Below are 128,185 nucleotides of genomic sequence, written 5' to 3' on the forward strand. Positions count from 1 at the left end.
GTTCTAAAGCAAAGTTGAATCTTGCAGTTGCAGACAGCTTCCGATCTGAAGCACTTTTAGTTGGATTATTAGATTTTTCATTGCTCAGTGATCTTCCTCGATCCTTCTCCTTCTTTGTGAAGTCTCAGATTTTTCAGTTCCTCTGGCAATTAATTGCCATAATGAGGTGAAAAACTGAGAACATTTTATTAACTTTATGTGTTTATGGATTAGCAACCACTTTTTTGCATTCAGTTTGTACTTTGGGGTCTGTATTGTGAACTTAGTCTTTCTAAAACACTTGTTTCTGATTGTACATGAGAGGAAATACTGCATTTATTGAGAGGTCATATATTCACCCTATAATATTTCATAACTAGAAAAGCACTCAGAGAGTGCAGTACTCTGCCAAGGCTGCTCATTTCCAATGGATGAAGTCTTTAAAAAATTCATGGTTCCAGACTATAAGCCGCATCACTACCAAAATCTAATCAGTTGGTCCTTGTGTCATGTCTTCCCTGAAAATTCCATCCAAATCCGTTAATCCGTTTTTGAGATTTGTTGCTAACAGACAGACAGACAGAGAAACCAACGCTGATCGTCACTCCTTAGCAGAGTAATAATATTTTGTGTCGCATGGAGTCAATTAACAGACTTAGCTGTGGTGGAAATTAAGATTTATCTATTTGTGCATCTGTTGATGCTAAATACTTAAAGATTTTACTCATAATTGCGTTCAGTTTTGTAGTTTTTCTTCTCACCTACAAATCACGTTACACAAATCTCCTCACACATTTATAAATGCTAAAATCACTCACTTATACTTGTCTTTCTAGGACTCGGTGGAGCAGTTGGATACATGTTGGGTGGTCTGGACTGGACCGGCTCGGCTCTGGGCCAAGCATTCAAATCACAGGAGCAGGTCCTCTTCCTCTTCGCAGGCATCATCTTCATCATCTCCGTCACGCTGCACATGCTCAGTATCCCCGAGCAACCGTTCACTCCATCCAGTCTGCTGAAGGACACAGGAAGTGGTGAATCCACCAGCCAGCTGTCTTTGAGTCCAGTTGACCAAACGCCACCTTTACTGGATGTGATCGCTGAGGAGGACGCTTCTGTTCAACTGGACAAAGAGGGAGATCCAGAGGAAGGAGATATGGATTTCCTCACTGTGGAGCGAGTGCGGAGTAAAAGCGATTCAGTCTTGGCAATGCCAGACGCTACGATTAAGCTGGATCCTGACCTCCACCCAGACACGCAGCTGTTCTTGCCAGAGATGCACTTTCTACCAGAAACGCAGGAAGAGTTAGAGGATGCTTTCAAGCCATCAGACCAGAGTGTTGAATCTTCCCCTCCTCCTGATGGACCACCTCCTCTTAGTGATGGGACGGTGGTCTTAAAGGGCATAAATCCAGATCTTCCTGAACTTAATCATCAAACAAACAGTCAGCTTCAGATCGGCTGTGGCTCAGAGGACTCACATCTGAAACAGGTGAAACAAACTGCCACAGTGAAGGCCAGTTTGTGACTTATTCAGACTTTGAACAGAAATAAACACTTGGATGTGACTTTGTTTAGTTAGTAATTCTTCCTGAGGAGCGCTGAACACAGTAGGTATAGCATGTAGCACAGGATTTCTAGAAAATTTTGAATTTGGCTCCACTGACTGAAACCATGTACAAATAAAAGTGCAGCAAACTTTGGTTACTTCAATTCCACCTGATTTATGATGAATTTTAAAGGAGTAAAGGATGTAGAATTTCCTCGTAATGCATCTCCTCACCATTGGTTCACCTGGCAAATGACATACTTGCAAATGTTGGGATGCATGCAGATATCAGCAGTGCAGACTTGGGTGAAAAACTAAATTCATCCCCTCGTGGACATGCAGAAAACATAAATTGTCCATTATAGATACTGTTCCTTGTATTGGCATGAAATCCTTTTAAGAATCTCAAACACTGTGTCGCCAAATGCTTTAAATATAACTATCAACAAGTTATTTGATGTGATTATTTCCCCGTTTTCATTGAGTGATATGTAGAACCCTTAAAAGACAGAAAACCTCAGTTCTGTAGCTTCAGTTTCCATTTGTGTCTTGTTTCCCAGCAGGCCAAGTCTGCCAACGGTGCCAGTTCTCGCCTGTCGTCTTCTGACCACCCCGGTGTAATTAAAAGTCACGTCCCCTCCAAGCTGGCGAGCCGAACCTCCAATCCTTCAGTTTCATCAAGACACTCACACACCTTCTACAGACAGGTACAGTTTCACTTAAAATTAGCTTCTGTAGTAGTTAAAAATATGTGATTGCTGCCATAGTTTATTTTGCAAATGGAAAAAGGCTGATGTTGGTCTGAGAATCATTCATTTAGTTGTAATTCAAAAATATTTGTTCTTTGTTTTGAAAGCCCAAAATGATTAAAAAAAACTGTTCAGGTGCCATAACCAATCAAACATGTTTTATTTTTGTTTTTTTAATTTTAAACCAACAACAACACTGTATACGGTATTGTTTTTGTTTACAACGGATGCTCCATTTTTGGATTTTGCAAATTCCGTTTTTCATGTCTCACTTGGGACAGACATCAGAATAGTCAAGAGGATAAAATGGCAATTTTTTCAAACTAGAAAATTGTGAGAGTGTGGATCTTTACCACATTACAATATAGGAATTTGCAAAAAAACTAAATTTGAGTGTTTTTCACTTTTTTTGACTTTGAGAACATAAAGAAGCAGACCATGTGATGTCTGTTGTTTTTTCCCAAACACCTAAAGAAATTCCCACCTAGCAGAAATGCACCATGCTTGTCATGTTTTTAATGTGACACCTCAAACTGTTTTTGAAACAAAGAACAGAGTTAGTTTTTCTCATTTTTGTGCTACAAATGAAATACAGATTGTCCAGTGATTCCTGTTTCTTCTCTCCAGCCCTCCTTTACGTTTTCATATTACGGTCGAGTGGGATCACAGCGATATCGGCTGCGACATACAGGACTTCACAGCCCTCGGCCGATCACCGCCTCCCGCAGTCTGGATGATCTGAGCGGCATCCTGCTGCGAACAGACAGACGACAGTTGCAGCTGTCGGCCAGCAGTCTGTCATCTGAGGCCTCCAGCGTTGCAGACAGGGGGACGACTGTGAGACTTCTTTGGCTGTCCATGCTGAAGGTGAAGAAAATGAAAATTATTACTCTTATTTTAAGACTGCTATGGATCAAATTCACTACATTTAGTCTAAACTAACAAAGTGGCCTTTTGATGAATCCCTTCTTTGTGTTCTCCTGCTCGTCTGACTTGCTGTGTTTATTCCAACACAGATGCCGCGGCAGCTCTGGAGATTATGTATCTGTCACCTCCTCACATGGTTCTCCATCATAGCTGAAGCTGTGTTTTACACCGATTTCATGGGGCAGGTCATTTTCAACGGAGACCCCACGGTACAGGCACACACTCACCATCTGCTCTAACCGACTTCATTTAGCATTTTCTATACCATGAGAATCACATATTAGAGGAAGCTTAAACTCAGCATGATGCACGCTGTAATTTATGGATGTACACAATAAAATGACAGTTATTCAGTCTGTTTGTCAAGTCAAGTGTACAGTTATATTGCTACAATTATTCTGCTTTTTTTTAAAGGCACCAACAAATTCCACAGAGCTGCAGAATTATCACAAAGGAGTTCAGATGGGCTGCTGGGGGCTGGTGGTCTACGCTGCTACTGCTGCCGTCGGTTCTGGTAAAACACAAACATCTTTTAGACTTTTTGATTAGGTTACAGCCCTTTACACACAAAACAAGTGGTGAGTGATACAGTAGAGCATCTCCAGTAACTGATCATTTCTCTCCACCCAGCCATACTTCAAAAGTATCTGGATAATTTCGATCTGAGCATTAAGGTCATCTACATCGTTGGAACTCTGGGATTCTCAATAGGTCAGTAGACACACAAGTGCAGTGGATGTGTGAGCAGTTGTGTAGTCTCAGTGGCAAAACGTTTTAACATTTAATAGCGACACTGAATATGTATCGCAGATATCTGGAATTCTCTTCTTCAGAGTCAAAAAGAACATTTTAGATATCCACATAATCATTCTTAGAGAGCAAATTACATCACTTTTACCATTCATCTTCATGGGATTTCTCATTACAGATGTCGACTGTTCAGCTGCAGACATCCAAAATCTACAGCTGAATACTGGCTGGTTTAAGATATCTACAGTTTATTTCTAACTTATTTCTGACACCTATGCTTCCTCTCAGTTAAAGTGACCTACACTGTCCTTTTTAGATTATTAAAATTAGGTTTTAACTTCCCAAAATGTCATTGTAGATCCTTTTGCTCTTGAACTGAAATTCTGCGTAGTCAAAATGCAATTACAGATATCTTGATTTAGACTTTCGATGAGATAAAATGACGTTGGGGATTTCTGTAGTTACGTCAGAAGCAAGTGGGAGGGGGCTTTGTATTTCAAACATACCACGGCACTGCAACTGCAACAGCATATTACCATAATGTCAGAGCAGCCTGAGGCCGAAGTTTTTAGTAAATTTCGACCACAAGTCTCTGATGAACGAAGCTCTCGTTCTGTTCAAACCCCTCGCTGATGAGCTCTTTCTATTTCCCAGCATTTCCTAATATTATCTCCCCCGGGAGCCACCTCTACTATTGCTGACGCTGTTGAAATGCTTTGCTGGACCGATGTGTGTGTAATAATGACTCGTCAAAATGACATCGTTCATATCAATATTTTTCAATCCTGATAATCAGTCAAGCTATTAAATGTTAGAATTACTTGTCATTGGTATGCAGATGAAGAAAAATTGCATTTTTTAAACATTATTTATGGCCTCCTTTCTCTTTTATTTTAGGAACTGCAGTCATGGCAGTCTTTCCTAATGTTTATGTTGCCATGGTGATGATCAGTACCATGGGCGTCATCTCCATGAGCATGTCCTACTGTCCCTATGCATTACTGGGACAGTACCATGAAATCAAAGAGGTATGACCATGCAAACACAAACAAACAGAAAGAAGACATATTTTAGTTTCAACGTATAATCAGGCATAGGCAGGCACATTAATAAAAACTTGAAATGACTTGAAATTAGACAAAGCTTTGAATAGTTCAGCCACGTGATTACAGCTGAGCGATTTTCAAGTTTTGTCTACTGAAACATTTTCTGGTGGTGCTCTTGCTGCACACATTTGTCTTTAGCTTCTGCTTTAACAAAAATTTTGCCTTGTTCAAGATAAAAATCATATAGAAGCGTTAAGAAGGACAATGTGCAAATGAAATTTCTCTCGTTCTTCCCCTCAGTACATTAACCACAGTCCAGAAAACACTCGCAGAGGTTTTGGTATTGACTGTGCTATCTTATCGTGCCAGGTGAGTTTTCACACGTTTTTCACTTCATAGGGCCGAAGTGAAATCTGTTGTTCACTCTCCACTTAAACTGACCCAGTTGTAATTGTCCATCTTGCAAATACAATGAGCAACATCCAAACAGGAGACAGCAATTCTCTGTTTTCTTTCAGTGGATTAACCGACAGCATGGTTTATCTTGTGGGCTATAATAATTTGTGTTGTTAAATATTATGTGAATACTGTGAGTATTTCTGCTCTATTTCCAGGTTTATATCAGCCAGATTCTGGTTGCATCGGCGCTTGGGTCTGTGGTCGATGCAGTTGACAGCGTACGTGTCATTCCAATCGTGGCCTCTGGGGGCTCCTTCCTCGGCTTCCTTACCGCCTGTTTCCTCGTCATTTATCCGGATGTGGAGCCCAGCAGCAGCTCAGAGCAGGACCAGGACTTGGTGGATTTACCTGGAGAGGAGGACCGCACCGGTGAAAGGACTAGTCACCAAAGACTGGCTCTGCTGAACCTCACAGACAGGGATAGCTTGAAGAGAACAGAGAATCAATCTGTTGCCTGAGAATTAAGCAAAGACAGTATATAAAAAAATGGCCACTGGTTTGTAGGCTTCTGTTCTGAAGCCTCAAGTCTGGCAATTTGCTGTTTTTGAAACCGATGGATGGATCTGAATGAGAACTCAAGGCCTTCCCAACATTATCCTCTATTTTCCTCGAAGTGGGACCATAATTTTCAAAATGAACATCATGCTGTATTCAAACGATCTTGAAACTAGCGATTGAGGCTATAAACGCTTCGAAAAAGTGTTTACTGAGGTAACAAATCGAGTGAGAGCTAAGCTAAATTTCTCATAGACTTCTATACAATCAGGCTTCTTTTTGCAACCAGGGGAGTCGCCCCCTGCTGGCTGAATGCAGGTTTAAGGCACTTCAACACTGGCTTCACTTTGCAAACCTATGGTGTGCACCTATAATTCAGATACAATCTTTCCCATTAATATAAAAACAATAGTAAGCAAAAGCCCTCAGCACAAATGTACAAATCTGATGGTTTGTAACAGTTCTGATGGCGCAAAGAGGGAAAATATGGCAGAAAATTTGCGTCCTGTCGGTTTTGGGCTGTTCTGCCTGTCCTATTACTACCTCATCTCTAATGTAAATAGATGTTTAGATTGTTATATATCTAGAAGTAAGCCAGTAAAACACAAAAAGTCACATGACTGTGGTCAGGTTGAAGAGGAAAATCCACGGTGCCAAAATCTAATAAAGGCATCTGTTGGTAGAGGGCACAAAAGTTTAAAAAGCCTTCATTCAGATGGCTGCTTTTTAATGAGACTCTAAAAACATAAACAGCACTTATTCATGTTAAAATAAAGTTGGGATATAATCCATGTGCAGCGGCACAAACTGCCTTCTTTGAGGGTTTAATCCACCGTGTACAGAATTCTGCTTTAGTGGATGCAGGATGATCGCTAACACCTGGAAACAAACTTCCAAGTGAAAAATGTACAATATGACCACTAGATGGCTCTACACAGCACAAAAAAGTAGAAAAACTATAATAATGATAATAAAAAGTATAGAATATTTAACTATTTACAGCATCAGATGCAAAAAAAAGACTGAAATCAGTCTATTTAGTGTATTAGTGTATTTTATGTATAAAATGTTTCTTCCTACAATAATAATTTCAGACAATCACTGCCCTGACTACTTTTTTTAGTGCTTTCTAAACATTCAATCATGAGGCTATGTATATACTATATAGTTATTATATAGAAAGTAATTTAGTTCAAACTACTGATGCAAACAAAGCCTTTATTTAAACATAAATGGAACCACACAGAGCACTTTTCTTTCACACTGACAATCATTATGCTGTAAAAGTGTTACCTCTGCATTTCGTGTAGGCTGAATACGTGTAAATATTCATGTCAGATTCTTAGAGGAATGCCTTGACATTGTATTTTTATATTTAAAATACCAGGGAATGCCAAAATTACCTGTAAAACCTTTTTAATTCAGTGTAAACTGATAGAAAACAGCTTTTATGACACTGAAACCTGTTACATAACAAGCTAGTGTGCAGTTAGAAGTGTACTTTTGTGATTTTATTCCTTGCCTGTATGATATCAGGACAATACTGAATGCCAGATTCTTCTTTTATGATACACAGTAGAACATTTTTAACATAATGTAGGTAAAAACAAAAAGCCAGCACACTGTATTTTTGGCACTAAATTGATTGATTTTATTCAAATTCTGTCTAAATGAAGACACATTCTGAATTGGAAATGCTGTGAAATTACACTATAAATGGTGGTTCTCAAATTTTAACTGAATATATTTTGGAAATTTTCATTTTAAATACATCATGACACATTTGTCATATCAAGTTTAAAAAAAACCCTCCATGATTAGTAAAGGGATTTGTTTTGTGCTTTATATTGATACCAGAATGACCCATTGCGCATCTACTTTATTGTGCCATTATTGTGATCATTTATTGGCTGTAAGTCTTTGTCCCCTTGTACAGAAACAATAAGTAAGATCATTATATCTTCTGCCAGATTTCAGTTTACCTCAAGATAACAAACATGACAGCTTGCAGAGATTCAGTTAAGAATTATTGCAAAAACTGAGCAGTAGATGACTTTTTAGCTCATGTGTTGATGATATCACAAACATAGTAAAGTTACAGACTTGAACTGAATAGCCGAGTCTCTCCTCTGTGAAGATTCATCTTCAGAAGAACTTTATCAGTTTCATGAAAGTTCTAAAGTTGGTATAAATTCCCAGAACAGCCTTCAGCTCACTTATAAGACTAGTGTAAGTGGTAGTTCCATATTTGTGTAGATTTTTAGTGATCAAGATCATGTAATAGTGCTTCAGCGGAGGGAAATTGGACTTTTTTGGGGGGTTCTTTTTTTTGGTTTGGTTCTTGGACAGACCCAGAAGTGCATCTTAAGGATTCTAAAAGATAAGAAATACTCCTTTGAGGACTGAAATGTCCACATTCTGGACAGAGGACACATTTTCGAGGGTTTTAAGGGGAGTTAAGGAAGCCATTTGTGTTAAATTGGAACTGCCATGTCTAAGCAGAGTATTGACACTATAACACCACTTACCAGGTACTTACAATGCAGTCCTGAAATACCTCAACAGGCCATTTCAGAAACATTCACATCTAGAGACATGTGAGCTGGGGTTTAAAATACACATCTGGAACTCTACATCAGTCACTTAGAACTGAAGAAGACTCTCAGATGAAGGTTAAACATCTGCAAGAACCCGAAAGAGAAGTCCAGTTGCCTTCCACTGAAGCGCTTAGGAAGAAAATATGGAGTGTAAATGTTGTATGGTTGAGACTCTTCCAAAAAAAAAACCCTATAATGCTGCATAATGAATGGTAGTTAGGACCATTTCTATGCAAGACCAACATCTGATCTATGCAAAATGAACCTTCTGAGCCTCCCTAAAGAGCAGTTGAACTCAGTGGAGACACTGCCAGAAATGAAAACAGTTGAATGAAATGACTTTTATGGAATGACTTCTATTATCAGTGCACCATTTACAGACTTCTTTACTCTGTTTATGGGTATTTGTGCAGCACCAGCAGTATTCATTGGGACCTTTTGCACAGTTTCAAGACTTCCACAACCTGTTTTACAAGTACTACAAAGAGAACATTCCTTGTTTCATGAAACTTTGCATCTGACATTAAAAGGAGAGTGAGAAAATCTGCACAAAATGATAGAAATAATCACTACTTTCCCCACATAATGCAAAGATTCTGCTAGTGTGACATGACGAGTGTGTCTGCTGTTTTTCTTTCATAGCACTTTTGACTACAGGTTTGGGTACATTGTTTTGTTAGCATTAATTTAGCTTTTTCAACCAATATTAGGTAGTAATCTTTTTAATTACATGATGAAAAGTTGTTGTAAATCAAAATAAATCATTTTTTTTTCTATCTTATTGCTCTTGTTCACCTCATTGGACAGTTTAACTTGTTTCAGAGATGTTTCCATCTCATCAAGAAGCTTTTCTCTGGGAAACATTCCCTTTTTACTGCCAAACTATTGTGCTGGTGTAGTGAAATAATCTTGATTTTTTTTCCAAATGTTTTAATAATCATATTCTGTGTCTTGGTTTGACCTGGTGTGTGTGTGTGTTTTTTTAAAGACTTATTTCTGGTTCTTTTTGCTGCTGTACAGATTTTTGTAAAATGACCACAAGGTATTTTTGTACCATTTATTTGAAAAAAAAAAGATTAAATAATGCACCTTTATTTGATTCTGTGCTTTGATCCACACTGATTTCTGCCTGAAATCAATATTAGCTCTTTTGTATGGGGTTTTATTAAAATGAACAAGCGAGATCACAAAACAGTTGGTCAGTAAGTAAGTAAACGTTAAATATCAGTCATCGTACAAGCAACTTTCTGACACTTGACAGAATATTTTCTATGAAAAATGAAATTGAGTATTATATGTGTCATCAAATCACCTTCAAGAAAATATACTGACAAGTGAACATATCTGTTTAGGACACAGAAAACAAAATATTTCACATGCCTTTAATTTAATGAAAATATCAAACCCAAAATTATTTGCACAAAGCTCCTCAATGTACAAAGGTTTGAGAAAATGCAACTTCTATCCTTTTCCAGATGGTCCTGGTACTTAGTTCTCTAGTCATCTACATAAATAAAATTCAAAAAATGCAAGGAGGTTCACAGTGTGAAAAACTCAAAGGGCATGAAAATGTCATAAAAACATAGAAATAGTTCCCATTTTTCATTAATATCCAGCCTGCTGTTGTAAAAAAAAAACATCTCAACAGATCAGAATTTGGCTGTAAATCATTTGTATGATTTTCATGAGGAGTACTGTTTCACTGAGATGCACATGCTGTTTAATTAGTTAACGTCACCATCTTCAGGCCAGAATAAGTTATTACAACTGGATCAAAGTCACTTTAAAGGGAAATCCACTATAGTCAATTATATACACTCTACAATTCTGTGAAATGTGTGGTTTTTTTTTAGTCAGTGTCCTCTTTTACATGTGTCTCCTGAAGCTGGAAGTCCAGTTAGAGTCTCAAAACTTACATTTCTATCCAGTTTAACCATTAAAACTGACAGTCATTTATTAAATTCTACAACAGTGTGTCTAAGGAGTGTTTTTAAATATGGCTAGGGCTTCACTCTTAACTTCTACTTCTTTAGTTTGAGAGCATGAGTTACTTTTTCAGCCAGTTTTTCACTGTGACTCTAAAAATGATTTACTAATGATGGTGCAAAGGATAACACAATGCGCTGCAATGTTTCCTCTTTTCTTTTATTTAATTGAAGAAACATTAAATAAGAAACTAATTTTAATTATATAGAACACTATATATATATATATATATATATATATATATATATATATATATATATGTGTGTGTGTAAGAGAGAGAAAAGTGAATTAAAAATAACTATTTCAATAAACTGAAATAAAGCTTTCCTCACTCATATTTCCTCCTGAGGTCATTCAGTATTTTCAGTTCCTCATACACTCACAGGAGAGACTTTGCATGGTTCCCTTTTCATTAGTTTCAAGCATCATTCACAAAGAGTCATTCGAAAAATTGAGACATTTTGTTTTTCTCCCTTTGGATGAAATAATTTTCCAGGAATATCATTTTGCTCAATGTCAAGTGATTGTTAATGTCAGTCACGTTAATTCCAAGCACAATGTTGTCTCTTGTTAGAGGAGCACAAAGCAGATCATCCCATAATGTTACAGACAGAACGGATGATCATTGGTCTGAATTTCAGAATAACCAAAGCAGAAGTGGAGCCAGTAGGTGACGCAACGATGACAAAAGTCTTTTGGACACATAGAACTGCAGTTATATCAAGAAACTGCTTTTTTTTTGTGGAAACTGTCTTTCTACAATCCAAGAAGTGCACCAAATTCCATTCTCCTGGATAAGACACACTTCAGCTACTGTGGATCAGTTGTAGTACCTGGCTGTTAGACAAATTTTTAAAAAATCTGGCCTCTGCTTGAGCCATTTTATGATTTGGATCTGCTGGAATCAATTTTGTCTGTGGCCTCAACAAATTTCATGACTATGACGGTTAAATTTCTGCAGATATTGAATCATTAAAATGTCTTCCCAAGTTAGACATGGATTTAGGGTGCAACAGCAGACATAAACACGGGTAAACAAAGGATCAAGCTTAGATTTGTATGGCGATCGAATCTATATTTTCAGTCGAAAATATACATGCATCCAGAAGTACATTTACAGGGACTTTCTGGGGTCACAATATCACCATTGTTTTACAATTCTGCACTTTTTTCCCCATTTAACAGAAACTATTTGGCCTCTGCTTGAAGCATTTTATGATATTGATCTGCTGTAAAAAAAAAAAAAAAAAAGAAAGTGTCTGTCTTCTCAGTAAATTTCATGGCTGCGGGAGTTACATTTCTGAAGATGTTGAAGCCTCAAAAAGGCATCAAAGTGTTTTTTAAGGATTAAAATAGAAAAAAACGTCCATATGAAATTCTAGAAGTTTTGGCCAAATATTTAGCAGAATTTAGTTTTAGCTCCAAAATAACAAATAAGTAAAATCTGAACAAAATTTAAGGCAGTGGAGCATCTGAAACAACCTTTGTGATGTCGCTTCCTGTGGTGCTCAGTGCGCATGTGTGCGGCTCCGCAGACAATCAGGAAGCAGCTGACGGTGAACATGGAGCTGAAGAAGAGTTTTCATCCGGCAGGAAGCACTTCAGCTGCTGGACTCCAGTCACGACAGAGGAGGAGGAGAGCTGAGGAGCCGGACGGAGACTCTCAGCAGGTCGGTGGGCTGACGTTCAACTAAACTTTAAGGTTTTCATTCATTACTTACAGTTTCAGTTTTACTTTTAGTCGCTTTTGAGGTTGAAAAGACGAGAAGCTTCACCTGTGCGGCACGTGCCTCAGAGTCACGTGACACAACAGCAATAAATCAAATGGGGACGTGAAAAGCTTATTTTTTTAAAAAAAGATGAATCCACTTGCTTTGCGCAGAAATATCATCACAAAATACTACTTTAAGGTCTTCATATGCAAGCAATAGAAAGTGATAGAGTGACAGTGATTTTGCCTGGATATATATATAAGTACCTGTGGATATTTAAAGGGTAAGTCAGGTTATAATCAGGCTAAAAATAGTAATGCTGGTTTATTTTTATTGTGAGATCCCAGTGACCTATTTTTAACTAACATATTAACTGGGTCAGTCTCTACCAAAGGTCTGTACAGGTGAGATTCAGGTTTATCAGCTGCACTAAACTGCTGAAACAACGTGAAGAAAGTGAAAAGAAATTATGACTTAGCTCAAGATATAAATAACTCAACAGCAGTTCTGCAACCAGTAATTAGTTTTATTGACCATAAATCTGTTGATTATTGTTTTGATTTATTTCTGTGTATACTGGAAATGTTTCTATTACCCTGAATACTTCTATAATAGCTTGGGTTTGCTACGTTTGCCTTTTATTTGAGCTGTAACACTTTTTTTAAAGCTAAAATTGTTCTAGTTGTCAGTGGTAGCTGTTATGGACTAAAACAACATGTATGTAAATATTTACTTGATAATATCACATATATTCACATTTAAGAAGCTACAATCAGAGAATTTGGACTTTTTTTCTTTGAAAAATGACTAAAAACTGATTAATCTATTATCAAAATAGTTGACAATTAATTGATTAATCGGTTGATTGTTGCAGTTCTACTGAATAGTTCATGGAAAAGTATGCTCTGAAGCTGACATCAAGCAGCATCAGTTGTTTTTCTTCTGCTCTGATCCTAATTTTGATTTCCATCTAATTGATTTTTAAGGTCAGATGTTTTCCTTGTCCTGCTCGGTCCACTTACACATTTCATCTGTTTATATATGGTCGTCCTTCTTAGTTTCCCATCAAACTGTGATTTAAAGGTGTGTTTGTTTCAGAATAAGCAGAATTTCAAGATGTTTGAGAGCTTTAGGATAGAAAAACTCCTGTAACTGACTATGTTGTGATGTTATCAGACGATGTTCCACTGGCCCAGGGACTGGCTCTGTTACGGTTTAATGTGGAATTCACCCTGTTTTTCTCAGATCATATGACTGTACTGTACATTAAGGTTATCACAGCACATGTTTGGAGGTAAAGCGGCAGTTTGCATGTATTCTTGATATGTTTTTATCATGAAAATCAGACTTGTTGGACATCCTTGATGCTGACGATTAGCTCTCATTTCATTTACAACAGTGTTCCAGTGGTGACTTAATGATAAAATAAGATCATACATTAGAAAAACTCAAGATTGAAGCTTCTGTTCCAAGATGTAAAGTGATTTTGTGCAACTCGGATTCCAGGAAAGCCTGAACGTTTCTTGCAGCTGGTTTCAGATCTTTTCATGGCATCGGTCACATGTCCGAGGCTGCTTTAAGGTGGATTTAACGTTAACTTGTTCCCCATGTAGCCCATTTATCCCGGCTCACTTCTGAGTAACATGTTTCTAATTTTAGTGAAATGTGATTAAAGCTATTAGCTCCTCGGCTGTATGGAAATGCAGTAAAAAAATACTAATTAGAAGCTGAGCAACATCCTGCATTTTCTCCACACAGCTTCACTCTTTCATACGGAACACATCAAACTAAAAAGGATTTTTGGTTCCAGATATATAATCAATATCACGGTGCATTTATTGATAAATGTAGACATTGTACTACAGAAAACATGCGTCCAGACTTTGCATACTTTGGACAAATATCATCGATTATTTTAAGCGCAGACTGATTTAAAATTTGCTTTACAACTGTACTTTAAATTTGTTTGGTCTTTTGGGGGCCAATACTGATTATTGGCAATCAAGAAGCTCCATAACCAATAATTAGGATCTGCATTTGAAGTAAAAATGAAAATCCTGATGTCAAAATTTAGAATAACACGAACTTCAACAGAGAACTATGTTGAAAAGCCTTTTTTTTTTTTTTTTTTTTTAAAAGGTTTTTATATATGTTTTACTGAAATAAAACTTTTCAGTGTTGACTGGCTATTATTCATGATGTTTAACCAATCAGATATTGATTGAGAACACAAACTGGCTGCATCAGAACCAAAGTAGAACATTGAAATATGTATTTATTTGATCTGGAATAGATTACAAAAAGAAACGGGTGAATAAACCACAAAATAATCACATTTAAGAAGCAGAGAATCTGAGATTTTTTTCATTAAAAAATGCTAAAAACTAATTAATTTATTCTTAAATAGTCAACAAATAATCCCATAGTTGACTGCTATTCGTGATTGAACAGTGTTTGTGCAACCAATAATTATGTTTTCTTTATTGTTAATTAATGTTTGAGTGTTTGCTCGATTTATAAATTAGTTTTTGGTCTATGAAAGAGTGCTGGTTTCATTTGTTAATTTTTTGAGTTATGAAAGAGGTTTGTCAAGATATATTTGAGTGAAAGAGAGTAAAAAAAAAACTTTTTTTAAAAAAAAATAAAGACTTTACTAAGAAGTTCCTTTTCTCCCAATAATTGCTTTTTTTAGTTGTTCTTTTTGTTTATCACAGACAGTTTTCATATCTACACACCAGCCATGGAGAAAAATAAATAAAAGCAAGTGCGCTGTTGAATAGTTCAGTATTTCCCACATTGCATGGTGTTGTGGAACAAATAATAATCGCTCCATACGATCTCTGATGCAGTAAAATCTAATTACGTTCAGATTCAGCCTTTGTGAGCGTCTAATAAGTGTAAAAATGACTGAGAGGTCGTTTCTACACGGTGCTGCTCGGATTGATAATAAAACTGTCTGACTGGGTCTTCAGGAGTCTTTGTCAGAGTTGTTGATGAGAACAGCAGCTCCAATAATGAGCTGGAACAAACAATCTGTCATGTGTTACGACTTTATTTAGCTGCTCGATGTTCAGACAAAGAGACGGAGATCTGAGACAGCCATCTGCATTATTATTAACACTCCAACCAGAACAAATATGAAGAATCTCTGTCTTACATCACATCCACTGCATGTTTGGCTTTAATCTGAGGCTCATTTTACTCTTTTCTCCAACTATTCTCGCTGTTTCTTTCAGTGGTTCTGATCCAGCTCGTCCGAGTCGGTCTGGTTCTGCTGGTCCAGCTGGGTTCTGGACTGGTTTCGGCGATGGCGGATTATCTGCCGGCTGCTCTGCTGGAAGCCTGCGTGGTGGTCGGAGCATCTAGTGACAAACTCCAGGAAGTCTACCAGGTACTTTAGTCTAAATACACCCTGAAACACTCGTAAGTACTGTGAACCAAAAGATGCTGTCACAGATTGGATGTCTTGTGTTTGCAGTCCAGTTCTAACGATTATAGATGACCAACATTGTCCAAAATGACAATGAAATTCAACAATTTAACACTGCTTATAATATAACCAAAGAAAATCCACCCATTACTAACTTTTAAGTCCCAGATCATCCTTATGAACAAAATATTTATCTGCACTCTTATTCTTGTTTACAGTCACAACTGATGACAAGTGAGGATTAATATGTACTATTCAGTGCCAAAAGATGCAATGAAAAACTTCTAAATTATGTGCTGGTGCACCTAAATGAAACACTTAGCAGTAAAAGTGCAACCAGTGCAAAAGCCCTGAAAACTACATTATTTTTACAGGCAAGAAAAGCAAAATAAATGAGCATCTTGGTTGCCTCATAGTTTGGAGGCAAACTGTAGTACCTTTGTTTCATTCCTACCCTCTTTCTGTTTCCTGATTGTATTTCAACTGTATCTGATAAAGTAGAACTGCAAGAAATGATTATTTTCATTGTCAGTTAATCTGTTAGTCACTGTTTTATTAATCAATGAGTTGTTTGGTCTATAAAATGTAAGAAAATGCTTAAAAAAAAAAAAAAAAAAAAGTGTCGGTCAGCGTTACCGATGTCCTCAAATGTTTTGTTTTGTCGTTGATTTTCTCGATTAATCAATCAATTGTTTAGTCTATAAATTGGAGAAAAATATTGTTCAGTGTCTTGATTTGTCCACAATCCAAAGGTGTTCAGTTTACTGTCATAGTTGAGGAAAGAAACCAGAAATATTCACATTTAAGAAGCTGCACTCTGAGAATTTAGACTTTTAATTAATATATTAATTCATTGTTTTTTCTCAATTGATTTAATAGTTGACAATTAATCAATTAATGATTGCAGATGCACAATAAAGACGCAGTGCACCTCCTAAAAATATATAGAACTAAATATGGTCTGTAGATTCCCATATACTAGGACTTTTATTTATTGTAGACTCAACAACACAGATAATGTTTGGTGTTAAATAATTGGAAATTGAGTACAGCAAAGCAAGCACAGTCGTGGTTTTTACATATTCATCCAGATTATAGGAATTGAAAGTGACATTTTTAGCCAGTTTTCAGCCAGGTAATTGAAAATGCTTACTGTCATGCAAGCACTTTTCTAAGAAGGAGAACCCCTGAGACGGACCAAAAACAACACCTGTATAATCCCTCGATGTGTTACATCAAATCTAAAACCAAGCTTTGTAAGGACTTCCCTCAGATCCTTCCCGTCTTGCCTCTGCCTGCAGGCCTTTCACAGTAATGGAACTCCAGAGCTTCCCCCGTTGGAGCCGGAGGTCCTTCACGTCCTGGTTCCTCCCTTCGTCAGCCGACCACAAGCTGAGAGCGAAACTCTGAGGCCACGAGGGAAACGGCGGCGTTCCTTTCTGAGGAAGAAGAGGGAACAACTTCCTTCGTCTGCACCTACACCAGGTACAGAAAATGTCTTGGTTTATTCTCAAATACAAACTTTTATGAAGCCAAGATTTCTTATTTTACCCATTTTATCATTAGCGATTTATATCTTTTAGTTATATTATTCCATCTACTTGTATTTTTGCAGGTGGAGGTGCAGCAGATGGAAAAGGAGGCAGTGAAGACATCAGTGTACCCAAAGACATCGACCTCATGGCTTTACCTCAACTCTGCTTCCCCGGTAATGGATTTTTCAAACCATGCACATAGTTACATGCATGGACACAAAGATACACTAACAAAACCCATTCACACATGAACAAAAGTTTATGGGCCCTATTTAAAGTGACTTAGAGGAGTCAGCGGCTGTAGTCGATTGTCATCACTCACAAGAAATTAAGAGGCACTGAAACTAAGAAAACAAATTAACACAGCTTTCAACATCATTAAAACTAATAATTCAAGGTGCTGTATGTATATTTTTGATCCAGCACATTTAGTCATATTTCCAGAAGACCTTTAATAAATCTATGAAAGGACCAAAATGCATGATTGTTTTTTGTGTGACAACAACTCGTGTTTCAGTGATTCCTTCATAGTCAAGTCAGATTTATAGGAGTCATTGGAAACCAAAGACTTTCCAAGTGTGTGTAAACTTTTGTGCATGACTGTGCATGTAAACAAGAATATTTTTGATATATTTGGTGTTTCAATATTGTGATATTTGACTTTGTACTAATCCTTTCCAACTGTTGTAATCTAAAAATAACATCTTGTAGTTGTAAAATATCATAGCAATGAGTGCATATTTGTTTTTTTACCAGGTGGCCTCCAAGTAACCAGTGAACAGAAGGATGAAGAATTCCACTTTTTGGTTTTCACTAATGTTTTTGGCAACAAGACCCATGGAGTCGTAATGCAGTGTTACCGTCCCATACAGGTACACATGCAGAACATCTGATTGTTCACACACAACAGTTAAACTATAACCTATGATGCCCATTAGGCCAAACAAGAAGACATTTTAGATGCAGGGAGGATGTGGCTACGTTGTCCTGTTGGATGGAAGAAAGTCAACGCTGGATTTTTGTGTTTTCGCAGGAAGGAACGTCTTTCTATCAGAACGGAGCTGATTCCTCCAAACTCTTCTCTGCCTACAGTTTCTGTGTCATATCCAAGTATCCCTTCTTCACCGCACTCAAAGACTGTCTGTCATGGTGAGAAACAGTGTTGGGCAATTTAAATTGGTCAAATTAAAGTGATTTTATAAGTAACAGTGAAATTCATATTTTACCTGCAATGTTTATTAACCCTCTGAACCCCCACATCTTCTGACTTTTATTTTAAAATGCATGTTTTCTTTTAAAAAGTTGCCAAAATTACAGCATTTATTGTTTGGAAACTATAAGAACTGAATAGAATCATTTGCGTTTCCACTTTCTAAAAGTACTTCAACCAATCATCAAGTTTAAAGTGATGATATATCATCAAAATCACTTAATTCTGTCTCATTTAAAGAAAATGCCAAAAAAATCTACAACTTGCAGCAGATTCTTTGAAAAAAAAAAGTAAAAAATCTGTGCTCCTCTCTTCAGAAGCCATTATTCACTCAGCTTCGACCAACAGTCACATGACAAAAATTCTGTGACTTTTAGATTGAACTGCTGGCAGTGTTTTCACAGATCAGAGAGGAGACAATTAAAGAGACAAAGAGGAAAATAAAACATACTTGACCCATAAAATAAACGCAGCATGGCTCAAAAATGGTAAACAGAGGAGCAAGTTGTTGGAAGATACATTCAGCATGGTGAGTAGTGTGGTAAAACATCTGTAGAGGTTTTTAAAATGTAAAAAGTTAAATAACTGTAGTATATAGAGCGTCATTTCCAGTGCTGGCAAACATCTGTGGGGAAAATGGAAGAATATTGTAAATTTTTTGTAAAATTATTTAAAAAAAAAAAAAAAAAAAAAAAAAATTGGCTTTTGTTTTTTGTCTAGATTTGCTCTAATATAACATTGTCATACCGCACAAAAGACATTTCCGAGTTCTCTACTTCTGGTCATTGTTGTTCTGTTTCCATAGAGGTGTAGGACTTTATATTGCAGTGCAAAATGAGCTCACAGTGAGAACAAATTAAATGGGAACAACAAACAAAACACCCAGATACTACTTAATTTTAAAATTAGCTGTTAAAGATCATTTGTGTGCTAAATCGATAGTTAGGACGGCTGTTTGCATCACATTGTTCATCCAGTGATTGTTCTTGTTGTGTCTTCTGTTGTATTTTTATCACTTCGTCTCTTTCTGTTGATTTTCTAGTCTTTTAATTCAGCTGAAAACTTGCCGGTTGTCAGACATGGAAGACAGAGTGAAGGAATTTGCAGCCAAACTGACTCTTGTGCCTGTTCCGCCTCCTGGACAACTACATCTGGTGTGTTCAGTGTGTAACTGAGAAGCCTAAAGATGATTTTAGACACAAACAACACTGTCAGTAATATTATTTTGCGCTTGTTCTGTTTTCCAGATGTTTGAATTACGACCTCTGACCATCATCCTACCAGCTAAAGAAGACAGAGACCTTCCAGCTGTAGATTTAGACCTCCATCTGCCGTTTCTTTGCCTCAGACCGCAGCAGCTACTGCAGGTATTGCACACACTTTTTGATTCAGTCAAACAAAGGGAGGCTCATATTAACTCTGATGTCTCTCTGTGTGTTTGCGCTTCCCTCTTTAGGTGATATGTTGTCTCCTGCAGGAACAGCGAGTGGTTTTATTCTCTGCCGACTGGTCCAGACTCACACTGATGGCAGAGTGCTTGTTGCTTTTCCTGCAGGTTAGTTTAGTCGGAAGAGCTGGTAATTACACAGCAAAATTACTTTTTGTCTTCATTTTTAGTCAGTGTAATCATAATAACCTCTCTGAATTTTTAATTCAATTCAAACAAGTTTTTTTTTTTTTTAGTTTGGCAGGAATGATAGTCAATCATTGGTCTTTATAAGCATGTCTCGGATAGAAGTGAAAACAAAGGCAGTCTGCAGCTGGAAGCATTTTAGAAAACAAAAGCCCTTCTGTGTTAGCAGGTTTTTCTGGTTGGTAAATTGTTTTAAAGGCTTTGGCATGCAATACCATTTGATTTTTAGCCAATTGCTGTGAGTTTGAAATGGCATCTCACTACTGAGTTTGTTCTCTCAACATATTTTTCATTTAATTTGCTGATTGAGTCACATATAGGAAATTTAAGAAGACTCGTATAGAAAACTTTACACATCCAACAAGTAGCAACATTGAAAGGTGTTGAATCCTCCTTTATCCTTCATTAAACCATTCGTCCTTTGTTCCCTCCAGCCTCTGTCCTGGCAGCAGCCCTATGTTCCCGTCCTGGCCAGAGGAATGTTGGACTTTCTAATGGCTCCGACTGCCTTTCTGATGGGCTGCCATCTCAGCCACTTTGCTGAAGTTGCTGCTGTAAGCCTAACCTGCTAACCTGCATAACCTGCTAAGTTGAACTTTCCCGCACAAGAATGAAACCTATATTGGACTTTTTTATTGGTTTTGACTACCCCTTCTCCTTTAAAGGGCTTCAGTAGAAGGCAGCTAGACTTTTTTAGTTATAGAAGATGTTTCACCTTCATCTTAAACTGTTTACATGGCTAGTTGGGAGTCTCAGATGCTCAAAAAATGAATTTAAAAAAAAAAAAAAATTTTTAATCTTGTTATCCAGGAAACAGAAGATCTGATTCTAATTAATATTGATAAAGGAACAGTCTGCACTTCTTCATCTGATACCATTGACCTGCCTGATATTCCTCCAGCTGCTGCTGAATGCTTCACACAGAGGTACTTATTGCAATACCAGAAATTATTCAACTAGCTACTAAACTGTAATGCATAAAAAAACACTATCAGGTACATATACTGGAGACTCAAACTGTAAATATCCATCTTTATTGATTATAAGCTTCCCTCAAGAGACATGGAGATCTTCTGTTTTGTATAATTTGAATATGTTTTGCAGGTGTCAGTCACTGAAGATACATTTTGACTTGGATCATTGGCGACATGCCAGTTCCACTGACATCAACGAGCAGCGAACACAGAGGAGAACCTGGCAACAGAACCTCAATCACAACATCCAGAGAGTCGCACTGGAGCTCATCGTCAACATATTCAGGTTGTGTTCCTACTGACATCAAGTGGGCTGGTTCGCTAAAGTATATATTAATATTTTGGTAATAAATGTGTGTGTTTTACAGGGATGTTAGCGATCATCTGAACTACGAACATCGAGTGTTTCACAGCGAAGAGTTTCTGAAAACCAGAGAACCGGCAGAGCAACTGTTTTACAAGAAGGTAAACTTGGTAGCTGATGAATATTATCAGTGATCAGATGCTGGAAAAGAAAATTCATCTAGAAATATTAACCTTGCTGTGTTGCAGGTGTTGGAGACGCACATCTTTCACTCCTTCCTCAAGGATCGTCTCAACAAGAAAATGGATAACTTCGCTCGAATGGAACTCGGCACTCGATCCGAGATGCAGAAGTAGGTTGTCAAATCTATTTATTATGCCTTAAAATACATGATAATTGTCATAATGTTACCAGAAATAGTTTGAAATTTTCAGCGTAGCTTAGTACAGTTTGAACATTTATTACAGGGATGTTGTATTAGACTGCATTAGTTTTATCTAGATGTACACGTTGAACTGGAAACTGAAGCCCATTTCAGACATGCATGTTATTCTATTACCCCGATAGTATCTGAACATATCAGTTTCATGACTAAATGAGCTTCCTGCACACTTTCCTGTGAAAGGTGCGATAGCAATCTAACTGGGTTGGACCGAGTAACATTTCCGTATCACTTTTGTATGCAGTCACATCAATAGATAGACATGCCTTTGTGGCATACTTCAAGTTGTGTTAAGTGATTTACTTCAGCACCATTATTGATCCAAAAACATCACAGAGAGCAGAGACACACTTTGCATGTCAAAAACATCTTTCTTGCCTGTAACAGGTCAGATTAATAAGACTCTTCAGTAATAAATGTAATCCAGGTTTTGACAAAATGTTAACAGGAGCTGAGGTTTGATTTGTTGCTTCCAGCTGTTATTAGGAGTTTTTCCTCTGAGTTTATTAAATACCTGCAACATCTAACAGCAGAAAGATCCATATGAGCAAAACAACAGCAGTAACTTCATTAATTACTTAAAATTATAAATGATCCCTGACATGGAGACAGGATGGATCAGGATCTAACATCAAGTCACGGTGTGAACTTTTCTTCACCTCAGAATCACAGTTTGTTAGCTGCAGGTAAATTGTTTGTTATATAGTGATCGTCCTCAGATTGTAGCTTCATCACAGCTGTTAGAATATTTTTATTTTACTGTTGGCAACGCAGTAGTTAGATTAGCATCACACAGACTAAATGTTCACACTACTACTTATTTGGACAATTTGATAAGCTACTACTAGTTTAAATTTATTCTTTTGTTTGTTATTGCATTATGTGTTGGGATTAATGATACTCACCAATTAACCACTTTCTGCCAAATTCTGGACAAGAATGAGAGCTTGGATATGAGATGTAAAATGTTTACATCTGATTTGTTGAGGTTTCCCTTTTTAATGACAAGGTGGACACGAAACGATTTAAAGAATTTGAAGTCCTTGAAAATGACTATGGTCAACAACAAAAAACTAACAAAAAAATATATTTTTGTGAGTATTATGCACTATACATCAATTGATGTACTGTCCAAATATAACAAATGTGATATCGTGGTGTTCTCTGTAACTGTAGTGAGTTTGTCTGAATGAAGTCATGAGGAACATTAACATAAAAATGACCAACGTCTGAATGGACTAATGAAGCCAGAAATGTTACGTATCCTGTATCTGAAAAGGGCTTAAGTGTATCCTCATGTTATATTAAAATTCAGACATAGTTTAAAAAAAAAAAAGTGCTCAATCTTGTCATATATCCAACCGCAGACAACAATTAGAAATCTGCAGGCTTCAGCACTTCATTATTTCTCTTATTTGTCCTGTAGAATGAAGGCCATGGTTGAAGTTCCTCGCAGGCCCACCATGCAGGAGATTCAGGCCCGGAGGAAGAGCTCCGTCACAGAGATCCGTCTCAGTAAGAGGCTGGGGATGAGCCTGCCGAACCTGGGAGACGACCAGACCATCAGCTTCCAGAGAAACTCGCTATTGACCAGGATCTTTGTACCCGACCCTGGTGAGCCTCAAGAGGAATAAAACCAGTTGAACATGACATTTGATTGATGTTTGTCCTTGTCTCCTCCTCTGTCCCTCATAGTCTCATCTTTCTCTTTCTGAATCCCCTTTTTCCCTCCTCCAGGGCTGAAATCGCCTCCTAAGCCTGTGAAGGTGTTTAAACTGCCAGACTTCCCAGCATCTCTGTCCTTCCACTCCGTCCAGAGTTACTACAGTGAGCTCATCCAGCAGCTTGGAAAAGCTATTTTCACTGTCCAGAATGAGAACTCTGCTCTGCTTGCCAGGTGCTCTGTTATTTTTACTCCTTTTGTTACTCTTTGACGTCTTGTTTTAAGTTGCATTTTCCACAGACCACACTGATTTTAAAATGATTTTAGGTTCTACTACTTGCGAGGACTCATCAACACGTTGTGTTCGCGGCGGCTGGATGCTCTGAGTGACTTCCAGAACCTCTATAAGACCGACACGGCCATCTTTCCCACGCATTTGGTCACGTTTCTGGTGGATTCGCTGCACCGAGATGAAAGGCAGCAAGCACAGAGACGACCTGAATTAAAGAGACTCATACTAAAGGTCAGTGAGCTCACACATTGACTGATTTATCATTTAGAAGTGGTGGTTAGATAGCCGTCAGTTTGTGTTACACTGTGACACGTTTACTTCTGTTGGTGATTAAATGACAGAGCTTGTACAGTACATGCTTTTATTTTAACCAAACTAACATAATTTATCAGAGCAAGAAACTGTGAAAGCAGAAAAATTCATCAGATTTTCAACTTTCCTATGATCATGTGCAACATGCAGCTCCACAGGGGAAATGAACCAAATCTGAGTTTTAACATTGTAGCATTTTAACAAAATATTTTTTTCTTAATGTATTATTTACATTTCACTTAGACTAAACAGTTTGCACCAGATAATGCAAAAAACAAACAACTGTGTCCTCCTCAAGATAAATGAAAAGCCACTAGGCAGCTGAACTTTTTTAGCTGAACTGCAGGCTATGCAAATAGTAAATATATAGAATAAGACTGCAGTGTCCTTTAAATTTCATTTAAACCATCAATTATTTTATATTCATATGTTTTCCAACACTGTTGCTGGTTTTTGTCTGTCAAATTGGGTTTTTGCTTGCCGTCTCGTCAATTTTTTTCTGCCTTCTGAAGCAATTTTTAACTCAGATTTTGAAAATGACTCAATAAATAAAGATTATTATTATTATTATGAGTAGTGATAATGTTAGTGACACTGCCATTTTTCCTTCACTAGGTAAAAACAGATAACGAGAAGCAGCTGGTGCAGCCAGATGACCATGTCAAGAAGTTTCAACTTCCTCGTCAGCAGCTGCATCAGGATGAGTTTGTGCGTTGCATTCAAGAGTGCAGGATTGTTAAAGACGTAACGACCATACACCGTTTATTTGAGGCTCTCGCTGATGGTAAGTAAGTAAGTAAGTAAATGTTACAACCCGACTATCTAGTGTAGTCGGGTGGTTAAAAAAAAGAAAAAAGAAGAGGAACGAACCAACAGGAAACTGAATTAAAGAGTGATGGGCCGTGATTTGTTTTGAAAGGTAAAGGTGTACATGAAGATAACAAACAATGAGGGAGTTAAATGCAAAAGAAAAAGCGGGTGCTACAGAAATAAAAGAACCAAACATAACCAAAAGCGAACTTGCCTAGCAGTGGTTAAACCAGTAAAAGGAAAAAGTATAATGGAAAACTAATGTACAGAACTTACGTAACCCAAAAGTACAATGCTGCAGCACCCCTATCTAAACTGACAAGGAATCTGTGATTGGAACTAGTGATTGCTGGCATTTAGCTCCCCCACGGACACTATGTTCATAAATACCACAACACCAGGCAGCTCAGCTTCATCCATGAGTTGCCACCGACATACTGAATGAATGAGCCTTTTGACAGCTCTCCCGCTGTCAGCATGGTAGGAGGAGTCTGCTCATCCTGAACCAATCCGGCAGCTCCTCGGACTGCAGGCGGGCACAACCACAGAACCACGGAAGAAGGATGGTCGACGGCAGACTGCTCACAGCTGTTCATGATAGAAATCAGGATAGGAGGAGGAGCGCAGCGGCCCAAGGCCATAACTGTGAACTTTATTTCTACAGCACTTTTCACAGAAAAGAATCACAAAGTGCTTCACAATAGAATGCAAAATGACATAACTAATGATATACAACAACACATAAATAAGTGAGGACAGCAAGACTGATGTGTGTCATTTAGGAATCAATTTAGATATTTTTGGCATTTTCTGAATTGTGTTTTTTTTTCCTTTTTTGTTTTATTTTTTTTGTTTAACCCTCTAATGTACAACCTGAAACACTGCAACGTGATAAAAATGCTGTAGAAAAGATTCAAGTTCAAAGTCCACCATCAATAACTGCAAAACGTTCAAAACATTTTTCATGAATCTTGCATTAGATGTGCTCTGACCTGACATGGTGGACGCAGAGGTGATTATACAGTATTGATTTTCTCCTCTAGCAATACATGAAAGACTTTTGAATCGATTACCACAGCGTTTGCAATCATGGTGGATTCAAACAGCCACCAGATAATCAGTTACACTCCTTTAATACTCTCTAATGGCCAATTCATGGTTTCTGCATGACGGATGGGTACTTGGAAAGCAGACGCACATACTGTTTTATTCATAATACAGTAGGAACATGTCAGCCTGGCGGTCACATCAATCACAGAAATGCATGCAGTCCTCCAGTGGATGTTTTTGAACGGCTATGACTTTGCACTTTTTATAAAATATAGCGTCTACTTCCAACCGTGCGAGGTGTGTCAGGCACAGTGGCTGGACGTAGCATGGAATATCTGGAGAATTCAGAACTTCACCCTGTGTTTGGGCACCATTAAAGTTCTGCTTCAGTTGCAGTTCTTTTAATGATGAAGTATAAAGGTATGGATGACCCAGAATCTCTTCATATGGTCTCTCCTCATAACAAGCGTTTACCTCCACATGTACAGTTGGAATGAGGACATTCCATGAGGCCACAAATTATGGGTTCCATGTGGATATCTGAAGAAGGAACCATGCAAACCCCTACAGACGTAGGAAGAGGAAGAAATCTGTATCACATGTGCTCTTGCAAACCCATGTAGACACTGGTTGCTGAAAGTATAAAGTCTTGATTATACTGCCATGTGGATACAAACACGGACAGCTGTGGACACCATGGACTCCTTTGCATAAATGTGCACTAGTTTGCATTTTTGTGAATGGACACTAGTGCCAAGCCTGTACACCCTTTCCCTTGTAGGGTAGGATAGGGGTTTGTGCAGACTCTCACAGACCGTCCTTGGATGCTTGATGGGTATATAACTGGGCAGTGCCAGGGTAGATGACTGACAGGTGCTCTTTAACCAAAAACCAATACATCTGTCTTCATTTTAGTTCAGAAACTGTTAGTTTGAAAGCTTCTCTGGAGTTTTCAGAAGTGTTGAGTCGCAGCTGGACACCAGTGATTTGCAGAAAGTAGGAAAGAGCTCAGTTTTACAGAAGTCTGTAACAGACGAGACACCACATTTCTTGAAACACATCACGATGTTACCAGAATGTAATGCAAGGCTGCTTACATAGGCAATAAACAGGAAGCACAGACATAATGGATCCATTGCACACATACCATAAGACCAGTGTTAATACTGGCCCATAATGTAGGACAGTAGTGTGCATGCACAGAATACATAGTACAATCTACTGCACATGCACAGACCTTTCCACTAGGAAGGTAGCATAAAGACAACAACTATGTGTATCAGTGTTGTCTGCAGCTGCCTGTGTGCACATCTGCATTTATAATGGAGTATAAGTAAGGCTTAGCACTGGCTTTAGGACTGAGGTACAGTTTAACCAGCACATATACTATACAAGAACCTGCTCTTGTCATTGTGAGTCTTTCAGACCATAGTTGTGAATGTACATTCAGGACTTTTCTGTTTTGGTTTGTTGTCATCACTCTTCAGTGACAAGCTTCGAAAAACTGCACAGTGCTAGTTGTTAAATTGTTAAGGTTGGCGTCTAATGCAGCTTTTACCAAAAATAACAAACAGAGCTAAAAGAGGGGCAAATATTGGACCTACCAACATGATTCAGAACACTATGATTGTGTTTAATTGCTGAGGGTAAATAAGCAAGCGTTGCAGTATGGAGAGGCATTTTAACATTGAATAGTCAGACTGGATATGCATTGCAGATACCTGTAATTTGGAGCATTTCAGATCTCCACATCATCATTTTTCTGGGACAAAAGATGTCGGTTTTACCATCATTATTGTTTCTCATTACAGATTTCTGCATTTCAGCAGCAGATATGTGCAATATAATTTCAGATATCTGCAGCTTAAGTATGAGTATAACACAATTTGCATCTGACTGGTGATAATTTTAGTACAGGATAAATTTAACTCTCCCTAACTGAAGATATCTGCACTGTCCCTTTTTAGAGATCTTCAGTTAGGTTCAGACTTGCAGAATTAGTTCATCAAAGGAAAATAGATTTTATGTGAAGTCATAGTTTATATCAGCAAAAAAAACATTATAAGAAAAAGCGAGTTCATGTCATGTGATAAAGGTCATAAAGTGAATTTAGACGTACAGTTCATGGTGTTGGACTCCACTGTACACAGCTACTGGATTCTCTTTAAAACTGTCTTCTCAGCACAGTTTTCCCCGTGTTTGTTTTGATTTGTATCTGATGTGAAATGCAATCCTGCCTGGCTAGATGGAAGAAAAAGCAGCTTTGTGCTCCCCATCTGGGAGTTTGTTTGGATCTTTGTGAGTCCAGATGGTCATTTAGTAACACATGAGGAACAATGTGCACTATTCTGACATAGATGTGGAACTAATCTGGCCCTTTTGAGTGAGTTTTTGTACATTTCTTAGCTCATATTTGCACATGTTTAGCTTCCATGTGTCTATATGTTGGTCTGTTTGCTCTTCATTGCATTAGAAACACACCCTCTCTTCTTCTTTGTCCCAGGTCAGCCACAGAAGGTCGACCCAGAACTCTTCAAAATCTTCTACACCTTCTGGAAGGAGGCTGAAGCCGAAGCTCAAGACGTCAGCCTCCCCTCTGAGGTCATCGACCACCTCGACTACAGTGAATGCGTCTACAAGTTGTCGTCTTGTGTTAAGACTTCCCTCGGCGTCGGTAAAATCGCCATGACGCAGAAACGTCTGTTTTTGCTCACCGAGGGACGACCCGGCTTCCTGGAAATCACAAAGTTCAGAGACATCCAGGTCAAAGCGTCTCAAATCGGTTTCTCGCAATCAGTCACAATCAGTTTTTCTTTATTTTAATAATCCGCTCCCTCATCTCTCTGCAGGAGGTGAAAGTAGCCACAGCTCCCTTTCTGCTCGTTCGTATTCCTTCCCTTCGTATCCAGACCTCTGGCAGGCCCGAGACGTTCGAAGCCAACCTGAAGACGGAGACTGAACTCTGGAACCTGGTGGTCAAAGAGATGTGGGCTGGACGCAAGATGGCAGATCAGCACAAGGTAAAGTCTGCTAAAAGATCTGAAGTATTTTCAACAGAGCTGACCTCACAAGGAGCAGCGATACTTCAGTTCAACGACAAAAGGATTTGAAGGAAAAAAGAAACATCGAGCATCTCTTTTATAAACTGTACAGCTGTAGGGGAAAATGTACAGCCTGGAGCTACGCTGCAGTGTTACAGTGAATACAAACTAGATATACGACTAGAATACTAACATCTCTGTTTTAAACAAAAACTGCATCTCGTGCTGCAAATTATAGGTCAAAGTTGCACAATTTAAAACTGTGACCTGCTGCTGATAGTACATACTGTATAGTTAAGTGTAAAATGGTCCACACCTATGCAAGATTTTGGTTTATATTGATTCTTTTTATTTCACCAGAGGGTTTCTTCTGGCTGGATATGACAAACAAATGATTCAGACATTTCTACATTTTTACTTAATGCTGTGTCCAAAACTGTTCGTGCCACTTGGAATTGTCACAAAGTTTTGAGAAAAAGCTGCTTCTGTATGGCTCAAGATTTGTTTATAGCCTTTTGTTTGTGTATTTGCCTACATAAAATAAACTAAATGCTCTTCAACTGGTGATAGTATAGTGCAAAATAGAAATAAAAACAATAGAAATAAATAGTTATAAAAAATACAACCTATACAATACAATTATTGTATAGGTTTAGGATAAAAGAAGCAGCACAGTGTTCCTGGTCATTTCTGCCATGTTCTATAGCATCAGATTTAACATTAACATCTCTAGCATAATGTTTGTGTAATTTCCAGCCAGAAGACACCTACAGATCAAATTAAAATTCACCATAAATTAAAATTTTAGCATGACTATGAAGAATTTTGAGCTTAACTCTCCATGTATTGTAACTAGTATTTTGAGTATTTGTTATTTGTGCTGATCATCACTTACTGAATCTATATTTTTTCCCAATTTCATCTCACTGTGTCTGTGCAGGACCCTCAGTACATGACGCAGGCTCTGACTAACGTCCTGCTGATGGATGCCGTCACCGGCAGCCTGCAGACTCAGAGGTCCATTGCTGCCGCTTCAAAGCTGGCTTACTTTGATAAGATCAAACATGAAGGTCTGGACTCACTCACTCAGCTTTGTACTGCTTCTTCTGATCTATTGATGTGATTTATGAAAGAAACATGCACAAATAAATAGTCGGATTGCAGACCTGCGTATTCTTTGTAGAATTAAAACTAACCAAACTAATGATTACTCAGATTAACCATCTAGCTAATGACTGATGCTACTATGAATCTGACAGCGTTTTTATGATCATTGGCTTAATTATTTATTCCTGAAAATGTCAGAGACCTGTGTGAAAAAGTGTTGTATTTAGTTAGTCGCAAAATCTGTGAATATGAAAACGAAGGGGTCAAAACGTGCTTGGTGATTTATACAAATACATCAGAGGGCAGTTGTGCAAAGTAACTGAGTATATTTGCACAACTACTGTGTTTAAATGCAATTTAGAGGTACTTGTACTTGTGTATTTCCATTTTCTGCTGCTTTGTACTTCTCCACTACAATTTAGAGGCAAATATTGCACTTTCTACTCTATATTTGATTACTTTAATTACTAGTTATTTTGTATATTTAGGTCAAAAATACCAAATGTAATCAAGAAAATAAAATCAATAAGTAAATGATGATGTACTTTTGATGAAAAGGTCTGCAGTGATGTGAGGGCCAGCGATGCTCATCATAGATTTATGTCTGCAGGACCACAAAAGCTTGTATTACGTGCACATGGCTGGTTTTCAGATTTAAAACTAATAAAACACCTTATAAAAATGTCCATTGCAATCTCAGTGAACCCAAAATTGCTGTTGTGCAAGGTTGAAGCTCAAATAAGTACTGTTTATCATGTCTTTATACAAAGAAATGCATGTAATCATCACTGTTCAGTGTCTGGAAAGACTTCTTTTTTTTTACATTTATGCTTAATAAATTACGTAATTAACTGATTGCCAAAATAGCTGCTTGTTAATTTTCTGTCCACAACTACTTTATTGATCAGTTAATTGGTTAAGTTCAGATGTTTCCTGTCTGTCTCACTTCCTCCCGGTTCAGTTTCAAAAAGCTCTTAAGACGGGTGCATTATATGAAATAAGGAAGTGTGATTTATAGAAATTTCTCAGAGTTCAGTTTATTTTAATTCATTTCAAAAGGTTTTATGAAACGGTGACACCAAAACATGATATAACGTTCACAACACCATCCTTCTCTCACCGGGTTTATCTGCATACTTGTATCTTATTACTTTCCTGCTTTTTCTGATGTGATTTTGATGTTTTTCCAAGCATTATCTGGCACACGAATGTCCCTCTGGTTAGAAAATGTTTTATCTTATCTCCAACCAGTTCCTATGATGGTGCCTAAAACTACCTCAGAGACTCTGAAACACAAGATCAACCCGTCACTGGACCTGGCTGAACCTCAGACTGTACACGTGCTGCTCTACACACCAGGTAATAATCTGCTATGATATTCCTTCACATTGTGTGTTTTAGTGGACATTGATCCATTTGCATGAACATATTTTGTCAACACTGAACGAGCATACGTCTGAAATATTGCATGCCAGTAAATGAGCCAAAAAAACCCAGAACAAACAGTCCTATAATATTTAGAGTTTCATGCAGAAGTTGTCTGCTTGTTTACATTAATCGTCGAGCATTGAAGAACTTATGATAATCAGTTAAATAGTAATCGATGTTGACATACACTTTATTCTCTGTTTAATTATGCTGTATGTCTGCTGTACACTTGTTAAAGTCACAGGACACATGCTGACAAATGGTGTTAGGTTGTCTGAATGAAAGTTCCTTCACATAAGGACAAAAAAAGCACATTTTCAGCATTTACTCTCTAATTATTTGTTTTTGGCATGCACAGTTAAGCACATTATTATTCATACCAAACTCCAGATTAAATTTTTGGGAGTATTTATTTGACCAACAGAGTTTCTTCTGGCTTGAAAAGACATAAACAAGCAATAAAAGACAGTAAAACGTGTGAAAAACTGTCTGTCTAGAAATAGATGCATCAGGGAAACCGATCCATGTAGCCTTCATTAGTCCTGCTGTGCTGCGTTTTAAAGGCAGGATAAAATCTGTCTCGTTAGATTTGTTTACAGTGTGAAAGAGAACAAAAGCTTCTCCAAACTGCTGATTAAGTATGAGGAGAACTGAGTTCAAAGAACTAAGCAGAGCAGATAAACAACGTTATGACAAGTGATAAAGTTTAGAGGCATGCTGCATAACAGGCTGAAGTATTTTGTGACATAAAATGTGCGTTGATTTGTTATTTTTGTTATTTCATTGTAGTATGCTAACCCTCTGAACCCCAAAACCCACTGGTGAGTTTGAAAGAAATGTTAATGTTTCCAAAATCACACCATTTGTCAGAGCCAGAAACTGTCAAAACTATATTAAATGTTTTTCTAGTTTCAGAAGGTGCCTGAATTTTATGTGTGATGTGCAGTTACATCAGGAAAAATAACAAAATCTCAACGTAAACCCAGAATATTTCATCAAAACCCCTTAATTCTACATGTGTCATTTGAAAATTCACTATAAATTAAATGTTTGCACCAGATTCTGTAAAAAAATAAAAATCTGCTTAACTTAGAAGCCGTGACTGACTCATCTGCAACCAACAAAAATGACAAAAATTCTGAGAGTTTTTAGGGGTGAGGGGAGACTTGAGACTTTAAAATAAATGCAGCATGGTTCAAAAACAGTATACAGTTGTCAGCATTTATAGAGGTTGTGAAAATATGAATAGCTAAATATTTCTATTATATGAAGTCACAAATGTTTCCACTATTGGACATGTGGAAAAATGTACACGTTTATTGCAGGGTTTTTTTTTCTTTTATTTTTGGGATTTTTTTATTAAATCATTTTTTTGTAACTTTAAGTCATTGCACAGAAAAGATTTTCGGATTCTCTCTACTTCTAGTCATAGTTGTGCTCCTTCCATAGAGGTGCAGGACTTCATATTGCAGACAGAAGTGAAAACGCTCTGGGTTTCAGAGCGTTGTACAATTGTGGGAAAAAATAGTGGACATTGTTGGATTTTCAATGGGCAGTAGATGCAAGAAACCCCTCAAACATGCTGTAACTGAAGAAACTTTGCATGGAAGAGTGGTCAGAAATTTCAACGAAATGCCTACAAGATGCTAAAAGGGGCAGTACTAGCTTCTGATGCCAAGGGTGTCGTTACTGTTTCCACAGAATATTACATCTGTTGATATTTTCATATTCTAAATTCCCTTGTAATATTTCTGTATACCATCTTCATTTGTTGGAACTGTTTCAAAAAGTAAGTGTCAAATGTTTTTTTCTAGGGCCTGTATGTATTTATTGCTGTCGGTCCTGCTGAAAATAAGTTTTTCCTTTATATATTCAGCTTCCATCCTTCGTCTGTTCTGCTCGTACTTCAGGTCAGCTGACTTGCAATGACTCAGAGGCTGAGATGAACCCGAAGCTGTGGGTGGCTCTCAGCGGAGGCCGAGTGGTTGTGTTTGATGCAGCGAGCTGGTCCATGCTGCAGGCCTGCATCCAGGTCGGAGAGTCGCAAGTGGTGAGAGCAGACCTGCAATGACTAGGAGTTATTTTAAAGGGATCTGCATGGATTTTACACATGGAAATCAGTTTACCTGCCCTGTTCTCTTGGATATGTGAAAAAAATTGTAGTAACTGTTGGTCACCAGATTTCAACGATGAACAACAACGTGTGGAGTTAGAAAGATGAAATCTGAGTCAATTTAAAGATATTTTAGTGCACCTTGAGTACATGATAGGAGTGTAATGCTACATCAGTTCAATACTTTTTAAATGTAATTTATGAAGTTTAGTTATAAGTCAACATCAAACCACTATTTATATAATTTGAAGGCTGCTATAGGATTTAAGCATTATTCTGCAGATTGTTGTCACATTTTACACTTTTATACTCTTTTATCTTACGGTAATGTGAGTTGGGTTAAATTAATACTTTAAGTGCATTTTGCATTTTGATAATTCAGCAATTTTGAGTGCATTTTTGTTTTCTGTTACAATTTTTGCTTGGAAATTCCTGCAATGTTCATATAGAAATGTGCATCCTATATGAAGTGACATTGCGATTGTCTTTCGTGCAGAACTGCATGATGGGATTGGTCCAGGAGCAAGTGTGGATCGGTTCTCAGGACTCTGTCATCTACATCATCGACACTCACAGCATGTCCTGCAACAAACAGCTGACTGAGCACAGACAGGAAGTGACCAGCCTCGCAATGGACACCAGAGATCTGCACAACAGGTGATTATTTCTCATTCATATTAAACAAAAAGAGTGTTTAAATGAGTGTGTTGCTGCAGTGTAGCTGTGTTTTAATCAGACTTTCCTCCCTGTCCCAGTCAGCTGACGTACTCCTGCAGCTGTGATGGTTCCATCCTGCAGTGGGACTCGTCCAGCCTGAAAGTCAAGCGACAGTTTCATCTCAACTGTCAGCGACTCTCCTCCATACAGGTCCATGATGGAACTCTGTGGTGCTGTAAGTACACACTGCCCCCTTTTGATTTATAATATTAAACTACTTAAGTGTCATTTAATCTCAACCCAAAACACAACAGTAGGTCAAAATTACTGCATTTATTAGCACCAGAAACTGTAAAAACAGAAATAATTGTTGGATTTTCAACTTTCCAACAGTCCTTGAACTAATCATGTGTGATATGGTTCAGTCAAGAAACTCAACTAAATCTAAGATTAAAATTGTGACTGTTTTCTCAAAATTGCATCATTTTATGTGTCTCATCTAATATTTAGCAAAAATAAATTAAACTAAATAAATTAATTATAATAAATTTGCACAAAATTCTGCGCTCTTCTCAACAAAAGTTCAGCTGTAACCAGCAGTCACGTGTCGAAAATTCAGTAACTTTTTGGCTGAAGGACGTGTTTACACAGAGCAGAGAGGAAAGAGAGGAAAATCAAACATACTTGATCAATAAATGCAGCATGGCTCAAAAAAGATATACAGGTGAGCACGTTGTTTGGAAGATTTATTTGGCCTGGTGAAATATGTCTGAGCAGAGTGGAGCTAAAAACGTGTAGTTTGTAGAGGTTGTATGTAAAATATGTCGAGCATTTTCCAGTATTTGTAGCACCTGTGGGCACTTGATAAAATAACAACTTCTGTCATACTGCACAGAAGACATGTTAGAGTTCTCTGCACTTCCAGTCATCGTTCTGTTTCCATAGAGGTGCAGGACGTCATGTTGCAGTTAAAAATGAGCTCACTGTGGAGTAAAAAAATACCCAGAAACGACAGTTCAGAAAGCTAAATCATGTGTATATTCATCAAAATACTTACTGCCTCCTCAGTTAAATAGATAAATTCACCGTATTATTATTCACCGTCAAAGTGCAAAACCTTTATTCCTGATCCTTTACTAAACCAATAGGGTCTACAAAAATACTTCTGAATGCACTTGTCCACTTAAAAGAAGACACTGATGATCATTTTGTGTGTCTGTGATTTTGCAGGTTGTGATGACAGCATTGTGGAACTGAAAAAAAGTGGGACAGCGCAGAGAAGAATAACACTTCCCAGTGACCTACGGAGCACGTCCAGTAGCTTCAGCAGCTTTGTCGTCATCCCAGAGGTGACTTTACAATCCTCAGATAATACGTCGGATAGTTAGGGAAGTGAGCAACCCTTCAGTGTTTTGGTGAGTCAGTCATTCAGGCTGATGTTTAAACCGCAGTTTCTCGAGGAATTTGGTATCTGGATATATTATATTGTATTTTTCCTGCTATAAAGATTTACCGACGAGAAATACAAAACTTTTTGTCATTGCTTCAAAGCTATGTTTGTATAGTATTGTCTAAAACTATACCTGTGACTGTAGACTTTCTTGTATTTGTCCCAGCGAGGGCAGGTGTGGACCGGCTGTGCAGACTCAGTGGATTTATGTCTCTGGCAAACAAACAACCACAGACATCCACCTAAAAGAATCTCCCTGCCAGGAACCTCAGGAGTCACCTGCATGATCCGAGTCAAAGACCAGGTGAGCTACGATCGCATGACATTTTAATAATAAAAAAAAAAAGAATCCCAAAATTACACCATTTACCAGATAAAGAAACTGTATAAACAAGAAATAATTCTGAGATTTTTTACTTTTCTATAGGTTCTGAGCTAACCCTGTATGATGTACGTCTCTGTTAGGAAAATTAACCAAATTCAAGTTTAAAATTGTGCAGTTTCGTCAAAAACTTCACAAAAATAGCTTATTTGCAGAAATATTCAGTAATTAGAACTATTTATATATATGTATGTATGTATATAATAAATATTCAAGATTGGGTGATTATAGTGTTTTTGAACAGACTTAAGACCCTGAACACAAAAACCCTCCATGTTTTTTTTTTTTTTTTAAATGCCAAAATTATACCACTTTTTAGAACTAGAAACACTGAGAAAATCATCCAGTTTTCAACTTTTGGTACGTCATCAACTCATCTGTGATGTGCTTCTCTGTCGGCTAACTTGACCAAATCTGAGCTTGAAATTGTGGTTATTACATCAAAACAACTTTTCCCCTACACATCTTAAAATATTTAAAAATAGCAAAAAAATAAAGCGGATTTTGTAAAAATAAAAAAAATTCTGCGCTCCTTAACCAAAAAAGCTATGAATGACTCTGTTATGCATTACAGTCGTGTGACAAAAATTCATTGACTTTTCAGCCGAACTGCAGGCTGAGAGGAGACAAGTATGGAAACAAATTGAAAATATTAGTAGAAAAATGTCTGTATATTGTAATTTCCATTTTTTTCTGGTGTTGGTAATACCTGTGGACATTTAGAAAAATGTTCGGGAAACTGATTCCATTTTTTTTTCATTGTTTGTATCAGATAATCAAAAGTATCTACTTTTTTTCTATTAATGATTGAAGAAAAACTGTGTCATATTGCATGAAAGATATTTCTGAGTTCTCTCAGTCATGTCAGTCTAGTCATGGTTGTGCCGTTTCCATAAAGGTACAAGACTTTATACTGCAGTGAAAAATGAGCCTCACAGTAAGGAAAAAATCCTGAAGATCAACATGCTGCTATTGGGAAAAAGCAATGAATTCTGTATATAAGAAGGTTTTTGTGATACATCACTGCTGTGTTTCTGCTTTGAGATGTTGTTTCTGTCTCTCACCTCATAAATATTTGGTCCTCTCTCATCATTTTCTACCTGTCCTTGGTATCTTCTCGCCTCCTCAGATCTGGGTGGGCTGCTGTGGTCGCAGCAGCGTTGGAGGCGAGTGTGACGGCCAGCTGAGGAGTCAGGTGTTGGTGGTCGACCCCCAGAGCCACGCGGTGGAAAAGGAGCTGCAGGGCCATTCGGACAGCATCCAGACGCTGTGTTCTGCCGAGGATCGGTACGTCCTGAGCGGCTCTGCACGGCGCGACGGAAAGATCGCCATCTGGAAGGTGGAGTAGAGAACAAGAGGCGGAGGAAGCAGTGGAAGGAAAGGAGGTGGGTGGACGTGAAGCAAGAGAGGAGCACGAGAAAAAATAGAAAGTAAATGTTTGGCTTTGGGGTGTTTGTGACCGTAAGATCATCCTGCTGGCAGTTGAAGATGAAAACACATGAAAAGTAGATGGATGTGAATGGAAGAATTATTTTTTCACACTTGTAGGAAGATTTAAATGATAATTGAGATTTTTTTTTTGTCAAGAGCCGAAGAAACAAAATGCTGAAAGCCGCCGTGAGGGTGATATTTTATTGAAAGAGAAGGATATTTCTGTTTGTTTTAAAAATTTTGCTTTTGACGTGATGACAACAGTGCAATACTAAGATGCTCTAATTTAAATTGTGCTGCCTTCTTGTTTCACTTTGTTTTTATTATTTGACCTGCAGGCAAGCCCAAAATTATTTATACTCATGCCAAATTTGGACTTTCAGTGAATTTTTGTTTGACCAGTGGGTTGCTTCTGGCTAGAAAGGGCATAAATAAGTGGCAAAACAGTAATTTTGCATTAAGACCACTCATTAAAAATTGTGTTTCTCATTAAGGGCACTATTCAGAAAACATCTCAAACAGGCCAATCCAAATCAGTGAACATAGGTCTTGTTTTTTCAGAATCCAGAGAGGAAACTAAAATGTTTACTACATGTTAAGGAACTTGCAAAGATATTACTAGAACAGAACACACATTTAATAGCTAATGAATCTTAAATGTTGGTGGTTTTTAATTTAACTATGGACACAGTGCTGTCAAATTTTTGTAGTTTTTACTCAAGCACTGTTATGTTATTTTCATTTTAAGGATACAGTTTGCACCAGAAGTGTGTACGATCCTGTGCAATATCACTTAAATATCAAAGTAGTCTAAACTGTAAATGCATGCAATGAATGCATTATGTTAGCGATGACAAAATGTCCAAAATTATTCATATTCTTCTTCAGTAATCCATGTCAAAGTCTTTATTTTCCACCACATCAATCAATATATCATAAAACAAAAGTTTGGCATGGGTATGAACATTCGCTTACTGATTAATTCGCCACATTTTAGAGCTGTTCTCAATTCACAAACGGTGTTCAAATCCATCTAATCTGTTTATCCTTCGACGTAAGGCCTTTTGGTGTCCCTAATGAATTAATTCCTGCCAGGTTAGCGGTCCTCACAGGGACAGACATTGGTGAATATCCTAATATTCTAGCAAAGATGCCAACAACATACAAACACAGAACCTTCAACGAACCACACATAAAGCAAAATAAAATACAAAACAACTTGATGGTGTTGACAGTCTTTAAATTCTTTATTGGTAAGAACACACCACAGTTAAAGAGCTGAAATACAACAAATCTGTGTGAATTATTGAATGATGACTGTTGTTGATGATTCATTTTTTACTTGGTTTAAAGGAGTTAATTTGTCTTAAATATGAATACAATGCTAAAAGATGGTTCCAGCTATAAATACATGGATCACAAAGCAACACGGATGAATGATGAAGTGGGTAAAGTCGTCTGGTTTTGCAGCACTTGGTGAAGGCTGTGATGGTTGGATGAATGAATGAAGGAGCTTCTGTGGTCTCAGTAGTATAATTCCTGATCCCACCAACCTGAGAGATTATAAAGCACAGATTAATGGAGGCTGATGGGTGCAGAGATGTTAATGATGACTAAAGAACTGATGAATAACATTTCATCTTACTTCCTGGATGTCTTCTGACTCCCAACTTTCTGATCTCATCATAGACAAAGATTAAAACACCGTACGGGAGAGGAACAAACCACCACTGGACCCTGGAGAGAAAAGACACCATTTAATATTAGAATTAAATATGGAATAAGCAATGATTGTAGTGTAAAATATCATTATGTGTTACGACAAATTTGCATTTTGTACCATACTAACCAATTGCTCCTTCCAAGTCTGTTTTATTTACGAGATCACCAATTAAATGAGACTTTGTGCGTTTACCTGATGGGCATGAAATTAAAGATGTTGGGCATTCCAGGGCAGTAACACAGCAGATTACCCAGACAGAGCTGGAAAATTATAGCGGTCAGCAGTACACGGTTCCTGCACAGAGGAAAACATACAAGTAACCAAACATTTCCTTATTAGATGACTGGATATCTCTGCTTGTGAATAAATTCGTAGTGATAAAATAAAGCTGCATAAGTTTTGCACAGTCGTAACACAACTGCAATTTTCCATGGTGACACTGAGCAAAAATATCATCGCAGCATGCAAATGGTCTTTTCTGGCTTAGAGGGGAAGCTAAAAATCCCATTTGTGGGTAGAAAAGGGTTCAATTGTGCACAAAAACTTTCAGTTTTTTACCACTGGGGATTATATATTACATGCTGCAATAATTATTTTGTTCAGTGTTCAATTAAATGTATGTATTTTGTTCGTTCGCCTCCTAAAAACAACCTGAAAACTCGCAGTACACACTTTGGATTTTGCTATTTTCACTGCTCTTACTGCAAAAGTAGCTACTTTGGTTGTCTTTTAAATAATGTGACTGCAAGACTGTCATCACAGGAGTAATATATAAACTGTCCAGATTTAATAATACTGTGAATCCAGCATCAGTCCTGGACTCGTGTTGGAGTTTTACTGACCTGAAGAAGCCTTGCTGGAACAAAGAAAGACGTCGGGTTTTCCTGATCAGCACATCGGAAATCTGACAGATTTCTATACTGACGAAAAACACGGTGTAGCAGGTATATTCCTGGTACAACCTCTGACTGAAGGTCTGCAAGCAGAAGAGAGGAAATCAAACTAACAGGTAGTATGTTGACAAAAAAAAAACAGCTAAAATCTATTCCCATTACTCAACTAGATGTTGTTTGCATCCACAGCTTTAACTGACCCATTCCTGTCCGTAACTGTCTTGTAAGTCTTGAAGGTGAACGTCTTCCCACTGAGATCGCAGGCCGACACATAAAAGTGGGAACCAGCCCTCCTGGGCCATGGCGGTGAAGTAATCTGTAAAACCTGCAAAAGACTGGATGGCTCCTACAACAGGGTAAGAGAAAATGGGTCAGGACTATTTTAGTAGTATGTGGTGAGTATATGAAGCCTCCTCCACAGGTATCCTGAGAGTTAGAAAGATTATCTGTTGTACCGTACTGTAATATTTGTGTCATTTCTATGCATGTATTCATAGGGGTGAGCTACGAGCTCATACAGCCATCAAATATATTGTAGGAAACATATTTACATCCGTATATTTTCCTCTATATTTTGAATTCTCACCTGGTGTCTGATATTTAGTGTTTTCCTCTGCATAAATAAAGACATTTCCACCATAAATTGATGCATAAAAAGGTGCAAATTGGTGCATAAAGAGTCACCAGAACGCATTCTCACCTATCTGGAAGTACGAGTACACAGCCAGAGCCTCGTTCACCAGCCGATCACGACGAGGGTTTCTGGGCTTCAGGTGCATGATGTCGCTTTCTGCTTTCTCATAAGCCAGAGACACAGACGGGAACTACAAACAAACAGCATATCACTGTACTTTAGATGTGGCAGCGAGGAGGATAATGATGCAGCTAATTTACTATTAATATCACTGAAACACCTGCTGTTAAGAGTGAGTTTGATGTCGCAAGTAAGATACACAATCATCACCTGTTCCAGTGTAATGACCATAATTTTCTTTTCCACAGAGTTGTTTCTAATGACACGATTACTCACAATGTCAGTGGCCAGTTCGATGAAGAGGATGGTGATGCAGCCCAGAGGGAGAGGCACGCTGACGGTGATGTAGATCAGATATGGAGTCAGCTCGGGAATGTTCTTGGTGAGCGTGTAGGCGATGGACTTCTTCAGGTTGTCAAAGATAAGGCGGCCTGCAGACACACATGAACAGTTCTCACAGCAAAACAGGTTCATATATTCTGGCTTGTGCAGTATACACACACCACGTAGTGGCAAATCCAAACATGTACATCCTTTTGAAGTTTTGATTTGTCTGTTTACTTAACTCACTCATTCTTTACTTAGGATTCATTAATACAATTTCTTATTAACAGAGACATTCTTGACCAGAAATGGGGTTATGGTCTCTCTCCTACAACCAACTTTTATTACATTTTACAACAAACTCCACCTTTAAAGGTCTTGTACAAGTTTGCAACCTGTTGTTACATCAAAACAAACAGCACATCTGAGCATATGGCAAGTTGTTTGACGAGTTTGACTATCCAAATTTGAATTAATTACAAATATCAACATCATTTTCACTATTCCAGATATTGTTAACATCATTCTGACAGCAGAATAATAGTTGTAGATCTCTAAAACATCATTATGTCTAGTTTGCATTGTTGTGCATGATGTTCTATTCGTTATTGGTCCTGCTTTGCTAGACCAATATTACATGGAGTGTGTGAAGAACAAGAGCTTTGTTCATTAGAAACTTGCCAAACTTCACAGCATTTTGTATTTTATTTTTTCTTCAGACACACTTGTCAACCTATGACAAAGTCTGGATGGGTTCCAAACACTCATACTCCCACTTGAGTAAAACTTCTGAAAATGTATGATTTTTAGCCTGGTTGCATTGCCATAGTATGTCTAAAAAGCAAACCACCTCTGCCTCCTATTTGCCGTGGCTTCTGACTAGAACTTCAGATCTCTACAACATCATTTTGCTGAATCAAAACTCTAACTTAAGATATCTGTGATTACATTTCAACCAGGCAGAATTCTAGTTTGATATATTGCTGATGTTCCTCTGACTAGTTCTAACTTCATTCAAAATGTCCAAAAAGGACAGTGTAGACATCTTGAATTAAGGATACATTTACTAAGATTATGACTTGTCAGATTTTACCTGTACATACCTGAAACTGGAATTTTTATCATTTAGAATTCAGCTGCAGATATGCAAATCTCATATTGCAGATATCTGAGAAATCCTATACACATAATTAATAGAAGTGGTGTAATTTGCCCTGGAATAATAATGATATGTATATGTGAAATGTTGTTTTTGACTAGCTGGAATTAATTTCTAGATATCTGCAATACATGTCCAGTCTAGCTATTAAATGTTGATATGGCTTGAAATATTATCACCACAATCAGACACTCACTTTCTGATCTATGGAGAAAAGAAACATATGAAAAGAATGTTCTTTTGTCATATTTTGTAGCTCTCTAGACACACCGAAAACACATTTCTGTTCAAAAACAATGAAAACCTGGATTTTGCCCCTTTTGAATTTGACCCCTTTAAGTCCGGTCATGTCAACTGACTCTTAATCCTGGATGTGGATTTGAGATATTTTTGTTAAAATACAGAATCCTTCCTCTAAATTCTCACCCTGCTCCACTCCAGTGACAATAGAAGCAAAGTTGTCGTCCAGTAGGATCATGTCTGCAGCGTTCTTGGCGGCGTCTGAACCAGCGATTCCCATGGCAACGCCAATATCAGCCTTCTTAAGAGCAGGAGAGTCATTCACACCATCACCTGTTACAGCCACGATGGAACCCTGCGGTGATGAAAGATGAAAACATCCATCGCAAGTCTGAATCTATGAATATATACAAACCAGCCTCGTCCCCCTGCTGCTCTTTTATTCACAATCCCCCTCAGGGAGCACTTCAAAACACTATACTAGCTTTATAGTGCCTGTCCTTAAAGCTATGTGCATAGAAAACCTGCTCTAGATGCATATCATGTTTAAATAAATGCAATCAGACATCTTTGTGCATGTGTATTTACCAAACGTTGACAACTCTCCACGATAATGAGTTTCTGCTGAGGGGACGTTCTTGCAAAAACCATCTCCGGATGGTTCCGCAGAGCGTCGTCTAATTCTTCACTGCTCATTTCCTTCAGCTGACCACCACTGATCACACAAGCACGAGCGTCTCTGTACCCAGATGGACAGATTTAATTACAATAAATACAATAACCATACATGCAGGATATGAGGATTGCTTGGAGAGTGGACGGCAGCGATGCAAACACCTCTTGTTGACTTGTTCCACAGGTATACGCTTCCTCTCGGCGATGTCTTCCACGGTTTCGCTGCCTTCTGATATGATGCCAACATTAGCTGCTATTGCCCTCGCTGTAATTGGATGGTCTCCAGTCACCATGACAACCTGAAGTTCCAAAATGTAAACAATAGTTACGAGACAGGAAAATAAACATAAGAAACTCTAATGATGAATGAGTTTTACATTACAACAGTGATAGTCTGTGTGGATTGTCGGTCATCCAGGTCATTGTGCCTCAGTAGAAGGTACCTGGACCTCTTTTTTGTTCTTAAAGACATTTCGACTCCCATCTGAGAGACTTCATCAGTTGTAACTGACTATAAGGAGTCCCAGTTGTTTATTGTCATGGTTCACAGCCTATCAGTGACTCCCGTGACTCATTGTATTAATGTTGGTGAAACCGCCTGGGAAGGGATCTCAGGACTGCATCATAAGCACCTGATAAGTGGCATCCCTGGCATCTAGGAGAGGGACAATATATTCCACTGCCTTCTGAGATGATACCAACACTTGCTGCTATTGCCCGTGCTGTAATTGGATGGTCTCCAGTTACCATAACAACCTGAAGTTCTTAGATATTTAAAAAATTGCTAAGAGACTGGACCATAAACAGAATAATTTGATGATGAATGAGTTTGGCATTTCAGAAGTAACTGGCTTTGATGCCTGATAATCCACACAATTACCTCTGTAATACAGAACCTCTTCATCATTGGTTCTAAAATATTTATATAAGACACTCAAATACTGTTTTATATCTTGAAACTTGAGGTTGTCATGGTGACTGCAGACTACAGAAAGGGCAATAGCAGGTAATTTTGGCATCACTTACATCATCTCACTGCTTTCTGACTGGCAACACTTTTTGAATCTATATGCTACTGTTTACAAAACCACCAAGTCAAATTCATTGCATTTGAAAATCTACTTGGCAATAAAACCTTTGTCATTCAGATTCTGAAGGCAGTAAAACAGTGGAATAAATTGCCCCTCCCTTGGACCACTTATTGGGTTTTATAATGCAGTCCTGAGATTTTTGGCCCACAGTTATGTTTAAGGGGTGAGAATAAATACATGAAACTCTCCACTGGTCATTGAAAAACTGAAAAAGTCAAAACTGAGTCAAAACTCATAAAAGGCAAAACGTCTTCAGGAACCAAAAACACAAGTCTGGTTGCCTTTTATTAAAGCATTACTGAAGTAAGTATGTGCATATTTATTTAGATATAATTATCTCTAATAGGTTTTGAAACAATATGAACACACCCTGATGCCAGCAGTTCTGCATTTCATCACTGCATCAGGTACAGTGGCTCTGGGAGGGTCGATCATTGAGATGAGACCAGCAAAGCACAGTCCAGAGGTGGTGAAGTTCATCTCATCAGGGTCAAACTGAAAGCCGCGAGGAAACTCCTTCTCATTGAGATAGATGTGACAGAAACCTAGACGAGCAGGACAGCATTGATAAAAACATATCCACATTATTTATCACATCATTATTAGCAATAAATGATAATGTTGGGGTTCAAAGAGGAACTTTCTAACCCAGCACTCTCTCTCCCAGTCCTCCCAGGTCCATGTACGCTGTCTGAAAAGCTTCTTTCCACTGCTCATCCAGAGGCAGCTCCTGGCCTTTAATCAAAATGGTGGAGCAGCGTTCCAGGATGCGTTCGGGAGCTCCTTTCATCACCAGCAGGTAGCGAAGGTCCAGTGGATCCTCCAGTTCGTGGATAGACAACTGGAGAGAGAGATGAATAAGACTAAACATTAAAAAGGTTCGATGTGCAACTTTTCTGAACCACGAGAGCATCTCAGATCAAAACAAACTGTTATTCAGACATCTAAAACAGTGGTGTGCACAAAAGCCAACAAAAATATAATAGAGTTAAAACAATTAGCCCATGCTATCATTGTAAAATGCACTGAATGACTAACAAGTTGCTTTCAACTAAATGAACCTGAGTGGCCTCGTGGAAACAGATACACAAAGATCAGAGCTGAATAGACGCCTAGAGCCTCGAAGTAGCAGTATAGACTCTTACATTAAGCTTAAATGAAGCAAATCCATGTAATTTGAGATACTAACACAAATAAATACTTTTTCGCATTTGGATTTTTGGGGCGCTGGCTAAATGCTGGATTGCACTTTTTATTTTCCAGTACAGTGTAGGAGATCAATCTCAGCATGTTTGTAAGTAGATGGAAAGCTAACAGTTTCAATGGGAGGGACTCACATGCACGAACATGCACACATGACTGGAAAAACTTCCAAAATATGGAATAGAAAAACTTGAATTACAGCACACATAGACAGCCTCTGCTAAGGATGTGATTACCCTGCTGTATTTTATATAGCAGTTAGCTGTTTTCTGCTATATTAATGCCCAATTTATGTTCAAAGTCTTGGGTATTGCGCCTTCAATCTGTGCTCTTAGATCTGCCATGAATCAGTCAATTGTTGTAGCATCAAAGCAGGAAACCAGAGATGATAGTGTGTGAGAACTATACCCACCTGGAACTTGTTGGTAGAGTTGAAGGGCACTTCTGTCACTTTCTTGAAGCGATTCCGGTAATCCATGACATTTCCCACAGTGAGCTCAGTGAACTTCAGCAGTGCCGTCTCGGATGCATCTCCGACCACAAGCCGCTGTGAAATGTTGTGGAATTTACAAAATAAAAGCGAATCTTTTCATATGATGACTTCTAAAACAGGGAAACTGGCACCTTCGCTACAGTGTAGACAGTAAAGTTTTTAAGCTAAAAGTTACAACAAATGGATGAAAACTTGTACCTTAGGAATCGGCACTCCTTCCTGATCAGGTCTGAATATAGCTCTGTTACACAGGGATGCTATTCTTGCCAGTAAACGCCACGTCTCTGAAGACTGGTCAAAACTCTGGCCTGGAAGCCAGACATTCAAATCATTATCAGAGGATCACATCAATACCAATAATCCACCTTGTATAAACCCATAACAATTGAAATGGCAAAACTTAGTTTATAATGCTGATTATAATAGAAATGATTGATTTCAGTAGGAAACACTGAGCAAAATGTACATATTTACCTGACTGATCTTCAGTGGTGTCAGCAGCGTGAATCTGGTTGTCGAACCAAAGGTGAGCAACAGTCATCCTGTTCTGGGTCAGTGTTCCCGTCTTGTCAGAGCAAATCACTGAAGTGGAGCCTAAACACACAAGTTAAAGGGTACTTATAAATACTATACATGCATGTTGACTGGTATAGCTAAACATAGGCCAAAACTGGAGTCAGATCTTTTTGTTGTATGTTAAATTTGTTTCACTATATTGCATGAATTGTGGAGTTGTAGTTGCACGTGAAGGAATTAAAGCTGCATTTTGTCTTGTATTATCAGATCTATCTCCACAGCTATCGATTTATCATGTCAGCACTGTAGAATGGTCTGACTACACCTCTCACTATCATTCTACTCAACATGGTTGTATTTGTTTAAACCAATAGCAATCAAATTTGGTGATGCTAAGCCCAGGATGCAGGAATGGTGCCCCTGCAAAATAGTGATAGGGGAATTGTTTTGGTGGAACATTTGTATGTATTGATCCAAGCACTTGCACTAAACGGGACTAACCTCCAGAAAAAAATCCAAATCTTGAGCAAAACTTGACATTTTCAGCATACAAGTTGCTGCTCTGAGATTGTTTTTGTTGTTTTTCCTCAGTAAAGGGGATTTCAAAGGCAGTAACATGCAGTCAACATAAAATGTAGAGTGGATATGGCAGATTTATACCCAAAATCGACATGCAAAATAAAAAAAGCAAAACTTCAGAATTTGAAAATATGTACTTCTTCAGCTCTTCCATCTCCCATATCTGCTCTAAGCCTCTCCAACCAAAGGCTCAAAAAATAGTTAAGCTAAAAATTTACATTCATTTGCAGCCAATCCTACTTTTACAGTTAACTATTTATTCTACCTCTTTTGATAAGTGAATAACCCTCTGAAAATCTACTGTCATTGACTAGATTTCCAATAATCTGAAGAATGAGCCAGAAGAAGGTACAAAAGCCACTCAGACTACAGGAATAACAATATGCTTAAAGGCTACTGTATAATTTTAACTTAATGAATTCCACAAAATCTAAAAAAATAAACATGCAAAGCCTGATTCACGTGTATCTGGCAAATTCTACAAATAACCTGGACATTAATACAAGGATCCCTTTCAAGTTTACCCTGATCATACAATAAACTGAGCAGGAACAGGAGAGCTAACCTAACGTCTCCACGGCCTCCAGATTCTTCACAACACAGTTCTTCCTGGCGAGTCGCTTAGCGGTCAGAGACAGACACACCTGTAGACATAGAAACTGTCGTGTTACTGCATGGAAAAGTTACATTCCTATGCAAGATATCCACATTAATTTTAACATACTAATACACAGGATATAACTTTGCTTTCATAGTGGCTAGTGCACAATAAAAACTGGTATGGAGATAGAAGTATCATATTTGTTTACAGTGACTGTAGCCAGCAGCCCCTCTGGCACATAAGCCACCACGATAGCCATGAAGAAGATCATGGCCTCCAGGAACTGGTATCCGATAAACATGGCGACCACAAAGAAGGTGAACCCGAAAAAGATGGCCAGACCGGCGATGATGTCCACAAAATGCTCGATCTCTATGGCGATGGGGGTCTTCTCGTTGCCGACTCCGCTGGCCAAGCTGGCGATCCGACCGATGATGGTTCGATCACCTGTGTTGATGATCACACCGGTGGCCACGCCTGCCAGGAGAAGAAGAGGTTATTATATTGATTCACATGGACCTGCTGTGTCAAGTTTTACTGAAAAATAATGAATGAACAGTGAACAAATGAGCAACATTCAGGCCAGACTTTGATTCTGTGTCTTATGTCTTCACCTTCCAGGCAGGTTGTAGAGAAGAACGCGATGTTTCTGGTCTCCAGTGGACTCTCATGGGTACATTCTGGACTCCTGGTTTGTGGTTCTGACTCTCCTGTGAGAGACGAGTTATCAACCTGGAACACAAAGTATATAAAAAAGATTTACTTCATATCTGCACATTACAATGTGGTAAGAAACAAAAGGATCTGATTTTGGATAATAAGGCATTTAGATTCTAAATGTGCAATTAAAATACACTGACAGCCTGGTTGCAGCTCTTTAATTGAAAGTTCACAATTTTGAAGTTGACCACACTATAAAAAAAACTTTTGTGACAAAAAAATCAAGAAAAAAAATGCATTATTTTACAGATTGATCCCGTTTTGTTAAAGTACAGATGTTATCTAGTAAAATGTGAGAAAAAAAGATATTATTTTCATATTAACTGTAAAGAAAAGACACCCTAAAACAGATAATTTTTAAAATATAGATATAAAATATAGGTGAAGTTACATAATCAGACTGTCCCTTAAAAAATGATAATTTTAGTTTTTTTTTAACAGACTGAAGCTTTACTTTTACAGATTAATGTTGTTCAACAAAATAGAGTTTAAAGTGGATTCTTGTAGTACAGTATATCAGTGTGTCCATACTGTGCGTATTTTACCTTACAGCCCTGACTGGTGATGATGCGAATGTCAGCAGGAACTCTGTCTCCTCCTTTGATCTCCACCAGATCTCCCACCACCAGCTGGTTGGCATAGATCTGGTTCTTCTGGCCGTCTCGGATCACTATGGCTTGCTAGTTGTGGAGAATAAAGATTAGCCAAGAAGGAAGAGAGATGATGCAGTGTTCCAGTGTTTTCACTGCTTGCATGGAACTTACTTGTGGCACCAAATTCTTGAAGCTGGCAATGATGTTGGTGCTCTTGAACTCTTGGTAGTAACCAAAGCAACCAGTCACCACGACAACGGCAATGAGGGTGATGGCCAAGTACAGCTGGAATGAGAGAGAAGATGTTACTCTGTTCTTTCCTCATGTTCCGTCTGTTCTGCAGGAGAAGCAGTAAGAATGTGACTCACGTCGTCGAAGCTGGTGAGGTTCCCTCTCGCCAGTTCAATTCCGAAGGCGATGAAGCAGATGACGGCGGCGACCCACATCAGACACTGCAGGCCTCCAGCCAGCTGCCGGGCGAACTTCACGTACTCCGGAGTTCCTTTAGGAGGCTTCAGCTCGTTGGGACCGTCTCTCTCCAGGACCTGACTGGCGAAGGTGGAAGTCAAACCCTGCAGGAGGAGGTAAAGTTAGTTAATATGGCTGGAAGCAAAATATCAAGTGATATGTATAGAAGATACAGATACAGGTGAAGGAAAATGAATAAACTACTAAAACCAATCTATAAGAAGAATGGAGTAAAAAAAAAAAACTCAATATTCTGTACTGGTATTTCTACAAATTGTATTTCATTCTTTTCTTATATACATATACATATATATGTAGAGTTAGGGTTAGGGTTTTATTATTTATTTAAATTTATATATATTATTTGTTTATTTATTTCTTCAGACATTCACTGGTGTTTGAAAGAAAAAAATAATATTACCAATTTTAAAAGGTCAAATGGTTTTTTAAACTGTTATTTTACAGGTTTTACTCATTTTGTTAAATCACAGATAATAAATAACTCTTAAAATCACAAAAATTATCAATTTACTTGGTAATCATAAAATGAAAACAGGCCAAAACTGTAAATAATGTCCAAATGGAAAATGATAATAATAATTCAGGTATATTTCCATTCTTGTATATTTTTTACACTTATTTTACTATATTTAAATTATCTAAAAATGTAAACAATTTTCACAGAAAAAGAAACTATTGAAAAATGACAGAACAAAGAGGTAAAGTTAGTTAATATGGCTGAGGGCAAAATATTAAAAAAGATTATACAGGTGAAGAAAAGATAATAATCTAGTAAAACTAAGCTATAAGAAGAATGGAGTGAAACAAAAGTCCCTACAGTAGAATAGTCTCACCTTGGTGATGCTGGTGGTGTACCTCATTTCTAACTCTTCTAATGTGATCTCATGATCGTCCTGCAGGAGGAGACAGACATCACTGATTCAGAGAACTTTCAAAGGCGTTTTTTTCATAGCTGATGGTTGTAACTTGATAGATTAAATAAAGCGTCTGTCCTGTAAAATCAGGTTAATCTGCAGCAGCTAATTACTAATCCTTCCATTGGTAACTGTCATCACTTACTATGTCCATTTCTCTCTTCATTCCCTCCAGCTTTTCCTTCTTCTTCTGCTTTTTCTTCTTCTTCTTGTCCAAGTCTCCGTCCATCTCGAACATGTCGAACGTTTCCTGAATGCAGGCAGAAATAAGAAGGAAGTAGAGATTTATGAAAGCTTCACCTTCACGATGATGGAGATTTTTACATCTGATGTATGCGCTTTAAAAGTGGCCTGTGCACTACAGTAAATGAGACAATTCCGATATTAAGTCATTAGGTACAAATATGTGTGAACTTTTCATACGAATATTTAGTAAGTGAAGAAATCCCGACACATTTAAATAGTTAATCGACTTAAAAAGATAATAAATTTATTTATAAAATTTATCTTCAAAAAGATGAAAAAATTCCAACTATTACACTATAAAAACATTGCTGTAAATTTTATTACTGACACCTAGATGCGAGGAAATGACTCTTAAAGTGTTTCCAACATTTTACTGTATTTTTGTTTGAACTATTATTTCTACTGTTTCAGTTAAGCATTATAGTATTGGTGCAGTTTTTAGAACTTAGATTTTGTTTTACGCCAAACAGAAATTACATGTTTCACCCCCCAAAAACCCCAAAGAAGTAAACCAGATATTTTATCCCCAAAATATCACAATTACTGATGAACATTTGTCTTTAAAATATAGTTTAACTGGTAAACATTTACTTATTAAATACAAAAAATGCACGTTTCCGTACACTCTTTATCTTTTTCTTTATATTAACCAGTCGGAAAGTCGACAATATGAATTTATATTCATAGTATTATAAGAAATTCCAATATTTTGTCCTAATATCTCCTAGATTTGCCCAGTTAATTCATCATGATCCACAATGATAAACAAATGAAAATGCACGCATGTTTTACTTTATTTATGTGCAACAGACACCATTTCTAAGTGGATTTCAGTGAACTCAAGCAGATGTCAGTATATTATGGTCACATGATGTCTTGGGTTAAAGTTCCAAAGATGTTTCTTTATTTAATTCAGGTTCTAATTAATTCAGACAGCTGAAATGAGGCTAAAAAATCAATTTAGTTGAAAATTTATTGTCTTTTCAATACATTTCTGTACAGTAAATAACATACATTTTTATAAATTAACCCATTTTCAATTGCCCTTGATTAAATTTACACAAATAAGTACATTTTCTACTAATAAAAGACTCATCTGCTTCCCTCAGAGCCACTGATGAACAGAATTATTGGTCCGGAGGTGTCGCCTACCTTAGTCATGGTTGCAGGTGTGATGGGGGACTGCTCTCCTAAATCAATGGAGGTCCAGACCACTCGATCCTTCTTCGCCCCCGAAATCTTGGCTGGTTTCTCTCACAGCGGTCAGAAACAGGAAGGATTATCTGGGAAAAGCTTTTATACCTGAAACTCCCCCTTTTTATATACGCATATGCGCACACGTTTGAATGCGCACTTTAATTCAACAGTGAAATGATAACTCAACAATGTCACCTCTGGTCAGGTCGCACACGGTTTCAGTCCTCTATCATAAGCTGTGCGTAGGCTGCTGTATCTCCATTATCGCTTATCTCACCGCTGCACGTTTCGTTTCCTGATAAGCTGATTGGAATAAAGAACAGTGAAGGTTAAAATGCAGCAAAGTCATTCCTATCAGTGCAGCACAATAACAGTTTAATTTAGCAGAATCACTTCCTCGTTTTTATTTATGGTGTGACTTTACAGCATTTTACTGTGTTTTTATTCAAAGTATTATTACTGCTGTTTCAATTAAGTATTGTAGTATTAATGCAATTTTTAGAGATTAGATTTCCTTTTTTTTCTTTTTACTTCAAATAAAAAACACCAATTGTACTACAGCAAAGCCAACCAAATTTTTTTCCCCAAAATATCACAATTATTGATAAACATTTGTCTTTAAAATGTGGTTTAACTAGTAAACATTATTAAACATACAAAAGCAAATGTTTTTTCTTGTATAAACTGACAACATAACTTTGTCCGTGTCTTGTCCTGCATTCTTCTAGAGCAGGGGTGTCAAACATATGCCCCGCGGGCCTAAAGCAGCCCACCAGAAGGTCCAATCCGGTCTGTAGGACGACTTTGCAAAGTAAAAAATTACAGAGAAGGCATTATCTGCAAATTATAAATTTGTAAACTGTAAATTTAAAATAATTTCTAGATCTTGACAACTTGTTCTGATCATAAAATGAAATACTATATTGTTCAGCTCCAAATACCTGTGACTGAATGTTGTTTTTTTTTTTTTTTGTAGATACTCTACTACTACTACTCTGCTGTGATCTGTAAGTGGTAATGCTCATTTGTAAATGATAAACTGAGGCATAATATTGTTGAAATTGCACTTATGTTACTTACAAAATTTCAGGTAGTTAATAATGTTTTGTAAAAAAGATTAATTAAATGTACACTTTTTCAAAATTGTACTTTTTTGTACTTGGCAGAGTACTGCATTCTCTGAGTGCTTTTCTTGTTATGCTCTGATTTTACTGGTCACTTGAGATCTAATTGGGCTGTATGTGGCTCCTGAAATAAAATCAGTTTGACACCCTTGTTCTAGAGTCATACTGGTATTTAATCATAATCCACAATATCAAACAAATGAAAACAACAATGTAAATATCATCATACATACATGTTTTACTTTATTGACATGTGTTGGACACCATTTCTAAGTGGATTTCAGTTAACGGAATATTTTTCCACTGTTTTTTAAGAATGTCTTCTTGTTATTGCACAGCCTTGAGGAACAGTCACAGTAAATGCAGTGAAATGCAAAGTTGACTACTGGGCTGATTTTAAATAGCGAGCATTAGGTGAGTTTTACTGGTGATACAAGTGCAGAGGAAGTGACGAGCTGCTGGAACAAAGCAGAACCCAAACCAGCATCCATGCCAGACACAAAAAGAGAGCAGAGAGGGAAAATTGCCTGCAGCTGGAGTTAATCAGCCGTCACACCTGCTGCCAGTCGCGGCTCATTGCAGATCTGCAGCAGGTGACCTCCAGCAGCAGAGGAAGGTTAATGGTGTCGGTGTGTCCGCTGGGATTTCTGGCCTCCTGCTGCAGGCCGAGCGACTCACCGAGGGGCTGCATGTCCACTCGATAACCACATGCTCGTTCTGTCCCGAGCCGCCCACAGCTTTAACCTCCACGTGTGATTAATACAGTCGTCTCCACAGGTGGACTCACGCCTCGTTTGTCATTACTGTTTTGGCTGCTTGTGAACCGGATAGCTGGGGTTTCTACCTAAACAACTCACTGGAAACAGAATTCATGTGTTGTTCTGGAGCTGAGACTTTACACTAGCACAAAAATTATCCTCATATAGACATGAGAGCTTAAAGCATGCCTTGTAACTTAACATACTTGAATATACTGTAATTTGCCTTGACAAGTGAGTCTGGAGTTAAGCCCAGAATTATTCATATCGATGCCAAATTTTGATTTATGGTGCATTTGTATTTGACCAAAGGTTTCTTCTGGCTGGAATTTACATAAACAAGTGACAAAAGACAGTAAGATGACATGTTAGAGATGCTAATGATGATTTTTTTTTTTTTGCTAGAATTATGACCAAAATTAATTAAATCTCTTGAAAATGTCACTTTTTAAAAAAAAATAAGATGCAGATTCTATATCATTCCAAATGGCCCTGGTAATTTCTACCATGTTCTACATAATACTGACCATGAACCATGTATATACACTCACCGGCCACCTTATTAGGTACACCTTGCTAGTAAAAGGTTGGACTCTCTTTTGCCCACAGAACTGCCGTAATTCTTGTGTGGCATACTTTCAACAAGGTTTTGGAAACATTCCTCAGAGATTTTGGTTCATATTGACGTTATAGCATCACACAGTTGCTACAGATTTGTCGGCTGCACATCCATGATGCCAATCTCCTGTTCTACCGCATCCCAAAGGTTCTATTGGAGATCTGATGACTTTGAAAGCCATTGGAGTACAGTGAACTCACTATGTTCAAAAAACCAGTTTGGGATTCAGTTCGGTTTTATTTTCTATATATAGTGCCAGTTACAATTCAGATTGTCTGAAGACGCTTTACAGAACCCAAATGGCATGAAGCCCCAAAGCAAGCCCTAAGGCGAGATGATTTGAGCTTTGTGATGTGGTGCATTATCCTGCTGGAAGTAGCCATCAGAATATGGTCCACTGAGGTCATAAAGGGATGGACATGGTTAGCAGCAATGCTCAGGTAGACTGTACAGTTAAACAATGCTCAGTTGGTACTAAGGGGCCCAAAATGTGCCAAGAAAACATCCCCCACACCATTATACCACCACCAGGAGCCTGAACCATTGATACAAGGAGGATGGATCCATGCTTTCATGTTAGCTGAATGTTGCAGCTGATTTGGAGAATTGAGCCTGTGTGAATTGAGGCCTTAGTTTCCTGTTCTTGGCTGACAGGAGTGACACCTGGTGTGGTCTTCTGCTGCTGTAGTCCATCTTCCTCAAGGTTATCGTGCATTCAGAGATGATATTCTGCATTCCTGGGTTGTAATGAGTGGTTATTTGAGTTACTGTTGCCTTTCTAGCATCTCAAAAAGGCGTTCTGGTCCACACAACTGCCACTCACAGGATATTTTCTCATTTTCATTCCATTCTCTGTGAACCCTAGAGATGGTTGTGTGTGAAAATCCCAGCAGATCGGCAGTTTGTGAAATTCTCATACCAGCCCGTCTGACACCAACAACCATGCCACATTCATAGTCACTTAAATCCCCTTTCTTCCCCATTCTGATGCTCAGTTTGAACTTCAGCAACTTGTCTTGACCACGTCTACGTGCCTAAATGCATTGAGTTGCAGCCATGTGATTGGCTGATTAGCTATTTGTGTTAACAAGCAATTAAACAGGTGTATCTAATAAAGTGGCCGGCGGGTGTATATACGAATAAATAAATGCAAAACGCAATATGTATATATGTGTCATGTGAGGAGGACAGTTTTCATCATGACTTTTAATTCCACAGTTTATGCTCCAAAGAAATAAAGTTCCAACATTAACATGTGCTGGGCAGCTGAAGGGCATTATATTATTATATCATGCATACATCAACATGAACTTTTGATAAAGGCCTTTATTAAAAAGTATACAGTTGGAGCTACAGCTGCAGATAAAGTGATCATAATACAAAATTATTCAGTAATATTGCTGATGCAAAAAAAATTCACCCAAACGCACATAATCTACTGATCTTATTATGTAAGTCAAATCAGTCGACACTGTGGGAACAAAACTGCATCCATTATTACTCTGTTGTGTCCTGAGGAGAAATAACTAAAAGAAAATGTAGTTAAGGTCACCCTGTCCCTTCCCAGAACATGTTGCATGCTGGGTAAATAACCAGGTACGATAAGTTGTGTTTAAGAGAGTCAATATTACCCTGTTCTGTGTGATGTAGAGTGACAGTGGCTGTGTAATCAAAGTAATGTTATCAAAATTATTTTATCAGCTCTAATTGCACTTTACTGAAGGGACTGATGAGAATCCAAGAGAGAATAACATGCTGATCAACACACCTGAACAACTTCCTGACACTGTAGCTGGAAAGAGATGCTGCTGTTTTTCAGATATTTTACATGAGTGTTGGTTTCATAGTTGTCCTTGGTGTCTCCCCTCCAAAAAAAAGCAGAATAGGGAGGACTTTTACTTTGTAAAACATAATGCAGCAATGTCCCCACCAGGTCTTTATTTACTCTCAAAATATGAGTTATGAGCTCATGCAGCTGCTTAATTGTTTGCCACAAATGTAATTATTGAATATGAGCAGGAATCTTGGTGAAACTCAAAAGCTATTAAAGTCCAGGGGTTTATTCATTAATTGAAAATGAATTCATTAATCACTAATGTGAATAGGAGCCACATGCACATTCAAATAGGTTATCCCCAAACAGGACAGTAGAGCAATTTGTGCCTGTATGTGTTGATTCAGCAGGGATATTAGAGGAAAGCTGATTAAGAGAATGAATAATTCTGGACATATTGCTACTAAAAAAATATTTAAAAACACAGCATCTGTGTTTTGTCACTTGTTTATGTCATTTCCTGATACAATTCACCAATTGGTCAAATAAAAATGTACCGCTAATAATTAAATAATAAATTTGGTATGGATATAGATAATTTGGGGCTTAACTGTTGACTCATACATCCTTTACATATTTATTTTGGTGTTTTTTGACAAAGACATATGGCATTTTAATGTATTATATAGTATACTGAGCAACACGTTTGTTTTCCATCTTAAATATGTCAAAAAAATTTTACAATTAGTTCAAATGTATCATTAATATCGCTAACATAGTATTTTACCATCTTCGCCATTTTTCTATGTCATTTCCAGCTAGAAAAAAAATATTTGGTCAAATAAAAATTCGCTCGAGATATTTTTTTCCGCATGGGTATGAGTAATTTTGGACGTCGTTATGTAGCTAGTCTTTTGGGTTTGACATTTTTAGCCAATCACAGCTGAGTCCGTCGAACACGTGATAGCGTCCCCTGACGTCATTTTCCTGCGACCCTCTCTGACAGGCGTTTCTATCCATGTGAAGCGCTCCAGCCAAAGTTAACCTGAATTAAAAGGTAAGTCATGCGTTAATATGACAGCGGGCGGACTTGTGTGTTTTGTGTTTGTTCTGCCTTCAATAATAAAAGGCGTTGTGGTGAAAACGGAGCGTCGCCGGTGGGCAGAGTCTCTGTGCGTCTCTTCCTCCCCACGACAAGGTCAGGATTTTACGTTACATGACAGGAACAACACTCTCTCTCTGTTTGCTAGTTTCTTCTACAACCACCACCCGTGTCTTTTAAATCAGAGTTACAACAACCTCCACTGCAGGACTCCATGTAGTTTCACTGTTAGCATTGTGTGTCTGTGAAAAGAGCCTGCAGACGGTTACACAACCAGTGTTTCCATATGATTTCCATATTGTCTAAGGCTCCGTCTAATAACAGCTTTATTCATCCAGCAAGTTTCTAAAACTTAGCTTCAGTATGCAGCACAAAGAAGAGATTAAAACACAGCTGATAAAACCAGAGGTGCTGTTAGGATCTAGACACATTGGAAGATTTTAACCTGATAGTTGCATAATTTTGACACTAATCAAAGTAAGGTAGTTTCATGATCTGTGTTAATATTACAGTTAGTGCAGCCTATCTGGACCACTTCCTTTTTAGAATTAGTCTTATTCATGATAATTTAAAGCTAAAATTTTATGTAAATGTGCAACTAAGCAGTTTTAGAACCACAGAATTATATTTCTTATTGGTTATTGATACTCATTTCAATTTTTATGAAGTTTTTTTATTAGTAATTTGCATGACCAACCCTTTAAATAGTCAATGGGAAGAGATGCAGGTGGTAGTGTGAAGAAAATGTTGTTCCTGAAATGGTATTATGCAATAAATAAATAAATACCTCATGTATATAAAGTGTCAATAATTCAGGGTTTTTTTTGTTATAAAGATGAAGCAGAACTAGAGAACTACTAGAAATAGTCCTGAACAATTAATCAAAGTATTTTCCAAATCTCAGTATGAACAAGTGCAATATCCAAATCACAGCAGCTGCAATTTTTTAGTTATTTTTTTTAAAATAAAGGTCAAATATGCCACAACAAATTATCATGAATGAACTGTGATCCTGAGATTCCTTGGCCAATAAATCATGTTCTTCAGAGGTGATAGGATGTGCTTGTTTGGTACAGACAGGAGCATAAGTCACATCATTATTTTTCTTTTTTTTTCCAGTGGAAAAACAATTATATATGCAAAAGTTGTGACTTGTATCCCAATATTTGTTGCAATTATCGCAATATAATTTTTTGCATCTTATTCAGTGCTATTCAAAAAGTTCCTGTTACAAGTTGTCAAACAGTAATGAGACTCATAAGGAGGTAAAAGGTCTTAAATGTAGCTTTACACTTGGCCGGTAAAACTATAAAAACAAGTAATACAATCAATTCAGTGGGTAACCAGTAAAGTCCAGCAAGAACTGGAATATTGTGCTTAATTGTACTAGAACAATTAAAAAATCGAGCAGCAGCATTTTGGATTAATTGAAGCCTATGAATGTTTTCCTCACTGTTACTGGAGTAAAGTATGTTAAAGTACTGGAGCCAGCTGGTGATTAGTGCATCAGTTAGCTTTTGTCAGTCTGGGAAAAAAGAAAGGATCACAAGTAGTGAATGAAAGATTGTTTAAGCATTTGATAAACACAACAGAGATTATTCAACAGGACTCAGCTGATTCTTTAGATGTTTCTTAAGCCTCTCAACTGTTCCTCTGCCTTCATAGGTTGGATGTGGGATGGTGACACCGGCTGCTACGTTGTGAGAAACCTCCTCTTTCTTTTCTCGCTGTGGTGTCTTCCTCGTCTCTCCAACCCGATGGCCAGCCGCCTCCTGTGCAGATACGCCCGACTGCTCTGCAGGGTTTCCTCTCAGACTCCGGCTGCTGCCGCCGCTGCCGCCCGCCTTCCTCCACCTGTAGCTGGACCTGCAGAGCTGCAGGGGGCGAAGGGCTGGCCATGGGTCACAGAGAGGCTAATGTGTGAAGCAAACCTCAAAGAAGACAACCGTGCAGTTTTACCTGTGCGCACACAGCTGGACAATCTAGTGGAAAAGGCAGAGGCACCAGAGGACGTCCTGGCAGCCTGGGCAGCGAATGGGGGGAATGGAAATCAAGCTGCCAACGCCCTGATGAAGTGGACTCAGCTGGTGCTGAAGACAATGGGGAAGTTTCATCAACACAGACCAGAGCTGATGAAGGATTCGAGGCTGCAGGACATGATGAAGGTCGTATGTCGTCAGGTGAGGAAGCCAGATGAGACTGAGATGGTCTATAGTATTGTGAGGTAGTTAGCATCTTGTCCACGAGCTCCATTTCTGTATTTTTTTTTTCCTCCAGGTGTCTTCGGTGTGGAACAACAATCTGGTGTCTGTGCTGAGAAGTCTATGGATTATAGGCGTTCCCCCCACGGACTCTGTGCTCAGTTCTGTGCACAACGAGGTCCTGTGGAGAGTCCGCAGACTCACATGCAAGCAGCTGGGCTACCTGGTGGACTGGGGAGCCAGCAGGAAAGGACAGCAGGACGTGATGTTAGTGAACTCTGCGTTGAAACAGCTGGAACTGCGCTGGACTGAAATCGCCGATGTTAAAACTGTCACGGCGCTGATATCCAGAGGAGGACGCATAACGCCCACGTTGATGGACAAACTTGAAGACAAGGTATCAGAGTTAAAACATGAACATCACATCACTCAAATCTGTTGGTTATTTTCTTGATTTATCGATTTGCTCTTTGGTTTATAAAATGTCAAAAATGGTGAAAACTGTCAGTCAGTGTTTCCTAAAGTCCAAATTGACATCCTCACATATCTAGTGTTGTCTACAACCCAACAATATTCAAACATAAGGACTGAAATGATAGAATTTTGACATTTTTCCTGCTTATACTGATTATTTTATTATCAGAACAGTTAGTGATTATTTATTGTTTGATATTGCAGCTCTACAAATCACCACGTATGTATATATATATATATATATATATATATACATATATATATATATATATATATATATATATATATATATATATATATATATATATATATATATATATATGTATGTATGTTTGTATGTATGTATTTATGTATGTATGTGGACCTTTATTTTTTCTACAGAGGTAATTTGCACGTACTGCCATGAGAAAGGAGAAATCTCATGTGTTTAAGAGTATTAAATGTGAGCATATACTTGGAAAAAGGTAACATTCTTCTGCAAATACTCAAAAACGTCCAGTCTAAAACCTTTCAGAAGTATCATGTCTGGAGTTGCAGCCCAGTTGAAAGTGAAAGAAAGTTAAGAAATTGCATGAATACCAACAAAACTGCCAACAAAGTTAGAAAACATTAAAATACTAGAACTATCTGAGTGCTACCAAATGTTGCTACAACTCGTCTATAATCCCAAACCAAGCTGATAACCTTCTGTCTGTCTCTGCTGCAGGCTCTGGAGCTCGCAGAGAGTTTTTCAGCTGAAGAAATCCGCAAAGTCTGCATATCTTTGGCTGCTCAGAATCGCAGAAGCGTCCCGCTGCTCAGAGCTTTGTCCTACCACCTGCTGCAGAAGCCGTCGTCAGAGTTCACCACCCCACTGATAATGGATGTGGCCTTCGCATTTGGTAAGAGGACTCAAAATCCTAAGATATCCACTGATAATAGTGGTAATTAAACAGTGGGTGTTTGTTTTATCATCGTGGGTTTTATTATGTATGTTTTTAACCCTCTGAACCCCAAAATCTGCTAGAATTTTACCATTTATCAGAGCAAGAAACAGTAAAGGGAGAGAATTGTCAGGTTTGCAGTTTTGTGATGGTCCTTGAACTCATCATGTACGGTGCTGTGGTTTCATCAGGAAAATTAACCAAATTTAAGCTCAAAGTGTTGATATTTTTTGAAAAGTCATGGTATTCTACATGTCTCGTTAACAAATTTGCCAAAAATGCATCGTATGGACCATCCAGATTCTGTGAAAAACATAGAATTCTGTGTTCTGAGACACAGTTGAGAAGCCATGAGTGACTGAGCTGCGAGCAAAAATCATAAGACAAAAATTCACCAACGTTCCAGCTGAACTGCAGGCTGTGCACACTGTAAACTGGACACAAACATAGAAACAAATTATTATAATAAAATCCCCATAATATGTAGAGCGGTAAGCTTTTCCAATATTATACCATTAGGTATTTGGAACATTTTCAGACGTGTTGATTACATTTTTTTTTCAATTTTTAGACATACATAAACAAAGAAATTTAGTTGGAATTTTTTTCTTTCTGTTTTTAATGCTTTTTCTTGCATTATAGCTTTGTTACATTGCACAAAATATATATTTGAGTTCTTTCTGCTTATAGTAATGGTTGTGCTGTTTCCATAGAGGTGCAGGACTTTATATTGCAGTGAAGAATAGAGTAGAATAGAGTAGAATAGAGTAGAATAGAATAGAATAGAATAGAATAGAATAGAATAGAATAGAATAGAATAGAATAGAATAGAATAGAATAGAACAGACTAGAATAGAATAGAATAGAATAGAACAGACTAGAATAGAATAGAATGACTTTATTGTCATACATGGCAGCATGATGAAAATATAAATAGCTTCTGCTGGATGGCGCATGAATAACAAGGAATTAGAAATAAAATATCAACATTAAATAATAAAACCAAATGTACATATGCAACAAAACAATATTAAAAATGACAACATATGCAAAGGAGGCCAGATATATGCAATATTGGAAGTAAATGCAATGAAATAAGAACCAATAAAATAGAATAAATGAACCCACAGTGAGGAAAAAATGTGACAGGCACATTGAAACATGGCTGGAAACTGTTTGGAATTCAGAAGTTTAATCTGTTTTATCAATGATTTTACAAATTCAGTCTGTCCTTCCTTGATATTTAATGCTTTTTTTATTGCACAGTGGTTGTTCAAGTGATGCTTTATTTAAATATCAAGAAATATTTAGAATCAAAGTGCATTATCTGTCAGAAAAATCTAAATGAGGTATTTTCCAAATTGTACATCCCTAATACTAACAGTACCATCTTAATCTTTGTCTTTCTGCAGGGAAGCTGAATTTCAACCATTCTCAAGTATTTCAGCGAATTGCCTCGGAGTTGTTACCCAGAGTTCCTGATCTCAGCCCTGCAGACGTCACACGTTGTGCCAAGTCACTGGGATTCCTTAAGTGGCTCCACATCCGTCTGTTTGAGGCCTTTGCTGAGGTCAGTAACACACAAGAACACACACTGTGCTTCCTTTATAACCTCACACCTTTAATCATTCTTTTATTTTTTGTACCTCTGTGTCTTTACATCTCTTCACCAGCACTACACAGTGAATCACCAGAAGTACAGCACTCTGCAGCTCTGTAATCTGCTCATGACTTTTGCCAGACTTGATTTCCAGCCCAGCAAAGGAGAAGAAATCTACAGCAAGGTACCAATGACGTCAAAGGCTGTTTGTTTACTGTGCACAGCTGGTTCTCCTTCCCACCTTTTAGTATATTCTCTGTTTTCCATAAAGGTTCACCTTGTGCTGGAGGAATCTCTGTCAGGTCTGGATGCTTTCCTTCAGACAGATGTGGTTTGGTCGCTGTGTGTGCTGCAGCAGGCCAAACCCGACTACCTCATCGCCCTTCTACAACCAAACCATGTTAGCAAACTGTCAGGTAAGGCACAAAGCTGCGTGTTTTTTATCCTACTTTCCTGGTTTTGATAAATAGAAGAACACTTTGTAGGTAAGTTCGCACGCATTACTTCATATATCAAGTTCCCCTTAAAGTGTCAGCAGTTCAGCGGGAACTTAGAGTAAAACACCTGCTTCTGTAAACTGGGAAAAGCTGGAGAAAGTAGTTCAAAAAGCCGCCTTAAAATGTCTCAAAATAGAAACAGCAGTGCACCCTATCAGGCCAGAGCAACAATCTCAGTTGACTTCAACATTAAAATTGATTATAAATCAATATTTCACGAAGTTTGTAGCTTGTAGAATGTTGGTCTGAACAGGAAATGGATGGCCAGTTTGGATAAATAACAGTTTATGTTATTTATTCCACCAGAAATGTCAAATCTAACAGTAAGTAGTTAAAAAGCAACTGGAAAAATGGAAAAGAACAGTAGAATGAGCTCAGAATAAGGGTTAATTATCATTCGTTTGCACACAGAAGGCCACTAGCCATCAAATCAGCAAAAATCTCCTTCTCCCATCCGCAAGACTTGGGCATATTGTCAAAAAGTTAAAAAATTGAGGACTTGTGACTGAGAACAGATGGCGCTCAGGCAGAGCCAGAAAGACCAGCAGCAGATTGGAGCGCATAATTGTGAGTGAAATTAAGTGAAACAGACGAGAAACAGCAGCAAAGATCTCTGCGGAGATCAGTGAGACTTACCAGAAACAACTCAGTGCTTGGATCATTCCAGAGAGGATCAACAAGTGTCTGTACAGAGGGAGATACAGCAGGAAACACTCATTAGCTCAAAGGATGGAACTGGTAGAAGAACAAGCACAGAGATGCAGCAGTTTTTGGAGATGTGATATATCTGGATCAGGAAAAGGTGAACTTGTACTTAGGGATGAAACTGATGAAGTGTACAGAGGAATTTGGATGCAAACTTCAAGAAAAGAGCCAAAAATGACTCACGTCGCTTAAGTAAATCTGTCAGCAGGGTAATGATTTAAAGCTTATCAAACGTGTTAAAGAATGTTTTGCTCAGCAGAAAATCAAAGTCTCACTGTTGACCTCTGACAGCCCTGATTCCTGTGCAGATGCCATAAAGGAAAAATCAGTGTTCCGTTGTGGACGAACTCAAAGGTTTATTGAATGAAACATGGAGGAAACTTTCACACTGTTGTTAGGTGATTCCTGTTAGTGATTACATATCCAGATGGCATCAGGCAGTTCTGTAAACTAAATCCTGAAACAGTGTCACTAAAGCCGCTGCTTGGTGTCCAAATACTTTTGGTATTTTCTACACCTCTGCATCTATCATTTGGGGGACCTTTTCTTTACAGTAAAAACCATATGTGTGGACGTTTTGTTGTGCAGAGAAACTTATGCATTTATAAATGTGCCTCATGTGTACAAGTTGTCCAAACTGTTATAAATGTTTTGACAATAATCAATAAATAATTGAAAAAAATTGAAAAAAAAAAAAGCAGATATTAGCAGTGATGTCCACTGAAGATATTGAGACTTTGCTCTTGTAAATTTAAATTAGTAGGCTACACATGTGTTATGTAATACACATGTTCTGCATCAGACAATCCCATTCTTTTTTAGTTTGTAAAGAGCATAAGGTACTTTAAATCATATGACTCGTATACATACACTTTTTGGAATGAATTCCTCATTATCATCTCTAGTACAGTGTCTTTTCGTGTTTTATCACTTGTTTACATCATTTACAGCCAGAAAAACACAACAGATAATCATTGCAAATCAGTTTTTGACATGGGACTGATTAATATTGGACATATTATTAGTAACAAAAAATCTATATAATTTAACACACAATGCCCTACTGTGACTTGTTTGTCATTTCCAGCCAAAAGAGACCCATTGGTTAAACAAAAAGTCATAATAAATCAAAAATTGGCATAGGGGTGAATAATGTTGGACATATTTTTAGTAAAATTGTATTAGAACTGTATAAATAGATCAAATTTATCATTAATATCCCAAACACAGTGTCTTACTGTCACATGTTCATGTCATTTTCAGCCAGAACAAACATGTTTGTCAAATATAAATCAAATTTTGCATGGGTGTGAGTAGTCTGGAGCTCAGCAGTATTTACCAGCATACTGAACTGTGGTGTATCTCACATCTTTGGAGCCAAGATGCTGTTGTAGCTCAGTAGGTGGCAGTGCAGCACCAATACACCACAGCTCTGCACATTTATTCCATTTTCTCATTGCTTTGATTGCTGAAACATCATTGGAGTGATTATGAAAACTGCTTCTGCGTTCTGTGTTGTCTCCTCTGTCTCACAGAGGGAAGTCCGGCTCAAGTAGAGAACTACAAGCTGAAACTCCTGCAGGTTGCTGCTACTCTCCGCTTAGAGCATCCAGGTTCCTCAGATCCTGGATCCTCCCTCAGTGTCCCGTCAGTCCAGACCAGCAGCTCCACTCTGTCTGTCCTACAGAGCAGTTTAAGAGAAGCCTTACAGAGTTTAGTAGGTGGGAAGACAGAGGCCCTTCGTACTGGTGTTGACACTGTATATGGCTGGACTATTGGTAAATATAGCATCAGATCACAAACAGTCATACTATCCTTTTATTATTGGAGTATTGCAGGATTTTACCTCTGAAATATTTAGCAGCGTTTTTACAACCGCCCTTTGTAATTCAGATGGTGAGCTGGTCGTGGATTGTGACAACAAACCAGTGGACATTTCGATGCTAAAAGGCCCTCATCTGCCGTGCGGAGGAGGAGATCAGGCTTTACCTGCAGGTGCACGGCGGTGAGTCACGGAGATGAATCACGGAGGTTTCAGTTGTTAACCCTCCAAACCCCAAGCTCTTTCTGGCCTTTTTTATTTGCTCCTGTCATATTTTTACCCACTGTGAGCTCATTTTTCACTGCAAAATAAAGTCCTGCACCTCTATGGAAACAGCACAACCACGACTACACAAAGACTGAACCCGGAAATGTCCTTAGTGCAATATGACAGTTATAATGGCGAAAATATTTTTTAAAAAAGAGAGAAAATGAAAGTTGAGGTTTTTTTAATTTTTCCTTTTTTTTCTTTCCAAAAATATTTTAAAAAGAGAGAAAACGCGAGTCGAGTTTTTTATTTTTTCCTTTTTTTTAATTTTTTTTTTTTTTTTACAAAAATAATAAGAGAATCAGCATTTTTCAACGAGCCTACAGTTGTTACCAATAGTGTAAAAAAATGTTGGCTCAACTCGCAATAGATGATTCAAACAATTTATATTTTAAATTTGTCTCGTATACACTACCTGCAGTTCAACCAAATATTCACAGAGCTTTTGTCACGTGACTCTTGGCCACAGTTGAGCCACTTGGGGCTTCCCAGTTGCACTGAGAAACACAAAATTTTTTGTTTTTTACAGAATGTGGTTTGAGCAAATTGTTTTGTTAGATTTTTAAATGTAAAATTAAGTGATTTTTTTTTTTAAATTTAAAAATCCACAATTTTAAGTTTAGTTTTGGATTATTTTTCCAATAGAACAACACATCACAGATTAGTAGCTCAAGGACCATTTGGAAAGTTTAAAATCTAACAATTATTTTCCTTTTTTACTTTTTCCAGTTCTGATAAATGCTGTTAATCTGTGACACTTCACATAAACACTTTTAGAAACTTACATTTTGTACTTTATATTATTTGTTATTTCTGTTTTACTGTTAACCTCTGTGTAATTGTGTGTATTCCACTGACCTTTGTCTATTGTTTATTGTACTCCAGCAAAATAATTTCCTTCGGGATGAATAAAGTAGGTTTTAGCTTATCTTAATTTAGCAAATTTCTAAAGAATAATATTCCTTTCAAACCCCCAAGTGAGTTTTTAGGTTTATCAGTTTTCTGCCTTCTAAATGTTGCAACAGTTTTTCTTGTGCTCTAGTTGTCTAAACTCATTTTGCCCCCTTTGCCGCTCATCTTCATCTTCCTTTAGGCTAGCTTTCTTGGCTTGGGAGTTTCCAAACTTTGGCTCGAAGAGTAAAGACCTTCTGGGACGTTTTGTCATGATGAAACGGCATCTTCAGTTGGCCGGTTTTATCACAGTGGAGGTAAGAAAAGGCTGGAGTTGGGATGAAACAGCTTCATAGCAGTGTTGAACTGAGCCCCCAGATCAGTTTTTTCATTGCGCACACACTGAAACCAATTGAAAGAAGAATTTGCTGTAGTATGTTGCTGTAGTTGTAAGTTCAGTGAATAGAATCAGAGGAGCTGCTGCTGCTTCTGTATCTGACAGGTGAAGTCCAAGCAAACAATGGACCAAATACTTCAGTAGAGCTGAGAGTCAGGAGGGTCCCGCTGCAGTCTGTGGTATAAATAGAGCTGGAGTAGCAGCTCTGCCTCATCTAGGCCAATCCAAGCTTCATCTTTCTCTCATCTAGGACAATCTTCTCTCCCAGTAGTAGCATCATTTTCCTCTCAGGTTTGCAGGATGTAATAACTGAGCAACCGCGTCTGTTTTCTGCTCTTTAATGTGTCTGAATATACTGGAATAAAATGGGTTCTGTTCTGAAATGCTTTGAAATATGCCCTTTTTGTTCTCTTTCAGGTGCCGTACTACGAGTGGCTGGAGCTGAAGACGGACTGGCAGAAGTTGGCCTACCTGAAGGACAAAATGGGGAAGGCGGTGGCCGAGGACATGGCCAAGTGAACTGTGCAGCGTTTGCAAGCTCAGCTAAATCACAGTTGTACCCAATCGAATGGGACCGCAGGGAAAACACGCATAACACCCACGTTCACACTCAGAACGGAGCAGCAGTGCAGAAAGGCTCTCTCACACACACACACACACACACACACACACACAAAACAAAAAAAAACATATTTTCACTCTGGTTCCCTTGGCAACATGTGGGGCTTTCCCTGTTTCCATGGTGACGACGAGTTAGAGTTTTGGAGCCAGAGAGAGACAGAAATAAACACAGCAGCGAGTCCTTCTGTAGAAGTGATATGATCAAGGACTAAGTCATCTGCAAGTGACACGTGGAAGCAGCAGCACCGCGGTTGTGTTGGATTTTGGTGGAAAATGTGCTTTAATATCAGCATGTGGATAGATTGAATTAACTTAAATATCTCTGTGAATGTGTGTCAACTTGAGATGGAATAAATTGTTTTATTGCCATTATTACTTTACTTTAAAAAAAAAATCATACAAGATTGTCTATTTAGGAATTACAATCGTGTATGATGCACATGCAATATATAACAGAATTGAGTGCATCCCCATGTACAGCTGTGGTCAAAAGTTTACATACACTTGTAAAGAACATAATGTCATGGCTCTCTTGAGTTTCCAGTTATTTCTACAACTCTGATTTTTCTCTGATAGAGTGATTGGAACAGATACTTCTTTGTCACTAAAAACATTCATGAAGTTTGGTTCTTTTATGACTTTATTAAGGGGTAACAGAAAAAGTGACCAAATCTGCTGGATCAAAAATATACATACAGCAAAGCGAATATTTGGTTACATGTCCCTTGGCCATTTTCACTTCAATTAGGCGCTTTTGGTAGCCATCCATAAGCTTCTGCCAAGCTTCTGGTTGAATCTTTGACCACTCCTCTTGACAGAATTGGTGCAGTTCAGTTAAATTTGTTGGCTTTCTGACATGGTCTTGTTTCTTCAGCATTGTCCACATGTTCTCAATGGGGTTTAAATCAGGACTTTGGGAAGGCCATTCTAAAACCTTAATTCTAGCCAGATTTAGCCATTCCATTACCACTTTGATATGTGTTTGGGGTCATTGTCCTGTTGGAACACCCAACTGCGCCCAAGACCCAACCTTCGGGCTGATGATTTTAGGTTATCTTGAAGAATTTGAAGGTAATCCTCCTTCTTCATTATCCCATTTACTCTCTGTAAAGCACCAGTTCCATTGGCATCAAAACAGCCCCGCAGCATAATACTACCACCACCGTGCTTGACGGTAGGGATGGTGTTCTTGGGGTTAAAGGCCTCACCTTTTCTCCTCCAAACATATTGGTGGGCACTGTGACCAACCAGCTCGATTTTTGTTTTGTCTGACCACAGAACTTTCCTCCAGAAAGTCTTATGTTTCTCCATGTGATCAGCAGCAAACTTCAATCGAGCCTTAAGGTGCCGCTTTTGGAGCAAGGGCTTCCTTCTTGCACGGCAGCCTCTCAGTCCATGGTGATGCAAAACATGCTTGACTGTGGACACTGACACCTGTGTTCCAGCAGCTTCTAATTCTTGGCAGATCTACTTATTGGTAGTTCTCGGTTGACTCTTCACCCTCCTGACCAATTTTCTCTCAGCAGCAGGTGATAGCTTGCATTTTCTTCCTGATCGTAGCAGTGACAAAACAGTGCCATGCACTTTATACTTACAAACAATTGTTTGCACTGTTGCTCTTGGGACCTGCAGCTGCTTTGAAATGGCTCCAAGTGACTTTCCTGACTTGTTCAAGTAAATGATTCGCTTTTTCAGATCCGTGCTGAGCTCCTTTGACTTTTCCATTGTAGCGTTTGTGGGCATTTGTATCCAATGAGCCCTATTTAAATGGCCTCAGAGAAGTCACCAGCTGTAGTCACTCATAATCACTCACAAGAAGTTAAGAGGCCATGCTATGAAGCTCATTTCATTGACACAACTTTCCAAGTCACCAAAATTGCTGATTCATGTTGCTGTATGTATATTTTTGACCCAGCAGATTTGGTCACTTTTTCTGTTAACCCATAATAAAATCATAAAAGAACCAAACTTCATGAATGTTTTTTGTGACAAAGAAGTATCTGTTCCAATCACTCTATCAGAGAAAAATCAGAGTTGTAGAAATAACTGGAAACTCAAGAGAGCCATGACATTATGTTCTTTACAAGTGTATGTAAACTTTTGAACATAACTGTAACATCAGTTAAATGTCAAATGATTCAAAATTGTATTTACTCTCAATAATGGAATCATTTCTGAGCTGAAATGTAGTGTCTACTTTTACAAACAATACAAAACAAATATTGTGGAAAGATTATATTTTAAATGCTGCCCAAAGTTGAACTCAGTGTGTCAAAAGTAAAACACCTGTGATCACTGAAACCAAACTGAGTACCCCTGCATGAACATGGTTAGAAAATAAGCTACAAATAGCTGAACTTTATCCGTTTTGGACCTATGGACTGTCTATCTGCATGTCTGCATCATGGCTCCTCACGGAAAACATTTGCTACAGGAAATGAAAAATCTGGCAATGAGACTCCACAAACAAGGAAAAGAATACAGGACGATCAGTAAGCAAAATGAAAATCAGTGAAACAGTCACAGCAGTAAACAGGAGGTATAATAGGAGCCATTGTGCCACTAATCAGAGCTGCAGTAGTCATCCTTCTAAAATGAGGCCACGGGTGGTGCATTAACTTTCCAATCAAGCTCTGAAAAACAGGACTAACGTAGTGAATGCATAGTCCTGACAGTGAAGTATGGAGGTGGGAGGGTGATGATACGGGGCTGCATGAGTGCAAAACATGTTGAGGAAATGACATTTATACATGAATGTCTGGATAAACCAAAACACTGGCTGACAAGATGACTCCTGGTCTGGAGAAGCCTGAAAAAGAAGAATACTCAAGTATATTAAAAATCCAAAGCACAAAATTACACAAGAGTTTGTAAAGAAAAAAGGGAAACTTGTGACCTGGGTTAGTCTATGGCCTGACTTGAATACAACAGAACACCTTGGAGATATTTGAAAAAGAAAGGCATAACAGCACAATATGTCCAACAAAGTGCCTCCGGACAAAAAAGAAAAAGTAGAATTGCAGACCATCTGTCCAGGAGTCTGTCCTCATCAAAAATAAAGGTGGTCAAGAAGTACTCAAAAATTCAAAGATTTGAAAGTCAGTAATAAAAGATGAACTGACTTTTGTTGAATTGAGTTCCTACTGTGGCCTCTACATTTTTAACATAGTAAATCTGAACTTAGTTTTTCATGTGATACAAAAGCAAACTCTACTGTTTAACTTAACGTGAGGCAATTACTGTAAGTTGACACAATTTGGAATTAATTTGCATCCCTTTGATATTGCACAACAGTCTACTATATCTGTTGTATACTGTATTTTCACTGGGTGTGTGCAGTCTTGTGGCATTAGATCGTGTTTTGTGTGATATTCCGACACAAGATGCTTAATTTCACATCTAACAGCCAGTTCGCACATCTCTCAGCATACTGCTGTGTGTGAGTACAACAGTATTATTAGCACATAATTACTGAATCAACATAGAGCAGGGTTGATGAGGAGGCCTCTCACAGCTTCGCTAATAAAAATCACAACAAATTTGTTGTTGTGTTCACTGGGTGCTTAAATACATAATTTATCCCTTTTTTATCTCGTCAGCTTTGGTTTGCAATGTGATACAAGAGGTGTTAGAATCACTACATATAGCAAGTTTGGGTGAATTTGCAAATCTGTCTTAAACCGGAGTGGGTATTTTTAGATTCCATCTGTCTCCATGTGTTTTATTGTGCGTGTTGACTAAAAGCACTGAGGCTGAGGAAACAGTGAAGGCAAGATTCAGAGACACTTTGCTGACTTGAAACTGCTTACACAACACAACGGGCAGCAGCACTCAGTCATCAGAGGCTGCTGTGGCAGGAGGAAAACTGACAAATGCAAGCCAGAGCAGAGGAGAGAAAATGTCTCAAAACCGAGAGAGAGAGAGGGTTTCGTACGTATAAAACCACGGTGGCAAATGAGGCAACAGGAAGACGCAAACATAAAAATGAAATGTCACTCAGATAAACCATCACATGATCCACAGGCAGAGTGCCGACCGCATCTCCTCGATGGTCAGGGATTAACGGATCGATTGATGGACTGTTGACAAACAGCCCTGTTAGCACTTCCAGTATTGAACTACTTGGTCATGGGTCGACAGTGTGAAGGTGTTTTCAGTGTGTTCAGCCGAGGCTAATGAAAAGATAATGTGGACAGTGACACGTCTTAATAAAGTAAACAATGAAGATCTGTTGCTGCCAAGTACATCAAATAACCTGGTTTTGCAGTCATGAGCAAAAATTTCCAGGCACTTGTAAAGACCATATATATCATGGCGGTCATGAACTTCCAGTGACTCCTGTGATTCTGACTTTTCTATGATGGAATCTGTGAAAAACAGGCGTCTTTGTCACCAAAAAACTTTTTTCCTGTTGTCAGATGAAACAAAAATTGAGCCATTTGGCCACAATGACCAGAAATATATTTGAGGAGAGAAGGTGAGGCCTTTAACCCCAAGAACACCAAACATCCCATCAAGCATGGTGGTGGCAGTATTATGCTCTGTGGGACTGGTGCTGTACATAAAGTAAATGGAATAATGAAGAAGGAGGATTACCTCCACATTCTTCAGGAAAACCAAAAAATATCAGCCAGAAGATTGGATCTTGGAAGCGTTTAGGTGTTCCAACAAGACAGTGACCCCAAACACAGATCTAAAATGGTCAAGAAATGACTAGATCAGGCTAGAATTAAGGTTTTATACTAAAATGTCTATACAAAGTCCTGACTTAAACCCCATCAAGAACCTGTGGACTGTGATGAAGAAACAAGTCTGTCAGAAAGACAACAAATTTAGTTGATTACAGCTGCAGCAATTCTTTCAAGAGGAGTCAAAGATACAACCAGAAGCTTGTAGATGACTACTAAAAGCCCTAGTTGAGATAAAAATGGCCAAAAGACATTTAACCAAATATTAGCATTGCTGTGTGTATATTTTTGACCCAGCAGAAGACCCAAAAGAACCGAAATGCATGTGCGTCAATGATCTGATCATAGGAAATACAGAGTCGGAATAGGAATCCCTGGAAACTCAAGACCGCCATGATACATATGGCATTTTCAAGTGTATGGAAACCTTTGGTCACAACTGTAAATGTGGAACAATATTTGTAAAACCTGTGCTGCCGTAGATATGAAACCCTCAACCCCAGAGGATAATGTGGAAAGCACCTTTTTTTCCTTTCAGTCTCTTAACTCATCAGTGACTCTCTTTGATGAGGTCAACTGTGTTGCATGGAGGCTATTGTCCAGTAAAAGAGCAATCAGTTCTGCTGAGTTGGCAGTCTGTTATGGGAGGTTTTGGGTTGCCATGGAAACTACCGCTGCTGATCATTTGGCTCAGTGCTGCCGCCCCCTCTTTCTCTTTCTATTTCCATCTATTTTCCTTTACTTGTCTATAAAAGTGAAGAAAAACTGCAGCAGAAATGTCGTTAATGATTTACAGAACCTCCAGGGAGGAGGTCAGCTTCAACAAGCTGCTTTCTCTCTAATCTCAACTGATTTTAAGTTGCTTGTAAGGACTGGCAATTTCAACGTTCAGTGATATTCCTAAAAGATCAAACCGTGAAGCACTTCAGTGGCCATTTGATCTGTTTAAAGCAATGTAAAAGGGCCCACACACTGGATTGTTAGCAAGGATGCTGCTTTCGGTTTGTCCTGTTAAACAAATCAGGTCAGTTTCTGTCAGAAAAGATTGTAAATACTGTTTTGTGGAATTCATGTCTACATCAGTAAGGTAGGATTGCACTCCATTGCACCAGAAAAGGAAAAAAAATATCTCAGTTGAGCAGAAAGTACAAAGCAGACCAGCTGTCATAAGGCAGAGAGTGCAGGAAAGCTGAGTGCAAAAAGAAAAAAAGTCATCTCCAGATAAACATATTTCAAATAGGGTTTCATATTTCCAGTAATTATGCTGGACAAGCCGAGTTTTCTTTCACCATTAACAGGAATTCTTTTTTTTTGTTGTTGCCTTGTTTACCACAGTTGGGAAGTGACTAATCCTGCAACACAGTCACCCCTGACTTCCTGTCTGTGATAGAGTGTAATGATTGTGCATTTTTTAAAAGAAAAAATATCATATTGGCTTTGAATTGTTTCACGTCACTCAATGGAACCAGAGCACTGCTGTCACCTTGTCAGAGCAGTTTGGCTTGACAGGACATTCAATGTAAACTGTACGAAGACTCTGGAGGATGTAGTGAGACATTTTAATTGATCCACCTGCTGTTTTGATGCCATGTCATCCTTGTTGCTGGTACTAAAACTGTGCTGATTAAGGTGTTAAATTGCATTTTCCTGAATTCTTGCTAAGGTCAAACATCAGTTTTAGGTCAAGTGTTGTCAAAACATTAATAGGAGCTAAAGTTCAGTTTGTTGCTTCCAGCTGCTTGTAGGAGTCTTTCCTTTCAATACTGAAATTATAAACTATGGATATAATACAGCAGCACCTCTTCTCCCCTTGGCTATTTTTAATGGTGGTCATCCTAGTAAACAAAATTTTATTTGGACCTGTATTAGATAAACATCAGATATTTTGTATCCCTTGGTTTTAAACATGAAACCAAAGTTTTTACGTGCAACCCCAAGATTTTCAGTGGCCTTAACATCCTGCCACCCCTATGAAACATTTTTGGAAACTCCCTTGGTGCAGCATTTTACTATGGACTATAAATGTTTGTAAAAGTGCGTGAGATGATGTTTTGCAGTCCTGATATCTAAGATTAACATTTGGAGTTGAGTTTGATTCTTGGGCCACTTATTATTTTGCCTAAACATGCTTCCTCTAAGTGAAATCACACCATATGCAGATGATATTCCAATTTACTTATGAGACACCTGACTAAGTATTTGATATAAATGAAGACAGCTAATCCTCTCATTGGGTCAAAATGCCATAACAGACTGGTTTATTTATTTATTTATTACAATAAGGGTCCTGCACAGCAATTGTATAAAAGAGGCTACAAAGTTTAAGTGTTTTGCTGCAGCAGTTGGGAGTGTTTTATTAGTGGATAACTACATATGAAATTGACCAATTTTCCACCAGAAAAACACCCAAATTACTATTAGTGACATTGCAAACTGCAAATGCCTGCAGCACTAAAAAGATGATTCTGCAGGTTAGCACAATAATCTACCAAACACAGTAAACATAGCTTAGTATTAAAGTGACACACCTTGACACTGCCACTACTCCTGGACTTTTATGACTCTCTACAAAAGAAACACAAAATTATTGGCAGACCAACACTCTGTTCTTCGATTATTATTCTGTATATTTATTAAAAATACTTATTTTTGATGTTGATATGATGTACAGCTTTGGCCTGATTCTTTAACTTTTTCTTTATGTTTAACATGTAAATGAATATCTTTTTTTTTTTTTTTTGCTGTGATTTTACTAAGCAGGAATAAAACTGTAAAATAACAGATAATCTTTATTTCAAATAATTTAATTCAATTCCATTCAATTCTAATAAATAATCAAATAAATTTTTAATTCATTACAGCGAAAATAACGCGTTAATTAACACATTAAGAATAACAACGCACTTCGTCCCATCCTCCTCAGTTCCCTCATTTCTGGCACACCGGTAACTCTGATGAACACTCCAGCCCAGTAGGTGGCGGTAATGAACCTAAAGTCTGTTTGCAGCCATGAAGAAGAAGCACAGGAAGTACTGAGTGAAGTCAGGCACTGGTGAACAGTGAAGGAAGACGAGCTTGAGCTCGTCTTAAAAATCTTCCCGATGGCAGCTTGGATAAAAGCCTGGTTGTGTGCAAATTGTACAACAAAGAGTTTTCTGATCACTGCAGCACTTCAAGCCGACGGTATCACCTCAATGTAAAACATGTTGCTGTTAGCACCAGAGCTAATGTTAGCTACGAGTCATGCTAATGGTGTAGCCATCCCATAATAGACCACTTTTCTAGACAATGCTTGAGTTTACAGAAAGTCTTAAAATGTTGAATAAAATCGCTATAATTGTACTTAGATTTGCAGTAATCTGTGAATGTAGCAGACAGATGAAAAATGCAGATAAATAGAAATGAAACATTTTTGTGGTTTAAGTTTTTACTCCGTCGAGGCTCTGCCTCCTTGGAGGAGGAATAACCTAAACAACAAAAATATCTAAAATCACTTTTTTCTATATGTCCCATTTTCCTTTTTTTAACATAAATTTTAAATTATAAACACGAATATGTCTATTCATCGATTCAGCTGTCAACCACAATTTTATTTGAATTGAAAAAACTTCACTTATTGTGTCAAATATTGCTGTTTGACAAAGCTGCAATTAATTGCAATTAATTAATTACAAAGCCTGTAATTAATTAGATTAAATTTTTAAATCGTGTCCCACCACTAGAATTAATATATTTTTTCTGTATTTTTAAAAAATGATTATCTGTTAATTTCAGAAAGCATTGACAATCTGTACAGGTAAAAACCTTTTTTTTTCTCCAAAAAATCTAATTTATTCTATGCTGAGTTTTGCTGCTTTTGTTTTTGAATGCCATTCTGTTGTTTGTCTTTATCTGTGTAATGCACTTTAAATCACCCCGTGTCTGAAAATGAGCCAAACAAGGTTGAGAGCTGAAGATGGAGGCAGAAACAGATGCTCCGGTTGCCTTCAGGGGAAACGTCTCCCTGCTGAATCCTGCGGGATGTAATAAGAGCAGGAGGCAGGGAGGTATAATTAGCAGCTCACTTTTCGGTTTCACTTCTGCCCTTTCTGATTCTCTGTGTTTCAGTTTCCCCCCTCTCTGTTTTGTTTTCCTTGAATCCCCTCTCTCATCCCCATCATCTCCCTCTTGTTTTTGCAGTACTGGTCCTTTCCTTCAAGGTTGGCGGCAGCACTGAGAGCTCGGCAGAAATCTGCTGACATCATCTCCCACGATCCAGTCATGGCTTGGCTGGGAGCGAACGGAGGGGGGTGAAAAAGAGGGCGAGAGAAAGAGGGAGAATGGGAGGAGGGAGGGAGGAAAGCAGGAACTGGGCATCAAGAGAGAGAATACTGCAGCTCAGATTCTGCACTCACACACACACACACACACACACACACACACACACACACACACACACACACACACACACACACACATATATTCAGATGATCATGAGGCTCTAAAACACACGCCCACAACAGCAGCATCACTGTCCTGCACCACAGAAAGAAGACCAACCTCCACTCCCATCTCTGCCTCCTTCGCTGTCCGTCTGCCTCATTCTGTCTCACACACAAACACACTCTCATATAGACAGACACGTGCTGCAGGGGAGATCTGAGAGCTGGTTCGCTGAGCATTCACATCCCCCTCCCCATCCTTCTTCTTCTTCTTCTTCTTCTTTCTCCCTCTCACACTCTCTCCCTCTTCACCTTGTCTGTTCCGGCTGTATGGTTTATTGTTGCGTCAGAGCCACAGAGAGCCAGCGAGGAGCATGCCGGGGGAGAGCACTCACAGATCCGTCCCCGCCGACAAGCATCCGGAGCAGGGGACCGAGGAGACGGGGCTCCCTGGACCAGGTAGGACCTCTGGGGATGGTTTGGGGATGGACACAGGAGAGAGATTGTGGATTATGTAGACCATGTAGATGATATCAAGCAGATGACAGATGATACTGAGAATATTAGGAGGTTATTAACTGCTCCAACTCTGTTTATGTGCAATCTGAGTCCAGCAACTCTCACCTCACCTTTTTCTATTTTAACCTCTCTTAAAATTTGCTTCCAAAACCTTTCTGTAATTTGCAGATCCCTCCACCCTAAACTCGACCTCCCTCATTCCCAGTAACCCTTCATCTTCACGCCACATCCGCATCCTCATCTCCACATCAGTTTTTTTTTTTAGCGAGCAGCATGGAGTAGCTCCTCCCTTCCCCCAGCCTCAACAGGAACATGACACAGCAGCATGGCACAGCACACAAAAACACAGTCCCACAGGAACGGAGGCGTTTGTTTTTGTTGCTTGATAAAACAGAAAATTGTCAGATATTGCCCATGAAGTCGGAAATTGAGCTGCAGAGAAAGTTCCCTGCCTCCTCGCCTGGACATATTTTACAATTCTGCTTTAACTTTATCCTTTGTCTGATCTAGTTTTGGTCCTCTTGGCATGTATGTGTATGTACATATGCATAGATATTGTATATAAATGTGTGTGTATGCAATTGGGAGTCAGAGAAAGACAAAGCAGCATATGGCAGTGGTGGGGTATCTCTTTCATGGCTCAACCTGAGCAGCAGCTGAAATAGAGGCTCTCCTTTGGGGGTGGCAGTCCAGCTCTGCAGCCTCTGTGACGCAGCTCCAGTATGCTTAAATGCGGCCTGCTGCTCATACGGCAAGCCAGGCGCTCGATTTTACTGCCCCAGACGGGACTCCAGGGCTGGGCAGATGTATTATGACATTGGATTATATAGCAGGAGAGCCAAACCGTAGTTCTGTAGTTCGTATTTTTCTACCTTGGTGTGTTTTTGTCGGGCCCTGCAGGACGAAACAGTCAGCTACTCGACTGCACTGTACATTAAACTGTAGCACAGGGGTTGCCTTTTTGTGCATGCTTTGCTGTGCATCCCTCTGACTAGTCTTTGATGCATGACTCAGCACACAAACACACCTTGGGCTTATTACTGGGGCAGTGATCAAGGCAGGCCTGCTAAGTGCTGATGCTTGCATCTGCTTCTACCCCGGGCAGGGCAGGGCAGGGCAGGGCAGGGCAGGGCAGGACAGCAGCAGCAGCAGCGACGAGGAAGGAGAAGCACAGAGGAGAAATAAATAAATAAATGACAGAACCAATGAGTCACTTGGAAGTCCTGCTTTATACAGCCAAGGAGAGGACTAAACCGGAGAAGGTTTAGAGATAATTTGAGGGAGTGACGTAAAGACGGAGCAGCAGAACAGAGAGTGGATGTGATGTTTCCTGTGAGCGTTTTGTGGCTGGCACTGAGCTGAGCCACTTGTGTGCTGTAACGGCCAATCAGCATGTGGATTGAGGTCACCGTGGCAATGGCCCAGTTAAGGAAGCAAATGAAGGTTCTGTTCTTGGCTGTGTGTGTTGTAAAGAACGGCTTACAGCGCATCTTCTGGGGATATGGCGGTGAATGTATAGTTTTGTGTTGTGATAATCAATCAGTGCAGGAAAAATCATTGAAGACGATAAGTGGAAGTGAGACGGATGATGAATACAGTCTTTTATTTCATCTATTTCCTTCTTTCTTGCTCATACACAAGACTCCCTCCACTCACCCCTTGACCCATTTTCCTTCACTCATCCTGTCATTTCATCTCAATGATTTCTCCATTTCTGGTCACGGATGATGATACGAGACGATAGCATGATCTAGAAGAGGACAGAGAGCTTTGTACTTCAACAGCAGCTCCCTTTGCCTGTGGCTAATTGTGTAATTGTGTATGTAACACTCTGAACTCCAAGCAGTTTCTGGCCATTTCTTTGCTCCCTTAGACTCATTTTTCACTGCAATTTGAAGTCCTGCAACTGTGTGGAAACAGAACAAACATGGTTAGAAGTAGAGGGAACTCAGAAATGTGTTCTGTGCAGCATGACAGAGTTAAAATGCCATAAATCATAAAAGAAACATTGCAATTCTCGATTTATTTTTTTTTAAAAAAACTGTAAAATCAGTAGGTGCAAGCTTTATCTAAAAGTCCCCCATATTCCTTGATTGGTGCCAAATCTCAGAAGGTGTTTCACCATGCTGAATGTATCCTCCAATAACTTAATGGAAACGTGGTCATCTGTATACTGCTTGTGAGCCATGTTGCTTTTATTTTATTGATCCAGCATGTTTTGTTTTCCTCTTCAGTCTCTCTTGGCATCTCCATTTGGCTTCATGTAAACACAGTTGACCTGAAAAGTCCCTGAATTTTTGTCGTGGGACTGTTGCTCACAGCTGAGTCACTCATAGCTTCCCAATTTTGCTGAGAAACATGGAATTTTTTATTTTTTACACATTTTGGTTGCGACAGTCACTTTATTTTTGGCAATTTATTTAAATGAGATAAAATACTGCAATTTTAAATTATTATTATGGTTATTTTTTAGGTTCATAGACCATCGGAGAGTTGAAAATTCTGTGATCCATTCTGTTTTTACACTTTGTAGCTCTGGTAAATGGTGCACTGTTTTTAAAAGATGCTTTTCAACGATAACGTGCTTTTCAAACCTACACCAGCTTTTAGGATTGGGAGGTTTAATACAGAAAGAGAAAGAGAGACATTTAGACTTGCAGAGGTAAAGAATACTGTTGAGTCTGTAGAGAAACCAGCATAATGGAGGACATCTGCAGGCAGGATTATTCTGTTCTAAGCTCTTTTCAAGAAAACATCTAAAGAGAAACATCTATCATCTGCATTTTCAGGCCTGGCAATTGTTTTTCTCTCCAAAGGCAATTGCAGTGTCGGTGTTGAGCTGAGAGATATTTGTTGTATTTACTGACTGGCATTTCACTGACATTTTGCTGCTCTCTGTAGTGTGTGCGATAAGAAAAGCGAAGTTCAATTAAGGAGATACAAAGTCTATTATTGTACAATAAAGGAGGCATAGCCTGACATATCATGCCTACTGTCGTGGTTCTAAGATAATTCTGTCAGCTTGGTTGAGCTCATTTCTTGCTAATTTAACATAAGTACCCAATCTTTTTTTTTAAATGGGGATTTTGATGTGACTGCTCCTTCCCTTTACTTAAAATGTTGTTTTACATTTTATTCTATTTCCAGACATGACCAGACACCCGTCTACTGACTCCACACCGAGTGACAGTGGCTCCTCGCCAAGTGACAGCGGTTCCAGTCCTTCTCCCAGCACTCCACAGAAGCTACTCCCAGCATGCACTTCTCCGTTTGGACCGCGACTGTTTCACGTGACACCCAGCTCCTCTGGGACTCCAAGACCTCAGCCTGAAGGCTCCGACCATCGCAACAACAACACACCCAGACTGTCCGGAAAGTTAGGCGGTCATGGACCATGTGGCCGCCACCTTCCTGTAAAGATGGAGAGAATAAAGGTGTGTGTATTTGAGCATATTTGCAGTAATACAACAGATATGGTAACAGATGCATTCAGTGATATACTGATATAAACTTGTATTTGAATGTATAATGTGTCATTCCCAGGTCCTGACTGGTTCTGAAGTGGAGAGTGACTATCAAGAGCCACACACCATTGACACCAGGGTGGTGATGGGTCAAGAGACACTCCTCAAAACAACAGAGATCCAGAAAGGGAACCCTCTTGTTGCACCAAGTGGTCAAGCTATCCCTTTGCCAGATATTCCGAGCTTTTCAGCTCCTCAGGCACAAGCGAAAGAGACTCAGCTGGAAACCAGCAAAGACGAACACCAATCCCAAAGCACTCAAAAACAGGAGGATCAGCAAAAAGAAACAGTACAGCCCTCGACTGCTCTTCCTTTTCACAACCCCTTGTTCCCTTCCTCTAACTCCCCAGAGCCAGTCACCACAGACGACAGTTTGATAGACAACAAGGAAGAGGGCGAGACCCTCTCTCAAGATGAAGTGCCTTCCCTTGCTTGTTCTGAGCTTGCCTGTCCAGTTGCTTTGTCCTTCTCTGAGCCCAGCTATACTGTCGACCCACTGCGAGTGGGCGTGCCCTCATCTCTTGACCCAGACCTTTACTATACCGCCCCTTCCACCCCGATCAAGATGGCTTCTCGCTCTTCGCACCTTAAACATCATTCATATCCGGGCTCGCCAGCCTGCCCTCTCTCCCCTGGCTCTCCCTCTGACAGCGAGGACCTCTGTTCGCCTCTCACCTCCCCTTCTGGCTCTTATATCACAGCAGAGGGAGGCAGCTGGGCCTCCTCTTATACATCCTCCACCTCCCCATCCACTTCCCCCAACCTTCTCCTCACAGAAGAAACACAGGAGGCCCCTGCTTGCTTTGTGAGCTCCTTATCCGAGATTGGAGATGAAGTTGGGGAGGAAAAGGGGCGAGTAGGACCAGAACGGGAGGAGGAAAGAGCTCAAGACTTCTGCCTGTATCATCCTGAAGATTTTGTTCTTAATTCCCGGATTGGTATAACAGACACGGTGATCCTTGAGGAGGACGAAGCTCTAAAATCGGAAGAGATCAATATTTCAAGAGAAAGTTGTCGTCCTTGCTGGGTGACTGAGGATGCATCCCCTCTAAGAAGCAGCAGTACCAGTGACTCCCAGGAGGATGGGGGAGAGTCTGAAAGTTCACTCTGCCCACTGGAAGAGGCCGGCGCCGGGAGAGCTGAGTATTCTAGACCCATGCAGACGGGCCTGAGGCTGCACCTGGAGGCATGTATATCAGAGGAACATTACGGACAGATGGACAGCCACCCAGAACGTCCCTCCACTGCCTTGACCCCTGACACAGAGAACATGACCATGGCTTCATCCAGCCTTAGCCCTGACTCACCTGTCCTCCCCTTTGATGCCTTCTGTCCTGGAGCTTTTGACCACCTTGGCCCCAGTTCTTTCATTCTCTCACAGGCAGCCTGTGCTGACGATATACCCGACGACGAGAGGATGATCCCTGCCTCCCTGATCTCCTTTCCCCTCCACACCAGCCTCATCTTTAAGGCTGATTCAATGGAAATCACGCTGTTCCCCACAGAGGAAGAGAATGAAATAGATGTTAATGACAGAAATGAAGGAAAGGATGCATATGCTGCAGGAGAGGAGGAGGCAGATGTTGAAGATGATGATGATGATGACGACGATGATGAAGACGATGATTACGATTATGATGATGATGATGGCAATGCGAATGGAGCTGCACACAGTGATGAAGATGAGGAAAATAATAAACATGATGATGAGGCAGGTGAGGAAGCTAAGGTAGAAGTGAAAGTGGTAGAAGAAGAGGAAGAGGAGGAAGAACAAGAGCAGGATGATGATGATGATGATGACGATGAAGAGGAGGAGGAGTGTGATAGCAAAGCAGTGGAGGATCCTACAGATGAAGACAGCTCAGCATCTTTTCTTCATTCACTCTCAGAAACATCTATCAACGAGGGCTTGGATGAATCCTTCTGCTTCCAAGACGATACAGATGACTCATTAGATTCCGCCTCCTATAATGGGGAGGAAGATGAACGTCTATACAGCACTGAGAGGCATGCACAATCACTAGAGCCCACAGCAGCAGACGGACCCGATCAGTCTGAAATCCAACCAGAACGTGAACAGATGTCTACCACTGGAGCAGGTCACACTGAACCTTTGCATATACAACTGAGCATGGACATAGAAGTGGATCACCCCAACACATCCTGTCCTTCTGAAGCCATTGCTGTCCACCCTAAAGGCAACAATAAAGAACCTGTGGGTGACCCACAGTCAGACCCTGAACTGGGATCTATGGATGGAACAGGGCGGACACAAACTTCAGAAGTGAGCACAGACAAACAAGTGGATCACCAGAAACTGCAGAGTCCTTCAGAAGCAAATTCTTGCCATCCAGAATCCTCCAGCAACCTCAGCAAGAGTGGGAATGAGAATGAAACGACAGATAATGCTGTTTCTTCCAACCCTCCTGTTGTCATCCAAGCCTCACCTGACCCTGATACTGAATCCCAAACTTTTCCTCCATCTGTCTCACCTGTGCAGGAGTTCAGCTCAGTCCTTCCAGAAGAATCAGCTGAGGAAAAGGCCCAAGTGCAAGATTTGCAATCACAAAGTGAGTGTTCAGGAGCAGAGCCCTCAAAAGAACCAGAGAGAGACTCTTTTAAATTGCTCATCAAGCCTCGTCATTACCACTCTGAAAGCCAAAGGACTGTAGGAGCAAGTAGAGTTGTGTTATCAAAATCTTTCTCCAGTAAATATGACGTGCCTGTCGGGGCAGAAGCCATGTGTAGGTCCAGTATTCAGTCTGACACTGAGCTTGACCAGAAGAATGGCAATGCCTCAGCTGAATCTATGAGTATGGAGTGCAGAATTAGTGAGTCCGGTCCCTCTCTGAATATGGTCACTGCTACCAATGACCTGAATAAAGGCGTTCTTCTGCTGTCCTGCCCAAAAGACTCAATCCCCAACCCCAGTAATATCCCCGTTTCTGCCTCTGCCATCTCAGAACTTGGTGACAATCTGGCCCTGACGCCTGAACACTGCCCCGGTGACTCTGCACAGGAGAACCTGCGAGAAAACACCCTGAGTACCGATGAGGGGATCCTGGGAGCAGTCGGATCCCCACACTCCCCTCTTGCCATCTCACCCAAAAGGGAAAACTCAGAAACAGACACAAGCAGAGAGATTGGTCCTGGAGCTGGAGCTTGGTGTGATGCCAGGATGGGGCTGGGCTTCGGTCTTGGTTTAGGATCAGGGGCTGAATTTGGTGTCTGGGGAGCTGGTGAGTCTCTCTCCTTGTCTCTGGGGAAGAGATACGAGTTAGAGACGGAAAGCCTGCTTATGTGTGATACCGAGGGCCAAAGCACACAGACGTCGATGGTTCCTAACATGACCAGTGAAGTGTGTAAAAATTATGACAATGTTCTGGGCTCTATTCTGGATGAAGAAGATAACAACAGTCTGTGTGGAAGGAAGGACCAAGTAATGGATGAAGAACTGGTCGGAGAGGCAGCTTCTGAGTCCAACTTGGCCCGTTGGAAGTCCATCGAGGAGATCTCAGAGGCAGGGGGAGGAGAGGACGGAAGTTCCAGATTCCCAGAGGACGACGTCAGCAATCTAAACCCAAACAATGAAGGAGATAACACACAAATACAAGACACTTGGAGGAATTCTAACAATAACAATGACTCTGTCTTTGACTCTTTGGAAGTAGGAATATATGGAAGCCTGAATGCTCTATCAGAGGAAGTGAGACACCAGAAAGTGAGTGTCAGTGCTAGAGAGTCTGTGTCTAATATTCCACTTGAAGAGATGCCACCTCAGGTTTCGGCTGTGATTCCTGATAAAGAGCAAGAACCAACAGACAGATCTATAAACCAGACATCTGACATAATGCAGACACCATTCTCCAAGGAAGGTATCTGTGGCATCTCAGTGCCAGTAGTTGAAACTCACACAGATGCAATAAACAAACATTTCAACTCGCTCGATAAATTGAGATGTCATACTAATCCGGAATGTCAGACAATCCCTCCAAATTCAACATTTTCTTTACTACAGGGATCTTTTGGATCCTTCACTCCTAAATGCAGGTCTGACAATTCCAGACCAAGTAGAGCTAGTCAAGACAAGGTGGAAAATACTGGTTCTCCGTCAGAAACAGACATGGTGAAGCCTCAGACCGAAGGCCAAAGAAAATGCGATGTCAGTCCTGTGACTGACAGAATTGTTGATGAACCAAAGACTAAAGATGCCTTTAGAGGAGAGCAGTGTGTTGTTTGTAACTCAGGGGATGACGATGAGGAAGAGAAAGTGGGAGGAAAAGCAAAAAAGAGTGGCGAAAATAAAGATAAGAGGAACAAAAAGGAAAAAAAATCCTCTTCTGCACAGAATGGCCAAGAGCACTTTGCATGTCACACCCCTAAGGGGGGACTTTGCACAGATACACCGATTGCTGCTAAGAAAGGGAGGAGAGGGAAGAACAAACAGAGGGCATCCCAGACAGGCGGTCATGGCGACTCCAGCCCTGAATCTGTAGACGATTCAAAGAAACCTTCTGTTCCATTAAATACCACAGCAGATGGATGGTCAAAGGGGAACTCAGACAATTCTAAGACTAAGAAAGGCAGCAGTGCCAACAACAACTTTTCACCGCCTGATTGTCAACAGAGGACATCCGGTACAAACAAAGTTGAAGCCAGTTCACAGATGCAAGGGAATAACAGTCCCAGTCCTGATGTCAAAACTCCCAGCCATGGACACTCCAACTCTGCCACACTTACCCCAGACAATCTCAACATTGTGATGGCAGTGAACCAAAATTTACAGCAGAACCAGGAGGTTCTTGATAACAGACAACTGCCTGATAGTCAGGGAGGGCTCACAGTGGACATTAATGACAACAACATAAACCCAGGCCACAGCCCACCTACCCATAACACCATATCATACTCTCTGACCCCACCGTCTTCCTCGGCATCTCCTATTTCCTCCTCTTCATCCTCCTCCTCTCTACCTTTTGCCTCAACAGAGCCAGAGAATGATCTTCCCACACCTGTGCAGGAATCCCAACCTGTCCTCTCTGCCCTACAACAAACTTCACAGTCCATGTGCCACACTACCTTTCCCACATCACAGCGAGCCCCTGATTCCAGATTTCTTCCTAACAACAACCTCCAAGAGGTCACTGATGTCTTTTCTACATCAAGTATCCCTGCCACAAGTGTCTCTTCGCCCTCATTCTCCACTGGCATTCCGCTAAGCCTGTTCCAAGCTACCCAGGAGTTGTCTTCAGCCAGCTCGGGGACATTAGACTCAGTATGTCCTCCAGACTCTAGTTCCCATCCTCAGTCTCGGTCATATTCACAGTCTCAGGCGAATGCCACCATCCAGTCTCACAAACAAACAAAGCAAGGTCACACATGGAGCTCACAAGACCGATGCAGGGGTGAGTAAATAGATATTTGCTCATTATATTTGTACCACAGGTAAATATGCAAGCTATAGTCAGTTTTGGCACCAGTAAAAGGGATTTAAAAGTTAATAAAAAGAAAAATGGGCATTATATTCCCCTGTTCTGTTGGATTTCAGAGCTTGTAAAGTTAGATAGGAGCTTTCTAACGTTGAAATATGATATTTCTGAAGGTCCTAGTTTGGCTGAGGAGGAGACGGACAGCGAGGATGATAGTGGACTAACTCGACATGTTCAAAGATCTCAGTCCAGAGCAGCTGCAGGAAACAGAAATGGATCACTGCAGAATGAGTCTGGCATAGCCAATCAACGGGAAATCCAGCCTTTCTCTACCCACAGACTACCTGAGAGGCAGTCAGGCTGTCCAATCAACCACAGCCACAACATTTCTGAAGAGATCGACCTCTCCTTCAAAAACAACTGTGAGTAGGAATCCCCTAAATTTCTTCAGCTCCCCGTCCTTCTCTGTTTCTACCTCTTTTCTTTTTCGTTTTGTTCATGCAGTCATTACAGTTACATTTATATGTGTCTGAATATAAACTAAACCGTCTGACAGATCACTACTTGAATTAAGGATGAAGAGGTTTCTATCGTTGCCACGAGCGCTTTGCATATGATGTAGAAATTGGATTTTATAATGAACACTCTTTATCAGCGTAGCTCTAATGAGATAGACTCACTAATGCCCTCGATACATTTACCATGGATATTAGTTTCTCTGCCAGTAAGGATATGATGCACTTCACTTAAATATATGCGTTCTGAATATGTCCTTATGTAGGCTCTATACTGGCTTCCTGTAATGAGTCTGAGAGTGAAGGGTCGGTGCCTGAGCTGGAAGAACCAGAACCACTGAGACCATCAGAGCCACAGGTCAGTCTTTTCGAGTGTTTTTATTGGAGACTACCTTTATAAATACCTTTTATGCAAGTGTAGCATGAGAGGACACAATTGAATGTTATAATATTGCATATTGTACTACATGTAGCATGCTATTGTTCAGAAGAAATTCTATTTAGTTTACGCTGACAATATGCTGAGAAATGGAACTTGTTTTTCCCAAAATCCCAGCACAATGATTCTTCCAAATCAGGAGGATTTTTTTCTGTACACACTGGCAACCTGACAATGGCTATATATATAGAGTGTGTTATGTAGAGATGTTGGCATGACAACTAGAAAGTTTATCAGAAAATCACTCAAATATTCTTTGCAAACTATGGCAGAGGGGACAGAAAGTTAGTGACATGCAATGGTGCATTATCAATAAATGGAGAGGTGCGCCGCACATCATGGGAAGTATTCCTATAGGCAGTCCTGCAGTACTTCTGGAAACTCTTGGAACCACAAGAAAGCCTGCACTCTGAGAATGCTATATCAGGATAATACGGGACAATAAGGTCTTTAAGATAAGATTGAGCTGCCGTTAAGGGCTTTGTCTGTGAGGAGAAGGATTTAAAATTCTATTCAGGGTTTTACAGCGAACTAGTGAAGAGAAGCTAATATGTAAGAAATATGATCTCTCTTACTGGTTCCAGTCAGTTCTCTCAGTGCTGCAGTTTGGATTAATAGGGAGGTTTTTCAGAGAGTTATTAAGACATCCTGATTAATAAGGAATTACAGTAACAGAAGTAACAAAATTCATGAATTAGTTTTTCAGCATCACTCTGAGAAATGTTGTTCCAAATTTTGAAACCATTGTGCAGGAGAAAGAAGGCCGCCTTAGAGATGTGCTTTATGTGTGATGTAAAATATTTATCTTACTCAAAAATAACTCCAAAATTCCTCACAGTAGTAGCTGAGATCAATGCAATGACATCCAGAGTCACTATATGGTTGGATTGTGTGTTTTTGAGGTTTTAAAGGCCAAATACAATATAATATATTCTTATATAAACGATGTCTATGTACAAATACAGTGTGCACTTCTTTTTCTCTTGCGCTACCACCATTAGATATTTGCAAATTAACAGTTGTGGCTGATGCTGATGCTGTGCTGATTGCTATTTTTATACTCCTGCATAAAGGAAACCAACACAAAAGTATATGAGATGTCACTGTGGGCGTAACTTAAAAGTAACTTGTATGTGATTTTCTTTTCCAGTCTATCTCCTCTGCAGATGAAGGGCTGAACAGACCAAAACAGAGCCGCAGTGAGAAGAAGGCCCGCAAGGTCAGACTGCTGTCTATATATGGCTCTATGTACAGTACATATTAAATGGATAAAGTGGTCAAAGACGACATTAACAGTGATTGTGAAATGAGGTATTTAATTTGTGTAACTCTGTACCTAATTCTCACTCTCTCTGCTGCCATATATGTATGTAGGCCATGTCTAAACTGGGTCTGAAGCCAGTCCATGGTGTAACCAGAATCACTATCAGGAAGTCAAAGAGCATCTTGTTTGTCATCAGCAGACCAGATGTATTCAAAAGCCCCGTATCAGACATCTACATTGTATTTGGAGAGGCAAAGGTAAGTCGTTCTTTATTCTTTATTATTTACAGTACACAACAGAGGAGAGTAGACCCATGTGCAATATCCCTTAAATGTCAAATGGTTCATCATTGTATCTCCTGACAGTAATTATATTATTTATAAGTTGAACAATGTTTGCATGTCTTCATCATGGCTCTACATGGAAAATTGGTGACCAACCAGAAGTCACTGGAAAATCAAAGGGAACACAAGTGCAGCATTAACTGGAAGATACAGAACAAACCATAGTACCACTAATCAGAGCTGCAGTGGCCCTATGGACAGTGTGATATTTGCACACTCTCGCTATGAAAAACAGATTGACACATGCTTCAGACTTGTGATGGGTGGTATCAAAGAAAATTAGAGTTTTTGTGACAGATCAGACGGTATGAAGGACATCATTCTCTGTGGATGGCATCCAAAGGAATGAACAAAAACCTTTCCGTTGCAACATTAAACTAAATAATATGAAAAGAAGCATGAGGAATATTAGGAGCACATTCTTCGGCCAAATGATTAATTTGCTGGGCTCAGATGTTTGGTGTGAACCTGACCAGGACTACCACAGTGAATGCATAGTCCTGACAGTGAAGAACAGAGGTGGAAGTGTGATGATATGGGGAGATGACATTTATAGTTGTATGTCTGAGGATAAACCAAAATACTGGCTGGCAAGATGACTCCCAGCCTGCAGAAGCTTGAAGAAGAGAAAGATTCCAAAATGATAACCATCCAACACATAAAAATCACACAAGAGTTTTTTTTTTTTTTTTCAAAGAACAAAGCGAAAACTATGATCTGGCAAAGTTTCCTGAGTTGAATCCAAGAGAATTCCGTTAGGTAATTTCAAAGAGAATTGTAGAGCAACACAACCCCTCTAGCAAGAGCAGCTGAAAAGAATAGTGTCTGAAAAATGTCAGAAAATCTCTCTAGAAATGTGATATTTTCCAAGGCAAGTAAGATTAAGTCTGTTATAAAAAATAAAGGAATATCACTAATAAAAGATATACTAACTATTTTTCCATTGACTTCTTGCTGTGGGGCCTGCATTTTTATTATAGTATGCCTAAACAGTAAATTGATAATTGCAAATAGGAGCAAACACCTACTGTTTAACTTAGAGGTGAAGCAATTATTGAGAGGTGAGACAATCTGGATTCACATTTAAGTGATATTGCACAGGAGTGTACTGACTTCTGCTGTATACTGTAAGCTCCTGCACATGTTCAGTGCTGCCTCTGACTCTCCTCTGATTTCCTCTTTTCAGATCGAGGATCTTTCTCAGCAGGCTCACAAAGCTGCTGCAGAGAAATTCAAGGTGCCTGTGACCTCGTCTCCTTTAGCTCCACCTGTCCCACCGAGCCTCACCATCAAGGAGAGTGAAGAGGAGGAAGAGGAGGTGCTTATCGTCTCGGCTGTTGTTTCTGGACGCCTACTGTCAGCACGTCTTATCTGCACAATCTTATTGCAATGTTAGCCTAAAAATGTGCGTCTTTCCGTGCTTTAGGTGGACGAGGGCGGTCTGGAGCAGAGGGACATCGAGCTGGTGATGGCTCAGGCCAACGTGTCACGAGCCAAAGCCGTCCGTGCACTGAAACACAACAAGAATGACATTGTGAATGCTATCATGGTGAGGAAGGAGGAGGGAGGAAGGAGGAGGGGGCAGATGGTGAACAAAATAATGAGTCATAGCCAGCGAGCAGGGAGGGAAGGTGTGGGGATGGAGGGCTGGAGGAGGAAGAGCAGAGGACAAATGACAAGTAGAATTTCTCCCCAGTAACTGAGTAACCTCTACAGTTGTGTAGGTCATCAGAGCAGCTTGGTGTCCACTAGATGGCAGCAGCGTCTCACACTGGGATGGAGTTGATGAAGTGACTCGGATGATTTTATTTTCTTGATGTAGTGTAAAACATTATTGAGCTTTTTTTTTTTTTTCAAAGATCACTGGCAAAATGGAGCCGGTTCAAAGTTTAGTTTAATGAAAGAAAGCAGCAGTAATCATTATTTGTTACATTCACTGCTTTATTGCTTTTTAATAATCTTCTCTTCTACTTTCTCACAGGAGCTGACCATGTGAGCGGTGAGGACGTCGTGGCTCCTGCCTCCCTTATTCCAGCCTATAAAGCCTAAAACACCACTGACTCTTCTGTATCGCTGCTGCTGTATGTTGCATCCCCAAAATATCTGCTAAATAAAGTCTGTTCCAACGTAGGCTCTGACTGCACCGTGAGACTGGTCTTACTGACAAGACTGCAAACTGACAAATCCTACAGTTCAAACTTTTTTTTGGGAAGTATGAACAATTGGAAAACATGCAAAAGACTTATTTCTCACCCACATCTCAAAATCTTCATATTTAAACAACTTTTACATGACGAAAACATTACTAATTTGGTGTTTGATCCAAAATAAATGTTATATTATTGCACGCTATTTATTAGAACAGATAGAAAGGGCACATTTCTGTCATTTGCATTATTTAAATATAAGTATTACTACTGTTAAAAAAAGTTTAGTGTCACTTAGAAATGTCCTTATTTTTGAAAGAAAAGCATTTTTTTTTCAATGTAGATAACATTAAATGAATCAGAAATCCAGTCTAGACATTGTTAATGTGGTAAATGACTATTCTAGCTGGAAATGGCTGATTTTTAATGGAATATCTCCATAGAGGTACAGAGGAACATTTCCAGCAACCATCGCTCCTGTGTTCTAATGCTACATTGTGTTAGCTCAGACCTGGGCATCCTACGACCCGCGGACCAGATCCGGCCCGCCGGACGACCCTGACTGGCCCATATGAGGTCGTTGGAAAATATTAAAAGTCAATGCAAATGTATATCGTCACAATACATGCAAACAATACGCCTGCACTGCTTTTATTTTGAAAGGTCTGCTAAGTTACCGTTTTTTCGCGCGTGCTTTCCGTACTTAGCATAAGGTTTATGCGCTGATTGGTTTGTTGGTTAGCTTCATTTCAGCTAACGGCACAAAAAGATTGATTCCGAATGCAGAGTTTTTAACAAGGCATGGACTTCCAAGTATTTCTTCACTGAAGTCAGAGGTAAAGCTGTGGGCTGGTTTGTGGAGAACAGATCGCGGTGCTCAAGGATTATAATCTGAATCAACATTACGAGACCAAACATGGCGGAGAAGTACAAACATTTGACTGATGCAGAGCGGGGAGGATATCTGAAGGTTTGCTAGCTAAACTGCTAAAGCAGCAATGACTTTGTTTTACCAAAGCTCACATCAAAGGATGCAGCAGTCAAGACGAGTTTTCTAATATCCTACAAAATCGCCAAAAACAGTAAGCCATTCCCTGATGGAGAGTTTGTAAAAGAATGTCTGGTGGACTCTGCAGCGTTTATATGCCCGGAGAAGAAAGGAGCGTTCGTTAATGTGGCCCTGTGGAGGCGGGCGGAGAGCAGCGCCGAGAATCTGGAGCTTCAGCTGCACAACAAAGTGGACAATTTTGACGTTTTCTCCTTGGCTCTGGACGAGAGCTGTGATGTCCGTGACACAGCCCAGTTACTCATCTTTGTACGTGGACTAACAAAAAAACTTTGAGATGACGGAGGAGCTGGCAGCTGTGCAGCCAATGAAGGGAACGACGACGGTTCACTGAGGTAAATACATGCATGAACAAGCTGGGACTAAAATGGGAGAATTTGGTTGGTGTTACAACTGATGGCTGTCCAAATTTGACAGGGAAAAATGTTGGACTTTGAAACGGATGCAAGATAAAGTGACTGAAATAAACCCAGAGCAGAAACTGATATTTTTGCATTGTATTATACATCAGGAGGTGCTGTGTAAGTCAGTGCTAAAAATCAACCACGTGACTGAGGTTGTAGCTAAAGTAGTTAACTTTATCAGGGCAAGAGCATTGAATTACAGACAGTTTGTTGTCTTTTTGGAGGAGATGATAGTGAACATGGTAACCTTGGTTACCAGACAGATGTCAGATGGATCAGCCTGGACAAGGTGCTTAAACGAGTTTGGAATCTGAGAGCAGAGATTCAAGAGTTGGGCATTGTACATCATTGTATTGTGTAATTTACTGTTTTTATTGAGATATATATTGAGCAGAGCTTTTAAGTGTACTGGTCCGGCCCTTAACAACCATCAAAGTTTCTCATGTGGCCCCATATGAAAATTAATTGCCCACCCCTGTGTTAGCTAATGGTGTTGAAAGCTAATTGATGATTAGAAAACCCTTGTGCAGTTATGTTAGCACATGAATAAAAGTGTGACTTTTCATGGAAAACATGAAATTGTCTGGTTGACCCCAAACTTTTGAACAGTAGTGTACATGCACATTTATTTGTATTGTGGATTGTATTAATAGTTTCACTTATTAGATTCATCAAAACAAAAACCTAATCTGAGGGCTGCCTTTTGCCTCACCATTCAAAAATAATATTTATAATGAAAACTATAATTTACCCGCGTATTCAGTACTCTAGATACTCTTCCAGTCTGACTAAACACAGCCTGCAATTCAACCAAAAAGCCTCTTAATTTTTCCTCATGTGGCTGTTTGTTGCAGCTAATTCACTGATCTGATAGCTTGTCTATTGCGCTGAGAGGTGCAGTATATATATATATATATATATATATATTTTTTTTTTTTTTAACCAAATTTGGTTAGTGCACACTGTTTAGCTCTAAGAAAATATAAAATTAGATAGGCAGAAAGATTTTGATCAAATATCACTAATTTAACTATAGATTTCATTATTTTTTTTTCTCACAGAATGGCATGTCACAGATGACACATTACACAACCACTGGAAATTTTTTTTTCTGTTTTTACAGTTTCTGGCTCTAATAAATGGTGAATTTTCTGTGATTTTTTTTCCCAAGCGATAACATGCCTTTCAAACCTGCCAGTTCATCCAGGGTTCATAGTGTTGATGTGAGTATATTATTTGAGATGTTTTTTGAATGAGTTGGAGTAACTCAATTAAATCATATAGCAGAGATGTACTTCGTTTTTCATTTTCAGTCAGTATGTTTAATTAAGTTCATTCAGTGAGTTTGTTCTGAGCATAGGCAAGGTAAGGCAAAAAAAAAATCTAGTAATTACTTTTTTTTAAACAGGCTACATTAAAAAGAACCATTGCTTATTTCAATGTTTTGGAGAAGTAGTCTTCAGTGGATGTGTTGTGAAGTTAAATTTCCTCACTCTGTAATAAACTCACACAAAAAAAACTGACGGCACAAACATGGACAGATGCCAAATGCATTTCTGTCAATCCATCAACTTTATTGTACAAAACTGATTAGAGTACAAGACGTAGACATGGGACTGGAAAAAACTCGAACATACCGAGCATGTTGAGTCATCGGCTTCAAACAAAAAGCAATGACTATGTGTTAATGTGTATCATCTGTCCATTTAACGGAATTAGCTCCCACTCTTACAAGAAAACAGATGTGAAGGAATCTTGTATTTCAGTGTGTGAAATTACAGAAAAGCTGTTGGCATTAATGAAGGAAATACTGGAAATGTTTTGTTAGCGATGTCAAAGATCAGCAATTCTTTATTTTAAACACTGAATCAAACACAGGCCCCCTTTTCAAACTGCAAACATAAAGCCTGAGTGCTTTTCATTCTTACAAACCAGCACAGGGTAACAGTATGGTTCTCTACATGGCAAGAAGTGGTGCTCTCCTGAGTATTCTCCAGTGTCTAGCAGTGCAGGCGGACAACTTCTCTCCCGGAGGATAAAATAAATGCCTTTGGCCATGAGTCAAGGGCTCCATACCTCTCTAGGAGGTGCTTTTAGGCGGGAGGACATTATTCTCAAAGTGTCCCTGGTTGGTGATGTTCCCAGCTGGGGAGTATCTGGCCACCACAAAGGAGGAACCATCAGAAGCGATGGCCTTACCGACCCCCAGCTCTTTACTGCTCTTCCACACCATCGCTGTGAAATGGCCTGTGTGATGAATGGAAATAATAAACAGAAAGAAATTAAAGGGGAAGAGTGAGAAACATGCTCGGCTGAAGCTGAGTGCACACAGTTTTAGGCTCATCTAAATATTTAGAGACGAGAGGAATTTTAACTCCCAAACCTCTACCTTCTCCACTTCATCCTTCTCTTTTTCATATGAATCAGTGTGACTCACGGATGACCTGTGACTGATCTGCTTCATGTGCGATTAAATTACAGCGACTCATAAACACCGAGGCTACGGGGAAAACATCTGGAGGAATTAGGGCAGACTGGATATGGCATGTAGGTTTCAGAGTGACATAGAGGACGGTGGTTTCCCCTCCGTTTCCCCCCATGGCTGCTCACTGAGTCAGACAGTCACACATTGACTGAGGTGTGACACCAGCACAAGAATAACAACAACCTTCCCCCTCATGCCTGAATAAGTGTGACACTGAGAGAGAAAAAGTAAAAACAAGTAAACAGAAAATGACAAAAGAGCAAGAGAAACTGGAGACGAGAAGAAAGAAAATGAAACAAGACTAGTTTTTATGGGGGTATCCAGACTATTGCTCACATTGGGGTGGCACAATGTATGATTAAGTTCTTTCCCAACACATCGCTGCAGGCTAAATAGTTTTCTGGTCACTCACTCTTATAATTTGCTTATGCAGGCAAGACTGCCACATAAAAGTAAATGAGAGCTCATACACGGTATAATAAACTCCCAGGGGAGGGGGTAACAGTGCTAGAAATATGAATGGGGACCAATAAGACTTTAGTCCTAACTGTATTCAGTAGTAGAAAATTAGATGCAATCCATCCATTGATTGCAGTAACACTAAATTGCAGAGAATCCAGATTTTATGATTGTTTGGGGTAAAGGAGAAGGATAGCTCAGAGCCATTGGCATAGCAGTGGTAGAACACAGGGATGGCATGGCAAACAAACATGTTTCAGTTGCAAATGGAACACAAAAGGACCAAAACTGAGCCTTGTGGGACCCCACATGAACTGAGGGCAGTTGAAGAAGATAAGTTGTCAACATTTACTTTGAAAAGTCCAATTGATGTGTACAATGAAATCCAATTGAGAGCAGCTCCACCAAGGCCAACCCAGTTCTCGAATCTTAAGGCCAAGGCCAGGTTTCTGGGTGAGTCTGCTCTGTATCAAGTTTTAGGAAATTAGAAGTCATCTAGTCCCTAATTGCAGAAGGGCAGTATTGCAGAGAATCCAGATTTTCATGATTGCTTGGAGAAAAAGAGCTGTACAGGTGGGAGTCATCAGTGTAGCAGTGGTAGAACATAGGGGTAAAATTCGTGGGCGACAAATACAAACAAAATAGAAAAGGACTAAGCACTGAGACCCCACATAAAATTAGAGCAGTTTTCAGGCATCACTTTTAATACTCAGTTTGAGGAATATGATGAAAACCAGTTCCCTTTCTTTGGTCATTCATTTTAATCATTTGCTTATGCAGCAAAACCGCCATGTAGAAGTACATGAGGACTCATAGATGGTATAATATGCTTTTTACGTAACCCTCAACTGATTAAAAATCTGGAGTTCTGCTGTTTTAGTAGCTGATAAAGCTTATGAGATCATTGCAGTTGAAAATACGTGAGATATGAAAGACACAAGTTTTAAGTTTGTTTCTTTTGGCAGCTCGTTTTGCGTCTGCCTTCCATTGCATAGCAGATTGTTGTTACCAAAGCTCTTTGAAATAGTTTTCATCCCTAGAGTGTACAAGAACTCCAACTAAATCAGAAGTTAAACCTAAATCATATACACTGTAACTAATAAAAACCATGTACAGATTCTTTCTTTAAATATAAAAATATATGCATTTCTATACTGTCTGAACACTTTCCAGCTACAAAAATACAAAACCTTTAAAAATCAGTGCAAAGGTTTTTTGGTTGATCAGACATATATGGTTGTATATGACTGAAGGAAGCTAGTTGTGCTGCTAAAATGCATCTATATGGGAGCATCAGCTGCAGAAAAAAGGTTCTGTGAACTAGTTCTGCCTTAAAAAAACATTATTTTCTTAATGTAACTCCAGTTCTTTGTGTATAGCCGGCTGACAGATTTCATTATTGCTTATGTGGGGTAGCCAGAGTTTAGTCTATAGTGGCCGCCATTGGCTCCGCCTCTGAAAAGGTAAAGGTTTGCTTCTTAAATTAGTGATTCCCAAAACGTTCAATCAAACCTGTATCCACAAAGAACAATGACCCTAAATACGCAAAAATCTTCGCCTGGACTAGATGGTTAGACAGGAAATCAGAGAATCTCACCAGTGCCGGATGAGAATCCAGGACGGTTGAATTTGTACTGTTTCACTTCATCATACCAGCGGTCGGCCACATCCTTCCCTGCACGTACACAGAACAAACACGTTGAACAAGGAAAATCAAATCTGTCATGTGTCATACGCATTAATCAGACTGATAGCGATGTAAGAAGACAGAACTGTGCAGCTACAAATCCCTCTTGGGCATATGTTGTTTACAGTGCTGTACTTCTTGTCACCCAGTTCTGCACTGTAGATGTTTTATGAATCACTTTGGCCTGTGCTGACATATTTCTGCAGTGACTCATGATATCTGAAGTGGAGGGGAAATAGATCCCAGCTGTTCACTCGCAGGAGCTGGCAGTCAGCAGAGCGTCTACTTCAGGCTGTATAGACTAAATTATTCTATCTATGGAGGAATGTGTCTTATTGGATTATAGTGTCTCATTCTCATTATCGAGACTGACATCTATATATGTATACACAATCATCTAGGAGGGAACATTAGATTTCCTTAGGCTGGAAACTACTTAAAGAAATGACAAAAGATTTTGAGACATTGTGATGATGATACATTTTTACTGTAACTGCAATGTCTTCGTAATCAATGTCAAAGTCTGTATTTTCCTCCACATCAGTCCAACAGTTGTTTGAGTGTCTAACAGTCTTTCTGCATGTCTCCACTGGGATTTAGTTCCTTCAAGTGTCCATCGGCAGCTCTTTGAAGACTTCCTCTGCATCACTCTGCTCTTCAGTTTCTCAACAGATTCTGGATGGATTTCAGGTCTGGACCCCCAACATCTTCTCACTGTTTTAATTTCTTCACCACTTTGACTCCATGTTTCACATCATTGTCTTGTTGGAAGCTCCAATGCTGCCCAAGGAGCAGTTTTCCTGCAGACTACCTGATGTTTTCTTCCACAATCTCAGTGTTTCTGTAACCCAGTGGTTATCTAGCCAGCCTGTTATTCAGCGTCAATAGGCACACTGTCTCTTTAAGAGTCACTACAGTAAGCTCTGCTTTACGGTTGTAGAGCAGTGACCTCAGAGGGGGAGAGTTCGCGAGTAGCACTTGAATAATGCTGAGAAGACATGACTTAGCTGTAGCCAGTCTCTACTAGCCGTCTTTCACATCAAGTCACCACTTATATCTTTTCCTGCTAGGTGAGCACATATAATGATGCTATGTGATTGTGCTTGTGTTGTAAAAAAAGATTGCTGGTGTATGTGTAAACATGAAGGTGCAAATGTGCATTTTTCAGTGTTAGATGCTAATCGCGAGCTAACCGCTAATTCACAGCTGAAAGCTAACAGTAAATCGGTTTGTAAATGAGTCACTGTAATGATTTCGTTGCTTATGTATGTTCAATATTGTATACGCTGTACAGAGTTTAAAACTTTAGCACTTGAATAATGCTGAGAGGGGAGAAGACATGGCCGAGCTGTAGCCAGTCTCTACTAGCCGTCTTTCACATCAAGTCACCACTTATATCTTTTCCTGCTAGCGGAGAGTGGACCGAGAGGCTAGCTAGCGATCTGCTAACATTGTGAAGTGCACCGCAAGTGGACCGGAGTCAGGCAGAGACCGCTGTGCCCCCGGACTGGTCGCCAGCCATCACCCAGCTCTGCTCGTGGACAACTTGAGTCAGAAACACAAACTTTTCTTTCTATAGAGCGCTATAGTATTTTTTTTTTTTTTTTTTGGTACCCAAATTTTGTTTCCTTTGCTGAGAATTTTTTTTATTCAGAAATACCAAATTGTGGATCACCACAATTTGTGGAGAGGAGTGACTGTTCATTACCCTAGAGTAAAAGGACTGATTTACTTTTGATAAACATTGCAAAGAGACTGATTGAAAAGAGACATTTTACAAGGTTCTGAGTTGGGATATTTCATTTATATTGTTGGCAACCATTTGTGTTGTGTGACAAAGTCAGATCAATTATATCGAAACTGAGGAGGGTTTATTTTATTATTATTGTTAATATTTTTTTGTTGTTGTTGTTTGCGTGCTTGTGTCACTAACATGAAAGAACATAATTTGAGTTAAACAAACAGGTACTGATTTAAAGGGAAGGGACGTTCCAGTCCATCAAATCTTTTATTTTATTTTATTGGACTTAGGCAGCACACTACTGCCAGACCCAGAATAAATTCCTGCCGAGTACATTTGCATCTGATCTCATCTTTGTTTGTTGTTATTGAAAGAGGGACAAATTGATACTTGGTTACATTTCCTCTTTTCTCATGATGTCGTTTACTTTGACCAGACTGCCTGGTCCATTGGCTGAAAAACAGCCCCAAAGCCTCACATTCCCACCACCAAGTTTGACTGTGGAGATGCTGATCTTGGCCTTAAATGCTTCTCCTTTCTTTGTGTCCAAACAGCTCCATGTTCATAAAGTGATGAGCAGCAGCTTTCTTCTTTGTCCAGCTGAGCTTTAGTGTGTCTGTCTTGGAGAAGTGGAGTCCTCCTTGGTCTGATCCATGGAGACCAGCCTTGTTCTTGGTCTGCTGGAGTGTCTGATGGACATGTTGCTACCAGAACTGCTCACATTCATCAGGATGCTCTTGGTGCTGATCCTTGGATTCTTCTTGTCCTCTACCATTCTTCCAGTGCAGGGCTCACATCTGTCTTCCTAGCAGCCCTTTGACATGTTTCACAGTGTGGAACTCCTTGGACTTTTTCATCATGCTTCAATCTGTGACCACTGGACCTTGAAAACACTTTGATGTGACTTTATAGCCGTTAAACTACATGTGAGCAGCAATACTAAGCTTTTTGGTTGTAGCTATGACTTGCAATTGACTAGTTACTATCACTAACACCATCTTAATGTAGTTTGTCACTTTTTAAAGTAATTTCCATCCAAAGAAACCTATTGGTCAACTAAAAAATTACCTTAAATCTAAATCTAATATGGGTATGTATACTTTTGGTTTCAACTCCACCTGTTTGGTCGTAGGAGGCCCACGCTAGGTTCTCTCCACAGCTCCCTCTGCTGGACTCCACACTGTGTTTCAGGATTCGTGTGCTGGCCAGACTTTCAGCATAACTGTTAAGAGAGACAATGAAAGACAGAGTAAGCAGTGCTCATTTGGTATTCTTCACTATTTCACAGTAAATCCTGCTACAAGCTCACTTCTGTACTGGATAACTTATTGCTACGAGTGGTGTGCATGCAAAGCCTTGTCAGTAGCCTCAGCTTACTGTAACATGTTGCAGTCAATCCCAATAAAACTAGCAACACAGCCTGACCTTAGAGGTGTATTCTAGCATATATCTATAATGCAAAGACAGAAACCATCTCCTCCAGTACTGCTTTTGATATTTTGACTGGGCTGGTTAAAAGATTCGTACTACATTTTCATTAGCTAATTCAATGTTGGAAAGTTCAGTCTCCACAATTACAAAGAAATACTTTTTATCAATATATTGTAGTGATTTTATGTGAAAAAGGGTACAGTAATTTATGACCCATATTGGGTTCCTTATTACAGGCACAGGGTTCAGTATCTTACTCTAGCAATAATTTATTCATATAGGTTTACTATAAGAGACTTTACTGAAAATTTTATGACTTCCTTGACCGTGTGGATAAACCACAGACATTATATGCACTGGAGATTCCACGTTAGTCGAGCTGATGAAGCTTCTCAGATGAAAAGACAAACCTTTTCAACTTGAGCTTTGTTAATTATTTTCCTTGAATTATGCTCCTTAATCTAAACTATTATTCTTTAAATATACAACTTATGTCTTGCAAGGTTGTAGATTTCTTTAGCACATTTTGAGAATAGTTTGAGGGTTAAAAACCTAATTTCCAGCATCCTGGGGAATTTTATGTACCAGTTTGTGCCTTTTTCTGCATCAATTTATTTCAGAAATGTATTTATTAATGTACAGGAAAACACTAAATTCAAGCACCACATGTCAGGTAATGCAGAGCATAATAACAGAATATAATGCAGTAAAGCTCTCAGGCATTCTGTGTGGCTTTCTTATATTCACTCTGCTGTAGATCAGCTTTTCTAGTTTAATATGATCCCTGCTGAGTCAACACATGTACAGCATTTTAAAAGAAATACTCCTGTGATGCCCAGATATGCAGCTTAACTTGCCTCTTTAACTGGGGTGAAACAGCTATATTTGTGTAACCAGCTGGTTTGCACAAAGGGCGAGGCAGAACAGCATTCATAAAGTTCCAATGAACTGCACATTATCTTCAAACTCACACACTTACCATCATATGCAGGTATTAACTGTATTTTTAAAGTCTTTCAAATTCACAGAGATGTTTAAGTATAATATACACTTTTGTTTAAGGTATTTTCTTCTGTTAAAAACACAATTTAACAAACAAAAATCAACTGAAGGCATCACATAATTAAAGATGGTTTTGAGCTCTGTGTTTCTGTTGATTTACATGTGTGAGCAAATGGACTGAAAGACTGTTATTTAGGACTCAGGAGGATGAATTATCTCTGGCACCTTCTCTGAGTTTATTTGTTGATAATGATTTGAACAGTTTGGTGGAAATGAAGCTTCATTCAAACATCATTTGAATAAAATGTAAATGCAGTTGCAATTAGTGGCAACAAATTGTCAACATAACCTGCAATCACAGTGAGAACCAACACCAAAGACCCCCAGATATCGTATTATATTTTGTGGTTATTGCATATGACAGGCTGTGCTTGAACTGTCAGTGTTATCCAGAGCAGGCTGACAATGACTGGTGTGCGTAGTCCCTGCTAATTAGGTTTCTAATTTGATCTGCGTGCGCATTAACCCACCGGGCGGCCTCTCTGCTCAACTTGCTGCTCAGCTTCAGTGGAGGAGCCTGGTGCTTCTTCCTGTACTCGTTATGGCAGCGCAGCACCTCCTCGGAAAACTGCTTTGAGGCTGAGCGACAGAAGAGGACAGAGACAGGAAGAGTCAGACATCCTCTGACAACATCTGACAGAGGAGATAGGCTGATGCAACGTGAAGACTCGGTGCAAACTCCAGCCGAATCCTACAGACTCGAAGGATCTCAGACACCAACTTGGTGACAGATGATGGAGCAGAAAGACGTCACCCACATCATCAACATCACCTCCCTCCTCCTCCTGCTCCTCTGCCCGGTGCCTATCACTCACTGGCCTTTTCATAAAGCCCACAATCTCTCGAGTGCCATGCACAATAGGCGCATTCAAGGAGTCACACAGAAACAACAGAAATGGCCATGCTGCTGGCACTTAACGAGCATGCTGCAAGAAGTGTCCTTACTAAGAATCAGTGCCATCAAACAGGATTAGAGATGGGAAAATAGGGCAGAAATCTGATTTATAGTTCTCTCTATGCTCTGTTGTGACCCAAAATTATTCATATCCATGCCGAATTTTGATTTAAAGTGTTTTTTTTTTCTTTAATTAGTACGTTTCTTCTGGCTGGAAATGACATAAACAAGCAACAAAAGGCCCATTCGAGATGTTAATGATGAATTTGAACAATTTCTAGAATTTTTTTTGTTACATTTTACTAAAAATTTAATGTCCAAAATTATTCATATTCAAATTGTTGCAAACTTTGAAGAAAAAGCAGCTTTAGTATAATTACAAATCATTCAGGTGATTCATACCATGCTCTAGATCATTTTAATACACGATAAACCGAGAACAGCTGATGTAGCAGTTATCTAGTCAGTTACAGGTCAATTGCAAGTCACCAAAGAGGTTAGTGAAGTTACAGAAACCTGCATATTGTGGCTGCTCAGTTTTAAGATATTTTAAATGATTGTAACCTTCTGTATGTTGTTGATTCAGTAAAATGATGTTTTGAAATGTATGCCTTCCTATAGCACATGGCCAATGCTGATTGGCTATAGAGTAAAAGCCCCTCCTTTTCAAGATGGCTTCTCTCAGTACCAAACCATTTGCCTGGTGAAGCCCTGGCAGCAAAAGTTTGTGAATAAAGTAGTGTGCAGGAGTCCGTTTGAAGCTTTTGGAAATGCTTGTCCATTTCCGACTCACCTGTCTCACGAAAGAGAAGTTTGTTTTTGCCTATTGTGGCTGCTCACAAGACGGGGAAAAGCAATATGAAGGCCATATCCAAGTGGTTTCAACTGCCAGTGGCCACAGTGCAAAAGAATAATGAAAAAGCACAAGGAGTTCCACACTTTGAAAAGTCTCGGAAGGATGGCAGACTACAGAAGGGACCAGTGCATTGGCAAGAATGGTAGTGAGACCAAGGAGGACACAACCAGCAGCCTTCCAACCTCAAAAAATGGAGATTGTCTCAAAAGAGAAGTGCAACAAAATCCCAGTGGAGACATGCTAAAAGCCTGATAGCAACTGACTACTAAGAACAGGTGTGAACAATTTTGGACTTTTTTTTTGGGGGGGAAGCATGAAAAAATGTTAGAATTCATAAATAACACAATGCTTTACTGTCTTTTATTTATTCATATATGTCATTTTCAGCCACAGAAAGCATCTATTGATAATGGTATTGGTATATAAATTCACAACAAATCAAAATATAGCATGGTTATGAGTAATTCTGGGCTTAACCGTATGGTAAAACTAACAAGCACACACTCGTGTGCACATGCACTTTCAGGAGTTCAAAGTTCCAACTTGGGCAACAATCAAACAGCCCACAATCAAAGTTACAAGCCTCAGGCTGCAGTATCCACTTACCTGATTTTCCCATGGTGCTGACACAGGAAACTTTCAGTCAGATCAGTAACAAGCTCAGCACAGAGTGAAAACAGCCTCTTCTCCTCCCTCTCTTTCCTTCAGCACTGCCTGTCTCACACTCAAACAGTGTTTATTTCAGACCTTTTACTTTCTCATTCCACCTCCAGCTCACAGAAATAGTGTGAAGTTCCCCTTCAGCTGTTTATCTGGATGCAATTACTGTTGCACAACATGCTTCTTCCTCCAGTTTGGTTTCAGTTCATTTGACCGACCTGTGTCTGTCGCAGCCACACACCCTTCCTATCTGCTTCTATCTTTGTGGCTCAGGGCTGCACACACCCTCACTGTGTCTTCCTACAAGTTAAAGGAGAGCTCTTTCAGTCATCGGTGACATCATCTCTGTGAGACGCATGCCCTTATATGGCTCTGAGGCTCTTGCATTCTTCTGACATTGGTATCCGTGGTGAACGTGGCAGCTGTGGCCCAGGCACCGAGACTTTTCCCACCATCCACACTGTCATGTAGCAGCGCTGGATGAGATCACATGCACAATAAGCTCCTTTCACTTTCACCTCACGGGGGGATGGAGGGGACCTTCCACCTCCATCTTGCAGTTTCTCCACCGACTTCTGGGTCAATAAGTTCTGCCCAACTGAAAATGAGTGATTCCTCAATCTCCGTCCTCGATGAAGAGGAAATGATTGAGCAATTTTCCTCCTGCAGTTGACACACAGGGAGAGGCAGAATCTCAATTCATCATCCCGCAGGACGGGTTTCCACTGTTTGCTTTGTCTACATGAGGTATACCACCTCCTGCGCTTTAATGGCATTTCCGAACTGAGATATTTATCATTTCAAACGAAAGAAAAGAGAAAAAAATGACACCTGCTTCAGCAAAAGCAAGCATGGTTTGCAGCCACACCTCGGAATGGATCACCTTATGTTGTTACTGTATATCTCATAACTCAGCTTGTGCGATTGTCTCTGGACTTTTTTGCACAGGCTACAGCTTTTTATCAAGAATGGATGGTTTAGAAAAACCCTCTTACACGCTCCCAATCGATAGGACTTCATTGTGTCAGCAGCAAAGTGCTCTGTTGAAACTGCTTAATGCGAAACAGTAAATGCTGAGTCTTGAATGGCTAATTTCCCAGTAGTGAGTGTGAGTTTATTCTCACTTTGTTGGGCTTGAATACATCAAGGTAAATACAGATATTGCGGTAATATCAATTAGTACTGAATGTGGTTAATGCAAGCAGCATAAAATCTAAGTAGCTCAGCAACTACTGACTAGATTTTGATGGAATTTTCTGAATTTGATGACATTTTAACTTCTCCTCTAGTGCCATCATCTCATACTTTATAATCGTAAAACTATCTGCATTCATCTCCAGCTGTAGTTACCCATAATGCTAAGATGGTAATTATTAAATATCAGCACAACTTGTTTGTGAGCATGATTGCATTAACATTTAGTTTAAAGCACCGCTGTGTAATTTCACAGAACCAAAGCAGCAATTCACACTGTGAGTAAAATAAATCTTAATCCCGCAGACAGTTTCATAAACAAGTCAGTGATTAATCCTCTGAACTCCTAGCAGTTTCATGCTGTTTCCTTGCTCCTGTCACATTTTTACTCACTGTGGGCTCATTTTTCACTGCAATATAAAGTCCTGCACCTCTATGGAGGGAGTAGCAGTAGAGAGAACTCAAAAATCTCCCTTTTTTGTACCAGAAATGATTAAAAAAAAAAAAAAAAGTAAAAAAATGGAAGTGCAATTTTAAAAAATTATTTATTATACATAAAATAAAAAAGTCAAAAGAGTCAAAAAGTAAGAGTTAACATCCAATACTGAGGGAAAATGTGGTTCCACATGCTATAGAGCAGTTTTTTGATTGGGATTATTTGCATTTTTACGACCCTAGAAAGATGTTTTACTGTGCAGAATGTACGAGGGTACGTTAAAAAGTTCTCCGCCTCACCTGGAAACGAGGATCATAATATAAAGTCTTACATCACTGTTCATAAAAAGTCAAATGTTTGTTGTCATTTCTTTGCAAGGAGAGGAAAGCTTGGAACTTTGTGCTGCTGCTCCAGGACAATGAGTCTGTCCACTTCTAGAAGTCAGACGATGCCAGCTGTGCAGGTCAGTGAGTAGAGTTCACGGGTCAACAGCTCAAAGCCACATTTGGCTGCTTCTACCACCTGGTGCTCTGTGGACGGACACATTGTCCTGAAACAACAGAACTTCAGCTTAAAATTTACTCTTCTTTAGTCTTTTGAACTGCATCAAATATTTGAGAGTTTGTGGACAGTGATATAAGGCTTTATAATATACAGTTATACCCCAAAATCAGAGTTAAACCTTTTGTTTCTGGGAGAGGTTGAGAGCTTTTTAAAGTACTCATAGAGCTGCAGCTCTCAATTATTTTCATCACTGATTTTATCTCTAAATTCCCAGAAAACACTAAGAAGTTCCCGTCACAGTTTTCCAAATCTCAAGCTGATATCTTGTAATATGTTGTTCTGTCTGACCAACAGTCCAGAACCCAAAATATTAAATGTAATTTGATGGAAGGGTCCACAAAATGCTGCTGCTTCTTACGTTCGAATTTAATGACCACATGTTAAACACAACAAACAGACAAACAAAAATAACGTTTATTACTTAGATATGCCTGAAAAATTATTACTCATCAATAATAAATTATGTCTTGAAAATAGTTCCTTTGAGGCACAATGAGGGTTCTGTAAAGAAGTGTTTGTTTTGTCTTGCTAAAATATTCATTGAGAAACTTAAAGTGGTTCTTTACACTCAGAAAAATAAAGCTGCTAACTGGAACCAAAAATGGTTCTCCGAAGTGATGCCACAACAGAACTATTTTTAATTCAACAAAGAACCTTTAAGCAATAGGTTCTTTAAGGAGCCATTTCTAAAAAATATTTCTGCAAAGAATCCCAGAGGTGCTTCAAACACCCATCAAAAATGGTTCCTTTAGACACCATGAATGGCGCTTAAAAGAACTAAGAATAGCTTCTTTAAGGAACTTTTTTCAGGTTAGTTCTTTGTTAAGGTACTGGATTCATTAAGGGCTGCACAGTGGCGTAGTGGTTAGCACTTTCGCCTTGCAGCTAGAAGGTCCCTGGTTCGCGTCCCGGCTTTCCCGGGATCTTTCTGCATGGAGTTTGCATGTTCTCCCTGTGCATGCGTGGGTTCTCTCCGGGTACTCCGGCTTCCTCCCACAGTCCAAAAACATGCTGAGGTTAATTGATTACTCTAAATTGCCCGTAGGTGTGAATGTGTGAGTGATTGTTTGTCTATATATGTAGCCCTGCGACAGACTGGCGACCTGTCCAGGGTGTCCCCTGCCTTCGCCCGAGTCAGCTGGGATAGGCTCCAGCACCCCCCGCGACCCTAATGAGGAATAAGCGGTGTATAGATAATGGATGGATGGATGGATTCATTAAGCAAACCTCTTTCAAATAGGTCTCAAATCATATAATAGAATGATTTTTTTTATTGTAAGTTGAAAAACAAGCAAATGAACAATAGAGAAGTACAAAATATCACAAAATCAGTCACTGTGGGATGGAACATAGAACCCATAAAACCTTAAATTAACTTGCTGATCCAAACTAAAAACCAGGAAGCACTGGATGCATTCAACAACTGCAGACACACTGACTTGAAGAGCCTTTTCATGTGAACTGTAAATGTCCGAATTTGCAACGTTTGTTTTTTTAACATGGAACAAAAAGGAGGCAGATGATTTGGGAAACTGTGATGAGCATGTCTCGCCGGCTTTTGATGATTAATTGAGAAAATAATTTGCAGATAATTCAATAATGGAAATAACAGCGATTTACTAGCCATCAGATAACTCCAGTACAATGAACAGTACTTTGAAGAAAGTGGCTCAATTCTGTACATGAAGTCCTGCACCTTTATGGAAACATCACAACCACGGCTAGAAGTCGAAAAAACTCAGAAATTGCTTAGTATGACACAGATAGAAATGAGAGAAATTATTAAAAAGTTAAAACAAATCAGTTACCTAAGAGTTACCAATACTATTTTTGAATTCATGATGACACTTTGAAGAACCAGAGGTCCTTTCAAGTGCAATTATCTGCTTCTCCACAAGGTGGGACTGTTACCAAAGACACTAAAACGGGTCCATGGCTGGACTATTAGTCACACTAAGTGCAACTAATGGCATCTTGGTTTCATAATATGAGTGGACATGATGGGATTCATGTGAAAAGTCAAGCCACTTGATTTCTCATTACCCGGATAGCGCTATCTTAACAAATTGATTTCCTCCTTGCCTCCTCCTACCATCTGCACAGTGATGGGGCCGGGCAGCTGCAACAAGACATTTACGTAGTGGTCTCGAGACGCTGGAACTTTGCAGCCATACATCTTAATTCATACTAATTGAGATGGGTTCGTGGGTGTGTATTTGTGCGTGTCTCCGGTGCGAATGTGTGTATTTGCGTGCACGGAGGGGGAAGGCAGAGTGGTTTGATTTATAGAGCGAGGCCCTTTTAGAGGGACAGTACAGACATTGATCCATGCAGATATTACATCATTTATCTCTGCACATTGGCTATATCTGCGGTAGTTATTGCTTGGCTCCCCTCCCTGTCAGCTGTGACATCGTTCCTTCACTTCTCCTCTCACTTCCAGCCCCCCTTATCCCTCCATCCAATCTGTAATTCTCATTCCTCCTCACCTGAAGCCTCTAATGAAAATCCACCAGCAAGATCCCTTGTAAAAAGAAAAGAAATTTCTTCCTGGGTCTGAAATAATTTCCCCCCCTCTCCTGTCATTACTGTGCTGGATGTGGATTTATGGCAACAGAAATGTGAAATAACTGTAACTGGGGCTGTAAGTGCACTTTGTTGCATATAATTCCTCTTTAGCGGTCCCAGGAGGAAGGTGAGGACTTTTTAATAACTCCTTCCATTCACCTCCATCCTCATTAAGAGGTCTAGTTGAGTGAAAATGGAGACAACTACTGAGGGGGTGTTGAGAGGATTGATCTCAGCTGAGAGGAAAAGTGAGGGGGCTGCACTTTTTTTTCCGAAGAGGAGTTTGTTGGAAGCTTTCCTCTCCAGAGCGCCGCTCCAGAAATTTGACACATCAAGAAGTCTTTTATGGTGTCATTAGTGCAACTGTTCCACCGAGGACAAATGATTCAGCGGGTTAAGAGGAGTTAATCACCTGCCAGTCAAACCTCATCAAGCCGCCTCTACGGATGAGGCGCTATACAAATCTCATCATATTTACGGAGCCTCAATTAAGCAGATACGGGCAAGGAGAGCGGAGAGTGACAGGGGTGAAGAAAGAGGGAGGCGCAGATGGAGGGAGACAGGAAGCAGAGCTGGACGACTGCTTGTCCGACACTAAGCAGCAGAAATGTAATGTCTTAAAAGGCCATCGTAGTCAATAAAGTTCCTAATGTGCTTAAAGCAATTACTGTGTCCGGAGAGGAGCAGAGTGCATGCAGGATATTAACCTCGGTAACCCGCTCTATCTGCTCCATAATTAAATTATCCTCACATCCTCATTCTCATAAAGATGCACACACTCAAGACGCACACTTATGCAGCCATGCATTAATGCATGGACGCGAGTGTCGAGCTGTGAGGCTCAGCTGTTGATACTGAGAAGCGAAAGTGAAAGACGGAGGATGATGAGCATCAGTACAAGTGCTGTTTGACCTAGACTGACGTGTTAAGTATCGATGGCAGGTAGAACAAGAAGATTCTCCACATGCACTCAGGAAAATAAAGGTGCCAAGTGGAACCACAGTAGTTCTTCTCAGAAATATAGTTGATAGCTGACAAACCTCTTTATGTAAGGGATGGTTCCTCACATACTTAGAGTGGCTTTTTAATGCACTAAAAGTTAATTGTTTGCAGGCAAAAGCATAAAATTACAGCTGCAACTAATTGTTTTCATTATTAATGAATCTGCATGCTAGTTTCTCAATTATTGGCGACATCACCATCACAGTTTCCAAATCCCAATCTGAAATCTTGTAATATTATTGTTCTATTTGACCAAAAAACACAAAATATTTAATGTTTTATATTGTAGAACCCAGAAATGCTGCATATTTTGACATTACTTGTTCATACATGAACATTTTTAAAGTCAGTGTGCCTGTAACTGTCAAATGCATTCAGTGGTTTGATGTTTAGTTTGGATCTACAAGTTAAGGTAGATGAACCATTTTTTTGTTCCACAACAAGTCTTTCAGCAATCGGTTCTTTAAAGAACGATATCTTCAAAGAGTTCTTTAAAGAACCCCCTTGTCTCAAAAGGAACTAGTTAAAAGATAGTTCTTTGTGGACCCATGTGGCTCTGTTTTGATGATGGAGTTCTTTCCATTCTAATGTATTTAATATTTTGGGTTCTTGGTCAGACAGAACAGCATACACTGCCCGTCCAAAAAAAAGTCTCACACTCTCTAATATTTTGTTGGACCACCTTTAGCTTTGAGAATGGCACAAATTCACTGTGGAATCATTTCGATAAGCTTCTGCAATGTCACATCATTTATTTCTGGCCAGTGTTAATTTTCTACCAAGATCCTATATTGATGATGGGAGAGTCGGACCGCTGCATAAAGTCTTCTCCAGCACATCCCAGAGATTCTCAATGGGTCTGGACTCTGTGGAGGCCAATCCACATGTGAAAATGATGTCTCATGCTCCCTGAACCACTCATTCACAATTTGAGCCCCATGAATCCTGAAACTGTCATCTTGGAACGTGCCCATGCCATCAAGGAAGAAAAACTCCATTGATGGAAAGACCTGGTCATTCAGTATGTTCAGGAAGTCAGCTGACCTCATTCTTTGGGAACATAACGTTGCTGAACCTGGACCTGACCAACTGCAGCAACCCCAGATCAGAATACTTCCTCCACAGGCTTGTATGGTAGGCACTAGGCATGATGAGTGCATCACTTCATCTGTCTCTCTTCTTACCCTGATGCCCCCATCACTTTGGAACAGGGTAAATCTGGACTCCTCAGACTACATGACCGACCACATTTCTTAATTCGAAGACGATGGTTCATCATTATCCTTCCAGGTTTTAATGATGCATTGGACGGTTCTTAACCTGATTTTAGTAGTTTCAGCAATCTCCTTAGTTGTTTTCTTTGCTTGAGGCAGGCCAATAATTTGACCCTTCTGAAACAGATGAACATCCTTTCTATGACCACAGGATGTGTCTTCCTACATGGTTGTTTTAGAAATGAGAAGCTCCTCACTGCATCAGCTAGGGTTAAATAAGTCGTTGCAGCTGAAACGTATTCATCATTGCAGTAATTATCCAATGGAAGACTCTTACCTATTTGCTTCGTTAAATCCAGATGGCGATTTTTTTAAATTTTTTTTTTTTGGACAGGCAATGTATAACAAGGTGCCAATATGAGATTTGGAAAAAAAATGTCTTTAATTTTGCGCTATTACCTGACCCAAAACAACTCAAATAAAAATGAAGAATCTTTTTTAAAAAATCAGATAAAGTACATGAAGAACCATTCCCTAAACAACAAGGTTCTTCAAATGATGATGGTCATTTAAAGAATCAAAGCACTTTCTGAAGAATTATAGTTTGTCTGAGTGAACTGCAGGTTTCCATGTATCCATTTGACTGTGTCAGTGGCATCTGCTTCTCTGTATAATAATATTCCAAATTTATTTCCTTTTAGGGCCTTTTCATATAACATCCTGTAAAATAACTGACAGTTATGTGTGAAACTCCAGACAGGTTCCTGGTGGAGCTGCACAATACATTGTTTCCTCCTTCAAACCAACTCAAACGCATCATGCGGAAAGTGTTTTTGCTGCTTCATAAAAATAAGAAAAAGAAAACTCATTTCCCATGACGGAGCCACCAAAGAAGTCTGATAGAACAGAATTTACACTAATTTAATGCTTCTTGGATACACAGAGTTTTCCTGTTTTTCACTTTATTAACAAAACACTGAGTTTGTCGACATGCAGGATCCACAAGTGCACAGTAAAAACTAAACAGGAAACAGGAGAGAAAACACTTGCAAAGGGAGATTTGGATACAAAAAGAAATCAGTTATGTGGAAATGTTTCGGCTGCAGACAGGATGATGTTGACTAAAAACAGGTGCTGTCAGCAGCGTCTTGCAGCCTCTACAGGAGACAACACAACTAATTAATTTGACCGTTTAAATCAGCAGCACAGAGCTCCGTGTGACGAGAGCAAGGCCAGATCTGAATGTCATCAAAGCAAAAAAAAAAAAAGCTATTTTTGGATGGCTTTGCCAGTGTTACACCATATGAGGAAGGAAGAATTATTTGTTACTTTCAGTGCTTTTGCAGTCTCTTACGAAATCAATCCGACCATTAAAAAAAGATCAGTCATTTCCAAATACAGCTATTAAAGTTATCTGGTGGAAATTCCTGTATTTTTCTTCATATTGATGGGAAATAAAATGTCCCAATGGCTTTTTCCAATATTATGCAACCCTCATGAATGGGAAGGAATGTGTGATTTACTACAAATTCTAAGGGGAATGGAGAAGATGTTCAATTGTTATCACTAAAACAAGCGTATTAAATCAATCAACTCAACATAAGTAAACTTAACTTGACATCCAATAGCACAAAATGCTATTTTTGGATGCTTTTGCCACTGTTCCAACACACGAGGAAGACCTCAAAGCTTTTAGTAAATCATTTTTTTCATTTTCAGTGTTTTTGTACTCCCTTACAAAATCACTTAAATCATTAAAGAATCATCAGTTATTTCTGAACACAGCTATTAAAGTTATCTAGTGGAAATTCCTGCATTAAAATAAAAACATTTTATGGTAGAAAAATGGAAAATCCCAACCGATTTTTTTGAACACCATGCACAAATTCTAAAGAGAATGGAGATGTTCAATTGGTATCTCAAGAAAAAAGTGAATTAAATCAATCAACTCAACATAAGTAGACTTAACTATACATCCAATAGCTATAAAAGCAATTTTTGGATGCCTTTACCAGTGTTACACCCCGTGGCCTTTTTATAAATCCTTTTTTTCATTTGCACTGCACTGAAAATCACTCCAATCATTAATGCAAATGAATGAACAGTTATTTTCAAACACAGCGATTAAAGTCATCTGACGCAAATTTCTGTATTTTTTGTTGTTTGTGTTGCAGAAAAACTTAAAATCCCAACAGCTTTTTCCAATATTATGTGCGATGGAATGATGGAATTTGTAATTTGGAGACAAAAATAGTGACTTAAATCCCCAGAAAAAGCAAATTAAATCAATCAATTCAAAATTGATTGATTCAACTGTACATTTACTAGCAAAGCAATGATGAATATATGTATTTGGGTTTAAAAGAAGCAGCTTATTAAAGGAATTTCCTCTTAAAATTAACTACTCAGCGCAAGAAACTCCATGTGTTTCTAGTATCCTTGAATTTTTGCTCGATTTCTTGCAAGAAATACCCAAGAAATGCTAAAGCACCAAAGGCATTAATGAATTTTGTTGCCCTCTTCCACCTATTCGTACATAATTTCCATTTTCCTCCTCTGCTCTACAGTTTAAACAGATGCTCTGTGATTCTCTCTGACATTTCGGATGTGCTGTCCATTTCTCCAGCTCCTCCTCTCTCTCCTGCTGCATATTCAGATTTAGACCGTTACGTCCGAGTAATATCACTAATAAGCTCTTCAAGCTGATTTAATGCCATTTAATAGTTGTCATACAAAATGTTATTTGCAGAGGCGCAGAGAAATGTGCGGACACTAATTATTGCTTCTGAAAATAACCAACCGCCCTTAAGCGCTATGCTCGGACGGCCTCCCCGATGGAGGTTTTCTCAGCATCTGGGGTTGATTTTGCAGCTGGGATGGGCAGCGAGCTAATTTTTGCATTTCTGGTTGACTTATTTTGTTTTGGTTGGTGCTTATAGATATATATGTGTGTGTGTGTGTGTGTGAGCTTTTGTGGGGAAGAAGGTGGATTTGTCCAGGTGTGTATTATGCTGAGGAGGTTTCCGTTGCACTGGCAAGACAGTACAGAGGCTGTCTGGGAAAAAAGGTGTTAGCCCATCAGCAGACTGTCAACCGCACACACTCTCTCACATATAAGAAAGATATTTTTCACCGGCTGCATCCACCAGTCTCCATCCAGGAATGCCCCATGCATATGGATTTACCTGCACGGAAGCCCTTTTTCATATGAGAAGCACTCTGTCACCCCGCAGTGTTTAAGCTGTCACGAAGAACAGAGTATTATGAACGGAGTTTGTGCGTTGAATTTAATCAAACAGCACTGCTGCACACCCAGCAGGAATTACATCTTAAACCACATTACGGCGAGTAAGCACTTTTCAAAAAATTCCTGTGTACGCCCTTGAGGTATCTGAATATCACGTGTTAATGAATATTTAATGATAAAAATAGTAACCTCGGAGCGGACTTGATTTTCCAACATTCATCACTGCACGTTTAAGGGGACTTTCTTAGTGTGTTAAATGATGATATTAATCAGTAAGTATGAAACTATCTGTGCTGCTGCTGCTGCTGCTGCTCAGCGTTCTAAACTGATTGCCTCCTCACGGCACAGAAGTGAATTAAGTAGGTAGAGAAAGTGAGTGAGTAGCGTTGTTGCATTAACAGCCCGATATCATTTGCACAAGAATCGTAATCATATCCTGGAGGATGTGATCTTTGGTGCTATTATGCCACTCTCAGCAAATACAAGGATCATCTCCTTGTCTGTCACAGAGGGCTGCGAGTGGTGATGGGAGTTAATGACCCCTGGCTATTGAAACTTGGTTTTATTCATTCCAAGTAAGGCCATTTTCTGGAGAGATGGGTTGTATATATGACGCTTATACATCTCAGATTCACCAAGCTATAGGCGGCTATATGGACGGATAATTATGTCACAATGTTGCTTATGACAAAAAGGCAAGGACGAGCTTCCTAAAGACATTTTTTACCTTTGTAAGTCGTCCATGTTGTGTTTTTTTTTTTTTTTTAATATGTTGCAAGCAGTCAACAACACGGCTGAGCATTTCCACCTTAAAGCTGCAGTGTATCGATCACGGTCTCAAACACACAGATTCAGACTTCCTGGGTTTCATATGTAACAAACCCAAAGAGCCAATCATGTCAACTTACAGGGTCAGGACTTTCTCTGTCAATATTGTCCTTCAGAATTAGTTTCCAGTTCAAACTTTTGTGCCCAGATAGATTGTTTTTTTTTGTTCTATAAGCATTTGAGAGAATTTTGCAAAGTTCTAGTAATGTTTTAGCAGAATGTTTTTTATATGTTCCATGGTTGTTCCTCTTAAAAGTAGAACAACACTTGCTCAAGACATTATTGGAATGTTTGGCATCAACACTGCTAGATTTACTTTGAATGAACGTTTTCTGAATGTTGCAAAATGAATGTAGTTCTTTTGTTTACATGCAGCATCATGTAATGTTACAGGAATGTTTTATAATGTATAACTTCAACAAAATTCCCAAAACATCCTCTGAATATTGCAACAAAGTGTTCACCTTTGTCTGTTTTCTCAGCATGTATAGTGAGTTTTATGTTAAAAATGGCAATTTTACAGAACTGGATGGGGACATGAAGAGGGAAGAAGCACAATTGAATCAGTCTCCTCAGAGTTCAAGCAATTAGCATCAAGGCCTGCATAGCATTTTTCTCAGGGCCACTCAGAAATATCTACCCTTGAATTGGTACTTATTTCTCCTGAAAAAACAGCCCCGAAAAGGGTTTTACAAGGCCGGTTCTTGCAGTCTAAACATGCACAAGGGTTTGGGCCGCCTTAAAAGTGGTCCAAAAGTTCCTGCAGTGGAAAATGACCTATTTAATCACTCAGAGCAACTTTTTATTGATTTGCTGTGACCCCTTCCCTCTAAAGGGACAAGTGGACCCAAACCAAGCCAACAAAATGCCTCTACAGCATAACAAAACCACTGGAGGAGCCAAAAGTGTAGGTTTGTCTTTTAATTTGTCACCCATCTATATGACTACAGAATGGATACAGAGAAACAACAAAAGTGCAGGGAGATATTTTTTCCCAATGCCTTGAGAAGTGCAATCTAGTACTTTAGTGAGAGATAAAGCCAGCGGACAGCTCAATCCTCCACGTCTGCTCTGCTAATATCCATTTTATTTGCTCTGGCTGCTCGTGCTCTCTCTCTTTGTGGTCATGGATCATAGAAGGCCGGGGTGAACAAACAAAAAAATTAATATGAAGCGAAAATGCATGACCATAGCCTTGGGAAATAGAAGGACAGCAGGGTAGGGGCCATTTGTGTGAGCGTGAGCGTACGGACATGTGCGCGAGAGACACTGGAGAAAAGACACCATTTCTCTCCGAGCAAAAATGAGTTTGGGGAATTGGATGGAACACTTTCGTTCCCCCCCAATGAAAGCGGCTCTCTCATATTTGCGGGAGGACATACGGGGTGTGAGAGGGATGCTCACCAGAAAGGCAAGAAAACAAAACAACAAGAAAAAACGACTGAGTTAAGGGGGCATCATTTGGACAGATTGCTTGGGAAACCTCTCACCTGTACGCGCTTTAATCAAGAAACTTCTGGGAGTGTTTCAGCATAAAAAAAAAAAAACCCCACAAAAAACGCGGGGGTTTCTCGTCAACACAATATACGGCGTCCGGCTCGCCTCACTCCATCACCGCGAATGTGCTGATACACTGAGGGCCGTGCCGACACACATATGGCCGAGCCAAGGTGGTAGACAGTCAGCGTGGAGATAGATGGAGCAGGTAAATAGGGGTGTCATGACAGTGTGATGGAATGAGGCAGAGGAGAATTCATCCTGTGTTTCCTCTAGCCTCTGTCCCCCTGCTGACAGCATCCTGAAATAGGGCTCCGCTGTGTCTGTATATACCTATATATATATATATATATATATATATATATATACGTAAGTGTGTGTGTGTGTGTGTGTGTGTGTGTGTGTGTGTGTGTGTGTGTGTGTGTGTGTGTGTGTGTGTGTGTGTGTGTGTGTGTGTGTGTGTGTGTGTGTGTGTGTGTGTGAAAGAAGCAGCATTTTTCTCTTTTTTTCTACGAGCTTCCTCCCCTCTTTTTTCCCCTCCTCTCTATGTGTGTTTTTTTAAACTTCTTCTCCCTCTGTGAGTTGTGTATCTCCTCAGCTCTGGAAGCCAGGATGAAAGCAGCCAATGTGAAAAGAGATAACAGTAGGGAATGAGGTGGGGGGGAAAGAAAAGTAGCTGAGAGAGAGGAAGGGAGGGAGGGAGAGACCCCTGGGGAAAATGAAACATCTTTCCTGTTTCGTTTTCATGTTCAGATCTGGTTTGAACTGCAATCCCATCGGGGCCAGTGGTCAGTAAAGTGTTATTAGATCCCGCAGAGTATCTTGTCTATCTTCTTGGGTTGGCAATACCTCGGGGTAATCATTTAAATGGTGCAAGAGAGATCCTGTAGTCGTAAATGTGTTCGCTGTTAAGTGTGTGTTTCTGTCTGTGTGATGAAAACATGGGAAAAAAAGAGAAAAAAAAAAACACACACACACACACACACAAGGAAGCATTGTCTGGTTGCAGTAGAAGTTTGCTATGGAAGTGATCCCAGCAGAAAAAATGCACATCTACCTTCTGCTACTGTTTAATGTTTGACTGTAGAATATAGATTTAATGCTGCTCAGTTTTGTTAGTCATTAACATAAAAATTTCACAGTCGACTAAAATTCACTTTTTTTTCTTCTGTCGCCCACATTTTTGGACTAAGACTCTGCGTATAATGCCCAAAACTATTCATATTTATGTCAAATTTTGATTTATAGTGAATTTTTCTTTGACTTTTTATCTGTCTAAAAATGAAGTGAAGTCTTGTGTTGGAGATGCTAAAGATGAAACTAAATCACTTCTAGATTTTTAAAAAACCTACTTTTTTCAAAAAATGTAATGCCTAAAACTATTCATATTTATGTCAAATTTTGATTTATGGTGAATTTTTCTTTGACTAATAGTTTTTTTTCTCTCTAAAAATGTAGTCTTGTGTTAGAGATGCTAAAGATGCTAAAGATTAAACTAAATAATTTCTAGATTTTTTAGAAAATAAGCTTTTTGTGTTTTTTGAAACTATCTTACCAAAAATGTAATACCCCAAACTAGTTTTATCTGTCTAAAAATGACATTAAATGACATAAACAGTGACAAAAGGAAGCAGTCTTGTGTTAGAGATGCTAAAGATATTTAAAAATGAATGTTTTATGTTTTTTTTAACAACATTTTGATAAAAGGGTAATGCTCAAAACTAATTCATACTAATATCAAACTTTGATTTATGGTGAATTTTTTTTGTGACTAACAATTTTTATCTCTCTAAAAAATGACAATAAATAGTGACAAATGAAACTAAAGTCTTGTCTTAAAGATGTTACAGATGAAACAAAATAATTTTTAGGTTTTTAAAAAATAAGGTTATTTTTTGGCCTTTTTAGCCTTTATTGTAGAGGACAGTGGAGAGAGAGAGACAGGAAATCAGAATCAGAAAAAAACTTTATTTACCCCCAGGGGCAATTAAGTAAAAATGTGTCGAGCCTTTATTAGTCTGTAACTGCTAACAAGCTTTTTGCATATGATGTTCCCCTACAATTAAATGTATTTTCTGCTGGATTATGTTTGTATCCCACATATATTTTATTACTTTACTGTCACTTCTTTTTAGCCAACAAATCATATAGTCGAACTCGTCACCCTGGCAACCCGGAAAATGGAGGAGAAGCTTCATATGTGTAGTAAAAGGGGAATATTTTAACTCAAACTGCAATATTTTTCTGAACCTAACCAATTAGTTTTCTTGCCTAAATGTAGCCAAGTATTTATTGTGGTGAAAGTGGGACAATATCAGACCTAAATCTGCTTCAATACAATATCATGTTTACATATATGAAGTCTGAAGTTTAACAGCTGTAATATGCAGCTGTTAGTTTTCAATAATCAGCTGCACTGATCGCTAAAATAAATAGAACGCAGTTTTCTACCAGCATTCCTGTCTTGCATCATTTGCAGTAGCAGCTTTTTACAGTCATACATTTTACTTTCCTCATCGTTCTCCATTAAAACAACCTGTTGACTGAAGCAGCTGCACACGATCGTCTTACTTTGTGCAGAAGAATCAAATGATGCGTTAATTGAACCCTTTTATGTGAACAGAGTTTGAAGCAGAAAGTCTGAATTGACAAAAAAAGTTGATAACCACTTTTATGATACCCGTTAACTCTGATGGGGGTTCTAGTTTTTGTCGAGCCACGTTACACAAAGAAAGCCCGACTGTGTTGAACTTGCTTTGTAGTATTAGACCTCTCTGGTCCGTCAGTTAAAAACAGCCCCAAAGCCTCACATTCCCACCACCGTGTTTGACCCTGACGATGCTGTTCTCGGCCTTGAATGCTTCTCCTTTCTTTTGTGAACTGAAAGTCACATTCCTGTGTCCAAATAACTCCATTTTCATCTCATTCTGCCACAGAACTGATGGCCAAAAGCTTTCTGCTTTGTCCTGATGAGCTTTTGTGTGCCTTAGCATCCATGGACACAGTGATTGTGATAAATAAAATTGCAACAATTTAGATGGACTGATGCAAGAGATAACTTTGTTACAGCAGCTCAATCATGGTCAGGAAACCACATTTACCACTGAAAACAAAACATTCCTCGCACATAAAATGTTCACAGAAAAGAAGTAGAAGGAGGTAATAAAAATAATTCTAGTGTTTAATGTGCAAAAGATACGGTATGAACGATATCTAGTGTGCAAAGACGAAGAAAAATCTGCAATTTAAAGATAATATACAATGTGCAAAATGACAAAAACACGTCTAAAATCTCAATATACATAAAAGCAAAAGATAAAATCTAAGCAAACGAATGGAACAGTCTAAAATATATGCAACATGTATTTCAATGTGTGCACAAAACACAACTAAAATCTCAATATACATAAAATCAAAAATACAAAATTATGGAACAGTTTCAAAATATGTGCAATATGTATTTCAAAAACTGAGAATTGTACACTTTTTTGCACTAAAATACACATAGAACTAGTTGAAAGTCCCCATTAACATATCTAAAACAATGTCTTACTGTATTTTGTTGCTTGTTTTTGTCATTTCCGGCCACAAGAAACCTAATAGTCAAATAGAAATTCTTTATAAATCTAAATTTAACGTGGGTATGAATCATTTTGGGCTTAACTGCATCAGTGAAATGCCATCAGTGAAGCAGAAAAACAGGACTTAATGGAGCAGCTAAAAACTGCAAAAAGCCCTGCAGAAGTAGCAGCGGCAAGATGTGGCTTTAGGCTCTGCTTTGGGAATCAATTTCTGCATATTTTCTTACGCATGAATCTAAATGTAGTTTGTTTAGTAAACAGATGTTTTTATGGATTGCTTAACACTGCAGATTTGTTTGTCCTGCTGAGGTTTTAGTGGCATGTTTGCATTTTTTCCTGCCATGTAAGTGAACAAATAGAACACGCTGTTGCTTTTCATGCTGTCATTTAAGAATCTAGCCTCGAATGGAGCTGTTTAGTCCTGCACTACTTTCAAATTTTGGTTTCTTTTCTCTCATTATCCCTTTGTCTCCCCCACAGGGATAAAGACCCTCCCAGTCTGCAGCTCACTGAAGCTTGTGTGCAGTAATTAGAATTAAAGTATTAGAGTTAAAATGGAGGATTTGAGTCTGATTACGATGAAGGAAAACTATAATCCAAACACTGTCTGGTGGGTTTCATAAAACAGATTTCTTTTTTAGAGTGAAGCTGGGTTTACAGGTGAACCAGCTTCATCTATCTGTCTTTCTCTTGGCGGCGACGCAGATTTTTCCTCTCGATTAAAAATGAATGTGCCCCCTCGTGCTCTCTGTCACTTTTCCTCGCTTCTTCTCCACTATTATCCCTCCTCTATCCTCTCTCTATTTTCTCCGAGCCATCTCTATACATCACCCCGACACTTTCTTCTCCTCCTCCTCCTCTTACTCCTGTCTCATTCGACCCCCTTCCTCTTATTTTTTTCCCTTTTTTCTCCTCTTTCTGAACATATTTCATCAAAGGCCTCCACACAGGTAACTCTCACCCAGATCTAATTAACTGCTGCTAAGCGCGGAAGACTTGAAAGAACACGCTTTTCTTTTCTTTTTTTTTTTTGGTTTTAAATCATGCACACACAGCCACACAACCCTAACAGTTGCACGGGACATGAGAATCAAAGACGGGAACCTTCCAGAGGGCTCATGCATAATTCTTAAACTGAGCAGAGTTGTGATGATCTAACAATTTCAGGCACGAGCAGCAGAAAAAGACCTTTATCTTGGCTGCACATGTGTGTGTTTGCATGGATGCCCTCCTCGCTCAGTCTCTGTCCTGTTGGCAGCTATGTTAACCTGGGGTCTCTCTGCTCTCCTGATCACTGCAACCCCATTAGCTCCCATTAAGTCTCATTACCGGCCTCGTGAGGATCTGTAGCGCTCGCTTTATCTCATTTCCTAAACACAGTTCTGCACACGGTTTCTTTTAGTTGATTCAAATCAAGTCAAATTTTATGACCACACCTTGAAAAAAAATGAATTGCTATTTGAAAAATATAAAAAGTTTTCAAGGATTTTATTAGATAATATGTGCAATTTTGCGAAGCAAGGAAAATTACTACAAAAAAATTTTAACGTTTACAGTCAACATTTTTTTCTTGGGATTTGAACAGACACTGTGTGTATATGTATATATATATATGTGTGTATGTGTATATATATGTATGTATACATATATATACACACACACACACACAGTGTCTTTCAAATAATGGCAAATATCAGTAAAATAATGATTTAAATACAGGATTTTGGAAATTTAAAAAAATTTTTTTTTTTACAATTTTATGATCACACTTTGTAAAAGAATGAATTTCTATTTACTAAATAACTGCTAAAAAAAAAATAACATTTACTGTGATTTTAACCTAATCTACATACAGTTTCTTTCGAATAATGGCAACATTTTCTCTCAAATAATGGTCAATATCTGTAAAATAATGACTTTTTTATGCTAATTTCAGTACAGTAGAACAATCTTATTCTATGAATCACACATTTTAAGGGAAATTAAGTACTTCTTGGAATAATATCTGTTTAGTTATATTTTTGCTGATTTACATAAAGGAAAAAAATTGCAATTTTATGATCACACTGAAAAAGAAATGAAGTGCTATTTGTTAAAATATAGATTCTAGATGTTAAGTTTTTTCTGTCATTTTATTAGATAATATGTGAAATATTACAAAGCATGGAAATAAAAAAAAAACTACTAAAATTACTGCAAAAAATTGACCATTTACAGTCAACTTTTTTTTCTGTGATTTTAACTTAATATATGTGCAGTTTCTTTCAAATAATGGCAAATATCTGTAAAATAATGTTATTTTTGCTCATACAAATACAGGAAAAAATGCATAATTTTGTGACCGCGCCTTGAAAAAGAATGAATAGATGTTTGTAAAATTATTGATTTTAGATGTGGACACAATTTTTTCTTTAAAAAAATCTAATTTATACATTGTTTTCTGTGATTTTATTAGATAATATGTGCAATTTTACTAAGCATGGACAATCAAAACTTTGTAAAATTACTGCTAAGAAATTAGCCATTTACAGTCAACAGTTTTTCTGTGATTTTAACTTAATATACATACAGTTTCTTTCAAATAATGGCTAAATGTTCTTTCAAATAATGTAAAATAATATATAATAATTATGAATAATTAGATTTTTAGCCAATTTAAATACAGTAAAACAATCTTTTTCTGTGGTTACACATTGTAAGGAAAATTATTTACTTCTTGCAGAAATACAAATTTATGACATGGACATTACTTACTTTTATTATTTTTCCGCCAAGGAATGCAGCGGATTTTTATGTGATGATCAGCGTACGTTTGTCCGTCTATTATTCCTTCTGTTAGCAACATTACTCAAAAACGGATTAACAGATTTGGATGAAATTATCAGGGAAGGTCAGAAATGACACAAGGACCAGTTGATTAGATTTTGGCAGTGATGCAGCTTATAGTCTGGATCCATGGATTTGTTAAAGATTTCTGTATCATTGCAAGATAGCGACACAGCGTCACTGTAACCATGACAACAAGTGAACAATACTTTAGCTGCGTGCTGATGATCACATCACTGCAAATCCACCGCTGTGGACTTGAAATGATATAAGGAACAACTGATTAAATTGTGGGGATGTTTCCGAGTCCTATCAATTCCTGCCGCTGGCTACATATTTAGGTCACGTGATTCGGTATCCGTACATAACGTACACATGTATAACACACGTCTGTGCTCAGCACAAGGTCATTTTGTTTGTGGGTACATCTATAATAAATGGCCACATTCTGTAGTGCTGTGATTTCTGATCAATAACTAATAAACAAATGCTGCATTTCTAAAAATAAAATGCTGCATTTCTGACAGTGACATATGGGGAAATGAAAAGCCTTGGCGGAGTGCTTTTCTTGTTCCTAATTTAACAATACTGTTAAAATTTGTAATATTTTTCTTTAAAATAATATCAAATGCCTGTAAAATAATAATATTTTTGCTGTTTTTAAATACTGCAAAAAATCTCAGTAAAAGTCCAGTTTCTTGATGTCCAGTTGTGTTGAGGGACACAGAATTTTAATTGATTTTACATGATCTGGTGCAAATGGTTGATTTTTGTTAAATTTCTGAGTGAGACATGTAGAATCACAACTTTTCTTCTGGCTTTTTCTTTTTTATCAGTGCAACCCTATATCACATGGGATATTTGCACTGATCATCTGAGAGTTCACAATCAGAAAATTCTTCTTTTTTTCTCTACTTTCTGTGGTAAATGGTGTAATTTTGGATTTTGCACTTCGGAAGATTAAACACTGTAGTAGAAAAAGTGTCCTACACATGGTCATGTTGCTCATGTTTCAATCACGTTTATTTATTTTGTATTTTATATGCGTTCATTTATTAATAGTAGAAGTAGCCATAATGTAGGTGATATTCAATTCTGATATTGTTTGCCGATTATATGTCCACATGATTGTTTGTCCAGTAATTGTGGGTCTGTTGGAGGTGGGACCAGGAGTGAGCGATTGACAGTAATTGAGCAATCCACTGCCTCCAAGCCTACACTTCTGAGGAAAGGAGTTTTTCTGTGAAGCCTGAAGGGTTGTGTTGGATAAAACTACCAGAGAAAAAGGGGGCAGTGGACTGACGGCTTGACACAGAGTCAACTATAATTATACATGACTGTCAGAGTGAAATATTCAGCAGCGTGTGGTCATGAGGGGTGAATTATGGATTCAACACCGTGAGGACTTCTGTTCCAGAGTGGGAATTGCTGTTGTAGGAAGCTGAGAGGAGGGATCTGGAGTAAAAAGGAGATGAAAAAACATGTGAAAGAGGAGTGAATGATGTGATTAAAGACGAAGATGGAGGCAGGAAGTGAAATTTTACTCAGTGCATGAAAGATGTATGTCTGGTACTGTTGCATTAGAGCCGTACGTCGTTTTTTGTGTTCACTTTATGCATATTTTATTCACAAATACTCTAATTAAATGTTCTTGTCTGGTCATTTTGGAGCTACAGATGACTCACTGATGATTGTACTAACTGTCCACACTGCTTCCAGATGACTGACTTTCTTGTTTTGTGAAGAAACGCTCATAAAAATTCCAAACGGGTTTAGCTTTTCTTATTCTCTGCAAGTTTAGCAGGTTGCACAAAGAGTAAATCCTAAATGGCATAAAGGGAGCAAAGCGTACGGAGCTGATTCAGGCAGACGAGATGAGCCACACTCTCATGTGACACACTATTTGCTGCAACATCCAACGGAGGCTTTTGTAATAAGGTGCCGTGTTTAAGCTGTCAGAAGCTGCGGTTGCACTTCCTGGTTTGCCACTGCGACCACTTTTATGACTCAGTTTGCAACTCGTGCTGCTGCTGCATTTCATCAACAAGCCACCGACTGACCACACACAAGACAGACATTCCTCTCAAGCATTTAGTATTGTAATAGTAGCCTATGTCGTAGCTGCCAAAAAGAACTGTGGATGTGAATTAGCATTGTCGCTATAATCCGGCATATTTACGTCTATTGGTGTCTAAATAAACATTCATTAATGTGCACTGTCCCAATCAATCAAATACATAAATAAATAAATATAAAAACATAACAGCCCTAATGTTCACTGTCAAAAAAATAAAAAATCCTATAAAAACAGTAAAAATCTGGCAGGAAAAATACATTAAGAAATGGTGGAATACTGTTATCTTTAAAAACTGCAAAAAAAAATATAACTGCAAATATTTGTAAAACAATTATATTTTTACCAATTTAATATGCAGTAAAAAAAATGTGCAATTTTAAATATAAATGAACAAAATGCTATTTGTAAGCATACATTGTTCTTGAGTTTTTTTGAGAATTAACATTACACTTTTAAAAAACTGAGAAAATGTAAAATCTGGAAAGTCAAACCTAGTAATTTACCATTTTTAAAAACTTAGTATATAGATTTTTTTTTAAAATAATGGCAAATATCTATAATAATAATTTACAAAATAGGGAAAAACAAAATCTGGAAAATTGGAGCTAATAATATACACAAATATTTTTTAAATAATGGCAAATATCTGTATAATAACAATAATAATAATAATAATAATAATAATAATAATAATAATAATAATAATATTTTTAGCTGATTTAAAGACAGTAAGATATTGTAAAAGAACGAATCTGTAAAATTTAACTGTGATGTGGAAAGTTTTTTTCAGTTTTGGAATTTTTAAAATAGTCAACATGTAAATTAATACTTTTTCTGTGATTTTACTGTATATATTATTTGGAAATAAACAAGACAAGAAAAATGTGTAAAATATTGTTTTTTCTGCATTTTCTCAATTCTTATTATATATTAATTTTCTTTCAAATAATGGAAAATATCTGTAAAATAATTATATTTTTCGTGATTTAAATACAGTAAAAAATTGCATCATTTTATAGTCAAAACAGATTGTTATTAGTAAAAAAAATGATAGTTGATGTGGCTGTTAAGTAAATTGTTCTTCTTACATTTGATATGTAAATTTATTCTTTCTTAAATGTGATTTTTTTAAAAAATCTAATAATGGAAAATATCAGTTTCTTTTAAAAAAAAGGCCTAATTTTCTAGTCCAACATTGTGAAAGAACGATTAACTGTTTGTAAAAATTTGGATTTTTAAAATATTTATTTATTCATTAAGTCTTGGCCTGTTCTTATTCAGTCAACACATCAAGAAATAAATTCTTATTTATGATTGTTCTAGATGTATTTGTAATTTAATGGAAGAAAAATCTGTCAAAAAACAAACAAAAAAAATTCTTAAACTTGTAAGTTTCTACGTGTTTCTGTGATTTTACTAGATATCTGTAAATTAACAGAAAAATCTATAAAATAACAGTAAATTGTTTTTTTTTTAAATGTAGTTCTAAACTTAGTTGTCTTTCTAATGTGGCTGTTGCATATTTTTTTCAACAAATTAGCAAAAAGTATTTTACTATACCATTACATAGCTGACTAACAGAAGAAGCTGTCAAAATTCACAAAGTCTTTAAGAATAGTTTAACACTAAAACTCCAAAATGTGCTTTTAAGATGGTTAGAAAATGCTGTAAATGCTGTTTGTCTTTATTTTGAGTTCCATCCACTGTAACACCCTGCACACCTGCATATTATTTGAAGTACTCTGCTGGATTAGGCCTGAATAGGTTGAGGTTTGCAGGAATTTGCACGACATCCTTGACTGTATTTACTGTCAGAGTAACAGGATGACTTGCATTGCTTTCAGTCTAACCCAGTTTGCCCACACAGTTCTGAGAAGAAGCCTCATGTAGGAGTTTTAAGGTTTCTACCACCTCCACATGATTTTTAGTTTCAGGGGGCCGGCGAGTGTAGATTCTAATCCAGAGCCGCGATCCTTCAGCTCCCCTCTAATGCTGCATACATCAGTGTTAGCGGGACTATTGCTCACTCTTTCTCCATCAGGTTTTATAACCTGCCGTGATTAGGGCCCATATAAAAAGCTGAGAGCGTGTCCTGATGCTGCTCTGATGTGTTGTAACAGACGGATGTGTGTGTGTATGTGTGTGTAGGTGTGTGTGTATGTGTGTGTAGGTGTGTGTGTGTGTGTGCCTGCGTGTGTTGGGCCGTGTGCTACAAGGAAAGATTGGATGTGACCCATTAACTTTACAGACCACTCATTGAGCAGCGGAGCAGCAGGGGTCAGTAGGGAGATTTCACTGTAAATCTCTGCAACGATCACAATGATGGACCAGAGAGCAGCTTGTAACAGTGTTCAGCCTCCATCCACAGCCAAGACAAGTTTCACTAAAGGACATCTTCTGCTGCCAACCAGCCAGCTGGGCCTTATTTTCTTCTCTTACTCATGGAAATGCTTTGCAAAAACAGGGGCTCTTAAAATAACCTGTAAATAATTATTGATTTTTTTGCTGATTTAAATATAGGAAAACACATGTTTTCAGTATAAAATATTACCTAATAATAACTACATTTTCTTTCAAATAAAGGCAAATATCTAAGTATTTTTTAACTGATTTAAATACAGAAAATAATGTAGTTCTGTTGTCACATATTGTACCAAAAAAAGTAACTTTTTGCAAAAATACTAATTTAAATTAATACTTTTTTGTGATTGTAGCTTAATATACATACAGCTTCTTTCAAATAATTGCAAATATCTTTAAAATAATTCTGTTTTAGCTGATTTAAATACAGTAAAATTTAAATAGACTTTACTGCAAAACTGCAAATCTATGACGTCAACATTATTTAGTTTTTCCTCTTTTTTTTACCAACAGCATGAAAATATATACCTTTTTTCTGTGATTTTACTACATATTATTTGTAATTTAACAAAATAGAGAAGATATGGTAAGTATGTTAAATATATATATTTATACATATGTACATATGTGTATGTATATATATGTATAAATGTGTAAATATGTGTGTATATATAAATATGTGTGTGTATATATATATATATATATATATATATATATATATATATCAAGGATTTAAAATAACAATAGCAATGGCAAATATCTGTAAAATTCTATTTTTTATTGATTTATATACAGTAAACCAGTGTAATTCTATGGTCACACACTGTAAGAAAAAAAAATTTACTTCTTGCAAAAATACAAATTTGACATGGACATTATTTACAATTTTTCCATTAGAGGGAAGCTGAAGGATTGAGGAAATCATCTGCTGCCAACCGGCCAGCTGGACTTTATTTTCTTCTCTTACTCATGTAAATGCTTCGCTGTGAGTGTAAATGTCTTGTTTTTTGAGCCATTTCCTCCCGAGGAAAAGCTGTTTTTAGACGTGGCCTTTCG

General features: G+C 38.7%; 6 protein-coding genes across 9 annotated transcripts in view; 4 read left to right on the top strand and 2 right to left on the bottom strand.

Annotated features, from left to right (window-relative positions):
• Positions 1-9,650, top strand: part of LOC111573158 (solute carrier family 45 member 4-like) — a 19,876-nt gene extending 10,226 nt beyond the window's left edge. The window contains exons 6-14 of one of the 2 annotated variants that reach the window (XM_023277175.3): positions 816-1,471; positions 2,089-2,235; positions 2,905-3,144; positions 3,294-3,413; positions 3,619-3,718; positions 3,835-3,915; positions 4,852-4,982; positions 5,301-5,369; positions 5,615-9,650. In XM_023277175.3, the coding sequence (XP_023132943.1) occupies positions 816-1,471; positions 2,089-2,235; positions 2,905-3,144; positions 3,294-3,413; positions 3,619-3,718; positions 3,835-3,915; positions 4,852-4,982; positions 5,301-5,369; positions 5,615-5,917 (1,847 nt within the window). In that variant the 3' untranslated portion in view covers positions 5,918-9,650. The remainder of the gene's footprint in view (positions 1-815; positions 1,472-2,088; positions 2,236-2,904; positions 3,145-3,293; positions 3,414-3,618; positions 3,719-3,834; positions 3,916-4,851; positions 4,983-5,300; positions 5,370-5,614) is intronic. The other variant, XM_035951399.2, reaches the window with a different exon arrangement.
• A 2,416-nt stretch (positions 9,651-12,066) lies between these two features.
• LOC111573132 (DENN domain-containing protein 3-like) lies at positions 12,067-52,018 on the top strand. Of its 2 annotated transcripts, XM_023277146.3 has the most exons (28): positions 12,067-12,207; positions 15,486-15,640; positions 16,981-17,164; positions 17,295-17,387; positions 17,971-18,086; positions 18,248-18,363; positions 19,467-19,578; positions 19,672-19,791; positions 19,881-19,979; positions 20,492-20,611; positions 20,868-20,983; positions 21,162-21,317; positions 21,400-21,496; positions 21,584-21,687; positions 23,204-23,391; positions 23,515-23,674; positions 23,768-23,963; positions 24,660-24,828; positions 28,408-28,667; positions 28,754-28,924; positions 29,886-30,015; positions 31,304-31,411; positions 33,391-33,530; positions 34,090-34,250; positions 34,349-34,485; positions 35,481-35,599; positions 35,867-36,004; positions 37,212-52,018. In XM_023277146.3, the coding sequence occupies exons 2-28, from the start codon at positions 15,557-15,559 to the stop codon at positions 37,428-37,430; spliced, it is 3,813 nt and encodes a 1,270-aa protein (XP_023132914.2). In that variant the 5' UTR covers positions 12,067-12,207; positions 15,486-15,556; the 3' UTR covers positions 37,431-52,018. The 2 variants fall into 2 exon arrangements, with proteins under 2 accessions (XP_023132914.2, XP_035807286.2); XM_035951393.2 differs by lacking the exon at positions 37,212-52,018 and having other exon boundaries at positions 35,481-35,665; positions 35,867-36,002.
• On the bottom strand, positions 38,737-52,038 carry LOC129349646 (potassium-transporting ATPase alpha chain 1). The gene is made up of 24 exons (XM_055013526.1): positions 51,879-52,038; positions 50,626-50,730; positions 50,400-50,459; positions 49,446-49,649; positions 49,249-49,362; positions 49,030-49,164; positions 48,379-48,496; positions 47,973-48,241; positions 47,729-47,807; positions 46,543-46,662; positions 46,267-46,376; positions 45,988-46,122; positions 45,021-45,213; positions 44,742-44,917; positions 43,444-43,580; positions 43,195-43,345; positions 42,793-42,961; positions 41,160-41,314; positions 40,830-40,953; positions 40,330-40,475; positions 40,079-40,212; positions 39,429-39,530; positions 39,159-39,250; positions 38,737-39,066 (listed from the first exon to the last, which is right to left on the bottom strand). Exons 1-24 carry the CDS (start codon positions 51,885-51,887, stop codon positions 39,038-39,040), a joined length of 3,066 nt encoding a protein of 1,021 aa, XP_054869501.1. The 5' UTR covers positions 51,888-52,038; the 3' UTR covers positions 38,737-39,037.
• Positions 52,039-57,158: 5,120 nt separating this feature from the next.
• On the top strand, positions 57,159-67,740 carry tbrg4 (transforming growth factor beta regulator 4). Its single transcript, XM_023277151.3, has 11 exons — positions 57,159-57,255; positions 58,966-59,480; positions 59,578-59,898; positions 60,682-60,856; positions 62,311-62,468; positions 62,572-62,682; positions 62,770-62,914; positions 65,236-65,478; positions 65,594-65,705; positions 66,883-66,997; positions 67,495-67,740. Exons 2-11 carry the CDS (start codon positions 58,971-58,973, stop codon positions 67,594-67,596), a joined length of 1,992 nt encoding a protein of 663 aa, XP_023132919.2. The 5' UTR covers positions 57,159-57,255; positions 58,966-58,970; the 3' UTR covers positions 67,597-67,740.
• Positions 67,741-75,431: 7,691 nt separating this feature from the next.
• Positions 75,432-90,979, top strand: nacad (NAC alpha domain containing). 2 transcript variants are annotated; one of them, XM_055013766.1, is made up of 11 exons: positions 75,432-76,432; positions 76,566-77,266; positions 80,474-80,760; positions 80,870-86,255; positions 86,453-86,701; positions 87,061-87,152; positions 88,384-88,452; positions 88,608-88,754; positions 90,028-90,159; positions 90,268-90,390; positions 90,823-90,979. In XM_055013766.1, the coding sequence occupies exons 2-11, from the start codon at positions 77,182-77,184 to the stop codon at positions 90,835-90,837; spliced, it is 6,585 nt and encodes a 2,194-aa protein (XP_054869741.1). In that variant the 5' UTR covers positions 75,432-76,432; positions 76,566-77,181; the 3' UTR covers positions 90,838-90,979. The 2 variants fall into 2 exon arrangements, with proteins under 2 accessions (XP_054869741.1, XP_023132920.2); XM_023277152.3 differs by having other exon boundaries at positions 75,432-77,266.
• Positions 90,980-93,994: 3,015 nt separating this feature from the next.
• On the bottom strand, positions 93,995-104,038 carry glipr2l (GLI pathogenesis-related 2, like). The gene is made up of 5 exons (XM_023277166.3): positions 103,681-104,038; positions 101,794-101,902; positions 99,949-100,052; positions 97,000-97,077; positions 93,995-94,705 (listed from the first exon to the last, which is right to left on the bottom strand). Exons 1-5 carry the CDS (start codon positions 103,691-103,693, stop codon positions 94,539-94,541), a joined length of 471 nt encoding a protein of 156 aa, XP_023132934.2. The 5' UTR covers positions 103,694-104,038; the 3' UTR covers positions 93,995-94,538.
• Positions 104,039-128,185: the final 24,147 nt, after the last annotated feature.

This window comes from Amphiprion ocellaris, chromosome 9 (genome assembly GCF_022539595.1).
Source record: "Amphiprion ocellaris isolate individual 3 ecotype Okinawa chromosome 9, ASM2253959v1, whole genome shotgun sequence".
Taxonomy (NCBI): Eukaryota; Metazoa; Chordata; class Actinopteri; family Pomacentridae; genus Amphiprion; species Amphiprion ocellaris.

Excerpts from the sequence above, each read along its gene's own strand:
- LOC111573132 (XM_023277146.3), top strand. The coding sequence starts at position 15,557 with ATGGCGGATTATCTGCCGGCTGCTCTGCTGGAAGCCTGCGTGGTGGTC. Across the intron at positions 17,388-17,970 it reads ACCTCAACTCTGCTTCCCCG|GTGGCCTCCAAGTAACCAGT; the intron begins GTAATGGATTTT and ends TTTTTTTACCAG. Across the intron at positions 36,005-37,211 it reads TGATCCGAGTCAAAGACCAG|ATCTGGGTGGGCTGCTGTGG; the intron begins GTGAGCTACGAT and ends TCGCCTCCTCAG.
- LOC129349646 (XM_055013526.1), bottom strand. Across the intron at positions 48,242-48,378 it reads CTCTACAACCTGCCTGGAAG|GCGTGGCCACCGGTGTGATC; the intron begins GTGAAGACATAA and ends TTCTCCTGGCAG. Across the intron at positions 45,214-45,987 it reads ACTCTACCAACAAGTTCCAG|TTGTCTATCCACGAACTGGA; the intron begins GTGGGTATAGTT and ends CTCTCTCTCCAG.
- tbrg4 (XM_023277151.3), top strand. The coding sequence starts at position 58,971 with ATGTGGGATGGTGACACCGGCTGCTACGTTGTGAGAAACCTCCTCTTT. Across the intron at positions 62,683-62,769 it reads GAGAAGAAATCTACAGCAAG|GTTCACCTTGTGCTGGAGGA; the intron begins GTACCAATGACG and ends TTTTCCATAAAG. Across the intron at positions 65,479-65,593 it reads TGTATATGGCTGGACTATTG|ATGGTGAGCTGGTCGTGGAT; the intron begins GTAAATATAGCA and ends TTTGTAATTCAG.
- nacad (XM_023277152.3), top strand. The coding sequence starts at position 77,182 with ATGCCGGGGGAGAGCACTCACAGATCCGTCCCCGCCGACAAGCATCCG. Across the intron at positions 86,256-86,452 it reads CTCACAAGACCGATGCAGGG|GTCCTAGTTTGGCTGAGGAG; the intron begins GTGAGTAAATAG and ends ATATTTCTGAAG. Across the intron at positions 87,153-88,383 it reads TGAGACCATCAGAGCCACAG|TCTATCTCCTCTGCAGATGA; the intron begins GTCAGTCTTTTC and ends TTTCTTTTCCAG.
- glipr2l (XM_023277166.3), bottom strand. Across the intron at positions 100,053-101,793 it reads TTGAGCAGAGAGGCCGCCCG|TTATGCTGAAAGTCTGGCCA; the intron begins GTGGGTTAATGC and ends CTCTCTTAACAG. Across the intron at positions 94,706-96,999 it reads TGGATTCTCATCCGGCACTG|GCCATTTCACAGCGATGGTG; the intron begins GTGAGATTCTCT and ends TTCATCACACAG.